Source organism: Chiroxiphia lanceolata, chromosome 3, assembly GCF_009829145.1.
Source record: "Chiroxiphia lanceolata isolate bChiLan1 chromosome 3, bChiLan1.pri, whole genome shotgun sequence".
NCBI classification, from domain to species: domain Eukaryota; kingdom Metazoa; phylum Chordata; class Aves; order Passeriformes; family Pipridae; genus Chiroxiphia; species Chiroxiphia lanceolata.
Window position 1 is genome coordinate 1,902,205 of NC_045639.1, and position 104,034 is coordinate 2,006,238.

The window sequence follows — 104,034 nt, forward strand, 5'->3', positions numbered from 1 at the left end:
GCTGCACACGTGGGTGGACTCAGGTGGATTCCTGGGATGGGCTCCACGTCAGAGTACCGAGAATCCTCCCATCTTCCGTCTGCCTGGAAAATTGTGGCATTAAATCTGATTCCTACATTGTAGCAACCAAATGTTTCAGCCTCACAACTCTGTCTGTGTGGCAGGAACGGCCCTGGAGGTTTTTTTTTCTGTTCCAACCTGCTTGCCTCACTATTGCTGTTTTAAGATCCTCCCCATGGACACTAGTAAGGGTTTAAGACCATCCTGCTCATGAGGATCCCAAAGAGAATTTCCATTTGGGGTCCAGAAAAAACTTTATTAACACAGTTCTTTCATCCCCAGTGTGTCCAGAAGTGCTTTTCTGAAGTGATCAGAAACTTGCCTTCATAGTTGCACAGATTCTTTTCATGGCTGAGAGTAAAATGCAATGAGCTTGAAATATTGCTGCACAGAGCTCAGCAGCCAGCTTCTCTCTAAATTAAAGAGTCCATTTTAAAGAATAATAATAAAAAAATAATTAACACAAGAATGCATGTTTGCAGCCCTATTAGTCAGAAGCAAGTGAGGTAATGAGGAAGATTAAAATCAGTGCTGGCCTTTCCTCTGAGAAGTTTATGGGCATTTAATGAATTTAAATGGGAAAAGGAAGCTGGTAATTGAATTGTTAGTTAGAACTTCATTCAGCAGGGAGTGAGTGATTTCTGTTGGCTTTCACTGCTGTGCTCCCCTTTGTCACCTCAGCCTGTGTGCTGGGAGAACTGGATCTGTATTTATGTAACTGGGAAAACATGGGAAGTGTGTTATTGATTCCATTGATTGGAAACATGTAATTAGCACCAAAAAAAAGATGAGCTGGATAGGAATCGTGTCATGCTCAACAGTTATAAGGGAATGTGTGAGGGGAAAAAAGGGATTCTTACTGGAAACTCTGCCTGGGTGATTTACATCAGTCCATACAGACAGAGGACAGCAGAGCAAAGTGAGCCCCAGCCCACACAGCTGGCAGGGAAAATGCTGCAACCTGAATTAATTTTCATTAAAAAGGTGTGTGAAGCAGCAGGAGGAACAACTGCAGCTCCCTGCAGATGGAAAGGGCAGTGGTAGGAAGGCACCAGCAGGGAAAATGCTGCAGATTGGTGCCGTGGAGAAAAGGCAAATGAATTTACCCTGTCAGCTGTGGGAGGTTGCTCTTTATTGTAGGCTGTGTGTAGCTAATGTGTATGGGCCCTTGTGGCTTGGGGGATTGTTGGTTTGGTTTGGGTTTAGCACCTGAAAACCCTTGGAAACTACTGGGAAAATGTGACGACTGTGAGCTCTCTGGCCACTGACATCCCTGCAGAGAAACCCAAAGGAACTTTTCCCTCCTCACAAAGGTCAGCCCGCTCGCCACAAAAACAACAGATGTTGAAAGGAAGCCATTTGAAGACGTAGGATTTCAACTGGCAGCAGGGGAAGATGGGTTGCCAAAATGCATCTTTGCTTTGTGTTTCTGAAAGCCTCAGTTCCTCCTCTTGGGAGACATCCCCGTTTGGCCCCTGCACAGACACACTCAGTTACATTTAATCTGCTGTGGCGCAGTGGGAAGGCTCAGGCTTACAAAAACTGGCCCATGGAGCAGATCCAGAGCAGTTGGCCCATGGAAAGCTCTGCACTGCTCTGCTTTTAGCACTGCTGGGGACTTTGGAGGTGTGTCAGCGAAGGAATCAGATGAGGCTCTTTTGCAATGGGGGTTTGGCCCCTGGAATTCCCAAATGCAGGGGGGTTTTTGTCTATATATGAGCATCCCAGTAACTAAAGGTGCTTCACAGAACCCCATGTGCACAAGAAAAGTTTAAGGAAAAAGAGATTACGGGAAAAGGGATCTGTGGGAATAACTGAAAAGGCAGAATTTCAAGGACAATGGGAGAACAGATGTGAGTTCTCACTAAGGGTACGGGATGGTTCCCAAACTCTATAATTACTTTGTAATAAGTTGTACAGGATCCCGTTTAATTATGGCACCTACGTGCAAAGAAAGGAGAAGCATTTTGTGAATGCAGTGGCCAGAGGAGGAGAGTAATTGAAATGTTAATTCTAATCATATGCTATGCTCATGCATTGATTTTTTAATTCATGTTATCCATTAATTAGTTAGTGCCTGTAAAGCACACTGAAGATGGAAAATTACTGTGGACTATTGTTACTGTCGTTATGCACTAAGTTAATTAGTTCCTGCAGGTTTTAATCGGATTATTGAGATGTAAACTTAGCGAATATGATTCCGGGGCAAAGGCTGTCCTGGGAATGGTGGTGAAGGGAGCAGCTGCAGTGCCCATGCACCCAGATCAGAACACTGGCTGCCTTGTGCACATCTTCTTAGAAATCTTCTCAGGCTGGTCCTGTGTGAGCTCCCCTCTGCCCAGGAGAGCTCTGTGGTTAAGCCCAGCCTAGCACACGTTCAGCCCAGCCTGGTGAGGGGGTTGCTGCAGAAGGGGCTGTCACAGTGCTGAGCAGTGATTTGTGTCCCTGGAAGATGAGGAACAGGAAGATTAGAGCACAAAGATGAGAAGATTCTCAGTTTCCCTGTGGGGCCAGCACATTTCTGTCACCCTTTGAAGAAGGGGAGTTGTCTTTAAACCAATAGTATCTTTACCAGGATCTGGTTGTAGTTTTTTCCTTTTTTTCTTTCTCTGTCTGTAATCATGATGAAACCTGACAACTTTGTCCTTCCTTCATATCCGAGCTTTGGAAGGTTGTATGGAAAATAACTGTTTCTATTCGGCCTTATTTATTTATTTATTTCAAAATAGCTCCTTTTGAGGGAAGCATCAACACCTGATCCTCTTGGGAGGTTTTCCTTTCAGTTTGGTCCAGACTGCTTCCCCCAGCCCCCGTGCAAGATCAGGGATATTCTGGGTTTGTGTAAAGTTGAAGATCCCTAGTTCCAGAGCCTGCTTTATTTCCAAACCACTCATTTCTCAGCTGCAGGTCTTCCCATGGCTGCAACGAGGCTTTGGGATCTGCATCTTTGCTGAATGTTTTGATTGCAGTGCTTATAAGACCCCCTGTTAAAAAAAATCACCCAACAAAACATAAAGGCATTACAGTGGAAAAAGGAATACAAATACATTTGCTCTTTTATAAAAGGCATTTATCAAAGTCCAATCAGCTGGGATTCTCTGGTACATGGCTGACTTGCAAAATTCCTTTTGGCATCTTTGCATTTTTTGCAATGTAAGGAAGCACCACTTGGATTACTGCAGCTGTAAGAGGATTCCAGTTGACAAGAGAAAAGAATAGGCAATGTGATTTTTTTTTTTCTTAGTTCTTTTTTTGTTACCTATTTCCCTCTTCTGACTTTGTTTCTGTGGTTTTCTCTGTGCAAAATGTCAGCCTGCTTTTAGAAGGAGGTCAGGAATAAGGCTGATAAATAAGTGCTTGAGCAGGGTACCAGTCCAGTTTTCCTTGCAAATAATGGAAAGTCACATATTGGTGAGTTTGGGGACAAATTCTAAAATATCACTGCTGTCTGCTTCCACAGCACTGAGTTCCTGGTAATAGCAATAAATTCCTGCTCTGCTTGAAAACCCAAACGAGCCCAAACCCCCCTCGTTTCAATGCCCATCTCTTGGTGCAGCAGCACTTCCCAGAGCTGGTGCATCTCCTCTTGAATTGATTACATAAAAATAGCTCAAAGGAGGATGCTTAGATTAGAAATCCTGATTTGGGTGCTCATTTCTGTTTTGCTGCTGCTGTTCCTCAGCAAACAGAAGTGTGTATCATTGCAACAGGGTGCTGTAAGATGCAGTGTGTAATGTTTAGTTAGCACTGGATAGAAGAGTTCACTTGCCTAATAAATCAAGCACAGCTTAATTAAATATTTAATGGATTTTTCCCGCTGCGAGGAACCAGCAGAATAAGTAAGGAGTGTGTTCCTGGAGATGAAAGTTGCAGAGGAAGGTGATCTGTGGGGATCACTGTCCATTCAATAACCTCATGAGCTGCCTTCCCAATTACTGTGCTGCTTCCCTCCCAGTGTGCTCTTGTGTACATTAATATGGATATACATATAACCAGTAAGGACTTCAAAGTATCACTGGTGGGAAATGTTAAGTTGGGTCCTGTTTGCTGAGCTGGCAATAAAGTTGTGCTTTGTTCCTCCATTAGTTGGGTGTGAGTGTGGGTTTACAGTGAGAAATGCCTGTATATGAGATGGGACAGTCTCTATATAACTCTAATTCTGCCCCTTCCCCTGCACTTTGCAGGAACCAGAGGTCTGAGGTGCAGCTTTTAAATTCTAGGGGCGTTTTCTAGGAGCAACAGCTTTTCTTGTTTTTCTCATCAAAAATAATCTGTGAATAATAATTTTTTAAAAAAATGACAAAAGGGGTCTTCTCCTCTGTGTTGCCCTCACTGGGCACTTCCCCTGAGAACCAAACAACATTTTGGATAAGCCCAAAGGGCTCTGAGTTCCAGCTTCTTCCTCTGTGTTAGTAACACGTTGCACCAGGTCGCTGTGAGGAATTACCAGTGAACTGGAGACCCAGGGTTTGTTCAGATGTGTGATCTGTACTTTAAAAAATATTGCAGTGGTTTCTAAACTGCTGTGGCAGCACAGGGAATACATTCAATAGGAAGTACCATGTTCTGTTTTCTACTCAGGGTCCAGTGCTTGGCTGGAAAGAATGGTTTTCTTGGTGTTTTTTCCATCATGGAGCCATGGGAAAGTCAGAATGAGTGGGTGGCTGACTGATTTAAATATTTTGGATAAACTGAGATGATTCTAAATGAAAAAATAGAGTTACAAACCACTGGAGATCTGTCCCATGTACTCTTGTTGTAGATTAGTTTTACTTAAGCAAACATATCTTTATAAAAAATGCAATGAGCAATCTCTTTTTCATAAAAAGGGTTTATTAACAAATATCAATAATGCCACTGAAGAGGCAGATTCAGCAGTCTTTTCATAGAAAAAAAAATCTCATAGGTTCAGGGAAATGATAGAAGGGTGTGGAGGCTTGGATGAAAAAGAGTCCTAGGGAGGAGTTCCAGAAGCTCATGGGAAGTGTCCAGCATCCATCAGGGCAAAGTGTTTTCCTGGGTTGCTGCTTGCAGACAGTGGTGCCTTTCTTCCTGGCATGGTATTGCTTAACTTCCAAACCTTTTAAATTCTTTGCCCAGGATTTATCCTGCCTTAATCTCATTCCAATGCTTGTGCTTCCTAAGTATGTTGTAAATGCTTCAACCTCTGTTGGTGTTTTAGGGGAGGACAGAAGTCTCCAGCTTCGCCTCTGTAGACACTGTGCCAGTATTTCCACTTTCACAGGGCTGGGGAAGCAAAGGATGATGCTGCAGGGTGTGCACCTTGTCTCTTTTCCCACCCCATTGGCTTTTACTTTATTTCCACCAACAACAGTGGACAGAAGCAGCTGGCCCCTTGTTAACTCCCTAATCCCACGTGCACACAGAGCAGAGTTCCCCAGGGCTGAGGGGGAGCACGGCTCAAAGAGCCCCACAGATGCTGTTTCTGCACTGTTATCTCTGCAGAAAACTTGCCAAGCTCTCCACGATGAAATCAACCCATGAAAGTGTTGCAATTAAGGATTTCACTCTGGCATCTATGGATGCCTCCAAGTCCTGGCTTTGGGAATGTTTTCTGCTCAGCTGGAGAGGTGCCTGTTTCCATATTTCGTTTTGTCTCTGAGGACCAGCCATCTCCCCCCTTGTTTAACCTTGGGCACTTATAGAGCACGTTCATTTACAGCCCCTCACTGACGTTAACAAACAGGGGTAGGATTTTGGCCAACCCCCGCAGGAGCAATTTCCCTCTCAGTTTGAGTGGCAGCATCTTTTCCTGGGAGTAATCCGTGACTTGGGGATCCCAGGTTTGTCCTGGAGGGGGGACATACAACTGTCTGAAGTTTTAAAAAGCCCAGTGACTAATCCAAGATGAGCTTTTTTTTCCTCCTCTCCAGATTGTTAATTTGAAAACATTTTTTCTAGTTTTCCTTTACATTTTCTCATGGTTGGAAATACGTGGAATTTTTTTCTCCCTCCAAAGTGTTTGTGGGATGACAAGACAGCCTGTTGGCTAATTGGGTTTGTTCCAAGTTGTCTGTTTACTCACCTGTGGTCAAGTCGGGAGCAAAAGGTGAGGATTCTGTCTTTAAATGTTTTGAATACAAAGGTGTCTGCACTGAAGGATTTTGCTTCTGGCCAGCTTTAGCTGGATGGAATTATCCATAGTATCCTTTGTTCACTGGAAGTATCAGTCTGTTAATTTTTCTATGTACTGACACTCTGTGAACACTGTGTGAGACTCCATTAGGAAAAGCCCAATGTTGTATTGTAAAATGTTCCTCTGTGAATGCATTGGTGTGATTTATGCTGGGACAGTGACTGCAGGAGTGGCAGTCAGGGTTGGAAAATGAATCCTGTGATGGTGAAAGAGCTGGGGAACATTGCAGGGGAAGCTCTACCCCTTTTCCTGGGAAATCAGCACAACTGGGATTAGACAGCAGCCAGTGTGGGTGATGCTGTGTTGGGTGTCAGCTACGGACACACGAATGATGGGTAGAACATCTAGAAGCAACTGTAACTAAAATTACTTGAACTTTTCATTTTTAAACTTCTTCCACTTCCTTCCAATTTGGGAATGACATTTTTCAAGTCTGAACTCTTCTCAAAAGTATTTTTGGAAGGTCTGAACAAAAACAGTTTAGCCATCTTTGTGTAAAATGACTGCTAGGAAAGTACTCAGCTCTGACACATTTTTGGCAGGGAGCTATTGAACAGCTTTAGGGCCTTGTTGGAAGTGTCCAAAAGTGTTTTTCAAATCATCATCTAATTATTATTGGTTATAATAATGCTTAGAGACCCCGCCCAGCCCTCGGAGACTGCGAGCAAGGCAAGCAGCAGTGAAAAGCAAGTCCTCAAGGACGTGCAGGAGAACTGTCCAGCAACAACTGGTGCACATTTGCATGTCCAGGGTGAGCAGGACACAGCAGTGACAACGTGACACAGCAGTGACAACGTGACACAGCAGTGACAGCGTCACTGAGCTGGCAAACCAGCAAATGTGCAAGGGGCAGTTGTTGTCCTCACCGCTGATGGTGACAGCCCAGGAGCTGGGAAGTACTTGGCATTTGAGCAGTGAGGTGGACTGTCTAAAAGTAAAGTTTTAAGCTTGCCAGGAGCTGGGAATAATTATGTAGCACTTCCCACTCTCGTTTTGATCTCGTTACACAAGCGTGAGCGAATGAGAAATTAGATCCTCTCCTTATAGAAACGTTCCACATCAGTTCCACTTGATATGTTCTTGGTTCCCTTATTAGAGCTCCGTTTGTCCCCGAATTCTGAAGTTTGGCTTTGTTAAACTGTTCCCAGTGGCCATACCTGGTGACCTGCCCTTTCCCACCGGTGCCTGTGCAGTAAAGCTGACACAAATGTGGAGGTGTTTCCCATTTGTGGAGCTGTTCATCTCACATCCATGCTTTCCATGGCACCCCACAATCAAAGGCTGTGAAATGCTGCTCTGGAGAAACACTGGTGGTGTTGAGGCAAATGGACGCTTTTTCCTGAAGCATTTAGATTTAAAAGTTTCTGGTCAGTTTTCAGTTAATTGTTTATTTCATGGAAAGAAATTAATTAGGACTTGTAAAAACCTAACATCATATGACCTTTCAACTGAATTAGAAGAAGAAGAAAAGCCTTAATTTATTGCTGTCTTTTCCCCTAGCTGTTCTTTTTTAGTTGCATTTAAATAGAATATATTTGGGCATGAAAGTTGACAGCTCCTTTTTCATGGCCTTTTACTGTATTTTTGCTGTGGCTGGTCAGATGCTTTTATCTAAAGCTTTGTTCTTTGCGGTGGAAAAAAATTCCAGAGGATTTAAGAGAGTGATAGAGTTTTCAGAGAAAATAAAATTTTCACACAGTACTTGGGGCTGGTCGGGAAATGGGATTTCATGCTGGCAAAGCTCCGCTCTTTGTTGGAGCTCTTGTTGGCAGTGGTGGAATTTGGGGTTCATCCCGCAGCTCAGCCAACATTCCCACCCTTCTGTGCTTCCCGCTGTGTCACAGGGACTCTTTGGAGTGGGTGTGGTGGGTCCTGAGTAGAGCCTGGACCTGTGGGAGCAGCTCAGGTGTGATTCCCATGCCCAGGCAAGGGAGGAGCTGGGCTGCCCTGGCTGGGTCACCCTGGGAGCCAGCTGGATGGAGCCATGGGAGGCTGGAGGTACCTGGGAGATGGATCAGCTGAAGGAACATCTCTGATTGCTGTTTGGGTGGGGAAACCACTCGGTGTGGGGAAAAGGCAAAGCGTGGCCCACGATGGAAAGGAGCAGGAGAACTTCTGTTGTGATCGAGGGACAGCTGGCAGCTGAAGGGAAGGATTAGCAATAAGAACAAAGGAGCAGTGTTTGATTTAACCATTCTTTGGCAACTCTTAAATTGGACTAGGAGCAGAAGGTAATCCTTGGCTAGTCTGGTCCTGTAGCACTGGCAGGGAAGTGCTGGCTGGGACAGTGACGTGGGACAGGTAGGGCACAGGTGGTGCAGCTGCCTCTGCAGAGCCAGCCCTGCTCGTGGGGCTACAGCCTAGTGATCTGCCAGTGCTGGCATTAAATACTTTAATTTTTCCTCTCAAGAATGAGACATCTTCTTTAATCCCACGTAATTATAAAATTGCAAAGTCGGAGGTAGCAAGGGCCCATTAGGCGAGGCAGCTCCTGTGCCCTCAGGGGATTGTTCAGGGGAACTCGGTGATTGAGAAACGGGGATTCAACCAATTACTCGCCTCGTAGTCTTGGTTCATCACTCCTGCCACTGAGATCCGTCGTGTCATCTTTCTTTGCGAGCAGCATGAACGGATTATCAAGTTTCATTCTCAAATCATCTGCAAGGCAGATTTATGCAGAGCCTTTGTATCTCTAAGCAAATTGGGGAATGTGAGTCTCTCGCTACCACGCGGCCGAGTATTCCTAAGGAAGGGCTATTAATAGCCCGATCCCAGTTCCCGCGGGGGGCTCATCTCATGGCATGCGACCTCCATCTGGAGTGCGGGAGCCGCGCCGAGGAGCGGTGCGGGGCTGGGAGTGCGGGAGCCGCGCCGAGGAGCGGGGTGCGGCTGTGAGTGCCGAGGCGGTGCCGGCGGGCGGTGATGTAATGGGAGCTGTGGAGACCGGCCCGGCGGGGGGACCGCGCTGCTCCGCGGGCGGCTGCGCCCTCCTTGGGTCCCGCGGTGCGGGACTATCCCTGAGCGCTCCCCGTGCAGGATGTGTGTGGGTGCCGCGGTGTCCCGCAGATGTGTCCGCGGTGCGGGACTATCCCTGAGCAGCTCCCCGTGCAGGATGTGTGCGGGTGCCGCGGTGTCCCGCAGGTGTGTCCCCGCCGCGGGGCGGTCCCTGAGCAGCTCCCCGTGCAGGATGTGTGCCGGTGCCGCGGTGTCCCGCAGGTGTGTCCCCGCCGCGGGGCGGTCCCGCGGCGCTGGCGGGCGGCGGGCGGCAGGTGGAGCCCGCGATCCGCCCGTGCCCGCTCCCGCACCGCCCCCCCGCACGTGGCGCGGCCCCGCTGAAAAGCCGCGAGCGGCCCCGCGCCCGGCACTGCCGCCCACAGCGCCCGAGCCGCTCCGATCCCTCCCGCTCCTGCCGCTCCCGCGCCGCCCGCTGCCATGGGGCGCGGCATCCGCGCCTCGCCGCCCGCCCCGCCGCCCGCAGCCCGCGGCCGCTGAGAGCCGGCCCCGCGCATCCCCGCCGCGGGCACCGGCCGCTCGCGGCTGGCGCTGACCTGTTGAAAGAACCGCGCGTGTCTTGGGGATCCTTTGTCTCGGGGCTTCTTTCTATTTTTTTTTTTCCATCTCGACGGGGGAAGTTTGCTCCCCAGACCGTGGCCCGGCTTCCTCCACACCCTTTCCTCCTCGTCTTCCTCCTGTTTTCCAGGATCCGCTGCGCGGGGCCAGAAGCGGTCTCCCCGCGCTGGAGCCGGGGGCACCCGCGGGCTCCGGGCTCGCCCTTTGCCCCGGCGGCGGCGGCGGAGGGGCGGCCCCGGCAGCGCGGGGAGGCTCCGCGGCTGCCCCCGCGCCGCCACCATGGCCAAAGTGGCGGCGGAAAGTTGCGGGTCGGCGCCGGCCGAGGACTTGTCCAAGGTGTCGGACGAGGAGCTGCTCAAGTGGAGCAAGGAGGAGCTGATCCGCAGCCTCCGCCGCGCCGAGGCCGAGAAGATGAGCGCGATGCTGGACCACAGCAACCTCATCCGCGAGGTGAACCGCCGCCTCCAGCTCCACCTCGGCGAGATCCGCGGCTTGAAGGTAGAGCGGGGTGGGCAGGGTGGGACCCCTGAAGTTTGTGCCGTGTCTCCGCGGCCCCCCGCCCGTCCCGCCGGCAGCGGTCTCGTCAGGTGGATGCTCCGGGAGGAGCCGCTCCCGAGAACCGCAGGAAAAGTAGACGAGGGCTGGAGTGAATAGCCTTTGATACTGCTTAAAAATCGAGTGTCCGGCTAAGAGATGAGCAGCTATTCGGCAGGATGTGCAGCACAGCTGGGGTGTGCTCTGCCTCAGTGTTCTTTGGTTTGGTACAAGCACTAAAGTCTGGTCACCTCTGTGTTAGACTCCACTGGTTTGGAGTTCAGTGATCCTGCCTGAAGTGCCCGAGAAATAGGGGTGTGCAGAGCTGTAGATGTTCAAAAGGGTTTTTGTCCCTAGTTTCAGCTGCCTTAGCCTGTCAGGCAGGCAGGCTGCTGGAGGGAGTGGGTCATTTCCAGGGTGCAGTGCAGGGTATGGCAGGTGATGGCAAACCCCTGGGCTCCGTTTTGGGGTGATCAGAACAAATCCCTAGTTTGTTGTCTGGAAAAGGCATCTGCTAATGCATCTCTGACTAACCATTTTCAGTTGTATCCTTGTGCAGGCTGCACATCACAAGTCAGACCAGGTCTGTAATGGCTTATCCCTTCTAAATTTCACTCCTTGGCTGGGTGAGAAGCTTAGTCCCTAATGTTTCCTTCCCACTTCTGAGGATTGGGAAGATAGTGTGACTGCTTACAGAGGATTACCTTGCTTGTGCATTATAGCCCTGGAAAGTTACCTTAAAGCTGGCAGGACCACAGAACATTTTTCTGTGTTGTTGCTTTTGAGAAAGGACATTGTTTTTAGGGAATTCTTTCAGTGAGATTGGAGGGAAGGAGAGGAGAGACAGATGCAATGTGGGCTTTTGAATTATTACATGGAAGTGCATTAGAAGAGAGTTCTTCACTTGTGGAATGGCTTTAAATGATGGAATTACTGAGAAAGTGTCTTTGATCATAGTGTGGCATAAAATAAACAGCATGTGGGGGAAGACTCTTCCTGTCTCCCAAGTTTTTGTGTTCTGCAGAGTATGGGGGGGGTGGTGTCTCTTCCCTCTTTTTGACCATCCATGGTGTCTGGGGGTAAAAAAGACCCATCCATGATAGTATTTAGCAAGAATAAAGCTTAGGTTTCAAATGTAAGTTCAATTACAAAACAATAGTGTCTTTCTCCCAGTGCTGTGACATCATATGGATTTCTGCATCCTCCGGATAACTGACCAAACACACCGAGATGTGTAGGAAGGAGTGACACATTCCCCTCTCAATTCTGAACTCCTTAAGTCATGTTTAACTTCCTCCTTTTGTTCAGATGCCCCATCTGGAACTTTTCAACAGAATCTGGGAGAAGGAGGTTGTGAGCCCTGTGCTGGTGTCCGGACATCTCCCTCCTTTGTCGTGTGTGAAATACCAGGTCCCTGAGTCAGAATGCCCAGCTGGAAGGCTGCCTTCTGGCTGAGGAATTCTGCACTTCCACAACTTTTTTATTCCACCGTGGGATCACTTCAAATATCTCTCACCAGCAGAGATTTTTAAGGACACCCTGTAGCCTTTTTTTTTTCATTGTCAAATGCTGGTTGAAATCGGTCAAGTTCAGAGTTATACTGAGGCAAAGATCAGATAAACCCAGGCATTCCTGCATCCCAATCCAGTGGGGTTACAAAAGCTTCCTTTTGTTGGGAAACTGTGCTAAAATGGTCTTTCCATAAGGCCAAGCCTTTAACAATTGTGGCTAATCTCTATTTGTGATATCATACATAAGAAGGAATGAATATGGAGCTGGGGGAAAGAGAAATATGGTCACAAGTCCAAACTAGGCGGGTAAAAAACACTGCAAATGTTTTCTTTGGCATTATTCTGCTACAGTAACACCCTGAACATTTTTCTTCAGAGCACTTGCCTCAGACTGTTCCTCGCTCAGAGAAGGGCATGGAATCATGTACTGCATTTTATTAGGAGGGAAAAAATCTATTAAAGCAGATTATTTAATTTCAGAGTGGCTGAAGCAGTCCCGATAAAGTGATGTCTGACAAGGGTTTTTAATGCAAATCTGGAACAACATCAAACAACCCCCCTTTTTTTTTTTTAAATCTCTAAAATGTTCATCTTTATGTGTGACTATGCTTTGGGGAATAGGGAGTCTAGATGTGTAATAATTAATTATTTAAGTGAGAGTACAAGTTCTGATGTACCTTGCAGTTTTATTCAGGTGAATATTTCTCTGGGGAGCGAGATCATCAGGAGAGCACTTACGAGCTTTGCCCGGGTTGGGAGCTAAATTACTCTGATATTTAGCATGAAAATTAATTAAGCACCTGAAACTTTTATGCTGTGTCAGAAGTTAGTCTTTGAACACCTCAGACTAGCTCCAGGTCAGCTTTGGCTGGACAGCAGCTCTGTTTGAAGCACTGTGCCGTTACAATGTGCCAGATCTACACAAGCAATTATTTATGCCTCGCTTGAGTGCTTAAATATGATTTTGTGGCTTGTGTAAGGGTGATTGTGTAACACCAATTCCTTTAGACACTTCTCTGCCATGATAATCTTTCTCTTGAAGGATATCAACCAGAAGCTGCAAGAGGATAACCAGGAGCTGAGGGACCTGTGCTGCTTCCTGGACGACGACCGGCAGAAGGGCAAGAAGGTGTCCCGGGAGTGGCAGCGGCTGGGCAGGTACAGCGCCAGCGTGATGCACAAAGAGGTGGCCCTGTACCTGCAGAAGCTGAAGGAACTGGAGGTGAGACAGGAAGAAGTGGTCAAGGAGAACCTGGAGCTGAAGGAGCTGTGCGTGCTGCTGGACGAGGAGAAGGGCGGCGGGGCCGGGAGCCGGAGCTCCATCGACAGCCAGCTCAGCCTGTGCCAGCTGACGGCGCCCAGCGCCTACATCCGAGACGTGGGGGACGGCAGCAGCACCTCCAGCACGGGCAGCACAGACAGCCCCGACCACCACAAACACCACCCCAGCACCAGCCCCGAGCACCTGCAGAAGGCTCGGGGGGAAGGCAGCCCCGAGCACCAGAAGCACCGGAGCATCAGCCCCGAGCACCTGCAGAAGCCGCGCGGCTCCGGCAGCCCTGACCACCACCTGAAAGGGCCGAGCCCCGAGCACCACAAAGCCGCGGTCAAAGTCCCCGACCAACAAAAGCACAGCAGCAGCAGCCCAGAAACTATCCCAAAGCACGTGCTGAGCAGTAGCCCTGAACACTTTCCAAAGCAGAGGCCTGGTGGCAGCCCTGAGCACCAAAAGCACAGCGGTGGCAGCCCAGACCACCTCCAGAAGCACACGCCAAGCGGGAGTACAGAACACCTGCACAAGGTGAGGGGCACCAGCCCAGAGCACCTCAAACAGCACTATGGAGGCAGCCCCGAGCACCTCAAACACCTCAGCGGAGGCAGCAGGGAAGGGACCCTCAGGAGACAAGTGACAGAGGACCTGTCCCCTCACCACAGGAGTATTTACAACGGAATGAATGGTGGGTCAATGCTTCCGGTGAAAGCTCTCTTTGAAAATTCCTAAGGTAGTTCCAGTGCTATTTCAGGAGGAGGAGCGATGAAATGTTTCATTTCATTGATGTGAAACGAAAGGTAACGAGCCCGGTGTCAGCATTGTTCCCTTAGCAAGTGATTTAATTGGAGCAGTCCTGTTTGTCCATCCAGCACGTGTTGGGTAGATTGAAAAAGCAGGGGAAAAGTGCATTCTGAGTGCTGGTGCAAGACACCAGGGAGCAGCTCCTGGCCCCAGCCCTGCTCTGTGGTTGGTAGATGTAAACTGTTTGTCCCCAGATGGGTTTCTGTTTGCATCAGGGAGGAATTGCATTATGTTCTGTGTCCTGCCTGTATCTGAGTCAGCAGAGTGGAGCTGAATGTCTCCAGTTTCCTTTCCACCTTCCTCTAGCTTTAAAGATTTTAGAATTTCCTGTCTATTGATTGAAGGCTTCTTATATCCTTTTCCATAAGCTTTGGAGAAGACCCCAGATGAAGAGCAGGGTCAATAGAAATGAATCTGATAGCTCCTAAAGCTTTTCAAAGCCTGGAGTTTGCATATTTTTAACTATAACAAATTAAAAATTAAGGAAGATCTGAAGGGGTTTCTTTGCTGTTGTTGTTGTTGCCTTTTAGAAAGTTTTCCAATAAACATGCCAAGCTTTTAAGAGCTGCGTATCCTCACTGATTGGGATTAATTTCTATTCTTAGGATAGTCACAACGTAAGTATTTTGTTATTCTGAAAGTCAAATGGTTACAAAGTTCACTGCTGTAGAAACAACTCTTTGTAGACTTAACAGAATTTCTGTAGCCTGCTCCTTTTGTTTCCTCCATATGCTTTGAGCTGTTTCCACGAAGGAAATTAATGTCCTAGTGGAAAACTCTTCTCCCAGACCCGAAGTAGTAAGTGTAGAGACTTCTCTCTTTGATTTTAAAGTGATTAATAAGGTGAGTGTGTGACAAGTATGTGAAGATGTGTAACACAGCAATTACTGAAGTCAGCCTTACACAACTTCCATTAAATACTGTATTCCTTCTCCATTTTCTGTTTAAAACTGACCTTACAGTAAGCATGAAGTGTGGAACCAGACTTCCTAAAAGTGCCACGATGTTCCTCAGTCCATCACCGAGCCAGTAGAAAGGTTTTAAGTCTGTATTTTTCAAACTCACACCTGGGTGAAGATATGGTTTTTCTGTTCCCAGCACGGTGGGTTTTTGGATTTTTCTGTTGTCCAAGTACCTTGTCAAGGCCCGTGTTGCCAACAGTGCAGTGAGAGCAGTTGTTACTTTAATCCTGAGCTGACTGGCATCCTTTGTGCAGCATATTTCATCTGTCTACAGTTTGGACTTGGGCCACAAGGTGCTGGAGAGGGCAGCTGCTGCTTTGGGAGGCTGTTTATTGACTTTAATCACAGCTCTGCCTGTCCTACACTTTATATAATCACTTTTACAGCAAGTCCTCTTTGGTTTGACAACTCCTCTCACCACTACCTTGTCAAACTTCTCTTTTTCCATATTTATATAATCTGATGCAAACTTGAGGTTTAACTCTGGCATTCATCTGACCTTGGTCAGTGGTAAAGCTCTTGACAGCTCTGCTGTGAGGAAGAGGCTTTCAGCTTCAGGGAAATACTTGGTCTTCACAGCAAGGCTGAATCCTTCGGGGTGTTTGGGGCTTTGATTTCTTGGGGAGCAGGTAAAATGGAAGTGGTCCAAGTGCTGGCCCTTAGCAGTTGCTATTGCTGTGCAAGTAATGTGTGAATCTTAGTTTGCATGCCCTGTGTCTGCCTGAACCTGCCAGCTGAGTGTAGGGGATGGAAATCCTGACCTTCTGCATCTGTGGTGAGGAGTGGGGAAAACTGTGACAACCTGAGTCAGAAAACGGCCTGGAAACGTGGCCCTCAACTCTGAGGAGAAATACAAAAGGCCCATATTTTGGGTTCTTATCCCAAATCACGTAGTAAGTATTCAATGTGCCCTTGGACCCTAGATTGTTTTAAATTTGGAGTGTATCTAGCCAGGAGATGTTTGACTGCCCATCAGTGTGATGAGTTTGCAGGGCACTTCCAACCTTACCGTGGTACCTGAGGAGTGTTGTGTGAGCAGCAGGAGTGAAGTGTTGGTGACCCTGAGTGACAAACAGCAAACACAAACGCCTTTGGAATAAAACAATGTATTTTAACTCCACAACCAGAATTTCCAGGCTCAGGACAAGCCTGTCCCCCCTCCCTTGGCCTGAGCTGGCCTCTCTTGGTGCCCGCAGGGCAGTGCCGGGTTCTGTGGTGCCGTGTCCCCTCTGCCAGGCTCTGCACTGTCCCCAGAGGTGTGTGGGGGGGTGCATTAGGGTGTTGGCAGGTTCCTGACAGCTCCTCAGCTCAGTCCCAGCAGTTGCAGCCCAGCGTTGCAGCGCGTCAGGAACAGGATGTGCAGCTTTGCAGGATGTGCTCATGCATTAATCATTTGGGCCTCATGCATGTTTTAAGCTGTCACGAGGTGTGCGGGAAGTTACCTCAGCCTTTGGTCCACAGGCACAGCTGAAGGAATGAGGGATGAGGTGATAACGTTTCCTTTCATAATTCTGCTCATTTTCCACGCTCAAAGGTTTGATCTTGGTATTTTTTTCTTGTATGACATGTCAGCTTTCATTTTTAAGATTTATAAGGCTTTTAAAAAGTCCTGCTTCATGGTTCTCCTACATATTTTTCTCAGATAGGTGTCCTCAGCCTTTGGAGTGACAGAAAATGGGATGGGAGAGCTAAATTTGATGGCTGTTAATTGAAAACACCTGTATTTAATTTTTAAGGCCTTAACCAAATAAAACACGATAACGATCTTTTGCTGTAATCACACCTAAATGTTCTGGGTAATGAGAACAGAGATGTTTGGGATAGAAAGATTGCCGAAATTAGAAGGGAAAATGCCAGCAGTAAAAACATTTTGAAGAGAATTTTAATGCGACCTAGAAGACTACATGACAATTTAACTCTGACAGATATTTGGGGTGTAAGTGCCTCTATGTAAATTGATCTGCTTTCAGCATTTGCAATCCTAGTGCCGTTTTTTCAGTCTAAGCCATTTATTCTTAACTTTCTATTTTAAGAAGTCCTTTGTTTTACTCCGAGCTTTGACTTTCGTGTGAAAGGAAAGTATCCAAAGGGTTTCACATGTGCCTCTTGCTTCCTGCTGAGGCTGTTAATGAAGAGAAGTAAAAGTGCTGACTAACACCTCTCATACTGCTGGAGGTGTGAGGGCTCTCACAGAACAAATGCAACATCACCTCTCCTTGAGCAGAGGTGCTTGTAGGCTAAATAGAGACTCAGCCTAAACTTTGGACACTTTCTGTTATAAATGTGCTTCTTAGAAGGAAAACAAAATCAGAAAATGCTGCACTGAGTGAAGAGAGGAAACTGCAGTATGACTTCAGAGAGGAAAACCTCATAACGATGTTACTGAGGCAACTGAAATCCTCTGGTGGAAACAGCATTTGCTGCCCAAAGAGGGGGATGATGTCATGTTTCAATGCAGGTTTGCTCAGTTGTGCTTCTTAAAGTCGAAATGGAGATAATTTCCCTGCCCTTAATAGCAGTGTACAGCACTTTGTGTGTGATCTGCCTTTCCTGGTGGCACCCAGCACTGCACCTCTGGGAGCCTGAGCAGCATTTCGGACTCCTGGGAGCATAAACAAAGGCTGCAGGATCCACTGAGTTCTCCCTTTGCCAGGATGAAGTAACCTACTGTTTATTTCAGATATTTATTTTTTTAAGCGCGGAGCTCTAAACATTTATGCCTGTCAAGTCTTCCCGTTGAATTCCGTAGGTTTTATGCCAAAGTTGTAAATTGGTTTTAGCTCTTCCACACCGTGAGAGAACTGGGGCATGAGATGTGAATACGTGTGGGACTAGAACACGTTGCATTTGTTGCTGAGGAGGAATTTATCGAGTTGTGACCGTGCCTCCACAAACACTGCAAGGCAGAGCTGGTTCCCGTCCTCTGGCTGTAGTGCCACCCCTGGGCTGGAGCCGGTGCACTGATTTTTATTGTGTCTTGTTTATCTCGTTGCAAGGCTTTTAAAAAATAATGCCTTTTCTGGGCGGTGAGTGGGCGTTTGTTTTGGTTTGTGCAGGAGACAATAGACGCTCATTTATTTTTCATGGTGGTTGGGTCAAGAGTTGAGCCATTTGCCTTTACCTCAGAGAGCTTATCAGGAGTTCTCGTAGCTACTGTTGTCTGCCTGAAATATGTGGGCAGATGTGGATGTTATTTTATTTTCCTTAGTGCCAAAATGGCGAGTCCTCACATTAAAGCCTTGTCTGAGCCCCTGCTGAGACAGCACCTCTGACCCGAGCTCAGGACCCGGTGTAAGAGTCCTTCTCGTGAGTTTGGAGTTACACTGTTATTATTTGGTAATAGTAAATTGCGGGTTTGGAAGTATCAGTCATTAAATTGTCAACTTCTCTGAACTCTGGCACTTCTAATGCAGAGTCAGAATACTGTAATAACTTTTGGTAAGTGGTGCTTGTTGAAGAAATTCAGCCTTGTGGTGTGTACTGTGTGTCAGTCGAAGTGTCTTGTCCCTTCAGTTCTGTCTGTTAATGGGATCTTTTTTTCAGTGTGTGTATTTCATTATGAAGTTCTCAAGGGAGAATTGTTGCAGGCTGTGCAGAGATTGGAGCTGAGCTGGTTGATGGTCAGGGAAGAGCAGTCAGTGTAGTGTGAGGTTCAAATTTGGTGCTGCTCCTCACACACAGAGTTCATGGATGTTGACAGGAGCAAAGGACTGCAGGCATTCCAAATTATAGGGTATTTAGTGAGCTATAATAAAGCTTTGTGTACACAAGAAAATGACTCTGGCAATGAAAATTCATTGGCTTCTGAGCTAGTAAGTCATATCTTAATTAGTAAACCAAGGCACAGCTTGTCTTAGGTCATACTGTCGTGTGCACAGATATATAGTTACTGAGAGGGCAGTGACAATTATCAGCAAGGCAGGATCTGGATATAAATCTTTGTGCTTCTTGACTGGTTAAAGGGTGGTCTCTGGGAAGAGAATCAGTGGGACTGAAACACCGAGCCTGGAATTTTGCTTAGTGCAGAAAGCAGGACAATAACGTGTTTCAGAGGAAATGAATTAAGAAGTATGATGTGGAGGGCAAAGGACATACAGGAAAGTTTTCTTAAAAGAGTAAACAGCAATGATATCAGTCTGTGCACGCTGAGTGTTTTTGTAAATGTGGTTTTTTAGAGTGCTTTTAATTCTGAAGGCACAGGGAAGAGTCGGGGCTGTGATGTGAGATGTGTCCCTGAGCATTTGGGATGCAGCAGGGAGGGGTGTGCAAATGTATTGATTGTGAATGGGAAAGCTGCTGTCTCGAGCTGGGCTGTCTCAAAAGATGAACAGTTGTGTGAAGGCTCTGAATAACAAATAGTTCTGCTTGTCAGTTGTGCTAGAAAATTGCTGGCGTATTTGCATTGTTTCTGTAACATTCGTGGGGGGGTGGGGAAGAAACCAGCAGCTTTGGACCCAGGTACTTCAGCAAGAACATGTTTCTTCTAGCCTTCAGTTTTTATTTGCATGGTTTGTGTGAACTTTACTGATTTGTAGAAGTCCATACAATAATTTAAGGGGTTATTTAGACTAATCAAACACAACGTTCAAGCACTGTCAAGAGTAAAAGATGTGTCATAGCTGAAAGAGCCAAGTGAGCCATGTGGCAAACAACACTACTGAATGTCCTCTGAAGGTCTCCATTTCTCCTCAGGGTTACACAAATTATCACAGTGTTTATACCTGTAATATTAAACAGCTCTAATGTGATCAGTAGTGAGATAGCTCCTTCAAATGGTTGACCTCAAAACTCCCTGGGTGTCTCCCACTGCATCTCTAAGTTCCTGGGAGTTGTGAAAACGTCCCTTGATCAGCCCTTGCTGTGGAACACGGACCTGGGACTTGGATTAGGACAAAAACCCTGTATTTTTTACTAAGGGTACAAGGCTGATTCATCAGACGAGCCTGGAGAAAAGCATTGATTGCTGCCCCACATCCCCTCCTGCTTCCTGAGCCTGCTGCTGTCTTACACTGAACAAACCTTAGGGAGGGCCAGAATCCATCTGATGGCTTCTGTGGTCTGAAAACATTACTGAGCACATTAGGATGGGTCTCTAAAAATAGTGCTGGGTTATGAGAAAGCAAAGGAACACTTCCCTGAAGACAGATGAACACACCAAACACAAACATAGTGATGCTGGGAGGTAGAACCTGAACGTTCACTCAGATCCCGCGAAGTATTTGAGCTCTTCAGCCCTGGTGGCACTGAAATGGGGTGCCCAGACAGAAGCAAGATGCTTGAATATCTGTGCCCCTGCAGTGCTCTGAATGAAGTCACTGTCACTGTTTGCTTGGGTCCATTTGAGAATTTTACGTAACCTGAAGTTGAATTTTGAATTTTAGGTTTTTTTGCGGTGTCACTAAGTCCATAAAGGAAACATGACAACCAAGTATTCCAACAATGTTTTTTTTCCTAACCAGCTCTCCAAGCACCAAGACCAAAGGCTCTTCAGTCTTAACTGAACAGCAGAAGGTGCCAGAATCTATGTCTCCTCTGTAAATGACCTTTTGATTTATTCCTGTTGTTGGATCACCTGGTCTACACTCCATAATGCTGAATGCTGCATTTTCACCACTTACAACCATAGCACATGCAAATATTTTGGACAACTAGGAGGACAAAAGCATCCTGAACTTTTATTAAAATAAGTGCTACTTCCAGCATGAAGCCACTGGGATTTGTGTATTTTACCTTCCCCGGGAATGGAATAAAACCCGACGATTTTGTCCCTTTTGAGCATACTGGAATGTTGTATTCAGCCTGGTAAAAATGAGTTGCTGGATTGCCTGGCAGCATGGAAGTGACTGGTCAGACTCTTGGAAACATGGATCTCAGGGTTTTATCCTGTCAAGTCACTTCATCATCCTGGTTTTGTCCAGAATGGGTTGGACAGCGTTGGCTCCTTGTATTGATCACAGAACTGCAAGTACATCCAGCTGCAGACCCCTGCAATACTGACAAGGTGGTTGGGGAGGTCCAGAAAGAGATGTAGCACAACAGGATTTGCTTGTCCCACATTCCTGGTAACTCTACAACAGCCCAAAATCAGCAAAGTGCATTCTTTGTACTTAAAGGACAAGTCAAGGCTTATCAACTGGAAACGTGTCTTTCAGGCCCTGAAGGCACGAGTCATTTTCCTGGGCCACGTGTCCTACTCCACCTCTCTTGCTCCATGGTGTTTTTACTTGTTTTTACTTTTTAACTGACAAACCCAACAGTTGACTCCGATAGCAGTTTGGAAAATGGAGATTTGAAGGATTTGTGAAGAATGTTTGACTGAGAATTTCTGTTGGTGTTGAGAGCAAAATACCTGTTGAATTTATCTCTGTGAAAAGTTCTGTAGTTTAAATGTAGCAAACCTTGGCTGTGTCTGCCTTGTGCTTAGTAGGGATGCACTCGGCACGTGGATTTTTCAGTCACCTGATGTTAGATATCAGTCCTGCCTGTAGGATTTTTGGATATTCATTGTCCTCCTTGCAAGGGAAACAGGATATTGCCTGTGAAGATGCAGTCAGGTGACAGCATGGGGAGCAAGAGGCTCTGGAAGCTCCTGGGAAAGGATCTATAATGGAAGATGAAGTGACAAGTAGATCTCCACTCCCTGGGATGAGAAAAATCCAGATAGTGTTTATATTCTGTTTACTAGGAAGTGCTGTTTCCCAGGAAACCAGGAACATTTTAATTGCAAACACTGAGCCTCCCTGGACTGGTTTTTTTGCCCCTCAGTGTGTGAGAGGTGTGAGAGGCTGACAGGGTGGAGGGGTGAGATTTTGGGGGTAGATAAGGCGTGGTTTGGTTTCATTGCAGGCAAGTTTGCTAATGCCTGTTTCCATAGGATGGGAGATGTGAGCATCCTCTGCCTCCTCATGGCTCAGGGGACTCCCTCACCCTGTGCTGTGGCACCACTGCCGTGGAATCATCTGATCCTGTGTCCTGCATGTATCAGATCTGGCAGCCAGCACAATAAATGGTCAGTGATACCTGTCTGGTGTGTCTGTGATGTGTTTAAGTTCTGCTGAATTCGTGGACAGAGGGAAAGACTGAAAATCTGTAACATGTTGGTCTTCAGACTAAACCTATTCATGCACCTTCTGGAAATTGCCTTTGCAGCACGGCCCTTCTTTTCGGGCCCAGTCTGTTGGGTCAAAACCTTCGTGCTGCAGAAGCTTCTTTCTGAGTTTCAGTGAGCCCTGTGAGCTTCTGAAAGGTCCAAGGCAAGGCTGTGACCTCAGGGGTGGGGACCGAGGTACCTACAGGAGAGGAGGATGGCGCTGGTTTTCTTTGCTGCCTCGGTTGCCATGGAAAGCAACCAGAAAGTCTTGTCCTGGCTCCAGGTTGTAACGGGGTGGTAACGGAGCCTCCCGGGCTTTGGGACCCGCCTGGGGTGACTGTGAGGAGAGAAAGCAGCCCTGACCAGAGGGCCTGGGCTTTCCAGCTGCATGTGGAGTAACTCACAGTGGCTCTGTCCCTGGAGATCTCCCGCGTGTTCCGTGGGATGGCAGAAACGTGTGGGATGTGGATTGACACACGTGAACCCTGCCCTGGTGGCCAGGACAAATGTCTTTGTGAAGGCGAGACCCTGGGGGGGTGTGAAGAGCTCTGGATGTGCTGTGGCCCTGAGTAAATGCCTGGGTACTACCTGGAGCTTTTTATCAATAGTTCTGAAAACAGCGTGCCAACAACGCAAATATTGTCATCGTCACCCCGAGTGGGAACAGCTAAACAAATGACAAGACAGGATTCAGCAGCCTCAATCACTAAACCTTACATGCAGCTTTCCTGAGTGTTTGCTGCTGATTATTCTGTTGCATCATGCCAGGTTTTTAACAGCTTTATTCCTGGATTAGTCTGTTTTGAGTGTGGTGTAAAAACTGGGGCTGACGTTACTCACACGCCTAGAAAACACCTTTGTGAACAACCAGCTCGATACAAACATTTTCAATGTGTTTCCTTTCAAAATCAACTTTTAAGGCAATGTTTCCTTCCTTCCTGAGTTTCCTGAACTGTGCTAAGCCGGCCAGTGGGAAACAAAGCTATTTTTAATTCTCTTTTGTGTGCGTGCTGCAGTCACATTAGGAGCTGTTAATGTGCCTTTTGCATTTACGGGCGGGCTTAAAAGTGTCCTTGCGCAGAAAGTCGTGAATCCACCGCTGAAGTGCTGTGATGGCTTTACTAGAGGAAGCTTTATCTTAATGTCTTGTTTTTACTGTTGCAGAACAGTTGTGTAGCTGGAGCTGTCTTGGGAAATCAGGATGCTGGTAGGACGGGCAGCTATTACTTGAGGATTTCAGGCTGCCAACTGGTACCGTTGAAAGGTACCAGAGTGAAATTTAAAACTGAACATTCCGGAGCTTAAAAACTTGCGAACAGTGTTTTGGCAGGGTGATCATCTGGCCCTCGGTGTCCGTCCGTGGTTGTGAGCACAGTCACTGCAGTTCCAGCAGCTCCTGCCGTGCCAGGCAGCCGGGCTTTAACCAGGCTTTAATGGCCCTGCTCTGCTCAGATGGGCTCTGAGCGCGGCTTAACGGTGCGGTCTGAGCCCAGCTTTACAGACACATTAGCACCGGGACTGCTGTCATTATAAACTAGAGCACACACCGGGTTGTGTGACCTGAGCGTGATTTAGCAACCCCGTTAGTCTTTTAATTATCTCCTTCCTAATTAGATTGCTCGGATTACTTGGTACTTGAAATAAGTGAATATCTTTAACTTCTCAGGGCAGTAAATTGGAAAAAAATTCATTACTTTTCATTTTACAGGCATTTTGTCTTTCGGGCTGAAGTGCAGCAACATATGGTGCTACTTCTGAGGTAGCACTTATCTAAATATCTCTGCTTGTAAAGTTTTCTACAGAGCCATATAATTTTCTCCTGTAAAAGCATTCCTAATGTATTTCACTGGTTTTTATAGCTACAGCACAGGACTTGTCACGCTTCTGTCATTGCAAATTTTTAATGGATGGAGGTCAAGAAATTAAACTTCAGGAAGCAGGATGGGTTTAAGTGGTGTCTTAAAACCGGAGCTGGGACTTGGAGATGTATTCCAGGGGAGGAGCAAGGAGCTGTCCCGGGGGGGACAGAGGGAGCAGCCAGTGCACAATTGCTGGAAGTGGAAAGGAAGAAGGACGGACTGAACAGGATCTCCTTTCTCCTCTCTCCTGCCGTGCGTTCAGAAGCTGATTGGCACCTCTAGGGAAACATCCCTGGGATGTGGAGATGGCTTTCATGGCTTGGAGTCACACCCAGTGAGCACAGGCAGTAGAGCTGGGCAGAAAAGAGCTTCTGAGGGGCTTGGAGGGAAAGAAAGTAGCTGAGGTTCGACAGAGTCTGGGTTAGATCAAGGAATGAACTGGCTGTAAAGTGAAGGGCTTGGAAAAAAATGTGTGAGGAAGGGAAAATGTCGTGATCCAGTTACCCAGAGCTGGATTGTGTTGAATTTACCCTGCTTTTGGGCAGTATCCCTGCTTCCAGAAAATGATGGAGTGGAAGAGCAGGATCAGATTGCAGGGCAACCGGAGCTCCAGCATTTCCAAGTGTGCAAGGGCAGGAAATGCTGTAGGTAGTGACTGCTTGCATATCGCCTCTCGGAGGGTGCCAGGGGCCGGAGGGGTTTGTGCCTGACTCTGTAGCTGTTCAGTCAGTGCAGGTATCAGTTGGTGTCCTGCCCACCTCCCTCTGCTCTCAGGTGAAACCAGGACATTTGTCACAGTGTCACCCTTGTGTGGTGCTGATCCTGCCCAGCTCCCCGTGGCTGCTCAGCATTTTTACCTGTGTAGCACCTCTGAGCTCCCCGGGGCTTTTGGTGTCTTGAGCCCTGGAGGGACCTGCTGCCAATCATCCCTTGTGATTGGGATTGGAGATCTGGCAGTCCTGAGAGTGGATGGTGTAGAAATCCAAATTTCTCTTTGTATGCCCTCCCCTCCCCTGCCAGAGTTTTCTCTAAAGCAGGAGTCTTCCTCTCTGTACTGGAAGGCAGAAATCTTTTGCTATGAAATATTTAATGTTTCAAACAACTGCTGCCACGACATTGTTCAATAGTCTGTGTTAGTTGTACTCTGCTGCTAAGTCTGAGCTTTCCTATTTAAAAAGGGGAAAGCAAAATATGTTTTCTATCCACTTTATACTAAATTAATCTTAATGATTTCTGAAAGTCGTTACTGCGAGTCCTTTGATTATTGTTGCTGGTGAAAAAGAAATTACATTAAAAAACAACTAAAACTCTAATGTGAGATTAAAATCCACAGTGCTAGTACTGTTGACCAGAATCCTTGAAAGGGAATCTGGGAGTTCCTCCTGGTTCCTGCTGTTAGTCCCTGCTGGAATGCCAGAGAGCTGCCAGGTGAGTGTGGCACAGGAGGTTCCTGGCACTAGGAAGTTCCTACAAGTGCCTGAGCTTCTCAAGCTTAAGAGCTTGAAAAGAAGATCTCAGCTAGGCTGGATGGGGGAAGAGTCTGTTGGTTCACTGTGTGTGTGACCATACCTGGCAGCAGTTAATTTAGGGGCCACCTGTCTCATTTAATTCAAATAGACACTGTTCACTCAGCTGCACAAATAGCACTGTCCATCTGCACACCCATTATCAGATCAGATTAATTAAAGGCACTGCATTCACTTCACTTACAGAGGCTGCCATGCACTGCTTGATAATCATTTAATTATATGTTACATAGATAGAAGGCACCATAAACTTGCATGTTAACCTGCAATTTTTGCATCAAACATGAGGTTTTGTTTGTTTTTTTTGTTTTGTTTCATCATTTTCAAGTCAATTGGCTAAATAGCCTTACAAAGGCAGAAGATTTGAAAGCTGTATTGAGGAATTTGTAATGCTTAGTTTTAGCCTTAGGACCGTTCCTAACTATAACCTTAAGTATCTTTAATCTCTCCATTTGTCTAAATGATAATTCTGATAAATTTACCATGAATCAAAGGTGCTGTGAGATATTTCATGGTAAGGTGCACCCCCTTCCTTCCACGCTTCCCTACAGAACCCCAGGTTGGATGTGCAGCTGTTTTGGGGAAACCCCAGACCTGTTTCAGAGGGATGGGGCAGTGCAAGGAGGTGCTCAGTGTGGTGATGTAGGGCTTATATTGCAGCTGTACCAACAAGCTCCATCCTCAGATACACAGGCTGTCTGAGATTCAACAGTAAGAGGGAAAATTGAATTATGACAAGTGTTGCCAATCCATTACTGTACCCAGGGCAGGGAATTAGACCTGCTCTCTGCAATAAATGAGTATCCTGGAAGTCTGAGAGCCGTCCTTGCCGTGCTCCAGGCTCTGCCTGCTGCTACAACAGGGTGTGAGCAGCACTTGAGCTGTTCTGTCACAATCTGTGATTCCATTTCTGGAGATCAGAATCATTCTTTGTTTCCTTCTGCCATGGCTTGGGTGACAGTGCAAGGCCAGCAGTGTTTGCCTGCTAAAGAGACACACTGCTCACTGTTCTCCTTGAAAATGCAGAATTTAGCCACTGACACTTTAAAAATCACGATTACTGTGTGATCTTGGCTGTGGTTTGGAGCTTTTTTTTCTCTAAAGGAATTGCATTTCACTGGTTTGTAGCAAAACAGAACTAGATGGAGAAGTGGGATGGTTGAAGTTGTGGGGAGAGAGAAGTCCAGGATTGTGCAGCCCTTGGCTGAGGTTCTGCTGTTTTGCATTTATTCCTCTGTTCATCCCAGGAACAGACCTGTTGGAATGGTGAGCCCAGAATCCCGAGGGTAAATCAGCAACACTCCCTAAATTCATTAAGGTACCTTAGCACTGTTCTGGGCTGTAAAAAGAGCAGAGACAACTCTTCCCCTAAACCTTTGCTTCCCACCCCAGTTGAAGTGTGAAGGATCAGTGTGTGCAAAGTGAGGGAAGCAGGCGTGGTTGGGACAAAACCTTGGCACAGTTGGCCACAGGCAGAACATCCTTTAGAACATTTACAGGGGAGAAAAGCACCGGCTGGTAAAGGAGGGACAGAGGGACTTGGCAAATGCTTAAATGGCTTTAATTTCTTTTTTGGTGGGGAGGAGAAATGGGTTTGAATGAGGAATTGATCCCACACAGTTTGATCCTCTTGCAGGAATATTGCCATTGATCTCTGGAGGAGCAGGATGTGGCCACCGTGCTGTGACTGTGCTTTGCTCTGGGTACAGAATAATTCACTGCCACTCCAAGAAAGCCCCAACCCAAACAAAACCACTCTCTGCAAATGAACAAACCAAACCCACTTGGCTGCACGGAGACTAAATGAAGGTTTTTAATCTCTAATATGATTGTTCTGGAGCCAGGGAGGCTGAGGGAAGGTTTTCCCTGAAATCCTGCTCCTCAGACTAACTGTGCACTTGCTGAGCCGCTCCGTAGTCACAACGCTTAATTCATTTTCTAAAGATCACAGACACATGAAACTGAGACTTTCTGATTTATTTTGAGCTCTGAGGAATATAATGTGAAAAGCTATTCAGGTTTTACTGGCTGGCCAGAGCCTGCAGTCAGTTTAATGAGACACAGCTAAATTTACCATGATGAAGTGCTGCTTTGTGCATGAAATAGATGCTGCGGTCCCGTGCTGCTGATTGATGATTTATTACCTTTACAACTCCAGCACCAACTTGCAGGATTAATTTCCAGTGGATTATTCATTGTTTGCACCCCCTGGAATCTTACATGATTGATAAACATAATTTAAAATAAACACGAAAACAAACTAGGAGAGATTTTGAAGTTGTGCATTTTACAACGCTCCGCTTTACCCCAGGAGATGTTTTAAAAACCTAATGTAGCATCAGTTTGTGCTGGGACAGATGTTTGTGGCTCCCTTTGTTCTGGTTCCTTGTGAAATTACTGGTTTTATTCTGTAGAGCTCTCGGGGGGTTGATTTGAGCTCATCCCTCTGTGCCTGGTCCATCGGTGCCCAGGGCAGTCCCTGGGCTGATCCCAGCTGACAGGCCCCCCTCAGCACCCCGGGCACTGGGAGCCCAGTCATGGGGAAATGCCCACGTCAGGACTTGCACAGCCAGCAGGATTTGCAGCTCTGAGTCTCGTGTCTGCTTTTACCCTTTCACTTCTGGGGAGAAAAACCTATTGGGACACGGGATTAGTGCTGGGAAACGGGGAGGAGGATCCAGCCAGCAGAACACGGAGCGGGGTGTTAGAGGCAGAGCCAACCAGCAGGGCTGAGGTGGGGTGTTCTCTGGAGCACAAACACCCCCTGGCACAGAGTTTTGGGGCTTCTGCTGCTGCAAACAAGACTTGGATGCTGTGTTTCAGCCCCTCAGTTGGCTGTGGCCCCGCAGAGATGAGGTGCCTTTGCTTTGTGAGAGGTTGGTTGATAACCCTCCTTTCCCAGGCTCCTGAGCAGGGCTGGGGTGACACAGGGGCTTGGTGGTGTCCCAGCTGACACAGGCAGAGACTCGGTGTTAGCTTTAATCTTGATTTATTTAAAAGAAAAGAAGCTGTGCTTTTGCCAGCCAGGCTCTGCTCAGCCTTTGGCTGCTGGGCAGGTCAGTCTGGGCCCTCACCTGGGTTTCTAACCTCTGCAAAGAACACGGGTGTGTGAGTGCTGGGAAAACCATCAGCTCTGGAGTCAGGCAGAAACACCGAGGGGAAAAGTTCAGATACTAAGCTGAGATTCTTTCTACTTGTTCTTTGTGGTCCCCAAGACCAAGAACTTTGAAGTTCTCTGCAGACATTGGTGGTGGGATGTGTTGTCAGTCACTCCTTGTCAGGTGCTGCTGTGTGCTCCTAGCAAACACAGCCCTGTATCCCTGTCTCCTTTGAGTCCTGACCATGATTCATGTTCTCTTCTCTCATCACAGCATTTATTACTATTATCATTATTAGTAATTACATTATTATTATTATTACTACTATTACTACTACATTTATTCTCGTTATCACAGCCATCTCTTGTCTCTCACCATCTCTGTGCCCCTTGTCCCTGCCACTCTTCAGTGTTATATTTTTGGAAGATAAAATAGATTTAATTATAAGCAAAAATGCCTGCGGGGGATGGAAACAGTCCAGGACTATGTCAAGAAGAGATCATTCCCATTCTGGGGAAAAACTCCCTTCTCTGACCTCTTTTCTCTCTTGGAAAAGCTGTTTCCCTTATGTTCCTCTGCCTGTCCTCAGAAACTTCAGTGCTAGAGAATTTTAAAATATATAAACCTTTTTTTTTTTGCCTTTCATGGATGGTAAAGTAAATAAGTATCTGCAATCCCTCTGAGCAGCAGTGGTGCCTTGGAGCTGCTCAGAACTCATATCTGTGGTACAGAACCAAGCCCTGCAGTGCAAGAACCCAGGGAATATTTGCTCGGCTAAAAATCAATCGTGGTGTTTCTTTCTACATCTCCTCTTTTGTGGTCTGTCATCTTGGATTTATCAGAGTGGTCCGTGTTTGGACTCTCATCCTGATGTGTGGCTGGACTGTCAGATGAACAAGTGTGGATGTGAAGGAGACAGTTTCCTTAAAGGGCTGTTGGCATCTCAGCCTTCCCCCTTGGAAAAATTGTAAGCAGTGAATGCTGTTGATGTTGTGGGAGACAAGGGTTTGTTTTCAAGGACTGTGCTCAGGGTACTCATAGAACAGTGAGTTCAGATTATTGACTTCTGGAATGTGAAGTCATCAAACTCCTGCTATGGAAAAATCCTTTTGTATTACAGAAATGTATCTTAGGTCAAAAATAGTTTTATTTGCCTTCCCCAGCAGCCAGGCCTCTGGGGGCTCTTTGTGTCTCTCCAAAAGGGTCCTTGGGTGGCTGTGCTGGTGCTTGTGGTCCTGTCTGGGCAGGGCTGAGACCTGTTTGCTGTTCCTCTGGAACAGCCTTCCCACATTTCCTAGAGCTGTTCTGCCTCATCATTCTGTGAACTCTGTGCTCTGCTCAGCCTTGGCTTTGCTCTCAGCAGCAGAATGTGTTTTACTGCTTTATTTTGCAAATACCGCTCCAGTTTATTCTGTCTCCATGGTGTGCTCCTTGCTTTCCTACAACAGAAATAATAAACCCTTTCATTATTATTATTGCTAATTATTGTTATGAATAGCAGGGGGAAATTAGTGTAATCCTAAATCTCATTCTAAGTTTAAATATAACAGAGGAGACACTAAAGTTCCTCTCATCCCAAGGCAGAGTTTGGATTCGATGCCTCCCTGGGGATGTGCTGCACTTTGTGTCACGTGCCCGCCCTGCACCCTGTGCTTCAGTCCAGCTTCCCCTGGTTGAATGACAAAGGAATGGCCAAGACACAGTAAAGCAGGAATGGGTGTCTGTTTTGTACTGGAAATCCCAAACAAACTTGGACCAACTCCCTGTGTGTGAAGTCGTATTCCTCGTGCAGCTGCTGAGCCTGGCGCACGGCGAGGTGGGACTCCTGGTTTGAATGCAGAAGGAACAGAAATAAAGCTCTTGTACATGAGGAACCCCCCAGTATTTGCTGAAAGAGTAAGGCAATTGGTTTGATTTTTGTTGTTTGTTTTTTTTTCCTTGCTTATTCTTTTCCTTAGAGAAACCAAACTGGGATCCTGTCCCAGAGCTGAGGTTCTGTGGTGGGCAGTGTCAGCAGGAATGGGAAAAGTCTCTGCAGGGCAGAGGGACAGTGAAAAAGGGCAAGGTACATTTTCTAGGCAGTGTTCCTTATGCTTAATGCAGTGAGTGCTGGAAACAATGAGCAGGTTTGGTGTCAGGTTTTGAAGGTGTTGTACCAGAGCCAAGGAAGGGGCAGGAAGCCAGGAAGCAGCGGGGTGTGCTGCGGGTGGGTTTTGCTGGTGGAAGACATGAACAGGAGCTGTTGGGAAGGTAAAAGAGAGGTTGCAGGACAGTGGAACTCTGAGTTCCTGTCAGGGCTGCTGTGAGCTGTGCTGAGTGTGCAGGAGCTGGGAACATGATGGGTGTCCCAGGGGAGATCAGTGCTCCAGAGTCAGTCCCCTGCAGAGCACCAGGCCCAGGGGTCACTCCAGGAGAGATATTCCATCCCAGAACTCGGGGATGCTGCAGTGTCAGATGCTGAGTGCCACAGCCTGCTCCTGAGCCCTGGAGATGCTCTGGATCTCCTGTCACAAGGGATAGATCAGGAGGGAAGTGTCCAGGAATATGTTGCAGTGCAAGTAAGTCCTGGTGCTGACACTATTTTTGGAATCTTTTCCCTTGCCTCGGCAGTATCTTGATGAAATCAAGTGAGACTGAATAGGTTTAAGGTTTTGGAGAGGGAATAATGACGATGATTTTCTTGAGGCCAGTTCTTCTCCCACAGCCCTTTCTTCACTGATTTCTCCCATAAGAGGAGGGTCTGGCTCAGGAGCTGGCTTAATCTGATTTAGGAACAGCTGGAGAACAGAGATTTGGGGTTTAGTTATTTATACATCTTAATACATCTTGCTGCTTTCACTTTGTGTTTTTTCTTCCTAAAAGAGTTTTACCAAATGCAGAGACACTGTAATGAGGAGGGAAGAAGATGATCCCTGACTCCTTTTTTTTTTTCCTTTCCTCCTCCTAGAGAACGACCTCGTGAATGTGAGTCCATGTACCCAGCTCCCTGCAGCCCTGGGGAATGGGAAACAGTTTGTGTGGGTGATCCAAGTCACCAGATAGAAGTGTAAGATTTGAAAGGACAAAATTCCAACCCCAGAGCTAATTAAGGGTGGCACAATGCAAAGGACTTCTGCCTGATGGGGAATTTGGCTTCTGCTTTCAGATCTTCAAGGCATTTCAAACATGACATCAAATAATGTCAGCTCTCCTGAAAGCTGCAAAGATTTGGACAGTGGCCACCCCGGTGATGCATAAGTTTTTCTTTTACATCTTCCTTCCATCCCCTGACTTTACTGCTTAATAAAATAGTCCATTTTACCTGGCGAGCTGAGCCAATATATTTTATATAATTCACGACACAGACTTGGCTAAAGCTGTGCTGTGCACAGTGGATCTGCTCACCAGGTGCAGCAGAGCTTTACAAATAAGATGGATTAAGCTGTGGATGGAGTTTTCTGGGTCCCACCATGCAGCTTTGGGGTTCCAAGCTGAGGGAATCCAGCTCCAGACCACACTCCAGAGGTTCTCTTGTTTAGAAACAAGCAGCTCAGCCGGGATCTTTTTATCCCAGCTTGGAATTCTAGGTGGTTTTCTGGTAAATAGTGTGTCTGCTGGCCTTTGCTGGAGCTGCAGGAGGAGGTGCAGCCTGCAGGCAGAGCTGCAAGGACAATAAGCTGTGTTTCACTCCTAAAGCTTAGTAGAAGATGGCAGATTTTCCAGTATTTCCTGGGAGTGATGAAGGCAAAGGTGATGAGGAGGCCCCAGCAGTGGGTTAAACGCTGCTCCTCACCTGGAGCCATCCGGAGGGGGCCGGGCAGGTACTTCAGTGTGTGCCCTGGTGCTGCTGGTGTATTTGGGACACTGCAGCTCTATATTTAACTCTGTTCTCTCTGGTGGAAAGCCTCCCATTCTGCCTGTTCGTTTTCCTCAGCTTGCTCCGAGCTCCTGCCACACGTCCCCGCCCTGTGCCTCGGGACAGCTCCTGCCCTATGTCCACAGGTTCCTGAGCAAGAAGAACAAAAGGACTTTGAGGCGAGTGATGAGATCAGATTGACACAGTGCAGGGCTGGAGCTGGAGATGTGACACTGCTGCTGTGCCTTCCAGTGCCCTTTTACCAGCCAAGAACAACTGCCTTTAAACACAGGGCTGGGACTCGAAGGGACAGGGACATTCAGGAGGGAACAGAGGGAGCAGCTGCACGTTCACAGCCGAGCTGGGAGAGAGAGCAGGAGGAAAGCCCCAGGTAAAGGAGGGAGCCAACAAAGGTTTTCCCCAGGGCAGCTCTCAAATATTTGTCCCTCTGTCACTTTTTTAGCAGAAGATTCAAATGTCTTTGGGAGCAAAACCACACCGTGGATGGTGTTTGCTTAGTAAGTGAGTCATGCCTGGGAAAACAAACTCACTCAAGGTGCATTCCGTGGTAAAACAAACTTATTCCAGATCAGCTTACTTGAGTATCACAAATTAGACCAATTCCACTAGAATTTGATACCAAGTGGTTGTATTGAATCAACCTAAATATGTATGAGTGTGTTTTGTATAAGCTTCATTATTAATAGCATGTGAGGCTCTGGTCATCTCTTTCTTGGGGACAAGAAAAAGAATTAATTGGTGAGGGACAACTGGAAAAGACTTTTTAATCTCTGGGGAAAAGAGGCAGGGAAAAAAGTGCAAATATATAAGTGGTAACTGCAGAAGTGGAGTTGTGCACTTAAGGCTGTCTTTAGCCTTTTATACTGAAACTTCATTTCATAACCAAGTCCTACTCCATCAATTGTTTGTATTGCTTAGTTTTTAATGGATGGACTTCAAGGCACAGAGGTGTGATTTTTTGGAGGGGATCCCTCTGTGAAGAGCCTGCCTGCATTTGCATTGCAGCTGCAGCTCCTGTGCATGGCTTGCCTTGCTCTGGCAGCGAGCCCACCCTGAGGGTGCTGGGATTTGGAGTCTGTGAGCACTGAACACTTATTTTAGTGGTAGTGGATGGCTGGAATGAAGGGAAATTGCAAGTAGGAACTTTGTTTAGGCTGCATGTGCAGAGATAACACCACCACAGTTCTCTGTATGTTCTGCATGCACAGCTAAACAAAATTGTTCCCTTCCTTTTCTCATGAACTCACCCACTTCTCTTTCCCCCCCTTGGCTGCTTAGCAGCTCTGGTTCATTTTATTTACCTTGAAGTGAATAGATTGAAACGAAAAATCAGATTGGAAGGGACTAAGTGAATGCTTTTGCCTTGCAGTTTGCTGCAGGGCACAGGTTGGGTCAGGTGGAGGAATTTGAATTCTGGAGTAGAAGCGGGTGAAGGGTCGGTGTGGGCTTCCTTTTGTCATTGAGCTGCAGGTGTAATAAAGCCCAGACAATGGATGAGGCCGTTATCACTCTCAGGGTGATAAAGTCTGCGTGGAAAGAGCTGCTCCAGCCTTTGAAATCACAGAACTGCCCAATTGCAAACAAACCCCGTGGAACACCAGGAGTTCTTATGATTTTTATGTGGTGCTCAATATCCTACCCTTTGTTAAACCACCCGAGGGATGGACAGTGAGGATCCATGACTCCTCTCTGGGGGGGTTTCTCTGGGTGTAGCACAAGCAGCTTTCCCCTGTTTGGTGCCCATTAGCTCAGGGGTGTGGAATAAATCTGATTTATGGGAGCACCAGGAGACCCCGTGGAGAGATGAGCGGCGCTTTGGAGTGGATTCTAGGTCACGGGGGGGGGGTTTGATTTCATTTTATTTTATTTTACTTCTTAAGATACAAATTTAGAAACTCATTAAAGCTTTGTCCTCGTGGATTAGACATACTTAAAACAACTGCAGGATTTTCTCTGAAGGATATGATAGAATTTGTTGACAAGATTAAGGACAGGCAAGCGGTGTCATCAAAGTCAGTGGGGAGCTTCACTGGTGAAGGGCTTTGGGTCTGGCCTTGAGAACTTTGCAAAAAAAGGAGAAACCAGGTTATTTTGCTTCTTTGCTAAGCAATAATTCATTGCTACTTCCTAATAGCAACCATGGGCATTGATGTCCCATGGATTTCTGTGTGGTGGTTTAGAAGACTAATTTTACAAATGGCTGTACAACTACCATTAGGCAAACAGTTGTTTATGAGCAGGTACTTTTTGCAGCTTGATTTTGTTTAAGCTTTTTTTTTTTTTTTTAAATCCAAATATCTGTAAGACTGCAAAATGGAAAAAAAAAATCCATATCTAGCTCAGATTGCTGAGAAATCTGTGGGAAAATTGGTTTAGAAAGCATTTTAAAAAGATGGACACAACTCTGCAGTGTTGACTGTGTAATTCTGAATATAATTCCAAATCCTATTAGTTCTAAATACAGTTTCATGAAAAGAGAAGGAAGCTCAGGGAGAAATATAACTGCATGGGATAAATGGGTCTCTTAACTACATTCTGCATGGAGCTTCCTTGCCCTGAATTTTTAATCTTCCCTCAAGTGATAGATCTCTCTTCAGCAGTTTCTTTTTAGAGTAACACCTCAGCCAGGGGAACGTGGGAGTGATAATCTCCAAGTCCTATTTCTGGAGGTTCCCAACTCCAACACTCTGCTGGGGGAGGTCTCTGCTGTCCTGCTGGGAAGTTTGGCTCTTCCATCACCTGCATTTGGGGCTGTGGGATTTGCACCCAAATTACTGCATCGGCAGCTGCTTCCCTGCGTTTGAAGTGCCCTCATTTCCCCGAGCCCTCTGTAGGAGGTACTTTAGTGGCAGTTATTTATTAGGGTCTTGTAACTGTTACCTTTCCCTGGGGACAAGGAGGTCCTGTGGGTTCTGTGTGAGTTGAGGCTGCTGATTTCAGACGCTGCTGTAAACTCACTACAGACTCTTCTGTGAGAGTAAAAATTGCTGTTTACTGCACTCCCAGTTAAGGGCTTTAAAACATGTAATGTATGTGAGGCTATTTTCAGGGAACTCATTGTTTATTTAAGGTACCTGTTAATATCTCCTGAATTATTCAGCTCCTTTAAATTTGCCAGACAGGACATAGATCCCTTTTCCATGAGAAACCTGGTACTGCAGGGCAAGGGCAAGGCTCAGTCACTTCCCATCAGGTTGGGATTTAAGGACCAGAGTCAGGGATTTGAGACACAGGAGAGTCATGGATCTCAGTTAACTCTCTCTCTCTCTTGCTCCCTTTGGCTTTCACAACCTGTTGTGGCTTTGATGTGAAATACCTGCAAACTGCCAAATTTAGTTTTTCCCTGTGGCTTGAGCAAGATCAGGTTGGCTCTGGGGGCAGAAAAAGGGAGCAATGGAGAGGTCCTGTGATCTTCTGACACAGAAGCCAGAGAGAGAGTAAGGAACACAAAGCTTTTCCTGCAATTTTAGGGCAAATTGCTTCTCTCCACACCAGCTTGCACTGATGAATTCCAGTACAGAAATCAGGACCAAATTTTCCCTCCAAATCAGGACCAAATTAATGCCCCTGTGCATTAATTATGTTATCCATGCAGCTTCCCATCGTGGCTCTGTAGGATGGGGCTGGGTCATTACAGAAAATAAATATCAGGATCATTCCTCTCACAGTGGTCACTGCCTTTGTGACACTGCCAGAAAGAGAAGCCTTTAAAAGGAAATGCCACCAGGGAGGGAAAATGCCAATCAGGGAGTGACTAATCTTTGAAGTGAATCCAGTAACCAGACATTTTCTCTCTGGAGGTGGGAAGAGGCTCCAGGAGGAATTATGGGCAGTTCCCGTTTCGGAAGGAGCTCTTGGAAGGGTTATGAGTTGCTCCTTTAACACAACAGGCCTGGTAGGGGCAGGCTGTGGGGGACAATCACTGAAAATACCCCTGGAAAGCCCCTGGACATCAGAGTTTGAAGTTATGGCCAAGTCCAGCCTCATCTTGTGCTGGATTAACCTGGAAAAACAGCACCAAAATGAAGCCTTCAGAGTGAAAAGGCATGAAAAGGAGGTCTTGAAAATGGACTTTTGTTACACTTCTGAAACTTGTCCTCTGACTTTTCCTTGCAACAGGATCTGACTTCACAGGAATGTTATTTTTGTGGGTTTTTTTTTTATTATTTAAAAAATTTGTTTTGCTTAAAGAAATCCTAATCTTCACTCTTCCTTCACACGGCCCCGACCTGGCTGCCTTTTTCAAAGCGTATTTCCCTTCTGTGGGTCCTCCAGCTGCAAAAATAGACCGTGTGAATGTCTGCCCCGGGGGCAAAGTGATGCTTCTGGGTGTGAGGTTGAACAATGTGCATATTTATGCAGCTGGTAAACATGTCATAGAAAGGAGATGTCTTTGACAAGGAGAGAGAAGCAACGTTTTGAGGCCATGGAGGCAAATGTCCACTCTCACTGCTTTCCATGGGCTTCCACTCTCACTGCTTTCCTTGGGCTTCCAGGGATTTTTGTTGGCACCTCTCTAAGTGCTCACATTAGTAGTTGTGCTGATGGATGAGATGAAGATCTAAGGGAGTTGCAGTGTAAGGAAAGTGCTTATTTATTAATTCTCAGCCTCAGAAATCATCAGGCAATGAGAGCAGTGAGGCTGGGATAAAATCTGTTGTGAGCCTTAGTGAGAATTTCTTCAAGTGAACCCAGAGTAAAAGCTGAGAGAGGACCGAGGAGTTGCTAATTGCTTGTCTTCATGAAGAGAGAAATCACGTTTAAAATTGTCCATGCATCATTTGTTCTAATGCAGTAAGCAAAAACGATATAAAAGTAATTTTATTGGGGACAAAAAGTAATTAACCTGTTGTGTTCCCATGAAACAGAGGGAGTTGTGCTGGGGCCAGCAATCCCCCCTCTGCTGATGTGCTGTGGCATTTTGGAAACTGCACTCCAGTCACACATTTTGAGTTGAACGTGGCCCGAGCTCGCTGAGGGTGTGAGGATTGTTAAGGGTGACATTTCAAATAAACATGACTTTTGTGCAGTCCTGCCACAGAGGAGCTTTAACAAATGAGTGGCAGATGGGAAACAACCTCAGAGTTAGGAAAGACAGCTTGTAAAGTCTGGGTGTTCCAGTGACAACATCCCTAATTTCTCTCAGGCTTGATTAACTTTTCCCTTGTGGTTCACGGGGCCAGAAGGACTTAATTGCAGTGTGAAGTGTGCTCTGTTGGGCTGGGCTTCAGTGGGAAGTGTGCAAGGTCTCTGCAAGTCTGGAGCAGCAAGAGCAGCAGGTGAAAGCCAATTAGTGGTGGAAAGTGTGAGCTGCACAATTAGCAGGTGAGGGCTGGTGGGTGCCTGGGAAGTGACTTGGAGCACGATGGGCTGATAAAGCAGCCCGGTGATATCGACCCCTGGCTGTGGGAGAAGGGAAGGAACCCTGCCCTGAGGCTCAGCTGCTGAGTGTACAGCTGGCTGGGGCACGAGGGGGAGCCCAAATTATCCTTATTTCTTCAGGGGTTTCAATGGGCTGATATGTCAGTTCTGGAAAGGAGGAATCCGGCACCCCTGGGGTTCCTGTGACCCACCGAGGTCCAGCAGCATCCCCACAGAGAGCAGGGAGTGTGCAGCCCGACCTCTGCCCAGAGTGGGGATCACCAGCCCCCAGGAACCTCTGTGTCCATCCCCCCAAACCAGACACACCAGAGTGCAGACACTGGGGGGGCAAACAGGGGGTGTGTCTGATGGAGTTAGTGGCACGTTTAACCCAGTGTGTGACACTGCTGAGTCAACAGTCTGGTTTTTTTCAGATCAAAGTGACTTTGGCTCGACACGTGATCCGTTCAATGCACTAAATGAACTGTAGGTTGTGTGGGTTTGATCCACTGTTTCAGCAGGGAAAGGAATCTAATTTGGGAAGAGTTGCAATGTGCAGTATAGGACATGATTTTTTACAGCATGTGACGTGAAGTTTCCTCAGATACGATCCCCAAGCAATAAATAATAACTCACAAAGACATTTCCCCAGAATATCACCACTTACTACAGAAGCTGAGAAAACTTTGAGTTTCCATCTTATTTTCCAAACCTGAATCCAAAGGACAAACATCTTTTTCCTGTAAAGACATTAATGTGACTCAGCAGGTTTGATTGAATGTTCTTACCACACAAAGATAAAAGGCTATGGAAAGAGGTTAAGGAGGGGCTGAATCCTAGTGGGAAAAGCATCTCGTGACTTCAGGAGCATTTTTAAGGTGGATACTCAAATGCCAAGTGTCCTGCATTAGTCCTAGGTCAGTGTGTTACCCTTTGGGCAGTGCTGTGTCTCTGGTTGAGGACTAGGAAAGGTGGTTGGGATCTTAAAGCAGTTGCTGACTGTGGTGAGGTGCACTGTTCTTGGGAAATCCCTGATCACCTGGGAATTATGCACTGAGACAGCTGTTGTTGCAGTATGGCACTTAACAAGGGTGGGGTCGTAAGAGCTTTCAACAAAACCCAGTTTTAATGTCTTTATTTTATGGTTCAGAAACATCCTTCGTTGCCAGCTGAGGAATGAAATGGCTTTGGTGGCCCAGGCAGTGGGTATTTTTTGGGCTCTGACAAGAGCAAAGCAGGAGTTGACACTGAATGGTGAGAACTGCTGAAACAAAATTGGCTCTTGCCAACATTTAACATCTGGATGCTCAAGGGGTTGTAGACTTTCTTTGGAGGTAATGGATGGCAAGGAAGAACCCACCATCTTTTGCAGGGAATTCTTTGCCACCACGTAAGAAACACGGTGTTTGTGTCAAGAATAGGGCAGTAAAGATAAGGTGCTTTTCTGGAAATAAGGTTGCTGATGGTTACTCACTTCCTGTGATTGGACTTTCCCAAACAGGTCTGCATTCCTTGGACTTCCACAGTAAGGGATTTGTCTCACTTGTTAGTTCAAACTGGGGTCAAGCTTCCTTTCCCTGACTCTGCCTCCCTCTCCTTCTCTTTTCCCTTCTGAAGGCTTCAGATCCAGGTGTGAGTCTCTCCCATGATCTGTTTGTAACCAGAAGATCTGATCCTTTTGAGACATGACCCTTGAATCTCAGAGTCTGGGACAGAGCAGCAGTTTGTGCTTAACACCAGTGTCAGGATTTTTACCAGACCATCAAATGTCCTTGGTGAGGGCAGCAATCAACCAGCAAACCTGGAAGTTAACACGACTTCCCAGCTTCCTTGGATCATTGGCTAAAGGAAGGGCTTGATTAAGAGCAGGAAAAGCCCGTGGCCTTCTCTGTAGTCACCACAGCAGCACTTTCCTTGCTGCCCTACCTGTAAATTGTCCCTGCTGCTGACTGTGGAGCCAGGCCCTGGGTCAGCACACAACAAATGCTCTCAGCAGAACTCAGCCAGCCGTGGCAGCTGCCTCTGCAAGCATTCCCTTACCACAGGAAACCTGGGAATGTCGGGAGTCTTTGAACAAGCAGGTAGAGACCGAGATGGAAAAAGTCACTGCTGCTTCCCAGCCTTGGAAGTGGGTTAGAGGTGTGTTAAAATCCTTTGTCTCTTCTGCCTGTTTGTAACAGTGGGATGAAAAAAAAAGGTACAACCAAACCAAACCAGCACTGGGTGGTGAGTGCTGAAGGAAAGGTTGTTCCAGCTGCCCAAGAAAGAGCAGGATGGCCGTGCCCTGCCAGCGGCTGGCACGGAGGTATGGAGCACTTAGGGGCTTGCCCTGCCCCACAGTCCTGCTGGAAATGTGTTTATGCTGCAGGAAAGGAAAGCTTATAATTTTCCTGAGCTCCTGGCACGTTCCCAGGAAGATGTTGTTTTGTGTGTCAGCTCCTCCTGGAGTCGGCGTGTCGTAATCCCTGCTGCTGGAAGAATGGCAGGAAAGGACATTCCTGTCAGTCTCCACTCCCCTGCTCTGAGATTTTTCTGTGAGTCTCCTTGGGTCTGGGAGTCTGTGTGGAGTCTGTGAGCAGCAGGAGCTGAGGGCAGGTCTCTGGCACGCTCAGGTGGAGGCCAGGAATGGTTGTTTCCATCTGGGAGATACAAACAGAAAATCCTGAGTTGGAAAGGACCCGCTTTGTGTCAGATTCAGGGACTGCTCCCACCTGTGTCACGACAAATCCTGGTGCCACAGTGGCAGTTCCATCCCTGTGCAGAGCAGGTGGATGCAGGAAGTGTCAGGGGATGTTCTCCAGGGGAGGTTTTCCAGCTGGGGCGGATGGGTTTCCTTCTGCTGCGGTGTCAGTAACACAGGTCTGCTCCTGCTGCTTCCGTAGGGAAAGCAGGGATGTCCTGAGGAATGGCAGGAAGGAAGGCAGAGGGATTGGAGCTCCTTGTCAGGCTTCACAAAGCACACAAAATATGTGACCCTCCTGCAATAATTTATTCCTACAGATCACGTCCAAAGTCACGTGAAAAATCTCGTTCATCAACTTAGTTTTGGCCCAGTTGTGTTTTTTGCCAAATTTTTCTGCAGAGGAAAAAGCCCACAGACTTCTTTTGACCGTATCCACTTCCAGCAGCGAGGAGGAAACCAGGCATTCCTGGAATTATTATCAGAATTCCTTTGTCTCAGCAGGGCAGGAAGCCAGGCTGCATTGTTTCAATAGCATTTTTCTAGCCTTAAACCTGCCAGGCTGTCTATATGTCTCAATTTTCTCCCGAAATTTGGAGAAGCTGTGTGCATTTTGTTACAGCAGCTGCCCTGGCAGCTCATTTATACACTGATTTTACCTTCCACGCCCTCAGCACTGGAGTGTGTGAGCTCATCCCTGTGTAATGAAATAGCAGGTAGGCTGCTTTGGGTTGTCTGTTTAACGTGACTTGCTGTGGTCCTACATATATAATATAATCTGATTTGTAATCCTCCCTGACTGTGTAACTTGGAGTTTTCCCTCAGTTTGGAGTTACCGTCACGTCTGTCTTTTATTGCCCGGAACTCTGGGAATAATTAGGGCTTTTTATCCTCATTCTAGAAAGTCTCAGGAGATCCAGCCCTACTTTGCAGCTGCTGGGAGAGTGAAGTGCCAGTGTTTGCTCTTTTTCTAGAATTTATTCTGTTTCAGATTCATTGTTGGTGTTAATCAGCCCTGAGAGCTGTGCCTGTGCTGCTCAGGGGGTACCCAGACCTGCCTCTCTGCCTGCTGAGGGGGCACAGTTTCTGTCCCTGCAATCCCATAAAGGAGCTTCCCGGTGGCCAGACCGAAATCCTGGGAACGGGAGGGCAGGGAGTGCATGGAAAGCTCTCCCCTCACATGCACATGTCCCCACGAACATGAGGTTTGGGTCTGACTCATTTCTCTGCGTGTGCTGGGTGGCCCAAGAGGGACCTGATGCTGGAGGGGCAATCAGTGCCCCTCGGGAGGTGTCAGCCCCTCTCCCTGTGCCCGGGGCAGGGCCAGGCATGGATTGCTCTGTGCAAACCTCAGTGAAGGGCAGCACAGCTGCCAGCAGCCCGTGTGCCCCAAGCCCTCAGCTGTTTCTGTGTTTAGGGAGAGGAAATGCAGGAATTGCTTTGCCATCAGCGAGGGAGCAGGAAGTGAACAGAGACCGTGGTGGAAGGGTTTGTTTGGTTCCTGTGTGCACAGCAGCAGCTGGGACAGCTCTGGCTTGGGCTGCTCCCTGTATCACTCGAGCTCTGTCTGCGTGTCAAAGGCTCTGGAACACAGCAGTGTATCCCTGAAAATGGGCACAGGTGACTGGAAAACTTTAGGAATTATTGCAACTGCCTATTTACCATTTGCAGGTTCTGGAGGACTCCCTGCGTTTGGCTGATTCCGTCCCCGGGGGGTTAAATGGTGCCTCAAACAGAACAAGGAGAAGCCAATGATGCAGGGGCATCATTCCCTGTGTTTGAGGCAGAGGGAGACCTGTGGATTCAGGAATGGCCATGCTGGGTCCTGTTGGCCACAGGGATGTCGAGACCATTCCATGGAAGGCAACTGAAGTCCTTGAGTTAGGGCTGCTTGGAGAGAGATCCGAGTCTTTCTCCTAAATGTTTGGGAAGGTTAGTACAGCAAAGGCACTCCATTAACCTCCTCGATTAGGAGTGTGTTCCCATCACATTAAATCCTGAGGGAGCTGCCACATCTGCTGTCTCAGCATCTGCTCAACCTCTGTGGGCTCACTGGAGGAATCTTTGGTGCTGACCAGGAAATGGGGAGTTGGGTGTTGAATGTGCTGACCTGGGAAATCTCAGCTGGTTCTGCTCCAAAGGCATTGCAGATCCATGATCAGCAGACAGGGAAAGGGAGCACCAGAGGCTCAGCCACCATTGGCCATGTCTGGGAGGTGAATGGTTATAAATCATTAATTCTGTAGATTTATAGCAGGTAAATACATCTAGTGCAGCCCATCAATAATATACATATGCTGGGGTTTGTTATCTGTGTTCAAGGTAACTTTTAAATTATTAGTGTCTTAATCAGCATCATGTTCATGTATAACAGAAATAACTGTGCAAAGGGACTCAGGCACTGTCTGTGAGGTGCATTTGGCTTCCTCTGAAGCCCCAACAGAACACAGGTTCCCGTGTTTTGTGCCTCTCCCAAGTGTTGTTCTGGGTCAGTCAATGATGAGGGTTTGTGTCTTGTGTGTTTTCCCAAAATCAGCCCCAGCCTTGGGTTGGTTGTAAGGCCCAGCAGTGTAGGATGCAGCCGTAGGAACGTCAGGGAAGGCAGCGAGGCAGGGAAAAATGCAGTTTTAGGGTGGAGTGAGTGTCTCACCGTGTGAACAGGGAAACGTGTCCCCTTTGGAGACGTGGATGCTCCAGCTGCAGAGGGAGCAGCCCAGCTCTCCTGCTGGCCCACAGGCTGTGTCAGTACCTGCATAGGCTGTGTCAGTACCTGCACAGTGACAGCCTTGCACTGATGCACTTTTGGCTCAAACACCGTGTCGTTTGAACACTTCTTTTCATTCTCCCTTCCCCAGTCAGCCCAAAAAGCCCTTGCAGAGGGGTTGGGGGCTGTTCCCACAGCCTTTCCCTGTGCTGTTGTGCAGCTGCCAGCTGAAATGGAGAGCTCATTTCTCCTGGGAATGAGGTTCTGTGCTGAGGCCGCTGGTGCAGGAGTTTTACCAACTGCTCGTGTCTCCTGCCCTAAATGAGAGCAGGCTCAGCAGGGACAGGGGGGTGCTGTCACACGGGGGCTCTTTAATGGGCTGTGAGAAGCAAGAGGGTGGTTTCAGTCTCCAGGACGTGTTTAATCTTGTAACATCTCCTACTGCATTTAATAGCCTGGCCTAATCTTAATCACTCTGTGTAGAGAAATTAATCCAGACCCCTCTTTTGTCCCGATAATGTTAAATCTGCACTGCCTTTGCCCAGGTTGGCCTGTCTTCCTCTGGCACTTGCCCAGCCTCTGCTCCTGGGAATGCTCCCATGGCTCCTCACAGAGAGGGATAATGGGATAAATCTCTCCCTCAGAGACCTACTGGTTTTGTACTTTTCCCTGCTGTGTTTCCCTATAATATCCATCCTCTAATAAGACACTCAGGATTTTGGGGAGGATATTCTCCCACCTCTTTCCAGGGTTTAAGAGTGAGTGTGACAGACTCCTGACCCCCTCAGCAGCTTTTCCTGCACCCCGAGGCAGCAGAGTGTCACAGATAATGGCTGAATTACCCCCTGCTGTCTCCTTGGGCTGTTATTATGGGATGCTGTTCCCCTGGAGGCCGGGTGTGCTGGCATCGCTCTGCACATGGGAGGTGCTGTGGCCACGGGGCCGCAGCTCCGGGTCCTTCCCAGCCCTTGCTTTGCCATCCAAACTTCCCCCACATCAAACCAGCGCAGGAACTGTTGGTTTCACTCACAGGAGGAGGAGGGAGAGGCTGGGTTGGCTGTCCCTCACCATTCTCCCGTGGTTATTGATCTCTGGGGGAGTTTTGGCATCTGTTCTGCAGGTGTAGCAAGGAGTTGTTGTTCAGTGTTTGATGGTTGGGTGCTGTGAGAGCTGTGAGAGCTGCTATTTCTGTGCTCTCGGGAGCACCCTCTGGGTGTGGGACTGAGTCACACAAACAGCAGCCCATGAAAGGGGAGTTGCAGGTTGGGAAGCTGCCTCCCGGGGAGGCAGGAGATGAGCATTGCAGTGATCCACGAGTTTGGAGCAGTTCCGAGTTCCTGGAGGTGAACTACAGTTCCATGTGAAAGAAGGGTCACTGTGAGCATCTGTGGGGAGTTGTGAGGTTCAGGAGGGACCTTTAGTGCACATATTTGGCACCTCAGTCAGTTTGAGCCTCTGCTTTTTGCACAAATATTGCTGTTGCTGGGAAGCTTTATATTTTCATTTATAGGTGGGTTTTTGTCCAATTTCTACTGCAAGTGGTCGTTTAAAAGGGGTACAGCAGTACTGGGAGAAGCTGGAGGGAGCTCTGTGGTGTCACAGTGCAGGAGGGCACAGAACACCCCCCTCTCCTTGTGCTGTGTTTCCAGTCCAGGGGGCTGTTCCTGCCCTGGGGACACTCCTAATGAGCAAAGGACAGTGTGGTGGCACGGGGACAAACCCCAGCAGTTGAGTAAATGGAGCCCACAAAGATTTTCCCAATCATAAACCACGTGAATCAATACCAGAACAAGCTGGCAGCCAGTGGGAAAGGCTTCAGCAAGAGCATAATGGGTTTGATTTTCTCTGTTTCCATCAATACCTCGGCAAATGCATTTAGCAGGGGCTGAAGGGGAGCTAATGGGACATCAAACAGCCCAGCAAGGAGAGCTTTGTCACCTCCAGCACCACAACAGCCCAACAACCCAGCGTGTGTTAGTGTGGCAGTGCCAGCCAGCTGTTTGCAGGACTGTGACCTCAGCTGACACCGGCAGCCTTTGGAGGTGCTCCTCTATCAAACCCTTTCTGCTCTGTGAGGCTTCTTTAAACCTTTTTGCTGAAAGTTTATTATTTTTTCCAGATGAATTCAGCTGGAAATTTTGTTGCACCCTAAAGCTAAACGTGCAGCAAAACCTCCAGCCTAAATCAGTGCTGTTCTGAAGTGGGCTCCACACTGTGTTTGTAGTAGGCTGTGTCACAGGCAGCACCGGGGTGCCCTCAGGTGTGCCCTGGGTAGCTCAGGAGCAGTGAAAGCCCTTTGCCTTCCCTTTGCCTGCATTCAGTTCTGACACACTCGCTGAACAAGCTCAGCTTAATTCATTATATTTTTAATTGAAGTCAGGAAGTGCTGGATCTGTAATCCCAAGGAATCTCAGCTTGGGATGGGAGGATTTCAGACAACAGCAGTGTTGAGGATTGCAACCACTGTGGTGTTTGCTGCCCCAAAACTTCCTGAGAATATGTGCCTTGGTCGTAAGCAGCTCCTAAACATTCTGGTGAGCTTAATAAAACCTCGCCTTGGGCAAACCTCTCTCTTTCTACATGATAGCACTAATCCTAATGTGGCTGCACTTTAATAAGGAGTTCTCCAGCACTTCTTCAGTAGGGCTGTTATGTAAGATGTGCAACCCTAACGGGAAATTACAGAAGACAGGGCTAAAAATGACCTTTGGAGGTCGCCTGATCCTGCCAAGGGGAGCTGGGACGCTGCCAGAGCCAAGGCTGGTTGGTGCAGGGGGTGGCAATGGGTGTCCACACAGACCCAGCAGTGCCAGGTTGGGTTGTGCATGTTCAAACAAGGCAGCTGGAAGGGGATGGATGGCTGTGATAACATGCTCCAGCCATGAATGCTAATACTGAAGTAATTAAATCAGCTGGCCGGGAATGACAGGGCAGGGAGATGGTTTGTGTGGCACTGGATCTGCTAGTTAGCATGGAGAGCCTTTCCTGAACATATGGAGCTGTCAGGGAATTCTGGGAGGGTTTAAAACAGCCCTTGCACAGCCTTGGTTTTCATCTGCCATTCATGGAAAGATTATTTGGTTTTCATTGTGGGGCGCTGGGTGTGGATTTGAATGACCAAAATCCGATGTAATTTATATTAAATTTAATAATAATAATAATACAATTATTAAATTCCTGCCAACACAGTGCAGAAAGAGCAGCATGACCAATGGCTCTCTCTGCTGGAGCTGGATATACCTGAACCAAACCTTCATTGCCACACATCAAAGTATCCCCACACACAACACCCTCAATTCTTTGCCGAGGTGAATCGTTGGCAGTTCCCCTCCTTTACAGCCTCAGTGTGTAAAATGTGCAGCTTGGGCTGTGCCAGCTCTCCAGATCCTGGAGACCTCCCTCAGGAACACGAACACCCAACAGAGCTGAGCTGGTGGAAGCAGAAAGTGCTGCTGTTCACGAAATCCAGGTGAATTTTGCATTATCCTGACATCATGTTTTCCCATTTTCCTGCCTTGAGGATGCAAGGACTGGCTGGTTCTGCTTCTGGCCAGGTGTTGGATCTCCTGCTCTTTCTTTCCCCCAAATACTCCTTTGGGCATTAGGTAAAATCCCTTCCTCCTTTCACACTGGGCTGGTTATCAAGCTCATTTGAACAAGCAGAAGGGGAGGTTGAACCCTGGAGTTTTTGCTTTCTGTGGAGTTCTCTTCTAGGTGCTTTGCAGGGATCTCACAGGTGGGCAGAGAACCTCAGAGTTTAAGTTCTTCAGTGCAGTCCCACAGGGAGTTGCAACCCTCCAAAAAAAAATATTAAACCATCAGAATGTAACATGACATCCTTGAGCATTCTGAAACAGCAGAGGATAATCTGGCTTAAAGGACATGATGAATTCCTTGGTAGGCTGGGATCAGGCTCAGTCACACAAAACTGGATAAAGCCAATGCACAAATGTGCCTTTGGCAGCAACACAAGTGTCTGATAATGTCTGACATAACCCCAAAATATCTGCAAGCTTCAAGAGTGGGGATGTCAAAGGGAACAGAGATCAGCTACGTAAATATTGATGTTCCCTTACGACATGTTGGAGTGATGGATGTGGAGACAGGGGGATTGTCACTGCATTTCCCTAAAAGCAAGATATTTGATATTTCTGTGTCTCCAATACTTTCTCTCCCTGTCTCCAGGCTGATTAAGAATAGATGGATCATATAGGTCTTCTCATAAATACTTTTAGATGCAACTTTTTGGGTTGGTTGGGTTTTTTAAGGTTTGGTGCCAGTGTTTCACTTTGTGTATTTTCAGTTCCTCCATCTCTTATGTCCTTGGCTGACTTCTCTGCTCATTTTCCCCTCTAAGCTCGTGGCATCACAGCATAAATATATTAACAGATCCTGAAATATATATATGTGTCTAGTCTATGTGTCAGGAAGACTCACATAATTTAGGATTTGCTTGCTCAAGCCTTTGGTAGATGGCCTAATTTCCCCTTTTAATCAGATTACAGGAGGAGCTTTAAAGAACTGTTTCACACATCAAGAGGGTTAACCAAAGGCTCAGCTGGTGGGAGCTGGCACTGGGAGGTTGGGGACTGAGGCAGAGCAGGGTGGTTTGGAGCAACAGAGAGCCCAGCTCTGGGCTCCCAGTGCAGAAATAAAAGTAAGAGACAGATTTTGCCAAGAGGTGCATCATCTGAGGAGCTGAGAAATGGGAAACCAGAAAACTAGAAAAGATAAAGCGTTGAAGAGAATCCAGGAGGGAGTTTGCATGGAGTGGGCACAGTGGGAACTGGACTGGAGCGTGAAGTCTGTGCACTTGTGACCAAGGAATTTAGAGCTGGCAGTGCCAGCCGAAGTGCTGGGTCAGCCCCTCGGAAAAGCTGGGTTTTCAGGAACCATCCCGTGTGGGGAACAGCAGGGAGGAGAGGGGGATGTGCTGGGAGCTGCTGCCCCTGCTAATGAGCGAGCTGAGAGGGAGCTCCTGCCCGGAGAGCCTGTGCTGGGAAGGCGCTGATGTGCTGGGAGGGGCCCTGTCGTGTGCAGTTAATTGAATAAGCTGTTCCTCTCCAAGTGCTCATCTGAGCCGAGCTCAGGGCTCTCCAGAGATGCCCCATCACCAGCTAGGAAAGGCCTGATGCAGCAGAGCGAGCAGAACCTCACTTCACCTCCTTCCCTCTAATTGCACAGGCTATTTTTGATGCAGGGCCGGGCTGGGCATTAATCAGCTCTGACAAATGACTGTGTGTTATCTCCATGTTGTGTAAATTCCCATGCATATTTTACCTGCTGCAGTCTCTAAGAGCAGTAAGTGACACCTTAATCCCCATCTCCTTTGTTTTCCGGGCAGGCTGGAGTAGTGATGAGATAGCACAGGAAACTTGTGCCCAAATTCATCTGCCAGTCTAAACCAGTGAGCAGCTCTGGTGTCAGTGCAGCCTTGCAGGGCTGTATCAGCTGGCACTACCGCCCTGATACCCATGGATTCCAGACCAGTAATCATAATTGTGCTAATTATGTGGCAGGATGAGCTCAAATGTGTGACAGGAACTGACATCTCCGAGGAAGTTGAGTGGATCGCTGAGTGAGGAGCGAGAGCATGGTGGGATTCCACACACAAGCGAGAGGCACAGCAGTTTTTCTGCACTGAGAAAGTACCTTTTTTCCTTAGAAGATATGTTTTTTCTTACCCCTGAGTGCTGTGTTCCCAGACATGCATCTCTCAGACACAGGATTTTAACAGCAGAAATTCTGAGTGACTCCAGAAATGTGTGATGGTGAAGCTCTCGGGTGCTTTCAGGGGTGGATCAGGGATCTCCTCTTCTTACACCAAGTTCTTGGGAGCAGCCTGGGAGTGTCTCCTGTTGTTCACAGCCAAGCAAAGGCTGGCCCTGTGCAGGTCCAGGAGCTGCTGGTGAACAGAACCGGGCTTTGCTCCGTGTCCGAGCTCCCAGAGCCCAGCAGGGCAGAGGGAACGTGTCCCTGCCTGTGTGGGGACAGCAGGACAGCAGGTGTGCCCCGAGGAGGGCGTGCTGTGCCCCGGGGTGGCGACTGTCAGCCGTGCTCCAGGGCCCTGGGGACACACAGCCCTGGGGACACACAGCCCTGGGGACACACAGCTGGCTGCCAGCCCCTGGGACACACAGCTGGCTGCCAGCCCTGCTGCAGCCGTGCCAGCCTGTCGTGGCAGAGCTGGGGTGCAGCCTGTGTGCTGCCCAGCTGCCGTGCAGGGCTGTGTGTGCCCCCAGGCTCTGTGTGAGGGGCCCTCTGGCTGTGACCCCTCGGGAAGGACAGCTTTCAGGGTGACTTGGGATAATGCATTATCCTTGGGGAGCATTGCCAACGTCCAGTCCGAGCTCGCAGAGCTCAGGGGGTGGGTTGGAAGGACTCAGGGCTGTGTTGTCTTTCTCCAAGTGCAGCGGTTCAGAATGACAAGCAGCGAGGAGCTGATTAATTCCAGCATCAGCATTGTTTGTGCTGCCCCGAGAGGAGCAGAGCAGGGTGTTCCCTGGACACTGGAGAGGGGCAGTCTGCTGTGAGTGCAGTCAGGATGTGGCCCAGGCTGTGGCACCAGTGAACACAAGCAGATCTCTGTGGATAATACGAGTCTTTTTTTCTGTTTTGATTTTTTAGAATCAACCTTGTCCTATGTTAGGCAGCTGGAGGCCAGAGTAAGACAGCTGGAGGAGGAAAATCGCATGCTGCCCCAGGTGGGTGACTTCTGCTGTGGGATCAGGAGCTGGCAGGGAGAGAGCCCTGCTCCAGTCCCTGTGCCGGGGAGAGGATCAGGATTCCTTGGCATCCCCACCTCTAAACTCTCAGATAACAAGGCCCCTCGTTCATCTTGCTCCTATGTGAGTGGGGGATTGATTTAAGGCCATGACAATGCTTTCTGTAATTTTTTTTCCTTTGCAGGAGTTATTACCTTGCTAGAAAAACTCCCTCGAGGCCCCTGCTTATAATTAATTAACTGGCGGGTTGAAAATCACACTGAACTGACCCTTTGCACTCCGGTTTTACCCCAAGAGCTTCTTGTTAAAATATCAGCTACTTTGTATAGTCAACCGAAATATTTGGCTCTAAAAATGCAAATGCTATAAGTAATAATAGCTGGGTTATATTATTTTTAATCCTTTGAGGGATATATTAGAAACGTGAATGCAAGACTGAAATTAAATTAAATAAATAAGCAAATATGAAGTTAAAGGGTTTTTCCAATATGGTTTTAAGAACAAAATTAGTAGCTCAATAAAAATGAGTGAAAGACACCTGTAACTTTTCAGATCTGCACATACTTACTAGAACATATTTCTCTTATATTTCATTAAATAAGCCTTAGAAAAATCCATAACTCCATAAAATCCATGACAGTTGGAAGGGCCTCTGCAGCTCTTTGCTGGGTGACCTTGAGCAGTTCACTTCTCTCTACCCTAATTTTTGGATCTGGAAAAGAGGGACAGCAAGAAATGTCTGTCCATTAACATGTGAACAGTCTTCAGTAGGAAAGACAAAGGTTGATCCTCAGTGACAAAGAATATTCTTTTCTTTTCAAGAATGTTTTTCAAGGCAAGTGTTTTGTCTTGGGTCTGGAATAACACCAGGGGATAAACTGTGCAGAACATTCCTGGTGTGCAAACCCCTGGGAAGTGGCTGTGTGTTTTATGTTTGTTTGTCTGGGTTGGAGGTGCTCAAGTGGAGCCCCACAAAATGCATTCCAGGATCCTACTGAAGGCTGGAACACCCACACTGTGGGCACGGAGTTCAGTGAAAATGCCTTGGCTGAGGAGCCAAAACCAGAAAGTAGTGCTTGGGAGAAGTGACTGGAACAAAAATGTGCTGCTGGTGAGGTTTGAAAGGCAGAGCCAGGTGGGCAAAGTGCTCCTGGGTTTGAAGGACCCAGCTCGGAGCTGGGCTCGTGAGGGGTTTGGCTGCACAGGCATCTGGGGCAGAGCCCTGAAAAATCTCCTGGTGTCTCTGGATACTTCATTCTAAGAAATAAGGAGTGATGAGGGTTCACATTTCCTGGCATAGCTTACCTTTCCTCCTGAAGAAAGGGATGGCTCTGGGGAGAGGAAGGAAATGCAGCTTATTCCAACTTCACATCTGATCCCCTGGACGTTCCCTTTGCCCGAGTTTGTTCTGGGGGTGGTTGTTCCTGTGAGTACCACCCTGAACGTGCTCTCAGTGGTGAGCAGGCCCTGCCCCAAAGACAAGGATGCACGATGGAAATGCATCAGCTCCTGGCACTGGTTCCATTCCGTACAATGGGAGGAATGGGAATTTGTTGGGCGCGAAGCCAAACCAAGTGCTCTTGACAAATAAACTGCAAAGCTACAATGAGCTCCACAAGTGGGGAAGGTTTGTGGCGCAGCCCTTGCTCAGTGCCAGTGCTGTGCCTTCCAATGTCAGCAGGGCCTCACTGAGAGAGGCCTTTTGCCTTTTGCACAGCCCCTCTTTGGCAGGAGCCTGGAGCACTGGGAGGGGTTGGGAACTGCAGGATTGCCCTTGGTAGGAGAGAGGTGACGACTCACTCCTGTGACACCTCTGCTCAGTCTGCTCTGAAGAGCCCTGGCCTTGGCCCAGGCTTTTTCTTCTCCTCCTGCCACACTTTCCTTCTTTTCCCTCTCTGCTTTCAATATCCTTTCTTTTCCTCCTCTTCTGCTTTCTGTCTCTCATGAAAATGCACTGACACATTTGCTGACACCTCTTCAGGCAAATCTCTCCCTTCCTCTGTCACTTAGGGGTGGTTCTTTCCCAATTTCTTTTGCTGTGCTTGTCTCTTTCCATATGTATTAATTTGTTTTTTTTCTTTCCAAAACCCCACAGACCTCTAATGTAAAGGTTTTATTAATATTTAGTGGCAAGAACATTTCCAGAGAAAATGGTTTCACGTGCTGCCCTCCCTGTTCCAGTGGAACCTGAGTTGTAGCTCACTCTGCTGTACCCAAGGGCTGCTTCGTCAGGGGAATTGCAGAACCACCACTGAGTCAATATTTTAGTTTGATCAGGTACTAGGAAAGGCATAAAAATGGGAATATCCACTGGAGCCTGTTAATGTCTCCCTGTGCTAGACAGCTGTGGCTCAGAGCACAGAGGTGGCTCTAAGGAGGAGCTGTAGATGGGGTGTGGGTTTGCCGTGTTCCTGAGAGCTGCTCTTTTGTTGTTGTGGATTGAGTTTTGCAGCTAAAATTCAACAGATATGTAGTGTGAGCAATGCTCCAGCCAGGGATGGGGTGTGGGCCCTGGCTGACCCTTAAAGCCTCTCTGTTACTGCACCTTGTCCCAGCAGCCCTGCACAGCAGAGCCCAGAGCCCGTGTGTGCTGTGATGAGCACACTCAGCAATAACTCAGCAAACAGGCAGGGACCCAACCATGGATTTGGATCCCATTGACACTCCCTGGGCTGTGACAGACCTGCTGTGTCAGGGAGTGACCTCAGCTGGTGAGCACAGGGCTGTCCCCCCAGACCTGCTGGGGGTGTGACTGTTGTCCCTGCCTGGGGCTGGGGAAGCCAGCTCAGGGACTGGCAGCCACACCTCAGTTAGCTGGAGATAACCTGGAATTTTTGTAGGAGCAGTGTTTCAGGGCTATGGAAATGTGGACATCTGTCATACAGCGACAGTGAATGCATTTGCAAAGAGGAACTTGGCAAGTGACCCAATTCAAATTGCTTCATTTCATATTTGTTTCAGGGGAGGAGGGAGCAGGAGGCAGGGATGGAGAACTGACAGACATTCCCCCTTCCAACTCTTTGTCCCTGTAACTCAGCTTTCCCCCTCAGTGATGGGAAGGGAAGCACTGCCAGGGTGCTGCAGACAAGCTGCCACTGGAGGCTGGAATCAGGGAGCTGAGATCCTGCTCCCACAGCCCAGGACCAAAGCCATGAGGCTGAACCAGAGCCCTTTGCTCCCTCTCTGCCGCCTTTGTTTCCTATTCTTTCCTTTCCACGTCTTTTGGTCCTTTTCCAGTCTGTTTTTGTCGTCCCTCTTTCATTTGCACTGTTGCTTCAGGCACTTTTTTGGGGTTTTGCATCCTTGCTCTCCATTTCCAGGCCTGGAATGTTTACCTGGGAAATGGCAGGTGTAACACTTAGGCACACACTGCTTTATTTTTAAGCTGCTGCAACACTTTCCATTTCTTTCTTTCTTCCCCCTTCATTAGATTATCACATTTTATTTCAACCCACTCCCAAATCTTTCAAAAACCTTTTGCTGAGATCTGTGTTTTTTATTTTCCTTCTGCATGACGTGGTTTTAATTATAAATCTAATTAGAAGATGGGAACTGTTTGGTTAGTGGGGCTTTTTTTTGTAAAATCTGTGTCACTCACAGTCCAACACTGCTTGTCTCCTCCCTTCCACAGAATAGAGAATCCTCCAACCAAAATGTAATTAAAACACATTGAACAAACTCATGTTTCCTAATCATGTCATCAAATATTTGCTGAAAGAGAGTAAAGCAAGAGCATCCACCCACCCAGTTCTTTCATGTGCTCTCATCCTCAGTTTGAATTAAAAGGTCATGAACAGAGGACTTCAGTTCCCAGCAGCTGAGGTTCTCACCAGTCTTTGTTCCAGAGTGTCCATTGTGGTTGGCAAAAGCTCATGGGCTTGATGTTACCAAGATACAAATTCAAGCAAAACCTGGTGTACGAAGAGTTGCAGTGCAGGGAGTACAGATATTTTTTCATTCCAAAAGTCTGGAGTTGCTTTGCACTCCTGATTTTCTAGCAGACTCCACCAGATCTTACAGATTTGAAATGCTGGTGGTCTTTCTCTGCGTGGCCTCCACAATTCAGAGCTGTCACAGCCCAGGACCTTTTTCTCTGACATGTTTGTGTTCAGAGGAGGTTTCTGGAGGGAATTCTCTGCTGGCACTGGCTGTCTCTGAGGGCTTTGGCCACTCAGGAATCTGAGTGTGCCTCAAACCCGCTCTGAGGGTGTGTGGATTTTGGCAGCAGTGTCCTAGAGAGGTTTCTCCTGAGCTCTTTGAGAACAGGTGAAAAACTGCAGCATTTGAAAATTGTGTATTTTAATTGACAGGAGCATTCCCTTAGAGAATTGTTGCTGTTCTTTAAGTGCATTATTAATCCAGCAGAGCAGTTACTGCTTTTTGCTTTTCCTTTCTCCTGCCTGTTGGAAACAAGCTGACAAACACAGCCTGTGTTTGCTTGGAGCTTTACAGGGAAATTGAGGGCTGAGGAAATCAGAAAAACACTTTGAAAATCAGGTAGTGATTGAGCTGGCGTGGCAGTTACCCAGCAGGAAGGATGTACTTCCCAGGAAACCACTTGCCTGCGGGATAAGAGGCTGCTAGAGAATGAGGTCCTGTGTGTTTGCTGAGGGTGAGTGAACAGAGGAAAACCCTGTTCTCTTGGAAGCTTTGGTGGGGTGACTGAGTGTCCTCAGGGCAGGCATGGGCTGTGTTTTCCCCTCCTTGGCTCTCCTCCATTTCTTCCAGAGGAGCTGGAAGACACAGTCCCCCTGGCTTGGGTTGGCACTACAGTGGTTTTTATTCAGGACTGTCCTTACCAACAATGCAGATGGAAAAAAATGAAGTTTTCTGCTGGCTTAAGTAGCAAAGCTCCTGGTTAATTCTTTCCCTGTTCCACACAGGAGTCTTTATTCTGCCCGTGCCCAGGGTTTGCCTCTGGCACTGGGGCAAAACAGCCTGAGCAGCCTCAACATTTTGCACTCAGTGTGAGTGAGATGGTGAATTCCCATTCCTCTGGGCTTTTTGGGAGGTGAGATTACAGGGTTGAGTCAGGTGTCCTGTGCTTCCCATTCCCTGGAGTCTGTACTGGCGTTAGATTTGGTGTAGATTTACTCCTGACAGAAAATGATGTGCACAACCAGCGATGTCACTCTTATCCCACTGGGAAGCCATGCCCAGGGTATGCTGTGGGTTTTACCTGCTCTCTGCAGAGGTGTGATCTGCACAGAGGACGCTTCAGACAACACCAGACTGTGCTGGATCCCGGGCACCAGGGCTGGGCAGGGCAGCAGGGAAGGGTGGCTGCAGAGGAGGAGCAAAATGGTCAGTTATTTCTCAGGTGCAGGTGTTGTGCAGTGCTGGTTGTTCCTCAGGATGGTTACAGCTCACACAGATTCCAGCAGTGTGGAGCCATGGCTGGTTTGGTTCCAATTCCACAGCTTTGTTCCTGGATATTAAAGGAAAAGCTCTGTCACAGGGGACACCTCCCTCCAGTGGCTGAGTGCAGGGGCTGTGTGTGGAACCAGGGAAGAGGAGGGAGGGAGCAGCATCTCTCATCCCCCAAGGCCCCTTTGGCAAAGTGCCTTTGCCTCCTGTTTGGCTTCCCTGCCTCAGGAGCTCATCAGGAGTGCTGGGCTGTCTCCAGCCCCACAGGACCCACCTCCAGGCTGGTTCCATCCCCATCTGCTGCAATAATCTTCCCCCAAAGAAGCAGAAGCTGTGCTGCCTCAGTGGAGCAGCCTCACCTGAGATGAGAAGCCCCTGAGCCTGAGATGGGCCTTCAGGGCTGCAAAATCTGCCTTATTTTTAAAGAAAAGCTCATGTCCCTTATCAAGGACAGAAGGAGAAGGATGTCCACGGGGGAAATACTAATTTTCAGTCTCCTCCCAACATGTGCTGGGAACACTGGCTGCTTGAAGCAGTGTGTTCACAAGTGTTTCATTCTCATGAAGGGAGGCAGAAATGTGCTGCATATGGCACAGAGGAGCTGTGGAGGACACACAGTGCCTGGAGCAGGGCTTGAACTCCGGGAGCAGCGCCATTCACAGGAGGTTTGGAGTTCCTTGTGTTCAGGAGGCTTTACATGTACACTCTGTGCTCATTTTCCCAGCCTCTTAATGGCAATATTTCTGTTTTACTGTTCCAAACTGACCAAAACCTTTGCTGGTGCTGCAGTTAGTAAAGAAACAGGATACCCTGACTTATAAACCCCCAAAGCTGACTGAGTGAATCTATCCTAACCCAGCACTGCTCCAATCTGCTTTATTGCCCCTTCTCCTTCATTTCCTTTCCCAAAGTACAGCATTAAGTCTGGCCAGTCTCTAACAGATCTATAAATCCTTCCCCAAGCAAAATAAGTCCTGAACCCCCTTCCATACATCACAACAAATTGATCATAGGCACTGCTGGGGAGAGTTGCAGGATAATGCAGTGAGATCCATTAGTGCCCACTAGTGTGGATTCCATGGATCCATTGCTTGGCAGGAGGCCGGCGCTGGACGACCGGTCTGTGTGTGAAATGAGCTTTCAGATTCAGGCATAAAGTCCCTTTTCTGTGGGTTTGGCATATGCAGCATTCTGTTTATTTGGTATTGACCGACTGGTTGGTTTGGGGGGTTGGTTTGAACGTACGAGGCTCAGTCCTGCGGGGGGTTGTGGGGGTCGAGTGGATGTGCTGGGTGACTGGGAGGGTTCTCTCTGCCCTTTGGCACTGCTGGGAGCCTTGCAAAGGCCTGGGCATATCCCCACAGCACTGGGAGCCTGCTTTGGGCTGTGTTATTCCCTGTTCCTTTGCAGGCAGCCTGGATCTGTGAAGCTCAGCCTCGTGTTGTCGCCCTGTGCCCTTTCTCCCCCACACCCACCTTCATCTCTCCTATTGTTTAGATTATCTGAGACACCCCCAGAAACACTGCAATGTTCTGTGTGCTTGCTCAGTGGGACAAAGGAGTGCACATCAGGGCACTGACTCGGAGCAGAGGCTGTTCCACTGTCGTTATTTCTCCTTCAGAAATGCATTTCCCACTCATCCCAGCAGGGATTACCGCTGTGTTACTTCTTAATGTCTCCTACGGTGTTTCTTACTCTCTAAGAAAGGAACTTCCCATCTCTCAGTCTTTGAAGTGTTTTACTTCTTTGTATTTCTCATTTGTTTTTAAGCAAAATTCCACCTGAAGGCTGAGGGTGAGGAGCAGGGCAGGCTGGCAGCACCTGGGGAGCATCCACAGGGATCCCATGGCTGCCCACGAGTGCAGCAGGGGTATTTTTAGCACTCTCTGAAGCTTTCTCAGGTTACCTCAGCACTGCAGTTGCTCCGGGAGATGCTTCACACCCTGCAAAGCTTGAGGAGACTGAGCTGGAACAGTTCAGGTAGCTCACATTTGTCTGGCAGTGTCCTGAGAAACCCTTCCAGGTTGTCACTGAGGTTGTCACTGCTGGGGACAAATTGGCATCTGGTGCTGTGGGGAAATGGTCTGAGCAGCCTTAATGTTCTGCAGTCAGTGTGAGGTGCTAAACTTCCTCTCCCCTGGGCAAAGGCAAAGGGGGCCATGCCCTGGCACCCTGGGAAGGAGTGAGTTGTCAGCCCGGAGCTGTTTCCTTCCCTGGCCAGCTGTGGCTGAGCTGGGCTTGCAAACCTTGCAGCAATGTTCAAAAATGTGAGTTTTGCTGAAGGAACAACCGCCAGAATTATTGGGATAAAATTAGACATCCCCCAAACCTTCCTCTGGGGTTGAAATCGTCTCTCTAAACTTTGCAGCGCTTTTTGTGAGAGATTTTGATTTTGAGATGAGAAATTTTGTTGCCACGTGCTGACCTTCCAGGGGGACATCCCAGAGGGCCAGAGTGACGCTCACGTGGATCTTGGTTCCCGTGGCACAGACAGGGGGGTACTCGGGAGCACCGCACGCCGTCAGTGCTGCTCAGCCCTTGAAAAGAGAGCAGTGAATAAGTGGCGTGTTTGACTCAGCGACCGAGCGTGCCGTGTATTAAAGAGTGTTTGCTCTCTTGCCAAGGAGCCCGGTAGGATGCCCGGCGGGGCGGAGGGGCAGCCCTGCCCTGCCCAGCCAGCCAGCGTGGGGGGACACGGCCCAGCCTCTGCGCAGCCTGACTCAGTGGTAAATGCTCTGAAGGTAACGCTGCTCCGCTGCCGGCCCTGCCGCGCGTCCTGTCTGTCCCTCAGCTCCTGTCCTGTCGTCCTGCCGACATCCCCGTGGGACCACCGGGATGTTCCTGTCATCAGTGGGCTTGTTTCTGTCTGTCACCCATCGTATCTGTGGCCTGTGTGTGTCCTGGGCAGGGGTCTGGCCCTCGGGGGGGCGATGCTGCTCACCGCGTTACTCACGCCCGTAGCGTTCGTTTGGAGCTGAACGTGGGGTGTTGCTGAATAAGGAGGTGTTTCTGCTTCCTGGAGGATCCAGGTTTGTGCTCAGGTGGGATACAGTGGATTCCTGCAGAGGGAAATACTCTAATGCAAAGATAAAGCTGAGGCACACGGTATGTTCATGTTAAAAATAGCAGGGCCTTGGGCTGAAGACCACGGTCCCAAGGTCAGTGCTGACGCTGCTCTGGGAGCAGATGTGCCGTACCCTGGAGCCAGGGCTGGACTGCAGAGGCCTGTGTGACACTGATACACAGCCAGTGACACAAGGAATCGGAGGGGTAGAGTTGCAAGTTCTCCCTTCTGTCAGCAGCAAAACTGTTGCAATTAAAGTAACTTAGAAGGTGTTACAAGATTGAAAGGTTATAGGGCAATGGGAGACAGCAGGTGGCTGAGCTCGCTGCACGGGCATCAGGGGTGTCCGTGTTCCTCTGAAGGGGATAAAAACTGAGGGAGAGCTGAGCAGGGACTGCATATTCCTCTCTCCTATTGTGACTCAGACATGGTGGATTTGGTGCTTTGTGCCCCTCTTCTCTCCTGTGCTTCACTCGTCAGCTGAACTGCCTCAGTATCCAGCTGGATAAGCAGGTGTTCCTCCCCACATGTACAGGTGTTGCAGGGGCACTTGGAGGGGGCAGGTTTGCCCTCCTCCAGGGGAAGATTGGAAGGGACTTGTGTAGATATTTGCTGTGGTTTTGAGCTTTGTGGAGATGCATAGTAAGAGCTGAGTAGTGCTGTGGATTTGCCTGGACCCCCAAGCTTCTGTGACATTCCCTTCTCCTCTGTGAAGCTTGAAGAAACGGGTTTGTTCAAGTGAACTGTGCACAAATCCCAGCCACCAGATCCTTCCTGTGACACAAACCCGGGCACAGCACTTCAGCACAGCCTGTGTTCCTGGCATCCAAAGGGGAGAGGCATCCAGGAGAGCTCCAGCCCCTCTTCCGACAGTGGCAGGTCCCCTCTGGGGTGGCCTCCCCAGCCATGTCCCTGTCAGCAGCACTGGCCATGAGAGCTCTGCTCTTGCCCTTCTGCGACATTCCCAGCTCCAGGAGTGCCTGGCTCAGCAGTGCTCCGAGCCCTCTGTGCATCTTCCATACATCCCACCTGCTGCTGCCCAGAAAATAAAGCTATGCCAGGTAATTTTGTCAAGAGATCGTGGGTAATTATGGAAAAAAGCCTTTTGTGGTTCTCTTAAAATACCCCCTGGCAAAGGGACAACCTCCTTGTTGGTGCAACCCACTCCTCCCAGCAGGAAATCTTGAGAGGAGTGTTTGAAAGGGACAGATCCATTAGGGAACAGAGGGAGGGAATTGCTAAAAATGCTGCTGTTGTTTTCCTAAGTGATGAGGAGACTTTAAAAAAAATGATGAAATTTTAAACAATTGGCTGGGAATCTCCCACTGGTGGAGAAAGTGGGAACAGGAGCAGAGCTCTGCCATGCAGTGGGTCTGATAAGGCCCTCCCAGGACCTGCTCCCTCAGGCAGGATGGCTGGAAGGAGAACTTGCCGGGTCCTTGGCAATCCTCCCCGCCCTGCCAGTGGCTGTGGGATTATTCCTGGAGTGCAGGTGGCATCCCTGGGGACCTGTAAGTGGTTATTTCACACAGCAGGATGTGTTTGATTCCTTTTGGAAATTGTATCTGGCCAAACTTCCTGCTTGTGACGTTCCAGACCAGGGTTTGTATGTGTGGAACAGTGATTGTTACCTGGTCTGTAGGTCTGTAAGTCTGACTACTTACATACTGTACTCACACTACTGGTCTTATTTGTGGCTGCCAAAAAATGTGTAAATGAAATTCCCTTCTTTTTAAGCATCCCCATGGCTTGGAAGCTCAAGAAAACATCAATCAGCGGGCTGTTAAAGGCTCTCTTACCACCACCTTAGTGAGACAGAGAAAGCTGAGGCTGGAGAAATGTGCAGTAAGAGTTTAAGGTGTTTAACTTCATATTCCATGTTGAGCCTGGAAACACCTGAAGATGCAAAGTATTTTTTGTTCAAATGCCAACAAGATGCCCTTGAAGATTTTGTAGGGAAATTAAGGCAATTACTGTTTCTGTAATGCAATTAGTGTTTTATTAGGAGCACTATAACGTTAACATGTTGGTTAGTATTGATCAGAAAAATCTATGTGGGATAATATATCGGGGGTAAAGTACTGTATGACCTGAATTTATCCTTCCTAAGAATAAAATCTGGCAAGTGATGAAGCCTGGCAGCCTCAGTTTCCCCAGCTGAGCAATGGCCCTGATGACTTTTCCTGCCTCGGATATTCCTTTGCGATTTATGGCTAAAAAAGCAGTTTCTAACTCATACATATTTCATGGTAATCTGTAGAAATCCTTGTGGTGTAAGTAATGCCACTTCTAAATGCTAAATTTGACATTATCACTTCATTTTTGTAACTCTCAAAGACGTACCCGTGTCCTGCCTCGTCCCTTTGTTCCCAGCCATTCAAAGCTCTGCTGCTGCCACTGAAACGCTCCCTGTCCCTCTGACTTTTACAATCCCTGTCTGATTTCACTGTTGAGACATTATTATACTTTTAAAGCAGTTGGGTATTTCCTTTCTGGTTTCGCTTTCCCTTTTACCCGTCTAGTTAAAAGCGCAGTGGATTTGGGATAAACCGATTACAATGTTTATTATAATCTTTTCTTTTGCATTCTCACTGCAGTTCCTGCCAGGCTGTAGCTCACTGTTTGTCTGCAGCCTCGTGCACTGTGGGTGTTTCACGGGAAACATTTGCCATGGCATCATTTTCCCTGTGAAAACAGGGGAATGACGACAGTTTTGGGCTCCCTAATTTTGGTGCATAGTTTGGATCGGTGCCAAGATGCAGTTTGGTACCCAAATAATGACATAATGCAAACTGCCAAGGTGGATGTGTAACTCACCTTGTAGGAACTTTGTGGTATTCTGTGACCATGTTGGTGTTTTTATTGAGGTAACAGAGGCAGGAATCCTCTCCTCAGGACATGCATGTGCAGTTGGTATTGTATTTGGAACGTTCTTGCTTTGTATTTATATACTTGCCTTGTCTTAGGAGGATGTAGCAACACGTGGCAGCAAGTTTAGAGGTAGTTTGTCGTGTATTAGTGAGCATGGAGGTAATTCCACAGCACAGGAATGTCTCCATTAAGTCTGGAGGGGTGTTCTTCGTGATTAGGAATGTCTGGATTAAGTCTGGAGGGGATGTTCTTCATGATTTTCCTCAGGCTACTGGTAGGTTCAGTTTGCAGGGCTGCAGCACCCTCACTTGGGCTGAGAGCCGAAGAGAAGGTGGGATATTCCAGTTGGGATTGGGGGTGTAGCTGGGCAGGAGGGCTGAAATTCCTGCTGAAATTCTGAGTGAAATTTTGCTCCCCCCCTTGTCACTCGTCACCTCTCTGGGGCCCTTGCACGTGTCTGTCCCTTGCTGCCACTCAGGGGTCACTTGTTCAGCTGGAAAGAAAGGAAGTGTCACCTTCCAGTTTATTCCTGGGTCAGCATTAGCTGCTTGGTAAATATTGTCTCAATATTTATTGCCCAGGGAAGTTGTTGAAGGGCACGTGTAGGTGCAGTGTGCCTTCCCACAGGAGCTCTTGCATTTTGGTACCAGCCTTTGGACAGAATTGCCAGATCCAGCCCTGGCTGTGCCCAGACACCCAGTGTGGGAGGGGTCACTGAGTCCCCACTTCCCATGCTTTGCCCTCTGCAGTGTCTCACACACAGCAGATACACCCAAAACACACATGTGGATTTTGGGGATGTGAGTTGGGATTCCAGGCTGCAGGATCCTGCTCTGTGGAAAGCTTACAGGCTTTGGGTTATGCCCATCCATTGGAATTAAAGACAGTTCCCTTTAAAGGACCATTATTTGTGGCCCTGTACAGTAGGACTGTAGCCCTGTGTAGCCCTGTTCCTTCCAGTCTGGGAGTATTTCTGGTTTTCTGCAGCAAAGGCTCACAGGAACTGGGTTGTTTTCCCACCAGTTGCACAGAACCACGGTGGGACCTTGAGGTTGTTTTGCCTTTGCTCATCAGCTGGAGGAGCCACCTTTTCAGGAACCACCTTTTCAGGATGTCAGCTTCCCAGGATCCAGCTGCTTTGGGTTTATTCAGCTCCAGCTAATGCAGTGTCTGTTCACTGCTGGACTTTAGGCACTGGTAAAACAATAAATAATGACAATGGAAACCGGTTTTACCTTTCCTGACAGTCACACTGCTGTTGGCCCAGAGGCTGATGGGTGGTTTAGTAGCAGTTACACTTTAGCTGGTTGGGAGTTGATTATTATTAACCAGAAATACTCTGAAATTGCAATAGACAGTTTGGATGGTGGAATCACCATTCTTGTCTCTAGAGAGGCCTGGTGACACACCACCACCTACTGCTCTCCCACTTACAGTCTTCCTATAAATCATTACAAAACACTTCCTTACGTTTTTGGAGGTGTCACTTCTCTGCCTTTTTAATTCCAGTGTTGTAACAGATGATGTTAAGCACAGTATAGCACAGTGACTACGTGCACAATTCCTCGGACCTCAAGGAAGAACTAGGGAAATAAACACTTCTGGTGCCTTGCTTGGTTGTAAGAGAACGAGTAAATCCCTTGAAAAAGAGGAGAACTGCTCTGTGCTTGTTAAACTGGAAATGTTTAGACACCTCTGGACTGATCTTTGTGCAGGAGATGTGGTTGGGGAAATAGCTGACTTTCAGTGAGACCTTCAAATACCCTCAGTCTTGTGTCTGAAGCACGTGCTGGCCCATCTGTGTCCGTTTTTAGTCATTTCTACCCAGCAGCATGTGCTTTCTGTGTTCAGAAGGAATGTTGTACCCCCCGAGGAACATTCTGTGCTCCTGTCGTGTGTCCCTCCCCTGTGCTGCATGTCCCAGAGCTGTGGCATTCCAGCTGCATGTCCGTGTGAGCGCCAGCGCACCCCGACCGGGGATAACGATCTCTTTTCCATCCCTCCCTTTAGGTTGTGTGGAGGAAACTTGGAGATGCTGCAGGGTCGTGCCCTGGAATTAGGCAGCACTTGTCAGGCAATCAGTATAAAGGACCCATGTAATGGCCTCTCTGAAGAGCGAGAGTTTGACGTGCCCACGAGAGGGAAGGAACTGGCTGTCCCCCCATCCCCACTGACGACGGGGTGTCTGGATGCGCTGCACGAGCCTCGGCTGGACACCAGAGCTGCTGCCCGGGGGGCTGCCCCTGCCGACAGCGTCCCCTCCTGCTGCTCCAATCGCCTGCCTAGTGACACGCTGCACCCTCACTGCAACACACCACCCTTAGGAGCACTGAGGTATCTCCATCCCAACTCCACAGATACTTGGGATTCTGCAGGAGCTGCGCGAAATGAGTTTTATTTTGGTTAGTTACAGCGAGTCTCTAATAGGCCTGAACGAGTTTCCCGCTGGATTTGACAGGGGTTTTTCCACCAGACTGGAGAGACGTGGATAAACTGTGCCTTTGGTCTCCGCAGTTCTGAGAAAGTCGCTTCTTAGTAACTCCCCCTTCAGTCTGTAAAGGACCCGTTAATGGTGCTTAGGCAATTCCCAGGTGATTTCTTTGCTTTGGTAGAATAACCTGCCTTTGGAGGTGCTAAAAGACCATAAAGTCCTAACCAGCCAGTAGTGTAGCATAACTACAGTCCTTGTAGTGATCCACAATTTCTTTCTAAAGGAAAGTCAAGGTAGCTTTCTCTTGATGCACATCTTCTGAAGAGGTGTAGGGTGTTGGCAGCCCTTTAGTGAACAGAATACTTAGGCATCACTATCACAGGTCTCAGATCAGAATCTCCATCAGAATTTCTTTTGAGAAGTATTTTCCAATTGTCAGGATGCTAATTTCTAACTGTTTAATTTAGAGACATGCTGGTTTATTTAACAAGAGCCTATAAGGATCTAAAAGATTGCACTGCATTATTAAAAAAAAAAGCTTTCCTTGCCACCGTAGAGTTCTTTCAAAGAAAAAGGGTTTTATTATCCTCAGAGCATGTCTTTCATTATTAGGAGGCAGAAAGCTCTTGTTCAGATTGCCTGAGATGTGACCAGACGGCGCCCTAGATGTGCTTAGTTTATTTTTATCTCTGTGTATGACACTAGTTGTGTGTATTGAACTACAACATAGGTATTTTGTGTATATCTAAGAGCAATGATAGTTTCATGTATGAATGTGCAACAGGCTTGTGACTGAATGGCTGTTGTTTAACTTTTTACCATAGCTGAGCGTCAAAAAGAGACTAATAAAAAATAATAATAATAATAAAAGGAAAAAAAAATAGGAATGCAACAATTTCTGGGTTTCTGGTTTGTTCTTGGTTGCGAAGATTTGAGCCGAAGAGAGAAGCTCTGTTTTCTCTGGGCTTGGACATCCTGTACCCGTGGGCTGTTTGCTGTGGAATGTAGCTCGGTTGCTGTACAATCTTCTGTCATATAGCTGATGTAAATCTGCTACCTGTCTTCAGCCAAACTGTGTTAATTTGCAGCAGTAATTCTGTTGGGTTTTGTTGTTATTTCCCCTTGGTACCACTGGATGTAAGGCCTCTGATCCAGCGTTGCTTTCTCGGGCGAAGCTCCCGTTCACTCCTTCTCCTTGAGTTGGGAATGCAGAATCCAGCCTTCTGTTTGAAACATGGCACTCCTGCGTGATTTCTGACATAGAACCCAGCCCAGGCAGCTGTGTGTTATCTTCCCACGTTGTTTTCTCCCACTGCACAGTTCGGTTGCAATTGTTGTATTCCTATCTCTGTGTGTATGAACAGCTGTGACACCTGTACTTGTGCCTGCAGGGGCTCCTTGAGGGACACTGGTCTTTTGACACTTCACTTGTGTAAATTTTGATACTGTATTAAAACTATTTTTTTACAGTTCTGCATACGATGGGGTATCAAGTATCTGTGTTCATCTTAGCAATGGTAATAAATTATAGAATCCCACTCTTGTTTGCTCTCCTTTCCTGACCGAAGCTGCGAGGGGCAGTTTGCCTTGAAGGAGCTGTTGGAAATGTTTCCTGCCTGCTTGAGAAATTAGCTGCATGTCGTGCATTTTTCTTCCTTTTCTTGCCAGGTGTCTAAAAAAAAAAAAAACCCCCAAAAAAATCCCAGAGCTATGAACTTGGTTCTTTGTTTTATGCTAACGAGGAGCTGCTGTGGGCTGTGCCGTGGGGCAGTGACCAGGTGCAGGCTGTTAAGCCCAGGTGGAAGTTGGTAAGTTGTGATGGAGTTGTAGACCCAGGACACCTGTGCTGGCTCCTCCTTCCTCCCAGAGCAGCTTCGAGGTGAGGACAGAGCAACATGGAGCTCCTGGAGTCCTTTTGTTCAGGTAAGAGGTGCTGGTGTGTTGGTGGGACAGGGGGAGGCTGGTTGTGTCCCACTGTCCCCACTACGTCTCTGCTCCCTCCTCCCTCCATGGGCTGTGTGGGTCAGAAGTTTTCTGCAGAGCAGAAATTTTCTAACAAAAGAAAAAGATCTTTAGTACAATCAGTATCTTGAAGCTGATAAATCCTGTGGTGGCCCCTAAAAATGCAGCCTACTAAGAGCAGAAGGCAGGTAGTGTGTGGAGAAGGGGGTCAGTGCTCTGAGGGGCCCTGGAACCTGCTGGAATGTCTCTGAGCTAATGAATAAAAATCTCTGTAGCAATTAGAGACCTTCATCCCATCTGCCTTGCTCCCTGCACATGTGGTTAAGCCTTTTTCAGTGCAATGTGATTGCACCAGACCTCGTGGGCTCCTTGTGCAGTTGTTTTAGCATAATTCTGCTTCAGCTGTGCATGTGTTCCAGGGCCATTCCCGAGCTCTGAGCTGAGCCTGAATGAGCTGTAAAATTCACTATGGAGTGAATTTTAAATAGCACTGGTGTAGTGGATGTAGGGAGTGGATTTTATGTTCTGCACTGCAGAGAAGCTGCTTTGCTGAAGGGGTAGAAGGTAAAGAATGGCACTTTGTTTTCAGCAAGTGACTGGTCTCAGTGGAGCCTGTTCCCCAAAGGCTGCAGTTGATGGACATGTTTCTGAATGTGGCATGAAGCCAGTGTGCCCTTTCTAATGTTTTGAGCACCCAGCCCTCTTCTCCTTTGTGCTGCCCCAACCTCTCAAACACCAAATGCCCCTCGGGGGTCTCTGTGCTGCCTCCCTAACAAATACCACCCTTGCCTGGGCACTGGTTTAAGTCTTTAAATGTCTCTGAAATAAGTCCCAGGGTGGTGTGAATTCTTTCTACTGATCTCACCAGTTCGATGCAGAAGTGGCTCAGCCATTTTTTCCCCTCACTTTTGGGTAGAAAAAAGTCTTGATGCCATGACTTTTTTTTTTTTTTTTTTAGTTCCTATAGAGTGTCCCAGGAAATGCAGTTACTGGGGGTATAATGCCAAACCCTCCTTATATCTCCACACTTGTGTTTTCCAGGCTCAGGTGAACCACGTGCACAGGGACCTCACCCCAAGGCAGCACCCACTGCAGCTCTGCTCATCCAAAATCCTGCAGGTAAGAACAGCTGACTCAGTGGCAGCTCTGCCTAGATTGAGTAAAGAGAGGTTCTGCATTCATTAATCAACCAGCAAACAGGCAGTGCAACAATGGTGATGTGAATGAAAATCAGCTTTTAAAATAGTCTTGCTTGAATAAAAATATGACTATGTTTTAGAAGCTTAAGAGATAACCAGAGATTTATGGACAAGAGACATAAATCTGACTTGAACTGAGAGAGCTCAGACACTTCCATGCTTGTAATTAGAAAATTGAGAAATATTGATGAGAATGATGGAAAAAAGTAAAAGCATAGCATGTTGTGCTGTTGATGTGAGGACTTTGCTGGCTCTGGGGAGCTCCAGCCTTGCCCAAGCATTAGTGTTCTCCTCATGCTGTGGCTGGTGGGGAGGGACCCCAGGGACTGCATCGTGTGCTTCTGTTTGAAACAGCTTCCTAAACACCTGGTTCACGAAGAAGTGCCAAAGTAATAATAGTGAATTATTTAATATGTTTGTTAGAACATTATAATTACTCTCCCCTGGAATAAGAACTTGTTATAATGATCTCTTCAAAGCAGTGGCTGTGGCCCTCGAGTTTGAGGTTTCTTTGGGTTTGGTTTTTTCTTCCTCACTACTGTGAATAGGTTGTAAGTAAATTTTGAAAATAATTAATAAGTCTACAGATGAAGAAAAAGCAAAGGAAAAAATAATATTGTGAGCCCATACCCAGCCTCTGGAAAGAAAGAGGACAAAGGGAATGGGGTGGGGCTGCAGGTGGATCTCGTTCAGTGTGGAGGTGGAAGAGCCCCTTTGCCCTGAGCTCACCTGTGTGTGGCAGTCGTTGAGGAGTGAGAGAGAAGGTGGCTGAACCTTTTCACTGGTGACTTTATTTGTTGGTTTATCTTTGCTCTTGCTAAGTGCCAGGGCACAGGGGTGGCCCACGAGCAGTGGTGTTCCCCAGGCCTGAACACCTCAGCTGTAGAGCAGGATGGTGTGTGTTTTTTGAGAGGCTTTGGAAGTCCCTGGTGACACCAGGGCACCTTGGCTCAGGTGAGTGTGTTGAGCCCTGTTCAACCATGGCATCGCTCCAGGCTTAATTGTAGAGGTCAGAGAGAAAGGAAAACGTTCTCTTGGGTTTGGAGATGGCCTTTCAAAACAGGACCTGGTTTGTTGTCAGAGTGGTGGGGACTGGCCAGGACATCAGTCAGGGGCACGGGGCTGTTGAGCTGCTCTGTTTTTACAGGCATTAGACTTCGAAAGAGAGGAAATAATCTAGAAATATGATATTTCCCTCCCCTGCTGAAGGGGAAGTGTCCACACACTGCTGTGTGTGCCCATTAGAGAGGCCCAGAACCCACCCTGCTCAACCCTGGGAATCCCAGGAAAAGCACACTATGAAACATGGAAATGTTTCCATGGGAACTGTTCTTCTGCTCCTGCTATTAAAACAGCCCTATAGCACAAATGATAACAGGCCCCCATTTCTGCACCAAACTACAAACAGTGAACGCTACAAAGGGAGCTGGTAAAGAGCAGGAGTGTAAATCAACCAAACTGCTAAATTAGGGACGTGCTTACCTCTCCATGAAAAAGCCCAAGCAGATAAACAAAGCCCTTGGGGGAGTTAAAAAAAAGAAAAGATCATTTTAATTATAGCACATCCAGCCAACATAAACCCCATGGATTGTGTGAAATCAGGTTTGTTCTTCTGATCAGCAGTAGGAAACCCTGTAGCAGATCAAATGTGTTCTGGGAGGCCAACTTGCTAATTGCTGCTCCTCGCTGAGCCAAAGCAAGCTATTTAGACAAAGGAGAGAATTCACTTCTTATTTAGTATTAATTATGAAATAGCATGTCTGGATGGGCTTCACAATAACACCACATTTCCTGGGGGGAAAAAAATGTAGTTCTAATCCTGTGAAATAAGTGGAGAATTAACCTGTTGCTTCAGGCAGGAGCCCCAACATGTGCTTGCAGTTAGGTGCCAGATGAGTGAGGTCTTGATTGTTCAACCACAGCAAATTATGAAACTTATTTTAAAGCCTTCTTTATGAGCAGTTTTGTATGTTCTGACCTTACAGTGATGTTAAAACAGTGTGACTTTTTTTTTTTTTTGTCAAGACTTTAACACTTCCCCTTGGCTTTTATTTTTAAAGCCTGTTATGGCCACTTTGCAGCATCTCATTGTCTTCTCTCTAAAGATTCTGGTGTATTTGGGGGCTTGGATTTCTTGCTTGGACAGTCTCACTTTGTGTTGAGTGGAGGTTTTGTGGAGTTTTGTAGGAACTGGATGAAGAGAAGGAGTAGGAATCAGCTGGGGGTCAAGGCTGCTTCCTACCACGATGTAGCAGGTCCTAGGATTGCTCTGGTTTATCTTCCTTTCACATGCAGTTTAGAACATGCACAGCTGCCAGAACTGCTCTGGGAGGCCCTTGCTCTGAGTGCTGCCATCGCGGAAGACAAATCTTCCACAGCAGGGGAAGGAATGTGCTCTCCAGAGGAACAAAATGCCACAAATAGCGTGAGGGCCTCTAAATCACAGGCTTTGTGGTTTGGTTTCTGCCTTGCTGAACCACAGTGCCCTTTGCCCCTGCTTGGCTGCCTCCCAGCAGTGCCATCCGTCAGCTCCCTGCCATGGTGTCACCCCTCTGTGCCCGGGCACTGGCACTGCCCTCAGCCTGGAACTGAGAGCACCAGGTCTCTAGGGCTGCAAGGAGACCGTATGTTAGATGCCTTTTCATGCTGAAATCACTTCTTAATGAAAACACATCATAGCCACTGAGCCTTTCCTTAACATGCACGAATTGAGAGCTAGATCTATGCACATCTTCATTGTGGAAAACTTTTCCTCATATCGCCCAGGATTTCCCATCTGTGTGTCATCTTTACACTGGGCACCTCTGGGGGGAGAGAGGCACTTGCCTTGTGCTCCAGTCTCTGGCCATGCTGGTGTTCTCCGTGGACTGATTCCTGTATGTCCATATCCATCTGGGGAGCCCAAAACAGGACCCAGTGCTCCAGATGCATCACCAGAGGGGAAGAATCACCTCCCTCAGCCCTGGTTTATAAGCCCTGTAATGCTGTAGTTACAAAGGTTGCGTTGGGCCCCTGGCAGAATGGAAACTACAGGAATGCTCATATAGAGTATCCATAATCCATATGTGCTTTTGTTGAGTAATGACTTTACTGCGCCCAGCAAAAATGTTTCTGTGAGCGCCGATGGAAAGCTGAGCTGGATGGGAAGGCAGGTATGTGCCAGCAACAGGCAATAAATGTGCTGCTCTGAGGGCATTTTGGAGACATTTCCAGATTAAAGAATGAGTGGTTGGTTTAAAAAAAAAAAACAACAAATAAGTGAAAAATAGACTACTTGAGGCTCTTGGAGCTGCTTCCCTCAGCCCTTTGAAGCTCTGCCTTTCCTCGGAGGATAGTTCCTGTGACCGTGGGCTTGGCTTTTTCCCTGCTAATATCTGTACTTTAGCAGGAAAAAAGAACAGTGGAGAGAAGAGGCACTTGATAACAGTCAGACAGCGATCAGTGCCCAGACTAGTGCTGATAAGGTTTTATCTTTGATCTTGACGAGTTAATTGATGCTCAGTGGTGCTCAGGTCTCAGCTGGAAACGTCCTCGCCTGGTTAAGGAGGGGAGCAAGGGCTCGGTCCTGCCCGTGTCTCTGTCCCAGGACCCGCTTCCCGAGGGCCAGTGAAGGGCTGGGGCTGCGGATGAGGTTTCTGGGGGGCTGAGGGGTGTTTCTCTCCCCTCTGCTCTCCGGGGGCCGTGTCTCGGTGTTTGTTCACACGATGTGGCCGGGATGGTGGGAACGGGTGGCAGCGGCTCCCTTGCTCCCCTCACAGATGCCTCTCAGAGCCCCTCACAGCCCCCCTTCCCCTCACAAATGCCACATCTCCCTGCAGAGCCCCCTCACAGCCCTATCTCCCACTTAGAGACCCCTCACAGCCCCCCATCTCCCCTCACAGCCCCCCATCTCCCCTCACAGCCCCCCATCTCCCTTCACAGCTCCCTCACAGCCCCCCATTTTAACTCGCAGACCCCTCACAGCCCCCTGAGCCCCATCTCCCCCTCAGAGCTGCCTCATAGTCCCCATTTTTCCCTCACAGCCTCCATCTCCTCTCACAGCATCTCACAGCCCCCCATCTCCCCTCATACCCTCTGTCTTCCCTCACAGCCCCCCATTTTCTTTCACAGTCCCCCAACTCCTCCTCGGAGCCCCCTCACAGCCCCTATCTACCCTCACAGGTCCCTCACAGCCCCCCATTTTCTCTTGCAGCCCCCTCACAGTCCCTCACTTCCCCTCACACCCTCTATCTTCCCTCGCAGTCCCCCATTTTCCCTCGCAGCCCACTCACAGTCCCCCATTTCCCCTCACAGCGTCTCACATCCTCCATTTTTCCTCACACCCCCCATTTTCCCTCGCAGCCCTTATCTACCCTCACAGCCCCTTCACACTCCCCCATTTTCCCTCGCAGCCCTCTCACAGCCTCCATCTCCCCTCACACCCTCTATCTTCCCTTGCAGTACCCCATTTTCCCTCGTAGCCCACTCAGTCTCCCATTTCCCCTCACGGCCCCTCACACCCTCCATTTTCCCTCACAGTCCCCCATCTCTACCCACAGCCCCCCATTTTCCCTCGCAGCCCCCTCGCAGTCCCCCATTTCCCCTCACAGCTTCCATCTCCCACTCAGAGCTCCCTCACAGCCCCCCATTTCCCCTCATAACCCTCATCTCCATTCACAACCCCCTTACAGTCCCATCTCCCCTCATGGCCCCCCATTTCCCCTCACAACCCTCATCTCCATTCACAGCCCCCTCACGGCGCCGCTGGGACCTGGACCCCCACCCGCAGTGCAGGTTTTTGTTATAGATATGGAAAATGCTGGACTGGGAGTGGGGAAAGAAAATGGGCTGAATTTGGAGATTTCCAGTCATTTGCGTCACAGAGGGAGAAAACTTTTCTTGGACTGAATGGCATCTACATAAATAATGTGTGCCTCCACTTGCGGTTAACTGTGTGTCAGCAGCTGTTGGTGTCAGAGAAAACTTTCTGAATGCACAGTATAAAAACCATGTTCTAAGTCATATTTGCTGCATTTTAGTTTTATGTCATCATAGAAACTATATAAACAGCCAAGTCCATAAATCAGAGAGATTGCAAGAGGGGAAGATATTTAGTCTAATTACCTCATGCAATTTGTTTAGATGGGGAGGAAATATTAGGCAGACTTTTTCTTTTTTCTTCCCTAGGAGTAATTAAATATGTTCCCTAAAAGGTTTCTGGCTAAACTGCCTATTAACCACATTTGTAATTCCTATTTCACACATTATTAGTCTCAGAATTCCAGTGGCCTGAACAAGAGGAGCTGAAATTATTAAATTAAGGGATGATATTAGAAGAGAGCTGTGTAACTGGTCCAAAGTAATTCTCTGCTCAGATATGTCCTATAGGTTTTCATTTTTTACAGAGAAATAAAGATGACCAAAGGGCAGGAAAAATATGACTGCAGTGCTGGAGTCTCAGCTGGACTGTAACTGCACACAAAGCCAGTTTTTTATTCTGCTTTCAATTACTTGAGCAATCTGTACAATATTCCAACCCACCAGAAAATTAATGCTGGTTTACCAGATATTTACCTAAAAAAAAGTACCCAAATCCCTTCATGTTTCTATTGCTGCTTTACAGTTGCTGATCTGTTAACTGGGATTTCATGGGTATAAATGACTGGAAAATTACCTCAAAATGATGCATCTTCTATTTTTGTTTTGGTGCGTCTGTTGTGATTTCCTGAGGAGCAGGTAAATTACATGGAGATTGTCAAATGTAATGATTAAATTGGTTTAAAAATCAATTTCACCTTGTGAGTTGGTAGAGATAGGTGACTCTGTATGGGGTTCACTCCGGGTTTGTGGAGTCCGGGGTTAAAACCACACTTAGTTTATTTGGTCTGAGCTTAGTGTTAGTGTTAGTACAGGGTGTTATTTTTTTTTGATGCTCCTGGAAGGCATCTGGGAGTGCTTGATGGCCTTTCCTTGGGAACACTGCTCAGAAAAACTCGGCTGTTTGATCTCTGCTCCTGAGGGAGGGTCCCTCCAATCCGCTTCTGACATCAGCCCTAGTCCTTCAAATAATTTTAGAAAAGAAAGACAGATCCCAAACAACTTTTATTATTAACACATTTTCCCTCTATTTTAAAAATTCCAACAGGAGCCTGTTTGTTTTTTTTTTTGTTTAAGTCAATGCAAAATACTTATTTACACAAAGAAATGCCTTTATCTGTTTGGGAGACGGGTTTGGTTTACACGTGTTACTGCTGTGCACAGGAACATTTGCTGCTGATCAGAGGGGTTTGCAAAGCAGATTTCTTCCCTTTGCCTTCTGGTTTCTTTTCCCGACTTGGGTTTTCCAGGTGCAGAACGGTCTTCACTGAGAGAAAAGACCATCTGTGCTTTGTCGATGCTCAGAGGAATAAAACTTTGCGGATGAGGACTGATTTCAGTCCCTCTCCTTTCCTGCCTTGAGGCTGGAGTTGGTTTTGTGGCTGTGCCAAGCGAGTTGGCAGAGGCTGCTTGGGCCTTGCAAAATCCTGCTGGGCTGTGGCTGGAGCGGCTCCCCACTCCTTTTATCCCGTAGGAGTGTGTTTGTTTTGTGTGCGAATGCCAGTCTGTCAGAGAAACAGCATTTATCCCGCAGACAGTGACAATAAACGTTGCCTCGCTCTAAGTCCAGGATTCCACTTCCCAGCCTCTGCTGTTTCCATGCCTCAAAGCAAAGCTGGGGGATGGAGGGAGATAATGCACAAAGGAGGAGTTTCTGAACACCTTTGCTAATGCCACCGTAGTGGGTGCTGTGAACTTCCCTGGGATGTATTGCAGGGGTGGTTTTGATCACTCTGTGCAGGGCAGGTCTCTAAATCTGAATATGATCCTTGTGGGTCCCTTCCAACTCAGAATGTTCTGTGATATATATATATGTGTGTGTGTGTGTGTGTCTCCTTCCTGGCCGTGGAGCTCATAGCAACCAAAAGAGGTTTCCCTCAAAATTTAGCAATGCCCATTCATTGGCAGGGGAGTGAATAGTGACTGAAGTGTGACACCTTAGTAATGGCATATGGGAGATTCGGTATTGGGACAGCTCACGCCTCTGAAACATGAAGTGCCAGAGCAAAAATGACATTTTCTGTGGTTTTGCAGTGTCTAATTATTTGCTTTGTGAATGGGAGAGCTGCTGTTTCTGGGCTGTAAACCTGGCCTAATTCTCTGAGCCCCATTCTTGAACAGCAACCCCTCCTCTGAAGGCTGGGAGGAGCACCCAGGCATTGTGCAGAAGCAAGGAGGCCCCTGCCTGGGGATCATTGCTCCAGCACGACTGCACATGGTACATGGCAAAGTTCCTCCATGACTGATATGCTTTAAAAACACCTCTGTTGTAATTTTAAAGAGTGCTGATTCTTATCTGATGGTTTGTGCAATATATCAGTTGTTGCCTAAATAGATTTTTTTACCTGCTATGAATTTTATCCTGGCTGGTCTTAATAAATTATGTGAGATCAGAATAAAGAGGAAAGTCCAAACTTGAACCACATTCCACAAAGGATTCCTTTGTGCTTTGGAACTTCTTTTGGGTTTCCTCTGTAATGAATGCACAATATTTTTCTCCATTGCTAGTTTTGGGCTGTGGAAGTGAAAATATAGAGGATGGTGATCCAAGACCATAGAAATCAGAGGATACTAGTACATAAATCCATTTGTGCTGAAATATTACAGTTGTCCAGAAGATAAGTGTGTCAGTAGTGGTAGGAGAGCGATGGTTTGCTATCAGCCCTCATAGCTGATCCCATGCAGAGCATTCCCTGTGGACTGAGGGCTCGATAGATCCTCTCAGCCATCCTGGCGTAGCAGGAATCGAGGTTTTGTCTTTCACTCTTAACTCAGTGGATCAAAAGAGAGGCCAAAAAGCAGAATTGATGATTAATTTGCTGAGTGTGCAACTATTACTCTGCAAATCTGCATGGCTTAGCCCACTTCAGGGTTGTATGGTCTTGAAGAGACTAATGCTAGTTGCCTGCTTGCTCCAGAGGAGCTGGTATGTTTTTAAAAAAAATCTATATTAGAAATGGGAAGAATTTTCAAGAGCCTTGGGGCCCACAGAGAAAGAAGGTTTAAGTTTTCATGTCTGTGCTGTCTGTTTAAGTGGTTGTCAGCATGCCTGACCGTAAAGTGAATATTGCTGAACAGGTCACAGGCTTTTAAAAGTGAGTTTGATATTGTTGCGAGGCAAGAAATAACCAGCGAGCGGGTTTTCCTGCAGTCAGTCTTGCGTGGCCATTTAGAGCTGATGATGCAGCCACAGGTTGTTAAACAATTTTAAGCAGGCCCGTCTCAAACCATGTAAAACTAACGTTTAATGAAGCGAAACGCAGATCAATGGGAAATTTTGTGCACTGGCTCAGCTGTATTGATTGCAAGGTTCAAAGAGTTTCGGGGTGGACCTATTAAACATCTATAATGTTCGGGTTGGAGCGGTGCTTGGCAAATGCTAACAAGGCTGAAAATAATTCCTGCTTTCAAATGACGTGCTGCTTTTCAGTCAGCAGGGAGCGGTTGGTCACACAGGGGATGCTCCTGGGATCAGGTGTCAGAACTCTCCCTGGGCCCTTGCGTTGTTCCCCAGGGTGATTTTGCCCGTTCCACACAGACACGCACTTGTAAAAGGACTAAACCTGGTGTGTGACAGTTCTTAGCCTGTGAGCAGTTGTCCCTCCTGCAGCATGTGCCTCGTGGCTCATGGCACAGACGCACAAGGCGAGGACCTGCTGGAGGCTGTGTCTGCCACAGCGGCTCTTTGGTGCAGCAGAGTGTTACTTTAGCTGTACTTGGCCTTGGCACACTAAAAGCTGGATCCTGGCTCCAGCCTGGCCCCCTGCTGAGAGGCCTGTAATTTGTAACCACTCAAGGATGCCGGCGGCTCTTCCTGTGCTCCGCAGATCTATCCTGTACTCGGCAGCCTCAGCCCAGTCATGCCCCCTCCTGCCCGGCAGCGGGCTGGGAATGGGAAGATGTATGATCGGGCAGCGCTGCAAAAATAAAATCAATACAGATCAACCGAAGGGTTTTAATCTTGCCTTGTAATAACTCCTTATCTCTCCATCCCCCATATTCGTTACAAATGTGGTGTCATGGAGCGCTGCTGGCTTGCAAATCAAAATGTTCCCGATGCAGCGTCGTGGGTATAAATACGGACACACACCCCAGAAATGCAGCCCTTGCTGTGAGAATGGCGGGGTGTGTGCGTGGGAACAAACCCAGGCAGCTTTTCTGGTGAGTGCAGCAGGGATTTCCTTAGGGAAATAAGAGTCTGGGTGCTGCATTTGACCCTGGCAGTTCCTGCTCCCGGTAACTGGTCTGGTGACAGTGGCACACTTAACACCTGGGCAGGAAGGGTTCCTCTTCTGTAAAACAGCAGCTCCCTCTCCTGCATATGTCCTGACAGCAGCAATTAGAAACATAGCAGCACACCAGGGAACTGCTAAATATAGCATGGCCTGAAGGGATAAGCTTATGTCTCCTGGATTTTTTGTGCTGTGGTTCCCCATCTCCATCCACCTTATGGATGATGCAGGAGAATTTAAAGGTCAGGCAAGCAAACTAACTCAGGAGGAGGAAGAGGGATTCCTACCTCTGCCAGAGCAGCATAAAGAATAGAGTAAGGAAAGTCCATAGGGAAATAAAGGACTATTAATTCAAAATGAGTTTTTACTAGTCTGTGGTAGATAAAGCTGCTGTCAGTTCTGGCATAAGGAGGAGGAAGCAGTGCTGAACTGTGTGGTGGCTTGAGCACAGCAGGATGTTGGCCCTGCACTGGGAGCTCAGATCTGAGAAGCTTTAGTGAAGTCCAGCCCTTGCCTGGCTGGGCCCACGGTGCTGCCAGATATCACAGCTCCTATGCAAGAAATCCTGCCTTTAGGAAATTCTTTCCCTTCAGGAAGCACACAGAGAGGGAGAGCTTTAATTCTCGAATGTCTTAATTCAGGATGAGATGTTGTCACTGCTGCAATAACTCAAATTCTGCTTGTGCCTAATACATTATTTATTTTAGAGATGCTGAATGAAAGAGCTCCCTCGCTCTCTGTGGTGCACAGGAGTCTGGGGATGGTTTGGTGCTTGGTTTAGCAGCTCACACTTCTAAAGACTTGACATCTTGTTTGTATTACCTAAATAGACATATGCTGTTTCCGGGAGCTGTTGCTGGTCTTGGGCTTTTATGACAGTCTTTATACACAGCTTTGTTTTTTAGCGTGGGAGAGGTCACAGCGTTTTGCCAGCTCAGAATACCTGACACTGACAGGAGGAAGCAAATTTCATTAAATAAAAAAAGGGATCAGCACTGTACAGGCTGATTATTTATAAATAGTGCCGCCAGTCAATACCTGATGGTTTATTGGACTTAATGAAACTCCTGGTAGCCAAATGTGTATTTTAAGAAGGCGTTTGACCTTGGGCATCTCTCCTGCTGGGGGAGGCTGTCTGCTGCATCAGTGGTTCAAAATCGATAACCTCCAGCACTGTCCTGTTGAGAGCTCTTGTTTTTAGGGGTGATATTGTAAAATGTGACAATATTCTGCTGACGAATGACTCGAGACTGATATCCCTGAGGGGAAGGGTGGGCAGGGTTATGTGGTGACTAAAAATGCACCTATAATGAATGAGGAAAAAAACTGCTGGGGATGCCATTTTATCCATTTGGCTCTTGGATCTGCTGCCCTTGTGTCAGCCTTTACCAACACTGTCCGGGGGCACCGGAGTGAAACCTGTTTGTTGTGTTCCTCACAAATTTCATGAGCTTTAGGGCTGTGAAATTCATACTCTGTTACTCTCCTGCTTTTAATCATGTTAGCAGGGCGATACTCCGGTGTGCAGAAATTATTCTTGTCTTGTGCACAAAAGCGAGGTTGTAGCCCAAAAATCAGTGCTCGAGTCTCCCTTTGAGGGCTGGCTGGACATTTTAGGCTGTTGCCTGTAGATAGATCAAGGGTGAACAGTGCAAACTGAATATAAAATAGTTTGAGACATCTGCTTATGCCAAACATAACTTGCACTGTAAAATGTATAGCCTTTCACAAGGATAATACTGTTATTTCCTTGTAAGCATTCCTATCATGGCTCCAAACCTCTGTCTGTGGAAATGCTCCTCTGTCTTTCCCTCGACACAGACTGACAGTAAGAGAAGCAATAAATGCAAGTGTACAAATAGATGTGTAATTGCAAATTTCCACAATAACTTTTTTTAATATCGTGTTTTAAATGCTTTATGTACTAGAGGGCTCAGCGGGGTCTCTTCATAATGTACAGTGTGATTAATTCAAATGAGAAAAAACAGTCATGCAGACAGGCTTTGCAGCTAATGAGCAGGATGCATAAAATATGCCCTGCCTCACTAAGGTATTATTGTCATCTGACATTTTTGGAAACTCCCATGGAATTTATTTTGCATTAGCTTCTGGTAGCGCTGATGGAGTCAGTGAGTTATTGCCTCGTTGTCTTGAGACTTGAACTAATCCTCCGGGCGGGTTTCCGGAAGTTTCTTTTTGAGTTGAGCACATTATTAAGAGAAGTGCACATAGGAAAGGTTATCCCAGCAGCGTAGGCAGTAGAGGCACATCGCTGTGGGTTAAGACAGCAGACCTGTAAATCCCACTTTTTGCACTCATAAGCCTTAGAAGTTTGTTGCCTGTTTTAAATCCTGGGCCTTGACAAAGGGGGCTGGTTGCCTGACTTGAGAGAGCCTCATTGAAACCCTTCTAGATGGTGAGCGAGAGGGACTTCCTGGTTAGCAGTGGCTACTTTTTGGTAGGAGCAGCGTGTGTCTCCAAGAAGAGACATCCCAGGGCATTGCTTGTTTGTAGAATGCTGGGTGCTTTGGTCTTTTTCAAAGCAAAATCTGCATGGATGAAGAGGAATCAAGTCTCCTTAGCGTGTGCTTTAAGTAATCTCTTACTTAAAAAAAAAAAAGGCACATTTTTGGGAAATATGGTTCTAACCCTGCCTGAGTACTTCCCAGGGCTTGGGCATGTAATCAGTACCAGTGTCCCTTCATCTATATCAGGCATTTGATATAAATAAATGTGTTCTGTGTTGAAATAACAGACTTCAAGCTATGCTTAGCATATGTAAAAACCCAACTCCCTCCCCAGCCTGAACAATAAATGTTGCTGGGAAAATATCTCGAAGGGAAAAGCCCTGAGTAAAGCCTAGTTTGTGGTTTTGTTCAGTGAGCTTTGCTGTGTGTCTGTCCTGGACCATGTGCAGAGCTCTCCCAGTATTCTCCACCTGAAACTTCAGTAAACTCATTTAGCAGGGAGCCCTTCATTTCCCTTGCTCAGTCAACAAGCCTTTTTTGCTCTTTAGCTTTTGAAATCATTCTTTTACAGAAAAGATTTGCTCCCCCGAAAGAAAACAGGCAGAAGAAAGCAGAAGAGGAGTTGCTAAAGAGATAAATGACAGACTCAGCCTTAAACCCTGCACTTGCAGTTTATTTGAAGAAAATGTTCAGGGAGTGCAAAGACAGGACATCTGTTTCATGTTATTCCCAAAGCAACCTGCTTATTCAGCTGCAGACATCCCCACCTGCTCCTCTAATGAGCCCGGATCTCACAATATTCCCTCTTCCCTGCTTTCAACCTGAGCAGAGCTGTCTGAAGCAGGGGAGCACTTCCTAAAATTTAGCATAGAGTGAACCCTCTGCATTTGTGCTGTTGGCACCTCTTTGACTCCCACACTTCTGGAGCTGTGACGGCTAAATTAGGCTTTACAGTACATGGTCTTACAGTTGTATGTGCAACTAGAGCAGTTTTGGGGCTGGTGAGGAGTTGGGCTCTGGCCTGGAAGAGGGAATGTTTCAGAATGATTCTCTCCTAAAGCGTCGCTGATGTTTGACATTTACAATCGGCTGCTTACTCAAACTAAGGGATGGCAGAAAGAAACTGTTGGGGTTTGGTTTTTTTTTTTTCCTCCCTGTGCTTTAATTTTACAGAGTAAATATCACAAAGAACTGCTTTGCAGGTGCTTTTTAGCACAGTGAGCATAACGCTTGGGGAATGCAGCTGAAATCCTTGGCCAAGGCTGCAGAGTCACTGTTTCAAAATTCATATGACTTTGGTGGAAACTCTGGACCGAGTACTCAGGGCCTGCAGAGGTGCCCTCAGCAGTGGGGAAAAGTGCTCCAAAATGGTGCAGTCATCTGCTCGGGAAACCTTGTTTGTGCTGTGCAGAGGGAGGGAGGGAACACTCCGGGAACTTTGCAGCAGTGACAGATCCTGGTCTGAGCCCCTGGGGCTGAAGGTGTCCGTGGCAGCGTGGTGCCCGTGTTCCTCTGGAGCCTGGGCATTGAAGTTGTGTTCCGTTGTACCTGAACATTCTGAGCTGATTTCTCTTGACCTGCACAGAGCAGAGTAAATGGGGCAGCAGGCAAGACAAAGAATGTTTCTTTGCAGACTCCCAGGGAAAAATTCCTTCTTGGGCAGAAACATCCATTTCTGTGTGTCCTTCCTTACGCCAGGCTATTTTTTTGCTATTTTTTCCTCTCTGCACAGCCATTGTCAGATGCAGATCTCATTAAAGGAGGACCTTTGGTGTTTTTCCTGTGCTAAACACCGTCATTAATTCACCATTTACTTTGTGTGATGCCTTTTGGCTTTTACCAGCCACTGTTTCTCGTGGGCTAGTTTTGGCAGGAGAGGATGTGTGTCTGATGGATTCCCGGGAAGGCTCAGTGCAGGGTCCTTAGGATGTGGGCAACAACTAAGGAAAAGAAGTGAAAGCCTGCCCAGTAAATAAATATTCTCAAATAACTTAAAGAACATGGTAAACTTAGTGTAGCCAGCCTTCCAACTACCTTCCCAGCAACAAATGTTGTGTTCTGCCCCAAAGCCATAGGATGCAGGTGTGTGTGGAATGAAAGGGCATCTGCAAGTATGTGTTTCAGTACGGTCCATGTGAGAATCCTCTTTATTGTAATGATGAGAGGCAGATCCTCTCTGCTGCTGTCTCCCAGGAGCAGCAGATCCGGAGAGGAGCAGGGACTTTCCCTGCTGGAGTGAGTGGGAACAAATTTCTGCTTTCTCCACTGGCCAAAAAAAAAAAAAAAATATTGGCAATGGTTTGTTTGCAGCATTTCCTCTTGTAAAAAACCATCTCCTGGCAATTAGTTTTATTGGTTTGGCCAAATGCCAGGTAAAAAGCTGGATGCTGAGGCGGATAACACATAGTATTGGCATGGTCCGGTCATGCTCCATTTCCAGCAGCTTTTGGTGTCTGTAGTGGCTTGTACTGCACAGCTTATTGCACACAGTGAGTGACTGGAGACAGCCCAGTGCTTAGTGAGTGTCTTTGGCAATGCCCAGTATTAAAAGTTATGGTATTTAAGTTGCTGTGTCTGTAGAATTAAGTATAACAGGTTTTTCCTGTTATTGGCAGTTAGGCTTCTTGGGGCAGAAAAATAAATGAGAACATGGAATCACAGCAGGTTGTAAACTCGGTTTAGCACCAACTATATATAATTGTACTTAAGGAACGACAGTAAAACCATGGCATGATAGGAAAACTTTGAATCCTCGCTGGAAGAATGCCTTTGCTATTTGTAGCCAATTTCCCATGCTTAGTAACTTAGCTATACATTGATTTCTGTAAACTGTAGCTCACAACGTGGCATTTAGCTGATTAGATGGAGTAAAGAGGGAGAGTGGCCAAAGCGTTGTTGGACCACAGAGGGCAGCCAGGGCTCTGTCCTCACTCAGGCATTGCTGACAGGGATCTCAGAATTCTTTTCTGGGACCAGGGGAAATGGGGGGATATTATAATCTGCACACTGCCAAACTTGCCTTTTTCTTAGCAGAAAAGGCCAAAGCACAAATACTTTCAGGAACCTAGGGATGGTCCTACAGCCTGGGACTGAGTCATGCTGCAAGGGGAGATCCTTAGGGAACTCTTATCACTGCTATGTGGATTGCATATCTCCTACTGTAGTTTTTCCTCCAGTGACAAAAAAAATTATTATATATACACAACAGATGCTGAGACCCATTGGAGCACTGATCTTAGGGGTTGGGAGCACCGAAGACAGGTTAATAACAAACTATTAATGACAGAGTTGAATATTAATGAGGTTTTTTCCTTCCTACTGAATGACTGAACAGTTTATTCGCTCCTAATTTAAAAATAAGAACAAAAAGTGGGCATCTTAGAGAAGATTCAGTTCCCATTGAGGTGGTAATTGAACAGTGGCTTGGGAATGAGTTCCCTGTGCTGCTCTCTAACCCTGCCACAGATCTGCCCTCAGTGGTGATATGTGGTGCAGGATCTATGAGATAATCACTGCAGGGTCACAGCATCTGGAACAGGTCAGTGCCCTGCCCCTCACAGCCAATATCCATCACACACAGACCAAGGGGGGGAGATACCAAAGAGCAGCTCAGGCCTGTTTAACCACAGGACATGCTGTAAAGTGGCTTTATATCCCCACTTCAATTCTGTCCCGTTTAAAACAATTGATTAACTGTTGGTGTCATTACCTTATCTCTACCAGGCAATGTATTTGTCTCCATCTAAGTCTTTCTTCGGGGGCAAACTCAGTTCTTGATACCTCAGCAGACTGTTTGCAGGTATCAGTTTTGTTTAAGCACTGTGATAACTGACTGCAAGGGGCTGATTTCATTCCTGTAATATCCATGTTAATAACAATAACTTTTGGGAAACCCATTAAAAGTCTGTGATGGTAATTTAAAAGAAAGGTCAGATGCACCATTCCCGGTTCCATTATGCTCCAGTGAGTAACTTTCGATGGACACATTAAATGGTGCTGCCATCCCTGGGCATATCAGAATCAAAATGAGGCTCTATTTCATTCAGAGTGTAGGTAACACCTGCAGTGAAATGGTCTTTTAGCTGAAACAGGTGTTTCCAACAGAGGGAAGGTTTGCTGTTTAAACTGCACTCAGCCAATACTGCGGGTGTCTGCCAATAGACAGCAACCCATAATCTATATATAAATTAAACAAAACCCCCTTCCTGACAAGAATATTATTAAAGCTGCAAAGTCAGGCACTTGGAGGTGAAGAAATGCCAGCGTCAAAGTTTCCTGGGTGACCTCCATTCGTCCTCTCCTTCCGTCGTGCACACGCATAATGATGCAGCTTGTAATTATACAGCCAGAAGAATTTACTCCTTTCTTAATTTCAGTCCCCGAAATGCCCTTGCTCTTGGGGCTGTGCAGTGCTGGGGCCTTGGCTCTGGGCTGTTACTCCCTAAACCCAAAAGGTGGTTTGTGGAACAAAACCGTATTTCTGCCCTGAGCACACACGTGCGTCCAGTGAGCCCTGGTGGGATTTTAAGCTCATTTGAAGATAGCACTTGATATATATATATCAGGTAATATATATCTTGGGGAATTTGGAACATCGTCCTGGCAAGAGCAACCAGCGCAGATTTCCTCTGGTCATCTGCTTCTGCATTTTAAACTTCTTTCTACGTCCTTCTGGCTCTGGGTAGTATAAAGGTTTTTTGCTGCGTATTAAGTTTCGAATTTATTCGTTGTACGGACAACAAAAGGGGAAAAGCCCCCAGTTTTATTCAACATGGGTTTTTTTGTTAGAGATGTTAGAGCTGATAGATTAGGTTTAAATTTCTGGAACAAATGTGTACATTTATAGATGAAAAGTTCAATTGTTTTCTTTTTAAATAGAAGGTTTTGTTTAATACTTGAGTTTACTCTTGCTTCAGAAGGCGAAGGAAATCCTGGTATAGAGCCCAAGACAGGGAGTCATAACAGAGGCTAAACTGAAATTAGACATGAAAGATCCTTTTTTGTAAATCTTTTGTCTCTGGAGCCTGGGAGAGTGCTCCCTCTCCAGTGAAGGCATCATGAAAAGGGAAGTTCAGCCTCATTGCAAAATGTTTTATTCCTCTGAGACAGAAAGGAAAGTTTGAGTGGAAATATTTTTAAGGGTGTCAGTGTGTCTTTCTCTGGTCAGACTGTGCAAACCCACCACTGCTAATTTGATTTGGGGGTTACTTTGCACCTTTAAGCATCTGGCAACAGTTGGCCCAAATATCAGCACAGACCCCATCAAACCCCTTGAAGACACAGGGAAGAACAGAACCTGTGTATGGCTTTGTTCATTGAATAGTCCATGTGAACATACAAAGAATTGAACAAGGTTGGATCCTGACTTGAGAAACTTGCAGGAATGGAGCCAAAATGTTGGGTTGTGTGGGATCTCAGCAGAGGGTTTGCAGATCCAAGTGAGTGGCACTTGCCTCCTGGGGCAGACTCAGGGGCTGCTCTCTCCACAGCTTTTCCTCAGCTTTTACTGGCTCTGTGTGAATTATCCTTCAAGCAGGTTTCTGTAAAGGAAATATCATTCCCAGAGGCAGGATCAACCTGCTAAAGGTTGTTCAAAGAAAAAATACCACCGGTTTTATTTACAGAGGCAAACCTTAGCCCGTGAGGTCTGTAGCATCAGCCTGTTTTTATACCTGTGGTACCAGCTGTGAGCAGGGGGGTGCAGGTGGAATGGAAATGGGCTTGGACTGGTGTTTAGGGAGAGCTGGGTGTTCACTGGGTGTTTGCTTTTATTTTCTTGAGTTGGACTTTCTCACAGAGGGCTGTAAGTCTCTATTTCAGACAGTAATCTAAAATATACCTAAGTTGCATAGATCTGAAAACTCACGTGGAGCTTTGCTTCTCCAGACTCGGATATTGTTAAACTCAGCAGGAAAGTGCTGCAAATGTGGTATGAGGGAAAGGCACGTCACACTCGTGGTGTAAAGCCTGGCTTTGAGACAGATGTCTCAAAGACAAAATGCAAGTCACACAGCTGAAGAACATCCTAATACCCTTGTAGGGAAGTTTATCATCTTCCCAGGCTCGTAAAGTTGTGTGGGTTTTTTTTCTCTGGCTGAAGCTCATGTGCTTGCAGAGGACCAGCTTGCTGTCAGCTTGGCATCCTGGTTTGCCATTTGCAGCTCTGTCTAAATGTATCCACGTGCATTCCCCCAAAGACAAGAACCAGCAGGGAGCTTCCCGGTGACAGGGATCCAACTTCCCCCTGTGTTTGACCTTTTGAGCAGGAAGGTTGTGTGATGCACCAATCTGCAGGGACCTGCCTGTTAATTGAGCACTGTAATCAGCCTCCTGTTTGCAACCCTCTGCAGCGACTGAGCTTTGTCCTCCGGCTGAGGGGACAGTGGGAGGTGACTCCGTAGGGAAAAGGCACCAAGGAGGTGCCAAAGTACTGCCAAAATCCTCTGCCTCGATGCTGTGAGGCTCGTTGGAGTTGTGTGAGTGGGACCTCAGCATGTATTTTATGGTGTATTGATTGGTAAAGGAGGCAGAAAATCCTGCATAAACCACATCCCCTTGGGCAGTTTCCTCTACCCAGAGGCCAAACTGGCCCCAAAGGGCTGCGGTCCTAAAAAATGTTAATTCCCCTATAAAGATGTGCATGACCTTGGATTCATTGGGAGTCAGGAGGAGTAGGTCCCACTCAGGGTTTCACAGGAGTTTGCAGGCTCGTAGGAGGGAACCTGTGATATGCACCACAACGAAGCTCTGCAGGGGTTAAACTGGGTGAAACAGAGAAACCTTCATTGCATCATCTGAGGTGAAGGAGCTGCAAAGTTGTTCTGCTTTCCCCAAAAAAGGAGGAGTGAGGGGTCTGTACTTCGGCTTTGGTTTTGCTTTGTGTTAGTAAAAGTCTGTGTAGAAATGGGGGCACTCGGAGTTGTGAGGAAACCTTTCAGCCAAGCAGCAGTAACAGTGGGCTGGGGATGGGCCAAGAGAGATGTGACTTTGCTTGTTGAAGGTGTCCATGGTCCAGGTTCTTCTCTGCATGGAGAGCTAAAAATCTGAGGGCAGAAATGGCAAAATAACCCCAACACTGAACCCAAGTGCCACGTGCCCAGAAATTACTTGAACAGGAGTTGAAATGAGTTGGACAAGTTGAATGCTGTGACCATGAAATCATGTTTTGGAAAGGCTGAAGTGGATAAGTGTAGACCTAACACTGCATCAGCCTCCTGGAGGAGGTGAGCCTACAGTGTAGGGTGGATCTTTGACTCCTTCCTGGAATATTTAGCTTCCAGAATACTTTCTGGAGCCTTTCTCATCTAAAACAATCACCCCCTGCTCTGGTGGAATGAAATATAATCTGCATAAATGTAATTGCTGCAACCCTGTCTGGATTGAAACATGCACTGTTGTATCTTAGGACAGAAAGAAATGGTTTGTTTTTTTTTCTTCAAGGCAAAATTTCTTACGTTCTTGACAGCTGTTGGAAAACAAGGTGTTGTGTGTGGAGTGAAAATCTTTGATGGGGAATTGGAAGAGTGAAATAAAAATGAATAATGGCTTAGTTGTTTTGCTTTTTAAAGGTGAGGTCTTAAATTTCTGAAGTGGCCATCCAGCTGCTAAAAGGCATAACTTCTACAATTTATTACTGCACATTTTCTCCTTTATGTCCAATAAAACACTATGGATGTTCTTGACCGTACACCTCTGTCCCAGCATGTGATTTACACCTTAAATGTATTCCCTCAAGCCAGGGTACCACAGGGCTGTGTTTGCTTTAGCCTCTTCTACTGGTAGGAATGAGCTTTAAAAACTTGATGGGGAGTGAGGCCAAACCAGCAAACCTGGGTTTTAAAGCCAGGGACAATATTTCTCCTACATAAAGCATTGATGTTCAGTTTTCCTTACATTTAAACATATATAAAATATGTGCATTATATGTGTACTGAATGTTTGTATTTAATATTCACACATTCTTGTTTATGTTAAATATAAAAATTCACTCTCCATGAGAGTGAATGCATAATATATCATAATATAGCCAATACAGTAAAATATATAACTTTTTTTTTCTTACAGTAAAATATTGGCTCTATTTGATTCATTACACTTTAACTTATTAACGTGAGTTTTAATTGAACCTAGTGAAGGTGCTTTCTCCTGTAACAGTTCAGTAGAGAAGTAGGACTAATTCCAGCAGTCATTTCAGCATCTAATCTCTCTAGGGAAAAGTAAAAAAAGGTACATTATGCTTTCTAGTGGTGAACATCAAGGAAAACATCTTCTGAGAAGGTCTAATGTTGGGTTGAAAAATGGACCATTACGTTGTTCCTAAATAACAACAAAGAGACCCTGCACATATGGGTTCAGCTGTACATGAGGCTGAATTATAATTCCATACTTTGATCAGTGTGGGGTATTTTGAGTTTATCTGGGATAAGGGAACTGTATGACAGGGGAAAAAAGGATATTTCCCAAACTGTGAGTATTTTTACTTGTGTAACTTTGAATAGCTCTGCCAAGAGAATACAGTAGATGGGCCACATCTAAAGACCTTTCAGTGTAGTGGGAATTTTTCCATTGCTTTTTCTGGCATTTGATTCAGGGTCCTTTTCCTTGGAATTTGGCTGGGAAGCCTCACTAAAGCCATACAAAGCCTGGGCTGAGTCGACTGTTTATTTCCATTGCTGCTGAAGAAAACCATCATACCATGGAGTATAACCTGGTTCTGGAGCAGGTTAAGTTGTGTTTTCACTCCATCCCAGCCTGTGGATTCCTGCCACAGCACTTATTTATTGCTCTTGTCTAGAAATCAAGAGTTGCACGGTCCTTTTCCTGTCAGGCTGACTGGGAACAGCCCTGCTCCTGGGTGGCTCAGGTTAGCAGGGAATTCAGACACCCTTCCCAGCTACCTCCCGCCTTTACTTCCTAAAGCAGCTACACCTTGGCTGAAATGGGATATTTCTGTAGCATGAATATGTCTAGGAGCACATTTGGAAGGCACTGAGGGGAGCCTTGGGTGTGTTGGTTTTTGTTCTCCCCGCAGTCTCTGCAGGGATGTGACACCCAGTCAAATGATGTGGGATCACTTGAAAAACTCCGCGTTCCCACATTTTCCACAAATCCTTTTTTTGTGTTGGGTGAGAGCACAAATGCTGGGGAAGAAGTGATTTATTGGTAAAGTAGTGATTTTGCTGAGAGAAGTTCAACAAAAAAATGACACAGCATCTCTCCCATCTGTCTCCCAAGCAGTATGAGCTCTGTCTTGAGATATTGTTCATTATTTTCATGCTTGGAGACAATAAAGAGCCTGCGACTCCTTCTCCTGAGAAGAGTAATAGATTTTCTTCTTTCAGACTGGGTATGGTATTGAAATGCTGTTGGGGTGCTTGCCTTCACTTATCTTCCGTTTCTTATCTCTTGAGCCTGCCAGCAAGTCCCTGGAAGGGTTATTTTGTGTTGTGAGGGGTTTTTTCATTCCTTTCCATGTTATACGATGTCTTTATCATTTCCATTCGTGGGAGTAACAGGGCTCTCTGAGAGCACAAGGCCACGTTGCTTGGGAATCTCAGCTCTGCACACGTTTGGCGCCTTTGATTTGTAGGTAGTGAGTCTGAAATCTATTTTAAGGCATTTCTTTTGCAGTAAGTGCAGAAGAGCCCTCACCATGAAACCCAACTCCTGGGCTGGGTTTTGTAGAGACATAAGCCAAGAATAAATATATTTTATCACTTGTGGGAAGGGCTCTGTTCCAGTTATCCCTGATGTGCTCTGCCCAGCTGCTGGAGGCAGCCTGGGTGTGAGTGCAGATGTGCTGACACCCTGCCTGAATTTTCATGCCCTCACTCTTTCTGTGGTCCCGGAGTTTCTGGGGAATATATTGTGATTGACTGTGCTCCACACTTTTTTGAGTCAATTCTACTGATGGAGGGTTTGATGCTGTCTCACTGAGGAAGGGTCCGTGACCCTCCCTGACTGAACTGCATTAACTCGCTAAAAAAAAAAAAAAAAAAAGAGTTCTCCCTTTTCGAGCAAAAGTTTCAGACCTGGCACTTCCCAAACCGCAGTGAAGTGCGTCCAGATGGATGGGAGAAGGACTGGGATAAAACCTGGCTCACAGCCTGGACTAACTGCACGTTGAGGACATACCTGAAATGTCCCTCTCTGGCTCTTCTGACACTCTGATGTGCTCTCCCCTTGTAGAAATCCACGTTTTCCTTCCCTGTCTTTGCTTCCCAACTCTTTATTGCTTTGGTAATACCGACAGGATCTCCTGCTCGAGCTGCCAGACAGGCAGCTTGTAATAACAGAGGCACACAACCAGCATGAGGGATTTGCTGGTTTGCCTAGAGATTTGTCTCCAGGAAATCTCCTCCTGAGCCCCCGGGTGAGGGCAGGGAAGCGTTGCAGCCTAGGGAAAGCATGGAGCTGAAAATCCCAACAGCTCCAGCTCGCCCCACAGCACGGGGGAAAGATCAGCCAAATCTCTCCAATACCTGTTTCACTTAAGGCAGCAGGTTCTGGGTGATCCTGTGGATATTGCATTGGGAAGGGATTGCAGTAGGGGCTTTGGGAAAGGGCTCAGGAGCATCTTCCATGGCCTTCCCAACCCACTGTGCTCTAGAGCTGTTCCTGAGCTTATTAGCAGTGAGCCCTATTAATTCCAAGAGGCTGCTCCATGGCCACTCAGGAGATCAGGGAAGATTAAACCGAAGAGCAGAAGTGCTTGAAGACGAATCCTTAATCCCCTGATGAAAGGAGGCTGGATTAAGGGAGAGTTGCACCTCTCTCAGCTGCATTTCAGCGCAGGGACAGCTCATCTCTCCCCCAGCTTCCTTCAGCTGCCGCTGGAAACCAACTGGCTCCAGGCTGGAGGGAAGTTTGAGACGTTCTGGCGTTAAGCTGAAGTCTTTTCTGGAGGTCTGCACTTGAACAAAATTAAGAGAATTGTGTAAGGGGCTGAGAGGAACATTGATTGAGGCTCTTGGGACCTGGGGCAAAAGGATTCTTTAAAGGGGGAGAAGAATGTTCTTTTCCTAGAGGAAGGTGTATCTCGCAGAGCATTAAAAATTAGTGATAAAGAGTGAACAAAAGGCCTGATTCTTCTACTGCACCTTGAAAAATAAGGACAGAGCCTGCTGAAATACAGAGGCTCCTCCAGCTGGCAGGAAGAGTGACTCTGTGCTGGGGGGATTCCCTCTTTCCCTGGGCTGGACTCCTGGTTTGGCTCCAGGCTTGTCCATAGGGATTACACCACTAGAAGGCATGCTGTGAGGATGGCTGTAGTGGTGAGGGGCTTTATAAGAAAACCAAGAGGATATATTTTTTTTTCCCTTGGCAATTCCTCATAGCAACGAGGAAATAAACGTCCAGGCTGCTCTTGCCTCGTGCTGCAGCTGCCCCCGGGGTGGATAAGCTGATGCTGAGTGCCTTGGCTGTCCTGGAAGGCAGGAGATAATCCATGTGTGAGGGAAGTGCACAGAAATTGCTCTTTTAAGAGTTTCCCATAAGTAAAAGTAAACACTGAACAAAGAAGCGGCCTCTTCTCTTCCCCCTTTTCAAGGATATTTGCTGTTTGTTAGATGGGATGTGATCCTGACCTTGTCCATCTTGCACTGCTGCAGCTGATGGATGCTCAGCTCTTCGACCAGAGGCTTTACTGGGAGATCACAAACTTAGGATTTACCACAGAAGTTCTGGAGTGACCCTTTTCAGCAAAATGGTTTTGTGTTGCTCCCGGGAAGCCAATTTCCTTGATGAAGCTTTTGGCAGGGCAGAGGGGCTGCAGCTTTTGAAGGACTAATCTTGAGGTATTTATTCCTGATGTCTTTGTTGCAACTCAATCATTTTTTTTTTTCTTCCTGGAGCTGGGTTTTAGGCCATTCTCTGAGAGCCCTGGGGTCATAGAAACCGCCCCAAATCTGCCTGCAGGTGTCACTGTGAGTTCCCAGGGAGTTTTGTTGGAGGTGGCAGCAGTGGGCACTGCCCTGTGCTGCACCCAGAGCTGCCTCGGGTGCCTTTCTCGCTGCCGGTGTCATTGTGACAACTGTTGCCGTCGGGGGAAGTGCAGTGCAGAGAGATGGAGACGCTGATCTGATTAGAGTGACAGGCTATGAAAATAAACCTTTCTCTAAGAGCAGGGCTTTGACACTTCTTTAGTGCCTTCTCAAAGCGTGGATATTGTGCTTTATTTTCTTGCTCTTCAAAACAAAGGGTTACGTGCATCGGGCACACATAGATATGCAAAGTTAAGTGCATTAATAAAACAATAAATAATTCTGAGCCAGATGCATAAAAGGAAAGGAACAATTACTAATTGCTTATGCAATCAGTTCTGCTGCTGAGGCACTGATGAGCTTTCTACAGAACCGTCCACGGAGATCTCTTTGTCTTTTTTAGGAAACAGAAAACTCTTGGAGAATACTTTGGGGGGGAAAAAGGTCGTGACGTTTTTTAGAGGCAAAAAAGTAAAGCACCATTCAGTGATTTTTATTTTTAGCTTTTCCCCGCCCCGTCCTGCCAGGAAACACACAGAGCCATCAGCTTGGACAGCCACAAAACTCTAACTGAGGTATCAGGTGTGCTAAACTGCACCTTGATTTATGGAGATTATCTCTGGAGGTAACAGAAAATAAAGAACATTGATTTGTATTCATATTTCATAATGAACCATAAACTGCATCAAATCAAACATGAGTTCCCTGTCGAATAGTGTAAAATCCATGGTGACTTATAAATATTTTATTTCTTTCTTTGTGTGCTGCTTGAGATGGAGAGCAAAGGAAATTTGTGTGTTATTGCACCACGTGGCTAAATAACACTTGCACTAACGAGCAGCCAATGGATGCTTTAAAAACTGTGCATGTTTATTCAAATGTGGGCATAAAATAGGTCTGTTTGCCTCAGTCCTTCCTGTTAGCATGGATGGTTTAAATGCCAGACACACTTTTGTCAATTAGAATTGTATTTTTATAGTGATGGTGCCATGGGGGGATTGGTTGGATTATCCCAAGGTGTTACTTGCACACTCCACTTTGGAGTATCCAGCATGCACTGAAGGAAGTGGGGATTTTCCCACAAGTTTCTGTGGCTTTGGGTCACCCCCTGGCCCTGTTCTCTCATGATTTGTTCTGCCCTGACTTTTGCTGCCATCAGCAAGCTTACAGGATTTGGGAGAAGAGGCTGTCTCAAAGCAATGTATTTGCAGGCTCTGACCTGCACTGCCAGTGGATTTGGGGCCGTGAGGAGTGAAAATGGGCTCTGCCAGTTTGGGGGTTGGGAGGTGCTGCTTGTTTGCACAAGGTGTGTGGCTTTGAAGGGATGATGGTCTCCTCCCAGCCACCCACTCTTTAAAGGGACCTGGTGGAGCTCAGGAGCAACGACATTTCTGAGGTAGAGTGCTCTGTTTGACCTGGAGCGCTCCCAGGCGAGGCAGAACCTGAGGGATGGGATTTACAGTCAGGAAGGGAAGTATTAGAGCTTATATTAAGCCATAGAGAATTAAGGTATAATATACTTGATCATATTTTAAGCCTGTAACATCAGCAGTGATGGGTTGTTCTTATCTGAGTGCCTCCAAACAAGATTTTGATCACACCTACCAGGCTGCTGTTCCAGCTGAGGGCGTAGGAAATCAAAGATTAAGTGCTGAGATGAAATGACCTTCCCCCCTCTCTCTCTCTCTAGATGATTTACATTTAAGCCCAGATGCAAACCTAGATTTCACAGCTGGCTTTTTAGTGTAGACTAAACCAAAATCTTGGATCCAAAGCTTGGCACTGTTCAAAGCACACTAAATTATATCATAGTTTATTTTCCTTTCTGGCATAAATGAGGTAGAGCGAAGTTTACAGGCAGAGATCAGTTTACAGGGAAGAAATCTCCATAGAAATACTGCTGTTCACTGGAATATATATTTATTTATTCAATTTCTAGCTGAAAGACAGGGAAGACAGGGTGATTGTCCTAATGAAATTGGCAACCACAATTGTGATTAAAACAAAACCGTTTAGGTCTGAAGCGAAATCATTTAGAGTTTGACCACAGCTTGGCATTGTTAGTTCTCATCCCTTTTTACACTGCAGATGTATTTCTGCAAACACATGATGTGTTTAGCATTGACTGGCATTAAAAAGACATTAAGGCTGTAGGAAGATAAGAAATTACATTAATGAGCTCCCTGCAGCTTGTGTGGAAGTGCTGGTGTGGAATGTCCTCGAACCAGACTCGTGCCATCTCCAGTGGTAGGAGAGCTGTTCTTGCAAAACTCAGGAGAAGTCAGAAATGCTGCCTGGCCCAAGGCAGAAGTGTGGATATTTGCAGTGGAAAACCTTTGGCTGTGGATTTTATTTCCTCTGCTGTTGTTGAGGGTGCCCAATAAATCTTCCCCAGTTACTTTCCCTGGAGGTGATGATGCACCAGAGCGATGTGTTACAGCTTACCCTGGTGCAACAAATATCTTCAATTCACTTTTTTACAGGCCTACTAATTTTTATGGATTTGCAGAACTGTTTATGAACTGAGGAGCAGCTGTATGATGGAAAGGGATATAAAACCCCCCGAGCACAGTAGCTGAAAAATATCTGCAGTGAACAAGCAAACAGAACAGTGCATTTATACCTCACTCAGAAGTGAGGGACATCCTTCCCAGCTGATCCTTCGTTGGCTGCCACTGGGTCAGCTCCAGGAGCAAAGCTGTACCTCACACATTCCCAAATTTCTCTATACACTGTAGGTGACCAAGGGTTCCCTGGGTGGCACTTCTTGTCCTCTAGTCCAGATTTGAGATTTTTGCTCCAAGACCTTTGAGCAAAAAGGAGATGAAATATAGTTTCTTTTTGCTCAAAGAGGCTCAAAGGTCTTGGAGGAAAATCAATTTACTTGACAGATTTGGCAAGGAGAGCTCTCAGCTGGTGGCTGGCCTCGCTCCAAGCCCTCTCCCGAGCAGGGACAGGCAGGATAATTGAGCAGATATTGTTACAGGAGAGAGGGATAACATATTCGTGGATGTCCAAGTGACTGAAGGGCTTAATGCATAAGCACTTGGGAGCCAAAATCTGTTTGGTGCTTGCTTTTCCCTCCCGGGGGGAAAAGGAATGTGTTTGACCCTGTTCTGAGACAGCAATCAGTTCAAAGTCACTTTGAAAAGGGGCAAGCATCAGAATGGTCCACAAATGTTCAGACACGATGATTTCCCCCAGAAGTGCACAGGAGTTCCCCTCTGTCCCTGGATATGCCCTGACTGATTTGTTTAATCAACAGCCAGTTGAATTTTCCATTTTTCCTCAGCTTTTTTTTTTTTTTCTTGCCGCTGTAACTTTTTAACCTTCTTATCACCTCTGGCTGAGCGTGTTTTGGGTGATCTTAAATGAAATTTCAACACCGCTCTTCCTCAAGAAAAAGCAGCGCTGTTTCTTTGGCAGCCTTGAAGACATACAGTTATTACTGCTGTGACACAGCAGTGGAAAAATGTGACTTTACTTGAACCCTTCTCTCTGTTTGCTTTTACTATCACTGTAAGTCTTGTAGGATCCTGAAGCAGTTGTAGGATGGAGGCTGGTTTAAGTTCCTTAACCTTTCATTAAGTGCGTTCCATGGGGTTTTCATTCACTGCTGCCTTTAAGCTGCGAGGGACCGAAATAAATGAGAACCCTGGAATATCAAAAGAAGGTTAACACAAGGATTAAGCCTTTTCCTTCTGAAGCAGAGATGTGATAAAGTCACTCTGAGAATACGGAAAGAAAATTACAGGATGCAAATTGTCAGCCCTAAATGTTCATCCCAGTTTCCAATCTGCCTTTAGAGGAACCTTGTGGTTGCTTTGAAGTCTCAGACACCTGAAAATTACTGCAGTGAGGGGACTCCCTGCTGTCCAGCCCAGCTCTGCACAGTGAGTGTGGGACAGTTATCCACGGGGACCAGGCCCTGGAATCACCCACTTCAGCTCTGCTGTTTGGCTTTTCAGAACACTTGAGGCCAACGAAGTCGGGGTGGGTTTAGCAGAGCTGATTCTGCCTCGAGGAAGAGAAGGGGTAGCTGACCTGGTAGGATCTCCTCCCGCTCTCTTTTCTGTGATACTGTTCCTGTTCTGATCCTCTGGGACCCAGAACTGTGCAGTGTTTTGCATCTCAAAGTCAACCTGAGAGGAGGTCACTGAATGCAAAGCAGGTTCAACCCAGAGGATGAGAGATGGGTTTGCACAAGTTGCTGAAGTATTTTATTTGGCATCGTAAAACTTGTGCTACTAATTGTAAGAAATGTGTCCAAAAAAATTCATGGTGTCCTTCTCTTCCCTGGTACAAAATGGCATCAGGACATAAGAAAAGTAACTGAAGCCCTTTGCTCCCCATCTCTGTAAGAAATGAACAACATGACATGTTTTTAGAGCCCCCCTTCCCTTCCCACTGGCAGCCCCCTGTCCCTGGATGACGTGGAGGGGACAGCCCTGAGCTGCCACCTCTCCACTTCTAGCACAGCCATGCCAATTAAATAGGCTGCTCTGTATTTATTGGGGAAGGTACTTCCACCAGTGACACTTGTGCTGACCACAGTGAAAATCCTCCCTGCTTTAGAGTCAGCAGCTTCACCTCAGAGTGACAAACAAAGCTGGAACGGGAGAAAATGGCTCCTGAAGTGTCGAATGGGAAATTGGTTAGTGGTAAATAATGGAATCTGCACGGTTACACTGGGAAAAGGGGCTAAAAGGAGAAATCAGATTTAAGGTACTCTGAGTTTTTGCGGGTAGAGGAATTGATAATACAGAGTTAGTGAGAAGGTAAGAAAACTCAAGGGAGACAAATACCAGCACATATATTTCAGGAACAGAAAAGGCAAAAGGGTTCAGAAAAATGTTTTTTCTTTTACTTTCCAGTTGTTCTGCTTATTGTTTGTTGTTGTTTGTTTTGGGGTTTGTTATTTTTATGAAACAATGCCTTTCCTTTATCTGCTCTTCTTTCTTCTTTTTCATCTTCTTTCTTAAATGTCTCATTAGTTCCTGCTATGGAATTTTGCAGGATCAAATGCTGTCAGCCTGTGCTGATGAATAACCACCTTACATAATCCATCCCAACCCCAAATCAGGTTAGGAAGAGGAGCAGAAATAGAGCTTTACACCTTTGAAGTGCCAGTTATGCAGCAAAAAGCAGCCACTGGCATCATGTGCTGTGCCAGGGCTTGGCCAGCACAGTCAGAGGGTCAGTGCACCAAGGTTAGGGGCACAGAAACGGGGCAAAACTTGTGCCTGAATGTGTCATTGCAGCTGCCTTATCCTGTGTCATTTGAAAGTCCTGTACCAGTTTATTAACTCTGAGTTGGGGGCACTTTTTTCAGGGTGACAAAGGTGGAAAATGTTGGGGGGGGTTTAGGCCTGGTTTTTTTGGGGGCTTTTTCTCCAGCTGAAATTCCTTAGAATAAAGCAGTGAGTAAACTTTGCAAGGAGAGTGTGGTGTTTGTGGGCAGGCTCCTGCCCCTGCTCCAGCCACACTCTTGGAAAAAGGGACTGATTCTGTCATGGCCTTTGTAATGGAATATATAATAATATGCCTTATAATGAAATGTGAACTGGGCAGTTCAATTTCGGAGTTTCAAAGACCGTACCCGAGGATTAGTGTAATTTTTCTAGCTCTCCACTCAATCTGTTGTTTTTCCTTGGGACACAGCAGGGAGACTGGTCACAGGTGTGGAATTCCATGGTTGCAGGGGGCTGGATTGGCAGCTGCAGCCACCAGGTACAGTGGGGTCGGGGCACACAGAATATCCTGAGCTGGGAGGAACCCACAGGGATCATCGGATTCCAGCTCCTCGGATGGACAGGTTGCATTTGCAGCAGTTTAGGGTGCAGTTTAGGCTGACTCCAAGAGATGCTGATCCTATATGCTCCATGCTAGGGTGTATCCAAAGCAGCCCAGAGAATGGGGACTCACCACCTTTCAGCTCTTTAAATAATTCATGTTCTACTGACAATTGCTATTTCGGGATTTCTGTCTCCTGTATTTTACAGGAAGGGCTGACAGGGCTGCAGCTTGATTTTTCCTGGTTAGTCAGGGAAACATTTGCTGGTTGTACAGCATTCTTAGGGAATCCCTCAAAACCAGACAGGGGTGCTCATTATTTTCCACTGGCCACGACCACTGCTCTGTGTTAGCACAATTTATTATTGCCGTGTTTGCTGTCAGAGAAGAGTTTGTTTTGTCTTATTTTAAACCTCCTTGAAGCCTGTGCATAAACATTCACCTGTTGCTCCGTGGTAGGTAAACAGGAATTGAGCCTTTTGTATGCTGTGGGAATAAGATGGAAATGCTGCACTGAGGATGCAAGCAAAGAAAAATAGGATTACTGATTGATCTCTTGAAAAATGTATGTGCATATCTGCTGGACCTGCTGTGAAATGAGGAAACCTGAGCAAATGCACATACCTGCCTCTCTCTCCCCCTTGCTAATTTGGTAATTTGGCTCCTGGTGGCAGGGCAGCAGCAGCAGCAAAATGGATCTGAAAGCAGAAGTGCAAGTGAGGGCTGCAGAGAGTGAAAGGCTCTTGGAGGTGATGGAATCTGCCAGAGTCAATGGGCATCTCCCAAAATGGGAGTCCAGCTGCAGTTAGAGGGAAAATAAGACAAGTGTTTCACACAGGAGTGATCCAGGGAAATCACAGCTACAACTTTCCTGCAGGCCAAGCACTAATTTAATCACAGGAGATGAAGCTTGTGCTCTTTCACTGCAGGACATGGAAAGATGGCTTGTTTGTTTTGGGGTGTAAGTGTATTGTGCATAGGTCACACTGGATTTTCCAGATGCTTCCTACAAGCAGGGTGTTTGGACCTGCTGCATGGTAGAGGCCTGAGGTGGTTCAGGAAAAGGGCCATTCCCAGTTTGGAACCAGAGGAGGCCTTGGGGGCTGCTTTGGGGAAGGCCCAGATTTCCAAATATTTCAGTTCTCCTTTCTGTGCTACCAAGCAAAGGGACCTGCTTTTCTCTTTGCCATTTCTGTGGGTTTGAGGCCTTTGCCTCTCAGAGGAGTCACTGGGAATTATTAGGTAACAAATACATATATGTGCACACACACAGAGAGATGTATTCTCATTAAATGAAGGAGGACTAAGAAATTGCACTTTTTTGAGTGTGGGTGATTCCTCAGTGCTGGTCTTCCTCAGGGGGTGTAAATGAGTTAAAGGGAAATTCAGCCACTTGAAAAGGAAGTTTCAAACAGAAGGATTCCTACAGGCTGAGGAAAGGAAGGGACAACTGGCAGAGCAACCCCCCAGTCCACGCTTCAAGTCAAGGGGATTATCAGTTCCACACCACACAGGGTGTGGCACCCACTGGAATAAGCAGGGAACTCTTTCCCTCTTTCCATCTTGTTACTGAGAGCTTGGGTTGGTTTGTCACAGGTGTCAGCAAACACTGGGTTTGAGGTGGGTAAGGGACAGACTGCCACAAACACCGCGGTGGGGAGGGCACACAGCAGGAAACACCTGTGAGAAAAATGGGAATGGGAGTCTGAAATATCCACAGGGGATTGAGCAGAGGAGGTGGAAGGAGCAAATTTGAAGGCAGCGCTGCTGCTGCCCTGGGCATCCACCCCTGGGGGCCAGGAGAGCCTTTCCAGGGATGGAAGGAGCTGAGGTGGCTCCAGGGCTCCTGGTCTCTTCCTTGAGGGTTCATCTCTCTCAGCACTGCACTGCTGTATTTGACTTCTCAACACAGTAACTACCAGTTTTGTGAATTTTGATATGAGAACATCTCTCCTTATGACTTAAATGCCTGTCTCCCAAAGACTGTGTCAAAATCTAATTAAGAATAATTACCCTCTCAGATGTCTGCTTCATTCACTCCTGTAATTGGCTTTGCAGGGCTCAAAGATTTCTGCTGGAAAACGTGTAAAACGATGTAGGTTTTTGATATTTGCCTTCAGAGTCTCGGCTGGGGTGTTTTGAGTACGGGATTTCTGCAGTCAGTCGCTGTCCTGGGCTCTGAGCAGTTGTACCTCAGTTGTACCTGTAATGTATATCAGCATTACAGAACATTTTCACGCCCTGCCTGTGGGGGCTTTGTGGGGGGCACATAAATGACCCTGGACAGGAGATACCTACAGGAGCTGGATGGAGCCCGTGGCACCGGCAGCTCACACGGGGCAGAGCTTCCAGGTCTGGGCAAGACAGTGCAAAGCCCCCGGCAAAGTGGAGCCTCCTTGGCTCCTTATCCCCATTTTTGCTCAGGCAAAATGGGGCTGCCCTCGGCTGCCCCATTGTCAGGCTCTGCCCTCGGCTGGATGTCGGTTCAGTTTTTGCTCCGAGCAGGTTTTCCCGAGGACAGCTGAGGGCAGACAGAGGCCCCGGGAAGCTGCTGGAAGTAGGAACATTTACAGAGCTGCGGGTTGTGGCAGCACGGGGGGGTCAGGAAGGACGGTCAGCACGAGAACAACTCTTCACCATCTCGCCGAGACAAACATCTCTGCTAGCTGTTCTTCGAGGACAAAGCCATTACTTTTTATATGGCAAATGGGGCTGTTTTGTTGTTTTAATGGGTTTACAAATGGAGTTTGTTATTAGCAGTGACTCCGGCTTGCGATGTTAAATGGCAGGAAATTGGCTGCTGTGTCGCAGCCACCTCTTTTTTTACAAGTACCTTTCCCCTCCTCTTCTGAGAGGCCGCGTTTTGAAAGGCCCTGAACAAGGGCATCATAGAGAATCTTGATTCAGTTCCGTTTAAAAGCTAAATTGGAGCAACTGATCATTTCATTCTGCTGCTCAGGGACTCCCAGCGGAAAATTCTGAAACATCTGTAAGAATCAGACCTGCAGAATAACGAGAAGTGATTCAGAGCTGTTTGGAAACTGATTTTTCAGCTCACTGGCAGTTCTGAATGTCATAATAATAATTGCAAACCTTTTCAGCAGTACCTGCAAGTCAAACTAAAATGGGAGGTCTCACTTTGATTGCGAGAACATTCTTTTAAAAAACAAAAGAAAGGAGGTATTTTCTGAAAGCTGGAGAGGGCATGGAATGACAGGAAAGGGGGAATGGCTTTAAGGAAGGAGTTTCATTTGTGAAGGGAGGGATGCTCTGCATAGGCTGGAACAGACTGTGGAGAAATCAGGGCAAACTTCAGTGAAACATCAGCAGGACAGCTGGAAAACAACAACAGAAATAGTTATGAAATCTTCCAGAATGGATTCCTCTGGAATTGTGACTAATGCATCGTTCTGGTGCTCAGTGAAAGAAAAATGTATTGTGTTTTCCTTTGCACATGTGGTTTTCATAGGTGCTGGAATGAAAACATGGAGACAAGCCGATAAACCCCTCTATATTTCAAGTTAATCACATGGAAATCTCAGTAGGGCTGGTTTGCCAAGGAAAAACCTGATCTCATTCTGCTCATCTTTACTTTTTGTCCTCTTTTTTGGTGTTGCTGTTGCTTTTTTGAGTAGTTTTTGTCTTTAGGCAGTTCCCAGTAAATAACCCCAGAAGTGCCCATGATATGAGCTGGCACTGCCATCGACAGTCTGGGGCTCCACAGCACAAGGACAGGAACAAAATCTTGACTCTGAGCTGGCATTTTTCACAGGGAGAGAAATAACAAGTCTTCCTGTTGGAAAAACAAATGGATAACATGGCCCGAACAGCTGAAACCAGAGGACAAAGGAGTCGTGGCGTGTATTTATCTTAGTCACCTCTCCTCTAAACAAAACTGTTTTGCCTCTCTCGTGCTCCTCCTGGGTTTAAAAGTTTCAAACTTGGACAAATCCAACCAAAGTTTACAAGGAGGGAGAGCAGAAGTCTCACAAGTGACTGCGTTGATAGAAATTTACTGGAACCAAGCAGATGGAAGTGAGTAATCCACTCGAAGTCCAACCCAAGCAAATACAAGACTCCAGCAAAGATTTTTACTAGACACCAAAAAAATTCCTTATTTTGGCAAATTTGTTCAAGGTATCACTGTCAGTCTACCACAAGATGCAAATCAATATGAAACAAAATCTTATTGGTTCTTGAAACAGTCTGATCCTAAAAAAAGTGTGTTGCTGTTTTGCAAGTCTTGGTTTTTTTTTTTTTATTATTATTATTTTTTTTTAAGTAGATAATCTCACTGTTAATCTCTGAGAATTGTGAATGTTTAGGTTGGAATGTTTTCTGGTTAAAACCCGCAGATCATTTCAATCTACCAAGGTTTCCATCCAACTACTGCTGCAATTAGGATGAATTTCCCAGCTGAAATGGCCTCTGTGTCAGGCAGGGCTTTCTCACCACGGGACATCCATCTCAGTCTGGAGTGAAAAATATTTACTGAGGAGAAGGGAAATTACAGAGGCAGAGGAAGTGTACGTAAATAAAGATCCCCTCTGCTTCCAGAGCCCAATTATAATATTGGAAGGCCTGATCTGAAAATTATATGCTCTGACAATAGTCCACAGATACAGACACTCATCTGACTGGCTCTCCTGGATTCCAGGCACGTGCAGGATAATTGTGTGCTCCAACATGGATCTTAATTTGAATTATTCCAGGAGAAAGCCTTTATTCCTGTAAAGCAGTTTCCATCCCAGGGCACTAAATGAACAAAGCCTGGGAGGGACAGAGAGCAGCAGCTCCAGGGGGTGAAAATGGACCTGCAGGGAAGACCAGGACCTGTTTTGGTACCTCAGAGCACAACCCAAAAGTGCTGGACTGATTCCTCATCGGGTGGGGGGCAGGTCTTTGCACTGGCAGAAACCACTTGCTGTGAATAAGATTTGGGGGGAAACGGTCTTTATTTTTAAATTGCCACTCTGTGTTTGGGGCAAGGTTTTCTTTCTGGAAACATGCACCAAATACCATTTATTTGTTAATTTTTTTTTTTATTGGAAAGCAGAAACAGTTGCAAACGTCCCCAAACAAACTGCCCTGACAAACATTCTTATAAATAACAACATTTCTGGCCTCCAGTGCATTTCTGACAGTCAGAGCCCTCCTCACACACAGGGTACCCCTCGGCCTCTCCTTCCTTGCTGCTCTCAGTGGTGTGAAACCCCCACCTTGCTGAGGCTGCAGAGTTTTCTTCAAATGAAAGAATAAGAAAAGCAGGTTGTGCTCTTGCTGTCAGACACCACAGCAAAGCTGAGAAAGTGTCTCCTGTGGGATTATTTTGTTGTTGTGGTAATTCTACAGGCATATCTGAGCATATCTGAGCCGCTGTTGGATTTGCAAGGGTGGCCAGGACCATCTATTTCCTGACTGTGGCAAAGAAAACCTGGAGCATTAAATGGGTGTTGCCAAATGGCACCTTGTGGTGAACAAGCTGAAAGTTCAACGTGTCCCCTGAGTTTTCCTAAAGCTCTGTTAAAGCATCTCCTTGTTCCCCAGCAGGGCCTGGCTGTGAAGGTGCTGTAGGACAAACCTGGGAATGACTCATGGGCTGTTTGTTGTCCTGCATACACTGGATATTCATTACCCTCTCCAGGTGTGAGTCAAGCTGGTGTTTGGAAAGGAAAGAGTTTTGTAGGGAGAATGAGTGTGGTGGTGGTACCACATCCTGACAAAAGGCTGGTTATTCCCCTGGCTCGGGGAAGAAGGTGCTGCAGAATAAGTTGCCACTGTTCGAACTCAGGAGGAAAAAAACAAGGCAAGAACTAAAAGAATATTCAGTTCCCTGCTTTTACAGACAGCCCTGACTCAGTGTGGATGTTCAAGCCTTGAAAGTGCAGGTGGAGCTCAGCTATTTGGAGGCTCAATTGTGATTCAAATGAAAAGAATAATTTGAATAAATAACTCTGAAGTTGATCAGGCACTAGGGCAGCACTTACAGCTGCCTGAATCTGTGTGGGATGTGTCTTCCCATCTCCTCTGGGCATTGTGCTGCCTTGCCATGAGGAAAACCACTTCACACAAACATCCCTGTGGCAGAGACCATCAGTTTGCTCTGTGCTAAAGCAAGGCCAGGTGGGACCTTATGGAAGGAGGGAGAAGCTCCTTCCCTTGAGATCCGTGGGACTTACTCAGGAGCGAGCAAGGAAACGGGAGATTTCTGAGAGGTGAAGGGCTGGGTTTGTAAGGGATGGGTGACATTTCCCCCAGTGGGTGGGAATTGTGCATTTTCGTTGCCATTCAGGCCCTGGGGGTGGCTGGGAAGGACAAGCTGCCTGCACAGGGAAGGAGCTCAAAGTTACTGGGCCTGTGCCTTTTACTGTGTCACCTTGTCTTGGAACAGGACTGATAATTCCCCACTTAGTGTTCCCCAGGAACAGTGTGCTGTGATCAAGGTTGGGCTCAAACATTGTTTGAACTCCATCCTCTCTGAGCTCTGTGACCTCTAATGAAAGCTGGGGAAGTTTGGAGAGGAAAAGAGCTTATCTTTTCCTTCTCCTTGCTGGATGGATGCCCTTATTTTGTCTCAGATCATTCAGCTTTATTTTTTTGCCAGGGAAGGGTTATTTATTCAGCTTTCAAATGTTTGGTCAGCTTATTAATTTTTTATACGCAGGAGCTTTGAGTATTTCTCTTTGAAATGCCATAACTAACCTCCTTTTTTTTTTTCCTCTGGGCAATGTACTTGGCTCTCCAGTTGTGACCTTCCCCCTAAAGTGCCCTGCTGGTTTTGTTTCCCACTGTTGCCGTTGCTTTATCCTCTGCTGTAGCTTTACCAGGCACAGGGGTTTTGCTCTTTGAGTTCATTTCAGCATCACCCAATGTGGAGTTTTGGTTTTGCTTCTTGTATATAATATTTTTCTTGCTCTACTTCAGGCTTGCTTCTGGTTTTTTTTCCTGTATGAATAATGTAGAAAAAGCACCAGCATGGTCTTGCTGTCCTTGCTTTCCACCAGATTGCATCATGTCCCTTCCTTACAAACCTTTTTGGCTGTTGACCCTTTCCAGCTTCTCTCACCTTCATTTAATATTAATCCTTAATTAGTTTCTCTTTACTTTTCTCTAACAGTAACGTTATTTCACAACACCCTCCACCACACTGCTCTTTTCTGAGCTCCGTGCCCTCCTTGTGGAGCTCAGACCTGGCTGCAGCTCCAGCTGCCTCCTGCAGTGACTAAATGAAGGTTCTCTCTCCTGATGCGCTTCCAGTCCCCATTTCCTTCCCCCCCCCCCCTGCTCCCCTGGGCAGTTCATTCCACACGTCTCCCTGAGTGGCATTTGGAGCTGCCCGGGGGATCAGCTCTTATTTATTGACTCCTGGCCTGTTCCCGTTTGGACAGACGTGTCTGGGTGTTGTTCACACCCACCCCGGGGATTGTCTGCTCCCGCTTCGTTCCCTCTGCGTGGTGTGTTTTACATCATCCCTCTCTGGCTGCTGGGGGGCTGCAGGTGTGTGGGAAGCTCTCATGGAAGGAGCTGGGATACTGGTGGCTCCTGTTAAGGCAGCAGAATATCAAGGGCATCTCTGCACAAGAACAAGATGACTAATAAGCTTTTGAAAAGTGCCGTGTGACTTCATGTACCAGCTCCTGTCTCTGCTCTGAAGTGTTTGGAGGCAAGGCCCCTGACTTGGAGCTGTTTATATTCATTCATGTGCTTTTGTTGCTTGTACTTGGTTATTCTGAAAAACTAGACAAGACCCGAGGCTCGTGATCCACGTTCGGAGGAGCCTGGAAACGGTCCCTGATTTCACCAGTAGCACTTGTTCACATTTT

General features: G+C 47.0%; 1 protein-coding gene across 5 annotated transcripts; it reads left to right on the plus strand.

Moving 5' to 3' along the window:
• The first annotated feature begins 10,066 nt into the window (after nt 1-10,066).
• CCDC85A (coiled-coil domain containing 85A) lies at nt 10,067-64,365 on the plus strand. Of its 5 annotated transcripts, XM_032683050.1 has the most exons (5): nt 10,067-10,285; nt 12,875-13,790; nt 49,670-49,746; nt 57,759-57,875; nt 63,080-64,365. In XM_032683050.1, the coding sequence occupies exons 1-5, from the start codon at nt 10,067-10,069 to the stop codon at nt 63,167-63,169; spliced, it is 1,419 nt and encodes a 472-aa protein (XP_032538941.1). In that variant the 3' UTR covers nt 63,170-64,365. The 5 variants fall into 5 exon arrangements, with proteins under 5 accessions (XP_032538941.1, XP_032538943.1, XP_032538945.1 ...); XM_032683052.1 differs by lacking the exon at nt 57,759-57,875; XM_032683054.1 differs by lacking the exon at nt 49,670-49,746 and having other exon boundaries at nt 12,875-13,633.
• Nucleotides 64,366-104,034: the final 39,669 nt, after the last annotated feature.

Excerpts from the sequence above, each read along its gene's own strand:
- CCDC85A (XM_032683050.1), top strand. The coding sequence starts at position 10,067 with ATGGCCAAAGTGGCGGCGGAAAGTTGCGGGTCGGCGCCGGCCGAGGAC. Across the intron at positions 10,286-12,874 it reads GCGAGATCCGCGGCTTGAAG|GATATCAACCAGAAGCTGCA; the intron begins GTAGAGCGGGGT and ends TTTCTCTTGAAG. Across the intron at positions 49,747-57,758 it reads AAAATCGCATGCTGCCCCAG|GAGCCCGGTAGGATGCCCGG; the intron begins GTGGGTGACTTC and ends TCTCTTGCCAAG.